Source organism: Xiphophorus couchianus, chromosome 2 (assembly GCF_001444195.1).
Source record: "Xiphophorus couchianus chromosome 2, X_couchianus-1.0, whole genome shotgun sequence".
Classification (NCBI taxonomy): Eukaryota; Metazoa; Chordata; class Actinopteri; order Cyprinodontiformes; family Poeciliidae; genus Xiphophorus; species Xiphophorus couchianus.
Window position 1 is genome coordinate 28,018,007 of NC_040229.1, and position 140,785 is coordinate 28,158,791.

The 140,785-nt window shown below is 40.1% G+C and overlaps 10 protein-coding genes across 19 annotated transcripts in view; 5 read left to right on the forward strand and 5 right to left on the reverse strand.

Moving 5' to 3' along the window:
* Positions 1 to 2,616: 2,616 nt before the first annotated feature.
* Positions 2,617 to 8,500, reverse strand: LOC114150789 (calcitonin gene-related peptide). Of its 4 annotated transcripts, none has more exons than XM_028027497.1 (4): positions 7,333 to 7,724; positions 5,682 to 5,816; positions 3,374 to 3,564; positions 2,617 to 3,275 (listed from the first exon to the last, which is right to left on the reverse strand). In XM_028027497.1, exons 1-3 carry the CDS (start codon positions 7,494 to 7,496, stop codon positions 3,402 to 3,404), a joined length of 462 nt encoding a protein of 153 aa, XP_027883298.1. In that variant the 5' UTR covers positions 7,497 to 7,724; the 3' UTR covers positions 2,617 to 3,275; positions 3,374 to 3,401. The 4 variants fall into 4 exon arrangements, with proteins under 4 accessions (XP_027883298.1, XP_027883306.1, XP_027883315.1 ...); XM_028027505.1 differs by having other exon boundaries at positions 3,374 to 3,561; positions 7,333 to 7,713; XM_028027514.1 differs by lacking the exons at positions 2,617 to 3,275; positions 3,374 to 3,564 and adding exons at positions 3,644 to 4,648; positions 8,325 to 8,500 and having other exon boundaries at positions 7,333 to 7,424.
* A 23,097-nt stretch (positions 8,501 to 31,597) lies between these two features.
* psma1 (proteasome 20S subunit alpha 1) lies at positions 31,598 to 36,792 on the forward strand. The gene is made up of 10 exons (XM_028027324.1): positions 31,598 to 31,721; positions 32,599 to 32,643; positions 32,717 to 32,818; positions 34,170 to 34,273; positions 34,949 to 35,037; positions 35,529 to 35,599; positions 35,686 to 35,815; positions 35,894 to 35,973; positions 36,355 to 36,459; positions 36,543 to 36,792. The coding sequence occupies exons 1-10, from the start codon at positions 31,719 to 31,721 to the stop codon at positions 36,603 to 36,605; spliced, it is 792 nt and encodes a 263-aa protein (XP_027883125.1). The 5' UTR covers positions 31,598 to 31,718; the 3' UTR covers positions 36,606 to 36,792.
* A 75-nt stretch (positions 36,793 to 36,867) lies between these two features.
* ric3b (RIC3 acetylcholine receptor chaperone b) lies at positions 36,868 to 43,281 on the reverse strand. Its single transcript, XM_028027296.1, has 6 exons — positions 42,532 to 43,281; positions 41,713 to 41,933; positions 41,536 to 41,614; positions 40,780 to 40,873; positions 40,561 to 40,691; positions 36,868 to 38,197 (listed from the first exon to the last, which is right to left on the reverse strand). The coding sequence occupies exons 1-6, from the start codon at positions 42,650 to 42,652 to the stop codon at positions 37,815 to 37,817; spliced, it is 1,029 nt and encodes a 342-aa protein (XP_027883097.1). The 5' UTR covers positions 42,653 to 43,281; the 3' UTR covers positions 36,868 to 37,814.
* Positions 43,282 to 44,109: 828 nt separating this feature from the next.
* On the reverse strand, positions 44,110 to 59,201 carry LOC114150816 (rhombotin-1-like). 2 transcript variants are annotated; one of them, XM_028027537.1, is made up of 5 exons: positions 58,702 to 59,201; positions 56,249 to 56,462; positions 47,174 to 47,299; positions 46,697 to 46,805; positions 44,110 to 44,686 (listed from the first exon to the last, which is right to left on the reverse strand). In XM_028027537.1, the coding sequence occupies exons 1-4, from the start codon at positions 58,721 to 58,723 to the stop codon at positions 46,700 to 46,702; spliced, it is 468 nt and encodes a 155-aa protein (XP_027883338.1). In that variant the 5' UTR covers positions 58,724 to 59,201; the 3' UTR covers positions 44,110 to 44,686; positions 46,697 to 46,699. The 2 variants fall into 2 exon arrangements, with proteins under 2 accessions (XP_027883338.1, XP_027883328.1); XM_028027527.1 differs by having other exon boundaries at positions 44,110 to 44,689; positions 58,702 to 59,197.
* Positions 59,202 to 67,534: 8,333 nt separating this feature from the next.
* rerglb (RERG/RAS-like b) lies at positions 67,535 to 82,329 on the reverse strand. 4 transcript variants are annotated; one of them, XM_028027420.1, is made up of 5 exons: positions 81,610 to 82,329; positions 76,037 to 76,093; positions 74,882 to 74,997; positions 73,580 to 73,731; positions 67,535 to 70,581 (listed from the first exon to the last, which is right to left on the reverse strand). In XM_028027420.1, exons 1-5 carry the CDS (start codon positions 81,659 to 81,661, stop codon positions 70,296 to 70,298), a joined length of 663 nt encoding a protein of 220 aa, XP_027883221.1. In that variant the 5' UTR covers positions 81,662 to 82,329; the 3' UTR covers positions 67,535 to 70,295. The 4 variants fall into 4 exon arrangements, with proteins under 4 accessions (XP_027883221.1, XP_027883230.1, XP_027883239.1 ...); XM_028027429.1 differs by having other exon boundaries at positions 73,580 to 73,728; positions 81,610 to 82,328; XM_028027438.1 differs by having other exon boundaries at positions 74,882 to 74,955; positions 81,610 to 82,327.
* Positions 82,330 to 99,516: 17,187 nt separating this feature from the next.
* LOC114150641 (transcription intermediary factor 1-alpha-like) lies at positions 99,517 to 106,439 on the reverse strand. Its single transcript, XM_028027218.1, has 8 exons — positions 106,055 to 106,439; positions 105,810 to 105,934; positions 103,660 to 103,825; positions 102,512 to 103,071; positions 101,121 to 101,229; positions 100,888 to 100,962; positions 100,232 to 100,384; positions 99,517 to 100,093 (listed from the first exon to the last, which is right to left on the reverse strand). The coding sequence occupies exons 1-8, from the start codon at positions 106,205 to 106,207 to the stop codon at positions 99,911 to 99,913; spliced, it is 1,524 nt and encodes a 507-aa protein (XP_027883019.1). The 5' UTR covers positions 106,208 to 106,439; the 3' UTR covers positions 99,517 to 99,910.
* A 2,395-nt stretch (positions 106,440 to 108,834) lies between these two features.
* Positions 108,835 to 111,704, forward strand: rpl27a (ribosomal protein L27a). Its single transcript, XM_028027548.1, has 5 exons — positions 108,835 to 108,957; positions 109,568 to 109,631; positions 109,722 to 109,797; positions 110,394 to 110,568; positions 111,529 to 111,704. The coding sequence occupies exons 1-5, from the start codon at positions 108,955 to 108,957 to the stop codon at positions 111,655 to 111,657; spliced, it is 447 nt and encodes a 148-aa protein (XP_027883349.1). The 5' UTR covers positions 108,835 to 108,954; the 3' UTR covers positions 111,658 to 111,704.
* A 756-nt stretch (positions 111,705 to 112,460) lies between these two features.
* akip1 (A kinase (PRKA) interacting protein 1) lies at positions 112,461 to 116,730 on the forward strand. 2 transcript variants are annotated; one of them, XM_028027473.1, is made up of 5 exons: positions 112,461 to 112,582; positions 114,701 to 114,861; positions 114,991 to 115,065; positions 116,049 to 116,156; positions 116,271 to 116,730. In XM_028027473.1, exons 2-5 carry the CDS (start codon positions 114,706 to 114,708, stop codon positions 116,430 to 116,432), a joined length of 501 nt encoding a protein of 166 aa, XP_027883274.1. In that variant the 5' UTR covers positions 112,461 to 112,582; positions 114,701 to 114,705; the 3' UTR covers positions 116,433 to 116,730. The 2 variants fall into 2 exon arrangements, with proteins under 2 accessions (XP_027883274.1, XP_027883282.1); XM_028027481.1 differs by lacking the exon at positions 112,461 to 112,582 and adding an exon at positions 112,589 to 112,735.
* A 5,170-nt stretch (positions 116,731 to 121,900) lies between these two features.
* On the forward strand, positions 121,901 to 135,377 carry znf143b (zinc finger protein 143b). 2 transcript variants are annotated; one of them, XM_028027154.1, is made up of 15 exons: positions 121,901 to 122,299; positions 125,587 to 125,715; positions 125,877 to 126,065; positions 126,217 to 126,297; positions 127,203 to 127,399; positions 127,552 to 127,620; positions 127,704 to 127,820; positions 127,993 to 128,068; positions 128,287 to 128,412; positions 131,039 to 131,218; positions 131,321 to 131,548; positions 131,659 to 131,792; positions 131,958 to 132,110; positions 132,499 to 132,627; positions 134,959 to 135,377. In XM_028027154.1, exons 1-15 carry the CDS (start codon positions 122,098 to 122,100, stop codon positions 135,040 to 135,042), a joined length of 2,094 nt encoding a protein of 697 aa, XP_027882955.1. In that variant the 5' UTR covers positions 121,901 to 122,097; the 3' UTR covers positions 135,043 to 135,377. The 2 variants fall into 2 exon arrangements, with proteins under 2 accessions (XP_027882955.1, XP_027882957.1); XM_028027156.1 differs by having other exon boundaries at positions 122,142 to 122,299; positions 125,603 to 125,715; positions 134,959 to 135,122.
* A 2,611-nt stretch (positions 135,378 to 137,988) lies between these two features.
* wee1 (WEE1 G2 checkpoint kinase) overlaps positions 137,989 to 140,785 on the forward strand; it is a 10,434-nt gene continuing 7,637 nt past the window's right edge. Inside the window, exons 1-4 of the mRNA XM_028027171.1 lie at positions 137,989 to 138,483; positions 138,996 to 139,207; positions 139,516 to 139,582; positions 140,757 to 140,785. The exon at positions 140,757 to 140,785 is cut by the window's right edge and continues 144 nt beyond it. Coding sequence (XP_027882972.1) covers positions 137,989 to 138,483; positions 138,996 to 139,207; positions 139,516 to 139,582; positions 140,757 to 140,785 — 803 coding nt within the window. The remainder of the gene's footprint in view (positions 138,484 to 138,995; positions 139,208 to 139,515; positions 139,583 to 140,756) is intronic.

A 140,785-nucleotide genomic window follows, 5' to 3' on the forward strand; every position in this document is an offset into this window, starting at 1 on the left:
AGCTGTCTGCCATTAGGACTGCTATTCTTGTTTACAAAGTGGGGTTGTTAGATTACGGCTGAGAGAGAATCCTAAATCCGAACCGACCCCAAGAATCAGCTCCCCCTCAACCTCCTGCTCTTCTCAATCATCCGGAATATGGAGATGAGATTTTATTTTTCCTCTTCTGTCATTTCAGAAAAATGTTCCATGTGGAAGTTCGCTGCTCTCTCTCCGGCAGACGGAGCAGCAGATAGTGTGACTGATCAGGGATTTTCTTTTAAAGTTCAATAGGGAATAGAAAACAATTCCCCTCGCTGCTTCAACAATAATGACATAAGTTCTCGTATTAGTCCTACAAATCCATCAGCTGGGAGTTATTTCATATTGTCAATTGGTCCTTTTATTGTCAATACTTGCTTCCTTTCTCCTTTATTGTACTTCACTTGAGCTTACGTACAGCGTTTAACAAAAAACTCCTTTGTTTTTTTGCCGCAGACGCTTGTGTGTTGGAGCATGAAGCAAGTAGTGACAAATATCCCCTATTTGCTCGGTTGCATTGCTTAGCATTCATCCATGCAGCCTGATAGGATCAACGGTATCCTGTTTGGCACGTTTTCCCCTCATTTGGAATGTACTCATTAGGCCTTCCATCTCTAAAGTTGCATTAATGCAAACGCAGCTTCAAAACGACCAGATCAACAGCAGCCACCCGAAAGACAACGCTTCAATCGACACAAAGGGCTTTGAGATCTTCGATCACAAAAACCTCGGTGAACTCTGTGGATTAGACGAATGTCGTAATGAAAGTTTCCAGCATGTGCAACTAACGAATGAGAAGTCAGATCGCTGGAGATCATGGAGTCCCACAAGGTACTGTACTAGGGCTTAAGTTGTTTATGTAAATCATTAGCAGGAGTAATTTATTATTGTTGTTTTTACTTATTTAGTTTGTTCATAATTGATTTTAAAAAATCTCTCATTTTGGAAAGCTAAATGAATTGCCAGTGATATCTTAAGACAACAGCGAACCTTTAGGACCCTACTGTACTCTGCAGGTTAGATATCACAGTTCTTGTCTAAAATCAAAATGAGTTGGAATTAAAATGTGATGTAGAAAGAAACTGCCAGGAGAAACTTGGACTAGACCATTAGGATGGGGTAAGTGAGAATGACAGTACAGAAACAGGTAGCTTTAGCACAGTGAGGTACATAGAAAGTGGTTTCTAACCTCTTCTGCCTTGAAGGGGCTGAATTAATCCGTCACATGGAACAAAATGTGTGTAAATTAGAAAAAGGTTACTGTAACAATAAACTGTAGCTTAAAGATTACAGTAACAGCCTGACTTTAGTGTTGCCATATTCAACTTTTCATAAAGATCATTTTGAAAAATGATGGTGAAACCCTCTTTATTTCAGTGCGTCGTTCCACAATGATACAATGTCGCCTACAGGCAAGAAACCCTTTCAAAGAGCTACTTTTATGATGCTTTTACATTTAAAATGGAATGTATTTGAATAAAGTAATTTAATATTTGATGCGTTTATGAAATACATGAGACTAAAATTGAAAAAAACAAAATAAAATACAATTTTCTTTTTCAGCCATGCACCAGCAGAGTGAAATATTCCCCATAGGCAGTGAAAACAGAAAACCTTCAGAAAAACAAACAGGAAATGTCTTTAAGTTTTAAGAACACTGCAGACATCCCGTACCGTGGAGGAAGAGACGCTGCAAACCTGCAGCTTTTTTTTGGTGACCTTGGGTTTGTTTATTCTTCTTTGCAGAAAAACATCTATACGGATAAATGTGCCATATTTCAGTTCCAAAACTAAGAGGTCTTTTTTTTTTCAGGATTTGGTCCATTTAATTTCGCTAATATGGAAAACGCCGCACAACAAATTATTCCAAATGACTTGGCAGGAACACAGAAATGTTCATCTGCACGACGGGGAATCTACTCGGTGTTGCGTGGAAAGTATTACCTGCTGCTGTGAGCCCTTTCAGGCCTTTCACCACGGTTGATGTTCTGAGTCAAGTTTGGCTATTTACAGAATTAACCGTAACTCTATCCCATTTTGAGATCATTTGTGAAAATGTGAAGACGTTACAGGAGGCAGCTGGAGGTGTTGGAGAACGGAAGGTTTTCTTCCTCCCTTGAAGCACATCAGCAGAGCCACACAGAAACTATTTGTGCGATTAATCAGATTGCCATCTGTTGGAGTGTTGCTGTAACAACAAGTGAAACCCTCCCAAAAGGTTTCCTTCATGTTACGTTTCCTGCAGAAAATTCAAATATTGTGGGGCTTTTTTTTCTTCTTTTTTTTTTAATGTTTTGCCTAAAATATTGCCGCATGCGTCAACCAGATGTGGTTGTTTTTTGGCTGCACTTTGTTCAGCAATTCCACGATTTTCTTGTCATGTATCCAGACTTATCCGGGTTATTCGGAGTGAGTCATTTCTGCTCCATATGGACTGTTTGTATTTGTAAATTTGACTCAAATGTTAAATAGTTTTCAAATTTATTCTGGGATCAGTGACGGCATCGTGAGTACAAATATAAGTGGCAGGTGATTTTTTTTCCCCTCTCTCTCTCTACATCTGTTTACGAAAAGAACAACACAATTACCTCAAACCAAAGTGTATCTAAAATACATTTTAATCTTGCTGAAATTTTTTGGTTTTTCACAATATTGTTTACAATATGAATCCATCACCATTCTCCTCCTCATCCTCACTCGGGTTCTTCTTTGCCGTCTCGAAACGAAGCCGTACAATCATGTTCATGTAAATTTTTCTACATCAAGGCACAAGACAAAGTTGTGTGGGGAGCGAAGTGGGGAGGATCTTTACCAGCGTAGAAGGGGGAATGTTTAGATGTGACTCTCAGCGGGGGGTCGGCTCTAACGAGGTGAAACGTGGGGCGAAAAAAAGAAAGTGATGACCACTGCTGTTTTCATTTTATTTTCCAATAATAAGTCATGTATAAAAAAGAGTAACCATCGGGATGTTTTTTTTTTTTTTTTACTTTAAGGAGTTCATTTGTTTATGTACATAAAGTAAAGTGCTTTTTTTCCCACATTTTTTTTTTCAGTTATTTGCCAAAAGCCAAAAAAAAGAGAGAAAAAGATTAATAACAGGATGGATAATGGGGACAAAACATCCTTTCTTTTCCAGTAAGAAGGTGAAAGAAAAGATAAAGGGCCAGTTTAGTATTCATCTGCGTAGTTTTGCCGTGTTGAATTTTGTTCACAGGTTGTTGTTTTTTTTCTTTTTTCTTTTCAGGTGTCCGCCTCTGAAAGACAGAAAACAAGAGAAACTGAGGTACATCCTGAGGCAATAACACAAACTTTTATCGATAAAAAAAAACAATTTGTATAAAACCGTATTTACCATTTCCCAGAAGACTGATGGAGAGCGCTCACATCTGGGTGCTTCTCCTTCGCCTGCCGAAGGCCTTGGCGCCAACGTTGGTGGGAACGAAGTTGCTGTTGCCAATTCCGCCCGACCGGCTGAGGAAGTCGGCCAGGCGGTGGGTCACGCACGTGGCCGTGTTGCAGGCGCGCTTCTGTGTCGTAACGCTGCTTCAGGACAGCAAAAGGAGATTAGCACGAGCTAACACCACAACACACCAGCAGTGCGACAAATTTGATAAAAGTGGGCAAATAAGGTAACAGCTTATGTATTTTCTTACCTGCTGACTTACTGAGGACTTCCCGGACAGATTTCAAGGCATCGTAAAAGTTCATTTACGCTCTAATTTGTTTAATTTTGGTGTTAAAGTGTATTTACGCTCTAATTTCGTTCTTGCGTGTTCATACGAACCAATTTTTGTGTCTTTAACGGACAAACAGGAGTTAAGGCTTCCTTGTAGAAAATTATGTTCATTGAATAACAGACATTGGTGTCTACATGAGTGGATTATTTTCTTACCTTTGGACGTACTGAAGCGTTTTATAGTATATTTACACACTAATTTGTTTCGTTTTGCTCGTATCCATGCCAACCAAATTTTGTTCTCGCGTGTTCATACAAACCCAATTTTGTTGTGTCTTTAAAAAACGAACAGGAGCTAAGGCTTCCTGGTAGAAAAATACGTTTATTGAACAACAAACATGGTGTCTTCATGAGTGGATTATTTATTAATGGTTACATTAAGTGATCTGTCTATCAGATGCCATCAAAAACACTACACAGAAATGGATATCTGACATTGTAAATTACAGCTGTGTAAATTGTGTCTGATTGTCTGAGAAAAAAGGAACAAATTATTCTCTGCCCAAAAAAACCCCAAAAAACCAAGCAGGGTAAAAAGGCGGGAAAGAGGTACATAAAAAAAGAGAAAAAAGTCAGGTTCTTCTCAAGCCGGTAGGAGTCAGCATGCACTTGCCAGGATGAAAAATACGGAGAGCAAACCGGGATAAAGAGATAGGAGAGAAGGAAGGATAAATAAAAGGAGAGAGAGGAGAAAGAAGGGTTCAGATGCTGTCAAACGTCTCGCCATAGCTTGCATAGCTGTCCCTCTCAGGAGCGCCGCGCTTCTTGCCGGGCGTTCCCGCTCCCACGTTCGTGCGGGGGAATGTCTGCAACTTGTGCAGCTCCTGAGACAGTTTGCCCAGCACGCAAGTGCTGAGGTTGGAACAGCGCTTGGTTAGGGGCCTGTCCATGCTGTTGGGGAGGGGACACACAGAAAAAGACATGCAGAGGAAAAAAAGGACTCATAGGTAAGGGAAAACATGCAAGAGAAATCATCATCGTTTGGTCTTTTCTCTAACCTCCGCTTACACGCCGCTCTGACCTCGCATGCATTTCTGTCTCATGCCGTCACAGATTAAACAAAAGTGGAATAGGAACGTCTCGAATCTCATACAGCATCATGCCACCAGCTTTTCTTTTGTGAAACATTCAAAGAACTCGTCATCCGTCCCATCATGCGCCAACCTCCAACCCCCTCTCCCACAAATCCTTCTGCTTTTACACCAACAAAAACAACCCATCCATTTCCCACAGTCATGCAGCTTCCCGTAACTATAACTGACATCATGCACACTTGTTTTTTTGGGGAGGGGGGTCTGATAAGTGAATATATGCTTTTCACATGCCCAGCAGGCAGTTTTTCACCCCTTCACACAGTCAAAACCAGGCTTGTTTCATGCAGGAAAAAGGGTCATGACAGAGAATACAGATTTCTTTTTTTTTACTTGTTTCTCCATTTTAGCATTTTGTTGTGGGGAAAAAACATGTGTTTTTTATTTTATTTTTTTTGGTTTAGTTTTTTTTCCCTATATAAGGACATACCTCTCTAGAGCTGACTGATGATGATGCATCAGCAGTGGTGTTAGAATGAAACCAGAGAGTGAAATGTGGGAACAATCTAAAAACAATCTGTCCGGTTGACATTTTCGCTAAAAGCAGCCGGGTTCAGGACCTGTCCACATTGTTGCCTGAACAAAATGTAGTCTAATAATTCTAGAGCATGTTCTAGAAAGTTCTAGAACAAATCTGTTCTTAAACCCACCACACTATTTGTACAACCCTCCAGAAAAAGACATGGTAATATACAAGTTAATAAAATTAACTTCATGATCAATTAATTGAGACGATTCTACATCATTCCATGAGAAATTGAGTCGTCTATGAGTTTGCTTCTGCTGTAAGGAAATATTAAAGCTTTATTTGAGGAAATAAGAATCGGATGTACCTGTTTCCCTCCGTCGCCTGCTGTTCCATCTCTTCTGCCGTCATCTGCACAAACTCCTTGACGATGGCGTTCAGTAACCTTCGCGCCTCGTAGTCCGTGAGCGTGACTCGTTCTGACATGGACTCTAAACCTGGTCTGTGATGGGACGGTTCAGGAGACAACAAGGGGACAAGAGGTCAGCGGGCCAGGAGTTCAGTTTGGTTCCTAACCCCCTTAAGAAGCTGCCGGACATTTGTCACACATTTCATGGGGCGTTTACGTAACTCAAAAGCTGGCTTTTGAACATTTCTGAAGAGGTCTAAGAGCTCACACGGCCCCACAACCTCCCTGAGATGCCAGGATGTGTGTGTGTGTGTGTTTTGGGTGGGATCTTGGGGTGCTGGTAAAGACGATGGATGGAAAGGCGAGGCGGAGACATCAGCACCTCGGAGAGTAATGACGTCTGGGTTTGAGGGCCAGCGGCCAACAGTAGGGAGGGGTTGGGGATCGGCTGGGGGGGCGAAACAATCTGCGGAAAGTGCCCCATATGAGAAAAGGGGGTTGTTTTCCAACAAGCTTTAGATTTATTACAAAATCAATAGCTTCATAGGAACGCTCGGGAGAGTGGCTGGAATGAAGCTCCGTATGGATATATAGGTCTCATTTATCTCCCTCAGGAGTGAATTACAACTTCCTCTTTTTGTGTCTTATTAATAGTATGCAAACTGCGGAATAGATGTGCAATAACGTGCAGCAAAATCCATGTGTTTCCGGTTTTCTTTCCTAACTTCATGACTTCTATATTCTAAACTGAGCATTAGATTTATCTTTTTTTTATTATTTGCATCATAATGTTTAGCTACAACTAAGACATCCCAGGTTGGGATTAAATCAAGCACATTCTATTCTATTGCATTTTATCGAGTCAAATGAATTAGTAAAACAACCTTTTAAATGTAAAAAATTTCAAATGTAAGAATGTATTCGTACACTGCAAAAACACAAAATCTTACCAAGTACTTTTTTGTTTACTTTCTAGTGGAAATATCTTGGAACACTGCAAATAAGAGAACTAACCTTTCAGCAAAAAAATAGGAGATTGTTTTAGGCTAACAATTCCTCAGTATTGATGAAAAGTACTAGTTCCACTGGCAAATTATTTTATTTATAACAAGACATTTAAAACAAATTCTGTCAATGTTACTTTTTAGAATCTATTTTAGTGAATTATTAACTTAAAACAAGCTCCTATATCTTGCTGAAAAATTACTTGTAATTTAGTTTGTCCTATTTCCAAGTGTACCAAGATATTTGCATTAGAGACTGGAAGATAAATAATTTATTAGATTTTGTGTCTTTGCCGTGTAGTTAAATTTACAGTATGCTATATATTTGATAGTAAAACATCACACTTGTACATGTACATTTACGTACTGTATATCAGCTTCTACTGCTTCCATTAATGTTACTGCAGATAATTCCTCAAAAAGAAAGACATAATGACTAGAAACACCTTTTACGACTACAGTTTGTTTGTTTTTTTTAAAGAAAAACTCCTGAAAACCAGGAAACCAATTGTTTGTCATATGAGCGTTGCTTTTAAATCCAAAAATCACTGCAAGTGCTTGACAGCCGCCTGAACGAAAAGTAAGCCGCAAGAACCGTGTCTCACCTGGCAGGGGCGGCTTGTGAGCAGTACATCTGGCAGATGACCAGGGCGTAGGCAACGAGGAAAGCGGAGATTTTCAACATAACCATGGTCCCCTGCAACAGGAAGGAAAACACCCCAACCCTCTCGTCAGCATCTTGCGCACTGATGTACCTACAAGGCAACATGTGTAACAAATGCACTTGCTGCTCGCCGAGCCCCTTCTTCCTCCTCTCTCCCCCCCACCCTTGAGTTCCTATCAACCTTGGCTTAGTTCTACCCACGTCTCCTCATCCTCACACACACGGCAGCCACCCCCCCGTTCTACTCTTGTTCACCGAAACGCACTGTTCCGAAATATCCAAGAGCGAGCACAGGACATGTAGTTCTCTCATGTCATACGCAGCGGGGACTGGAGTGCGACATGCCTGCAGGTAGCTGGGTGTGCATAAATGTGTGTGTATGTGTTTGTGTTTGAGAAGGAGGGGGCGGGCGGGTAGGCAAGGGTCCCAGACTCTGCAATATAGGTAGCAGTTGCTGGAAGAGGAGGGGTGAAAAGATAGGTGGTGTTGGGGGGGGGGGTTACTCCAAGCTTGCCAACTCCCTAAGGGACCAGTGCATTAGTGTAATGAGCTTCCAGCACTCTCTAACACACACGCGCGCACCCTTTTGTCTGCAACACACACACACACACTTTGAGCTGGCTGCTTCTGCCCGTTTTTCTCGTTCTTGTGAAGTGCACCGCCTCAGCAATTTCTTCTTTTTTTTTTTTGCTTTTTCTGGAGATTTCCTTGCCCATTGTTTCTATCTTTCCTCCCTCTTTTTCCGACTTGGCTGAGCCTTTGGTCCCCAATAGGAAAACAGGAGCTTCCCAACATGTTCTGCTTCTGGTAACCAGCCTCATTTCATTCACATCAACCCAGTCAAACAGCTGCCACCCGTCTAATCCCACAACCAAAGAGTCAAAATACAACCCCGACCCACTGATGTAGACAATAAAGGAAGTCAACACTCACCTTCAATGGTAATCACCCAGCAGTAAAAATAAATTTATATAAATATCTCTCTGAATCTCTGTTCAAAACAACAAGAAGTTGACTTTCTCTCAACTTGCAGGACAACTCTTGACTCTGTTGCATGAAGCGCCAACCACCAGCCTATATATCCCACCACTCGGATTTGTGCATCGACTGTGTAGGTGTTTAATTATTTGCCGGCAGCCAATCGCGTGGGCCGTGATGCTACGGCGAGCCAATGGGAAGCCTCCTCTAGACCCCCCGGTTCGGACTTGGCTCGCCGTTGAGAGATACGGCTTTTGTGCTGACGTCATTCCTCAGTCACTAAGTGCTCCATTCACAAAATTCACCAGTCATATGGACCATTTGCCATCCCTCGTTTGCATTGATGTCATTAATCAAATAAGAGGCAGAGCGAACTGGTGGACGTGCAGTAGCACCGCCGGCGATAAATAGTTGAAAAAAGTTTCCAAAAATGGTTCGTTTCATGCTGTATCTCAACCTATGAGATCAATAAAGGGCACCCCCACCCCTGTAAGTCACCGCTTCCCCCCCTGAATAAGCACTTGCAGGCGGGGCCATCTGCTGGGGATGGACGTATACTACACAGTGACGCACTTCTGGACTCCTGCACTTCATTCATAATGCTGCCAACTTCATTGTGCTTAATCACAACCCAGACTTCCTGCAGTGAGTTTGAGTAGTCAGCCAAGAACTTTAGAGTCTCTAGTATAAATAACTGATTACCTTCCGACAATCTTTGCTCTCTGTCTCTCTCTCAGCAAGTCTTACAAGTACTTTTTTATTAGTAAAGCCACAAGTAAAGTGTGGCAATCTCCTGTCCGGAGTAAAAACCTCGAACCACATTAAGGTAATAAAGCCTTACCACGGCCAGTGCAGTAATGACCGAAGCTGCTCAGGCCTCCTCCCACACAAGTGAGCAAACAACCAATCGATGACAGCCTGCGACAAGGGCCGTTTCTCAACGGCAATTACACAAGTGTTTGCCCTGCACAATTGTCTCAATGCCCTGCCTTTTCATTAGAGGGGCAGGGCGGCGTGTGCATGTGTGTGTTTCTTTCTAAACTGCCTCACATGAGCACGCGTGTATGGAAAATGTCTTTCTATGTGTACTTAATGCCGGACAAATTGGACAGGTGTGTGTGTGTGTGTGTGTGTGTAGGCCTATATGTCAGAGTAAACTAAAGGGGAGGGGTTGCCTCTCCATGTTTGCGTCACAGAGGAACCCCATTATACGGGATGAGCCTTTTAGTGCTATTGAGCCACATGGTTCAGCTTTGTCAGCTGCTAAATCACTGCTGAATAGGCAACTGCCGGGCCTCAAGCCACATCTTTTGGACTCTGGAACTTCCAGCAAGCACTTTCTCACAAATAAGAACAAAGACGTTTTCTTGGGCTTGTGCATTTGTTTAGGTTTCTGCAGTTAAAAGGGTTGTGCATTGTTTCGGTGAAGGGCTTTGGATCGTGGAACTCTTTCTTCATATTGTTAATGAAGGTAGCCACCACTTTGCTACAGGGTCTTGCAAATGCATTCTTCCCTCTTAAGAATTTGAACATTAAGTCATTAAGAGCACAAACGTTTGTTCACAGTTGCTGGGCTTCACGATAAACGGCGTGGACGCTCCCAACAATGAGCTGTGGATGGTTCCTGGAGTACACTGAGCCTCCTTGATGTTTGGGCGGATGCACCCAACTATTCAGCAAGGAGAAAATTGAAGAACTCCAAAACAATGCAGCATTAAAGTAAAAGAACTTCATCAAAGTCAGTTTGTTTTCCTTCCAGGTCTGTGCTGTGCTGCCCCTGTCAATTCTATCCAATGGGAGCAATGATTGTCATAGCTGTGTTTACAAGACATAACTTATTTGCAAAAAGTACTATGCCAAAGAAAACCGCACCAAATGAAATAATAGTCTACTTTCTAGAGACCAAACAAAGGACTTTCCAGGTGTGAACACACCCTTAAACAGGATGCTCAACAGATGTGTTTAGGATTAGCTCAATCTAAGCTAGTCCTAATGTTTTATTTTACAGTGTGATGTTTGTGTGCGTGAGTTCAAAGTATCATCAAAAGGTGAAAGAAAATCATCGTCCTTCCTCCTGAATAGCTACGTTTTCAATACAAATGTGCCCAAAACTTTTTCAGTTATTCCGCGAATCTCGAAAAAACAATTCCACATCTGTGGTGATTCCATGAAATCACAGCTGAATAAGTTTGTTTACCGCAATAAGTCATTCACAAAAACTGCCACGCAGCGATCCTCCAACTACTTCCTGCTGTCTTCGTCTTCGGGGTTTTCACTTGCGGAAATGTCCGGTTGTTGATCATCTGACTTGTGTGATGAGAAAAAAGGTTTTTCATTGCAGCTTTCCGAAATAAACCAACTTCGACACAACCAAACAAACCACCTCAGCGCCAAAACATTTAATAGAAATACTAAACGCAGCCATTGTAGTAAAGCATGCTTCTCCTAAATGTCTTATGAGAGTTTCCTGAAGTTCAAAATGCTCAATAACAAATAAGTGATACTCGCTCAGCTTCCAATTAGCTTAGCTAATTGGTCAAGCATTTACCGGCTAATTACAACAACCTCTCACTAAATGATGACGGTGATGACACTAATGGCATTCACTGTCCAACACCTCAGATATAGACACAGCTGAAACATCATAACGTTATTGTACAAAAACATTTCTGAAAGGTATTTAACGGCAAAAACCAAATCATTTCAGACAAACACTTGTTAGGCTCAGCTTGTCTAGGTGTTGCAACAACAGGGCAGTTATTCAACTTAATTTATTTAAGTATTAGTAGAAGATGGCAGAAGGTTACTTGGGTACAAAACATTAATGAGCTGTGACTGCTGTCCAGTGGGAATGTCAGGAGAGAGGGCGACCTTGTCGGGAACTGGAGAAAATTAATCACTTATGGCTATGTACTTTACAGTTTGTGGTCAAACAACACATTCCAACAGCATTACATATTCAACGTCTTCAGTTCTTCCGTCTTCTGTAGTCAACATCAGGAGGAATAGAAGTGTACAAAGAACATACAAAGAGAAAACAATCCATTTCACTGAATGTAAGTTTGTTTTGTAGGGAAAACAGCATTGCCTTTCCACATGCCTCTTCATAGCTTTTTCCTGACTGTATATTCTATGTCATAGGGGAACACTCACTATTTGTGCATCTTCGACAAACATTGTACACTCGCATCTGGACGAATGTGTCTTCAGTGCCTGCTTCCGTGTGTGTGTGTGTGTGTGTGCATGCTTGCGCTCCTTCTGTTCCTTTTTTTGGTTCATTGGCATCACACTTCACCCTTGGGAGATGCAATGAGCAAGCCACCCCGACTCCAGCAAAGTTTCACCTCGGTTCCTGAAAAACTTCCGAGCGCCGAGTCGATAGAGTAACCTTTAAAGCGGGGCCTCCCCCAGCTGAGATCAACACACCCAGCCTAGAGTAAGTCATTACTGTGGACACAACTTCCCCCGCAGTGTAATTGGGTGCAGACAAATGTGCGATATGTAACGTTCATGGCTCACCTATGTTGGGCCAATCAAGGATCTCATGTGGAAATGTAACAGTTCTGGAAGTCTAGCAGAAATGATAGCAACACCCAAGAGTGAAGCTGTTGATATAACAGGAGGGATGAAACGGAAACCTAATGGTTGAGCCCATTAAAGGGGCTATATGCTGTAAAAGTGAAAGTGTGTTTGTGCAAAGTACACATGGATAGATACAGTATTTACAGGGAAGTCAAACGTCACGAAAGGTTGGTAGGGTTGTATAATGGGTTTTTCATTATAGTTTTATATTGTTGTTACTCTAATTCAGTTTGTTTTTAGAGTGTGTTTACTAGTTTTTATTAGTTGCTATTAGCTAAATATTATTTAGTTTTACCTTAGTTTTTATTAACTATAGTCGTACTTTTAGTTTTTTCTTACTATGGTTAATTTTTAGGTGCAGAATTCAAAGAGGTTAAAGTATTGTATTGTGATTATGTATACATGGATGGGGTAATGAATAATCAATAAAATATAAATTTTTCCCCAAAAATGTTTTCAATTATTATTGAACAACCAGCTGACTGGTGTTTTCTCCCAACTTTGTCGCTATTTTATGGAGTAGCTTAAGTGACGTAATTTGCCGACAGCTGATGTAAACTGCTTGTGTGTGGGCGGGGGAAGTTTTATAAACGCACAATAGGTTAGGTTAAACTTTATTAATCCCATAGGGAAATTGAGGTTATCTGTATATCCTTCAATCTCCATAGCAACCATTCAGCTGTGCAACACCAAACAATTCCTGGGCTTTTTGTAAAGACAAAGGTGGAGCTTTGGGTTTTTTTCTTCTTCTGTACAATCAAAACCGCCACCTGCCTTCAGCATTATGTAGTTGTTTCATTCCATGAAGGGAACAGCTTTAGTCACTGAAAATCTAAGGCAGAAATGTGTTTTATCATAGATGAATGTGAGTATCTTTTACCTCTAATGAATGCATGAGGCATCACTGAAATTTATGCAAACTGTTCAGAGAGACACCAAATTGCTTTCAAGTTTTAGGAGCCGGTCGCCTTTGTGTGCAGATGGAGAATTAGATGGACATGCAAACGTTTTTGCACACATTTATCAAATGTGATTCTCCCTCTGTGTTTTTATAACCTCTTTAACGGGGCCAAGCACGCAGATTGGAAACTTCTGACCTGAATATGTTTGTTTGTAGTCATAGCAAAACAACATAAACCACATGTAAACATTATCTCATCATTTTTAATTGACCAGACAAATAATGAATGATGTCATGTTCTTGTAATGGAACATGAAGGCGAATAACAGCTAGTGTGCTACACTATTATTAGCTAACCGCAGTCAAATGTGTTTGTTTAAGGTATGGCTTTCAGCTGACAGGGACTGTTAGTACTCTTCCCGCCTACACGTAACCATTAGCTTGAAGTTAGCGTTGCATTGATTATCGGATCTAGTTGCCGTTTTGCTTTCAATAAACTTGCAAAGCGGGTGATTAAAGGGAGAGTAATGAGCACATCTGGGATACGCAGAAAGCACAGGGCAATTTATAATCTCAGGTTCAATACTCAAAGTAAAAAAAAAAAAACAGGTAATTTGACTCACCAGGGTTAGCTGGACCTGTAGGCTGAAGCTAATGGCTAACCCAACGGACCCAGTGGACCAAAAATGGTCTTTTTCCTTCGCCACTTCATGAACTCAGAACTGCTCTTACATTTGCCGTGACTTACACTGAGGCCGATGATGTACATGGGAAATAGAGGTAGAAGGAGGTGCACCACCATCAGTCTTCCTGTAGGGAACAAGAATGGAACATGTAAAGTGTTTCCTGTTCAGAGTAATTACCTAATAAAACTAAGGCATTGTACAAATATATACATGTATATATATATATTTAATTTTTTCACACATATGTCAGAGACTTACTTTGACTAGGAATGCTTTAAGTGATCTATGGCCTGCAGGTGAGGCCTCACCACTTGTCACTTCAATTTCCCATATAAGTAAGAGCCTAATGGAGACCTGACCACTGTTTATAAGGGCAATATTATGTATTTTCAAAGTACATAGTGCCATTTTATAACACAATTAAGTAACTGCCCCTTTAGTTGTTATAAAAATGTTATATGTAACAAATATGACTTAAAAGAAATTTGAAATTTAACACCTTGAATGTGGCCTTTGTCTGAAACTCCGCCTTCAGAAAGTTATCAGAACATGGCTCCTCTTTTAACCCTTTAACAACATTTTTATCAGCGTTGCTCTGAGAAGGCGCTTCTATAATGAGCTCAGCTGATGCTCAGTTCCACCAGGTGTTTGCTAATTGCTGCTGGCTAGTCTGAAGGAGCCGAGGAGGGGAGGGATGCTTTGTGAGGCAGAAGCTTGGAAACTGCAGCTCAGAGGAGGAGTTTCATCCTCAAAGGCGGAGCTACATCCAATTAGGCGTTTTGTACAGCTGAATGGTTGCCAGGGAGATTGAAGGATTTCTGAAATCAACCTATCAAATTTTATTTGTACAGCACATTTCTGCAGCAAGGCATTTCAAAGGGCTTTACATCATAACAAACACAAAAACACAAAGTCATGCAACATAGAATCAATAATCAAACCATGACATTAAGTCAAATGAGATTGTTAAATTTGTAATTGATTACATTTCAAATACAATTCTAAACAGGTGGGTTTTTAGTTGAGATTTAAAGGCACTCAGTGTTTCAGCTGTTTTACAGTTTTCTGGAGTTTGTTCCAGATTTGTGGTGCATAGATGCTGAAAGCTGCTTCTCCTCGTTTGGTTCTGGGGATGCAGAGCAGAACCGGAAGACCTGAGAGGTCTGGAAGGTTGATACAACAACAGCAGATCTTTAATGTATTGTGGTGCTAAGCCGTTCAGTGATTTGTAAACTAACAACAGTATTTTAAAGTCTATTCTTTGAGCTACAGGGAGCCAGTGGAGGGACTTTAAAACTGGTGTTATGTGCTCTATCTTCCTGGTTTTAGTGAGAATGCGAGCAGCATAAAATATGCATGAAAGAGTCAAATCAACACTCCAGGGACTTTTTTGCTGAGGGAATAACATTGTAACATGATGTAAAACCCAAAAAAGCAAATTTTACATAATACTGCCCCTTTAAGGACTATAGACAAGAAATTTATTGGTTTGGAAATGAATAACTATTAAGATCCACCAATAACAATTGTTATCAAAATTTGTAATTTAGATAAAACTTACCAAGTTGGTGCCCCACCTGATTCTCAAGAATTAATAGCCAAAAACTCTCACTCTATTTATTTTATGAATATCTGCCCAGTGTGGTATTACAGAACAACAGATAGACCAAATATGGAGAAGCAGCATTCAGCTTCTATGCACCTAAAATCTGGAGCAAACTTCTTGAAAACTGAAACACTGAGTTCCTTTAAATCAAGACTAAAACTCTTTGTTTTCTTTCTACAATGGTCCTAAGTTGCTGTCGTAACCAGTTGTGTTGGACTTGCAAAATTTATGTCATTCTCCAAGCCAACCAGTTCTGGAGGAGGCTGACCTAAAGAAACTCCGGTTGGGTCAAGCATTGTATTGGTTATGAAACACCCGGTGGCAGAGATTGCAGTTTCCATAAACTATAATCATTGTTTGGTGAGTGCGACACAATCACACTGCTAATGTTGATCAAAGAGACATTAAATACTGACATTGCACAGAAAATGCGGTGCACGCTGGGTTTTGTGTAAAGACCCTAAAATGGCTCCGATTAAGAGACACGCTTACGACGCAGAGTTTCAGCTCAAGGCGATCAGTCACACAGTAGAACACGGGAAAAGAGCAGCAGCGAGAGAATTTAACATGAACCAATCAATGGTTATAGCGGAAGTGGATATATATTGTGATTGCACTAACGTTTGATTTACCACAACAGCATCAGACTGTTTTTTACGTGTTTATTGAATCGAGGAAAAGTTCCCCTCCACTATATGTTATACCTTGCTGTTGTTAAAAGATAAACTGTGTCACAAAAATACCACGTCACCTCATGGAAAATAATAAAACAGCTGTTTATTCATTTTGGGAATGAATGGAGTTTTCAGAAAGCTGGTTTGTAATCTATTAATAAAGTTTGACTGACCTATCTGACTATTTTGTTGACATTCCCTTTATCGCAGTTTCATCTAATGGATGCATAATGTAACCCCAGCCTCTACTGTAGAGTCTATTCTATGCGCCTTGTAATGCGGTGCGCCTTATATATGAAAAAAGTTTTAAAATAGGCCATTCATTTTTTTTTTTTTCTCCGAAGAGTTTTTGCGACGCTAGTGGCTCGTATTTTTTCTACAGTAGGCAGACAGGAAGGAGGGTGAGGAGAGGGGGGAAGACATGCGGTAAAGGTCGTCGGGACCGGGAGTCGAACCCGCGACGTCCGCGTCGAGGACTAAGGCCTCCAAACGTGGGGCGTGCTAACCCACTGCGCCACCACAGCACGCCCCAAAATAGGCCATTCATTGAAGGTGCGCCTTATAGTGCGGAAAATACGGTAGGTCGTGTATCAGTTTTGAAAAATATCTATACCCTTGTCAAAAATCAATGGAAACATTTTTATTAGCAATACAGCAAACACGTCTCATGATCAGCTTGTTCTTGTTCCCGCTGGCATTTTGATGATTTAACTTTGTCGATGCTCTCCAAGTCTTTGAGGCTGAAAGGCCTTTCTTCCATTACCCTAATCCTCAGTTCTCGCCACAAATTCTCTGCCAGATTTTGGGTTTTGGCTGGACCACTCTAAAATTACAAATATTGCTTCAGGTCAGGAAAAAAAACCCCATTTAAGCCTAAAACTGCCAGGGATGTGAATAATTTTGGGCTTGTGTAGAGGGCATTGATTTTAGCAAAGTATCAGATTGAGACTTGGCATTGGCAAAAATCTAGTTTTAAACTGGCAGTATCATGTAAAATTGACTTTTTCAGGTTTATATCATGTTATAATGTTATTCCATCAATAAAACACACCTCGAGTGTTGCTTTGTTTCTTTCATGGATGTTTGAGAAATCCTTTAATCTCCATGACAACCATTCAGCTGTGCAAAACACCTGGGTGAACCTAGCCCCGCCTTCGAGGACGAAGCTCCTCCTCTGAAGAGACGGGTTGCAGTTTCCAAGCTTCCACCTCACATCTGCCGAGCTCATTATAGGAGCTACTGCTCAGAACAATGCTGGTAAAAACGTTGTTGAAGGGCTAATAGAGGAACCACAACATGAGTTTTTAAAGAGACAGATGCCGAATTTAAAGGCCTTAAATTTCAAAGCCAAATTTTGTTTAGGTCATATTTGATATAAAAGTGCTACATGCATATAGCGTTTTTATAACAACACAGTTACTTGATTGTGCTATTAAATAGCACCGTGTGGCTGGAAAATATATAATACTACCCCTTTAAATATCTTGTATAGGTATAACTTAGAATCCCTAATAAGGATATCCTACTTTCAGGTAAATTGCTGAAAAAAATGTCTTTGTCAATTTTCCTATAATGTTAGGAACACACTTAACGTAGAGAGCCAATGTTTGGCTCTGCTCTTGTTAAGGGGTTGCTTGAGCTATTTAGTTCTAGAATACCTTGTTGGGTCTACAAAGATGATTGTTTTGTATCCAATATGTTCTATGATTTTTAGCATGGGTATGATTTGTTTTAAACTGAAGTGGTCAATCCCCTTCCACATAACCTTGCATGATCTTGCTCGACTTCTTTGCACAATTTATGAATAAGCAATCGAAATAAATTTTACTTTCTTTTTTTTTTTTTACTTCTTTCTTATTGTAAAGCTATTCCAAAAACATTGAAAACAATCTTTTTTTGCAGCTTGTTTTTGAATTTACCTGCAGTTGTTGGATAGATTTGCCATAAAGTCTGCAGTCTGGTATTACAATATTAGTGAAAAACACAAACGAAAGATTCCATGTATCAATATGTAAAGCCAGCCATTGTTTTCATGCTTTTCCAATGCTCAAGAACCCCAACAGTAAGACGGAGAGTGGTGAAAGGGTCACTGTAGATTAATACTATCTATATGGCATTGTTCACCGTTGGGCTCTTCCCATTCAGTTAAGGCCAGGCCCATCCAGATAAATTCCTTCCTGCGGAGGAAAGGAAGACGAAACAGCACTTAAGTCATTATCCAACTGCAGCCTCCTGTAATGGTTCTCAATCTCCAAATCTAATCAGTGGCTTGCCACCACAAACGGGGGTGGGAGGGCTCGCCACCTGATTAAATGCAAGTTCAAGTGGTGGAACCAGTGCCACTTTGTGTTTTTTTTTTGTTTTGTTTTTTTCTTTTTACTCAGGGGAGAACAGGGTGAGTGTTTAAACACCTGGAGCGGCGTGTTCATCCAAATTAGCCAGAGCAGGTTAAAGTGGGAGATATTTAAGCAGGTGCTGACAGTCTTGGTCATGTTCTGTTTGTTAAGGTGGGAGTGGAAGTAGCTGAGGGGAAGTCATGCGAACGTCCAGGGACAGGTCATCCACTTCGGAAGCGTGCAAAACGTCGAGGGTGTGAGGGCTGGGGGTGGGGACGGAGCGCGCTTCCAGGCTGCTCATCAGCAGACTTTAGGTGGATTATGTTAAACCGTTGAATCTTCACAACATCAATCAGCGGCCTTCAGTGTGGGAGGAATGCTGGCCCCCGTGGCCGTGATGGAGTCTTTATGTGAACCCTTGCTTGTATTTACTCCACATTTATTCAGGACAAACGGAGCAAATGAGAAAAACAGGTCTTTTAGCAATCGATAGTTAGACACTTAAAAATGTTGTGGACTTCTAAAGAAACACCACGGAGAGTTCGTGCTTACAAAAAGTGCCTGTCGTGGCACTTTGTATTCATTATGCAATAATGAATGAAGTGGCCTGACTAGCAGAAATACGGCAGAATTGGATTTAAGCTGTGCAGAGTGCTTGCCAAAGGGACAATAGAAAACACAATCTTGGCAATCATTTAATGCATTATTTCCTTTCTAATAAAAGACTGGAGTTGGACCCACAAACAGCCCAGTACTGAATACTTTTTAGGTTTTGAGAAAACTGAAGACAAAGCACAGCACAACCTGTTGACAGCAGTGCTGTTCTTTTTTACCTATTAGGCAATTACCAATAGAAATGAAAATTGTATCCATTCTTTCCCCTTACCTTGGGTTGCCAAACTCTCTGCTCTGGGATTAGGAACCCAACACAGATCTTCCAAGAGTGGGGAGTTGTAAAATTACTGCAGCCAGGAGAAGACATCTTGGACTAGATACCGGGTCACAAGATTGTTGGAAGGACGGAGAGTACAACTGAGGTAGATGATGCAATCCAAAACACACGAGCAGCAGCAGCGTATCTGGTTCTTTAAATTTGTTAATGTTAAATCTTTAAGTCCTTCAATACTCTGAGTGCTGATTGTTTTAGTATATCTCATTTAACATCAGGGATGGAGTCAAGACCGTTTCTTCCGAGACCAAGACTGGACCAGACATTCCTAGACCAAGACTGGACCAGACATTCCTAGACCAAGACCAAAGCTGAGGCCGAATGATTAGAACTTCGGTAAATATTTCAGGATATTGCTTTCTATATGCCATGAGAATTGCAAAAATAGATGGAAAAATATTTAATTACTCAATCAAAACTACTTCTTGGTATTAATCTAATAATTTTCATAATAAACTAGTACAGAGCAACCAGAACAAGAACCAATCGTCTCAGAGACAGTTTCTACCCGATAGCAATGACAAAACTAAATGCAATCAAAAACAACCATTAATCATCATAAATGATGTATGTGAGAATGTGGCTGTTCTTATTATTATTTTTTTTTTTTTGCCAGTTGTTTGTTGATTCTTGCGTTGTGTGTGAATTGTGAGACAGTTATTTTTTGGGCATGTGCACCGACTGATGGCACCCTTTGAATTTCGTTGTCCTTGTGACAATGACAATAAAGATTTATCTTATCTTACTTAGGTTATTAAATGCAGCAATACATTGATAAACATCCTCTAAACTGAATTAATCAGCTTATGTTGCACAGTAGTTGCATGATACTTTTTTTTTTTAAAACAGTGAGATTAGGATAATAAAGATTTGTCATATTTAACAAAAATTATCTGAATAAAAGCCATTCATCAGCGTCAGATGTAGAAAAGCTTACTTATCTTATTAAGGTAATTTTTAGGGATCTTAACTAGTAATGCTTTTCTGTTTTGTTCATGATGTGTTTTTAAGATAACTTTTACTCTCCAACCTCCATACTGGCTTGTGGAAGTTATTTAACATTTCCATTAAGAATCTAGGATTTTATTAATGTGACTTATGTGGAAAAATATTTATTTCTATGTGTTTTGGACTTTCATCCACACAAAAACTCTGTTTTATGTCACAAAAAAATGATTAATTATGAAAACTCCGACCAAAGTGTAGATCTGAGAAAACTTTGTAGTCGTGTTTACGTGTAGACATGGAAGAAGTGAGATTTAGGGTCCCGCGCAGTACACTCTGTGACAAATAATGTCACACACTTGCCCCAGTCAACGTCGTCTTGTGTTTTAATAACTTCATATTCTAGTACGCTGTTAACCTATACATTTGTCCACACCAATGAACCTCTTGGCGCCATATTTAATTCCTAACAGGAAGTCGTGGTTGTTTTGAAGGACTCTGATAGGTTTTAGCTTTGTGCTACACTGCCCCCTATGGGTTTAGCATTTTTAAAACAACGCTCAGTGGCATTTTTGTGCAGCTTCACGTGTATCAAAACATTTCTGATTTCGTGTGTACGATATTTTCTTTTTAAATGTGACAGACATTCATGCTTATAAAGCTGAGTGCACAAGGCTGTAGTTAGATATATATCTTAAATATATATTTTTACAATTTATATTTCAGAACAGTAACAAACTGAAAATTGTGGTTTAAGCAACTGACCATATCAGGACTGCCCTTTTAATTGCATTTCTTAATAATGGCACCTTTATTATTGCATGACTGCTGTCATGCAGCCTATGCAGAGTGACTCAGGCCGGCAGCACCGTCAGAAGCTGGGCAGAGGCGAGCAGCTCTTCCAAAAGTATCTTAAGGAAACTTGGCACTCTTCTTTGGAGTCATTTCAGATTCAATCACACTTGATCAACTTGGACCGGATCCGGTGGTATTTATAGAAAGTTAAACGTTATGCGGTTATACAGCCTGGCCCAGACCCAAGAGCTCGCTATTTATTTCTGCCTCTGCAGCAAAGCAGGGAGTTGAAAATTCTTGGCTAAGCTACAGTTTAAAAAAAAAACTGTCTTAAGTAACAGTTGACATTTTCACATTTTTATTTACTTCCATAGTCCGTTACTAGGGAATAATCCGGTGTAAATAATTGACTGATTAAGTTGTGTAAAACGTCAGCAGGCAGAGCCAGGAAAATTCCACAAAGTCTGTCTCCAGATTTATTTTTCTCCTGTGACATTCAAGGCAGTTAGCAGACAATAGACTATTAAACTCCTGACCCATTAACCTTTATTTTCCTATGTTTCAGCTCCCTCGCTAGCAGTCTGAAAGTTAATGAGTCAGCTAACATGACAATAAAATTAGCAAGGTGTTTTAAGCTGTTGCGTTTCTGATGCCTAGAAACAGGCCAACTTTCCAAATCAGCAGAAAGCATTTAAAAGCACCCTTCCCTCCTAAAAGCCATTATCGCAACATGATAGATCTCGAAGCGCAAGAGGCCATTAAGGCAGTTTAATGAATAGACTAGCCAGAGCAGCCAGGTGTCTCCAGAAAAGCACTTGATCACACGCCTACAAAGTTTCAGCTCTTTGCTTCACCGGCTGGCGCGTTTCTGAATGAAAGCTCAGTGGAAATCCGCAGCGGGGAGCTGAAAATGGCCTTCATGCGTTTTGTGCAGAAAGCCATCCCACAAGACATAACCATGTCTATCGGTTATTTGAACTGATTTCTCAAAATGCAAAAGCAAAAGGCATAAATATCAGCCTGGGGTAACCTTTAGCTTATGACAGAGTCCTTGGCTGTGTGCTGGACTTCCTCCTTCCTGCTAATATTGACTCGTTCTAATTTGCTCTCATGCTCGCTCAACTGGAACCAATGGTAGGTGGGTTGCATCATGTCAGAATAAAATGCAAGGCTTCTTCAAGCCTGCATGTTTTGCATTTGGAAAATTTGTCGCTGTCAAAGTGTTATGCCACACGAACGTTTCTCTTTGTTACAACTAGAAATAGTTGTAACAAAATCCAGATTTGATGCTACAGACGACGCAAACCAGCACATGCAATGCCTGACATAGAAGATAATTACGGTTTTTAAAACTGTTTAACAAATAAAACCTAATCAACCAAAATTCAGAATCATATCCTCAACTCCAGCATATCTCTGGCTGACTTCTAACTGCGTACAAACAGAGAGGTAAAAGGGAGTTGCGAAAGCAAATGAGGTGTGTGGTACTCGATTACATTTTTCTGAGTAACTTTTTTGAGAACTTGTAACTGTTTTGAAATATATATATATATATATTAGGAGTATTTTTACTGTACTTTTTACTTTTACTTGAGTAATTTTATTATGAAGTATTCCTAATGTTTTAACCAAAAAATTCACCAGACACAGACACACATCTGCAGTATTTGATAAAGTTTCATAAATTTTATGTTGATAAAACCTGATTTGGATTTTTAAAAAAAAGTCTTTTGCCTGATTTATATATTTTTTTGTTAATTATTTGAATCATTGTTATTTTTGTCCTTAAAACACCAAAATTTGAGCATGACTTCATATTTTGGTTCGCCTGATTATGCAGTTCTTAAATATTAAATTCTTGATAATTTGATCAGTGACTCAGTGCTTGAGTCGACTTTTTACCAAAACCTTTTTTACTCTTGCCGTCCAAGTAATTTTTTGGACGGCTGCTTTTTACTTTTACTTGAGTAAAAATGATGTTGAAGTAGTCCTACTCTGCCCCCTTGTGGTGGGGGGGCGTTGGTCACCTGGGTGAGTGCTGGTGCAGCCGAGCTGACGTAGCCAGGCTCTGTGGTTGCTTTGGGTTTCTTGGCCTTGCACTGGGATTGGGTTGGCTTGTTTGCTTGGTGGGGGATGCTGTGGACAGGTGTCTTTTCTTTTTTTTTTTTAGAACTCATTTTATAGGCAACGAGTTCAAACTGGTGGCTTCACTAGAGGTAGTCAGCGGAGGACAGAAAGGTTTCTTATAGACGGACTAATAGATCTGAGAGAGTCAGAATTCTTGGTGGTTGCTAGGTGATCAAATGTGTATTTCATCAAATAAAAGTATTTTTAAATTGTACAATATGATTTTCTGGATTATTGTTCAGATTCTGGTCCTAATGGTTGAAGAGAATCAAGTTTGAAAATGACAGACCTCTCCGTTTTTGTTAGTTGGAAAAACTTGAAAAATGTATGAAAAACTTGTTTTCTGCCTGTACAAATGTGTTTCTCCTTTTTTACCAGTTATGTTTTGCTCAAAGAAATGGCGCTCTTCACCAGTTAGTGCAGCATCAGTTCTTAGCCTCTAGAAGCAGTGAGTCGCTGAGGTCTAAAGTTGACATAAACGTCTACATTTATCAGGAAAGATGAAAAATTATGACTCATAAAGAGGATAAGCTACCAGTTTCTCCCAACTTTTTGTTCCCCCCTACTGCTGCTGCCATCAAAACATCAGTCATCATGAATAGAATAAAAAAAGTTTAAGTTTGGGATAACAGCTGACGGAAGACATTGTTCTCATCTCACACTGCAAGCGGAACATACTATAACTATAACAATAACAAGAATAGTAAGGCAGTAAATATCAGTATGTTTCACCGTAACATTTTTCTACATCATTGTTTAAAAAGGTCGTTTCCGACCCAGCTCCCTTTTATAAAAATCACAATCACCGTTTCTGATGGCAGTGTTTCACCCTGGAGTTTATAAGTTACTCCATAGTGGCTTTCTTCCATGAGCTTCTCGCATCAGACGATGACTAACGTCAGAGGCCGCGTTCACTCACCGCTGTGACATTCCGATAGCCAGTTGTTGTCTTGAGTTACGAGAGCCTTTAAATGTCAAATGGGAAACGTCTGGGTCATCCTTTCAGTGCAGGGGTCAAATCAGTAAGTGCAGGTAGTCAAGCAGTCTCCGAGTCGCTGAAAAACACTCATCGCACGATTTGTCTTCAGCTTTGTCTATTTCTCGTAGAGCTCCGGGCTTTTTATTATTTATGCCACTGTCAAGCATACAGGTGGAAACGTATTTTAAGGCTGTGTCTTCGGTCTTCACCGAAATCATAGGGCCAAGGCAAGAAAGGAAAGACCCCAGAACAACAACTGCAAAGTCCTAGCAAGTATCTAGACTTTTAAAAAATCTGCAGCGAGAAAAACACCAAGCTCACTTCAGCAAGAAGAAGTTTGGGAACATTGTCATTCATACGTGGCTGTGGGGTCCGAAGTCAAGGATATTTTCCAGGCTTAATATTCCAGGGCGTTTCAAACCCAACAACTCTCTCAGACAGAAACTGGTTCCTCCCAAAGACAAAACACCAGGGGTAAAACGCTGAGACAGATTCGTGGCAGTGATGGTTGTTCAGACCTCGTCAATGCAGAAACAAAAGCAACATAAGGTCAAACATAGAAGAACAAACTCATTAGTTCAAGAACAAGTGTAGAGTATGAGGGACAGCTGTTTGAAGATGTCGATGGTGACAATTAGAACAAGGTAGGACGTTGGTTTGAGGAGTGAAGGAAGCCATCTTTGTTAAACATAAAAAACCAATACTGAACATAGGAGGTATCCTCAGATTTGATCTTTCTAACAACTACTCTGCAGGCCTGACTGATTTCCCCGGGTGATTTTATACTTACATGTACACCTTAGGACACGTGGCCAAAACAACTCATATGGGATTGTTAGGGAGACGCTTGGATCGTCAAGCAACAACACAAACATTGAGCTGAATGGAAGGTAGGACCAGGTGCTTTAACTGTCCCGTTAGTGTTGGTTTACAAATGACTGAGCTGTCTAACGTCCATTAAAGACATGCTGTTGTTCAGACCTCTCAGGTGTTCTGGTTCTGGTCTGCTCTGCATCAACCAGAATCAGAACCAAACATGGAAAAGCAGCATTCGATTCTAATCTGCAACAAACGTCCAGAAAACTTCAAAAACGACAAAAACACTGAGTTCCTTTAAATAAAATGCAAATTTTAAAACACCAAATAATTTGTAAAAAAAAAAAAAAAAGCAACCTATTTTTATATTAACTGAGTTCACATGCAGTATTTAATATGTTTTCTTTGTCACTGTTTTATTTACTTTCCTTTAGAATAGCCCAAAATGGAAACCTCTCGATCTCCGCATATGAAATGCAGATTTGAAAGAAGTTTTCAAACTTCTGTTCCGTGAGCTGCGTTCAGAGGTAATCAGAACATTAAAATGATGGATGCTGGTTCTCTGGCACTGGCGTGGCCGCACTTCCTGGCAGTAAAACAATAAAAGTGATAGATTGAAAAATCCTAATGACATAATGACTGAAATCAGCTTCTCCCAGAAAACGCTTTTCCTCACAAAGCATGGGGTGTACTTTTCCAGGGAAACTTTAATGGCACTTTAACTGGTATGTATTTCTGTAAAATCACAGGTTTTAAAACAAGTCTGGTTCGGTTTGGCCACAGAGATGGTCTTTTCCTACACTTAATAACCTCTGGGTAATTTTTCCAACCCAGATTTTGGTTAAATATCAACCAGTGGATGGGCATTTTAGATATCTTCTAATGTCTGTCTAATGTTAAGGCTAGCTGTAGCTAGAGGCTACCTCAGCAAGTAGTGGGGTATCCACCTAAGGTTATTTTAGGACAAATTAACCTACCCGGGTTTTCAATTGTTGGAGAAAGCCGATATACTTCAGCTTGAAGTATTTCTTACATAAATACAGAAGAAAACATGGAAACAGGCTCTGGTCACCTAGCTCCTTTGCTGTTTAGGTTGTTTCAAACCTAAACTTGTCAGAAAAAAAAAACGTTTCTTTATATTTCTGAACTTTTTACACCAACCATGTGTCAAGCTTATTGGCTTGACGCAAATTTTCTGTGTTTAATGCTTGGTCTACTGTCAGGAAATCTGGTTTTAGGACTCCAATTGATAATTTGATTTTATTAGAGGCCACAATCTGTCACGTTGCACAAGAATCAAAGAGTCTAAAGGGTGATTGAAACCGCAACAACAACATATGTACAAAATGTTTTGTTTAAAGTACAAAATAAAGGAAAAAAGGGATGAAATGATAATATATATCAAGTTTTTGAGACCACTGAGTCTGCAGCTGCCTGTTCAGTTTTAACTAATTAGTTATTTATGTTCTTCCTGTTAGCGACTTAGCCAGTGTATGGCATCAAACATCTGGTCTGAGCAAAAAAACATATAAACATTTAAATCTGGATAAAAAGGTTCCTGCTCAGTATGAAACACTACTAATTTAATTTGACTATACTGTCTGTGTTGTCAAAGTGTGAACATTGTAGATAGCTAGGACTAGCTTGCGCTGGCTAACTAGCAAATTGAAGGCTAAAGTTATCTCAAGTTATCTAATTCAATCTCTTGGGTAAACTAATGTCATTAACACAATGACATAAAGAAATGACATAAACAGAACAAATTTACCATTCTTCCTTACGTCATTCGGTGAAACAAGGTTATCAACAGGTTGTTGAATCCAGTGGCGGGCCGTGAATTTCACACCTAGGCCTTCAGTAGAGCTCCGTCTGAATCAATCCAACCCTCAATAACTATTTTATGGCTATAAAACTTCTACAGCTGCGACACACATAAAAAAAGCATAAAAAATAACCTGATAAAATTGCAATATTATTTAGGAATATAGCAACATTTTACTCACCAAAAATCCTGATTATTTGTACACAAAATCCATCCTCCTTTCTTTCCTCAAGAAGATTTCAATTACTCTGTTGTGCAGATTATCCGTGTGTTTCAGTTCCATGAAGAAGTCCTTTTCTATCGCCATCGAAGCTAATGCTGAAAGTCGAGCCTGAACTATCGTATTTCTGGCATAAGTTTTAGTTAGTAGACTGAAAGTGGCGGACAAATTATTTTCCCGGTTGTGACAGGCTTGCTAGCTTCGGTTGTTAAACTTTGCTTAACAATGTCCAGCTTTTCTTGAAAAGTCCGTCTTGAAAATGGCTTTGACAGTAAATCTCCAACCAAATCCATTTCTTCTCCTCCTTCACCCATTGTGGGTTGACAAACCAGCTATTAAATCAACACAACAATATCTTGGCTTGTGCAGCTCGCTACAGATGCAGTTTGCTAGCTCTGGCTAGTACACTCTTTGACTAGCCAATCAGAGCGTGTGAATACGCTGACGTTACACCTGCTAGAGGGCCGCGGTGTCGCCAACTCAAAATCTGATTGGTTGAAGCAACAGTTTGATTGACATTTATTTTATGCTACAGGGCCCGCAGAACTGATTGTGAAGGCCTCCAGGCAGATTTCTTTGACCCTGGCAACAATTAGTGGCTGAAATGTGATTGGCTAAATGCTTAAATATGAAAATACACGCCTGGAAGCAGCGCAACCAGGGGGCTAGCAATGAAAGGAAGCGGACAGACCATTTCTAGTTATTTAATACGTATTCATGGACAAAATATAATTAATATCAGTCTGTGATTCAGATATTTTTAGGCCAGCAGAGAAGGCCTTGCAGGCCCTGACGGCCCACCACTGGTTGAAGAATTCAAAATGGCAGCCTGTGAAAAACGTTGAGCCTTGTCCTCCGGTATTCTCTAACTTAAGAACTACTAGACTTCTCTCCCACCAGCTTTAAAACTGCATTTATGTTAACTACCCAGCCCAGCAGTCCTTTCTGTGGAGGTGCAAAGACAGAACAACAGTCTTGCTGATATTATTAAGAGCAGAATGTGCTTTTTTAATACCTAAAAGCATCATCAGCGATTTACCATCTCAGTGCTGCACAAGCGCAAAAACAGGAAGCTGACAGCAGGGAACCGAGTCTCCCCGCTAACCTTTCTGCTCGCACCTACAAGCCCAGGCTCTTAGCCGCAGGAAATGTTGGAGACAATGACAACATCCAGTATGAGGAGCTATAAACATAGTGGTACGGCATAAGATCGAGAACTGGTGAGCCTTGACCTTCTTTTCTAAGGTCGGCTCTCAGCTTAATGCGAACCTGGCACTTTTCCCACCCATTAACCCCGGTCGTTTCCAGGGATCAAACCTGGACCTGTTTTAAGAAACAAGAAAGCGAGGTGTAAGTTTCCAAACTAATTTTGTTCTGTAAATTAATGACTCCAGTCCAGCTTAAAGAGATAGTTCCAAATATTTAAAGTAAAACTGTTAAAATGTCAAAAATTTTGTACTTGTTGCAGTGTGAAAAGCAATACGAAGGTGTTCACTTTAGCTAAGAAATTATTTCATGTTCTCTTTATTTAACTTCTATACCAGACAGTTATTCTGCCAGAAAACACTTTGCAGGATCTGTTCTCAGTACTTGTTTCACCCAGGAGAGTCATCGATGGCGCACCACCTCCAAGCTTAATTTCCTGTAGATAACTGGCTAATGCAACCATGGCAATGATTTAACGATACGGACTGAGAAAATTGTCTTCATTTAGACTACTTCAAAGTAATTTTGCTTTTTACGCCGCTTTACTTTTACGTCAAAAAGCTTTTCTAAGTGGAAACGCTCTGTTCTTAGTATTGGTGTCTTGCAGGAAAATCACAGGTGAGGCACACAAACCTACCTCAATTTCCCAGGTAAATAATTATAAACTGTTGTGTAAATGATTGCCCAACTCAAGCGTGACGATGATTTGTTTTAGAAAATAGAGATGTTTTAAGATGATCGGGGTTTACACTAGCGAAGACGCCAAGACAGCTATCTAGTGCAAGTAAGATATTCGCTGGTTATAATCGCTCAACAGAACCTCATTCCAAAGATTCGGAATATCTTCAAAACAACAAAAGAAGATAGGAAAAAAAAAACAAAACAAGTTGAAGCAATTACATCCAAAACTGGTATGGAAACGAATATTTCGCCGTCACTAAACAAACTTAAAAACAATGCTTGTTGGGGTGGAAGCAAACACACTGCATTCAGCGGTTAAAGGCATTTTCCTTCAAGGCATCATCTCCAGGTCTGCTGTGTGTGTCTTGGACCCGTCGCACAGTGACTCAGGCTGCTCTCCATTTGAAAAATTAAACAGCAGAGAGGGAGGTGGGTGGAGGTGGGTGGAGGTGGTGGCGGTGGAAGAGGCTGGAGTTGGCGGCGGCTAGGGAGTTGGCAGAGTTAAATGAGGGCCTCGGGATGAAGAGGGAAGAAAAAAAAAATTATAAAATAAAATAAAACATGCTGAGCTCAGCACAGCCTTTACAATCTCAATCACAGAGGAGGGAGCCGGAGAGCTGATGTAATGGCTGAAGTCGTGCCGCCACCGCCTTGGCAGAGGGTGGGGAGCTCGTCAGCACGGCCGCACTAATTCACCCCGCCACACACACCACCAATCATAAGATCGACCCCCCATGCCGGATCAAGGGTACATCATGCCATCAGCGGGGTGGGGGGGGGAAGGGCGGGGTGAGTTATGGTCAAGTGTAAGAGCAGGCGCTCATAAGGTCCAGGATGGGAGATTTAGTGACACAATGAGAGAAAATTACCCCTCCTCCTGATCCCCCCCATGCAGCCCTCTCTTTTTGCACATTAGAAAATGTATTGAGATCCTAAAGAATACGTACTTGTTACACCTTCCTTGATGACTGAACACACTCCTCTCTCTTACGATCAGTCTTGGGGGCAATCAAGTAAAAATATAGTTATGGATTTCCGGGAAAAGAAAGGCGGCCGGTGTCGAGAAATTTTCTGGAGGTCAGCAGGTGGTGGTTGAAGAGAAATATTTTTGTTTTTTACAACCATGCCATGAAGCCACGCCAAGCCTCTGGTCACTTTTATGCAACGTTTGTGCAAAACTGTTCCACGAAATGGAAATTTATTCTCAAACGATACTTTAAAGCGGACATTTCATGCTTTTAAATACTTCTTTTTCATATTTAAATCATCCATTTAAAGTAGGACCTCAATGTTCTGGTCTGAATTCCTGGTTATTGCAGCTCCACAGTCCGCTCGTTTACCTGTTCTGAGGGGTTTTACAGCAACTCGTTTTGCAAAGGGTTTTTTTTTTAATTGTGATTGAGATATGACACGACACGCCCCCCTCCTTTACACCTTATTCGGCCATTTTTGTAGTTTTATAGCAGCGATACGATTATATACTGCAGATGTCAACAACGGAAGACTTGTCCATCGTATCTTGCATGTTGGACCCAGAGTCTGACTCCGAGCAGGAGAATGAAGACTACGAACATGCCGAACCAGGCGTTCAAATGAGTGTATTGCCATGGTGTACTTACCGTATTTACACCCTTTTTATCCCTACCAACTACCTACAGTATGGAGCGTAGTTTAACTACAGTGTCCATGCATGTCGGATACCTTTTCAAATAGTAATTAGCATTACACAATATGAAAGAAGTAAACAAAGGCTCAACATAATTGAGGAGGCAGCTGACGGGAGCGTCGAGAACGTCACTGAAAGCATTTTAAATTTAAAGGCTCAAAAAGTGGATTTTGCATATGTCCCTTTTGAAGTGCACAAGTAAAAAAAAAACTGACAGAAATTTTCTTTGTCAGAACAAATCAGAATATCCTTTGAAATTACACCTGAACGTAAAAATGTTTAGGTTTAAGGCATCCGAAATGTCATAAGTAATTATAAGACATTCACGGTTGTTGTCTACAGGTCCGCTGGGTTTTCTTCGCTGACGTTTCTTCAGGGAAAGCAGTTAGTGGGTGTGTCCAAACTAAATTGTTCTCCAAGCTAAATCTGGACACACAATAATAACTTATGTTCCGCCACATCGAATCAAAACTGGGGAGAGCGTGCAGTGATTTCTTCTAAGTCGCTACTGCCACCTAGTGTCCGAATGCTGCCATTGCGTGTCCAGGATGAAAACGGATGTAAGACGTCAACAGTTAAGCAAACTTACGTTAGTTCGGGCCATGTTTACTACATGAAAGGTATGGAGGCACAATTCAACTTCACGTTTTTATTTTGTACATTAGTAAAACTGTAGTCGAATTCAAGGAAATTTCACAGAAATGGTTAATTTTTTAAAAAGTCCATTGTGACATAAAAATACATATTTTAGAAATAATTACTGTGGCAGCAGATAGCAAATGTGAATGTCAATGGACATTTTTCTTTCTTTTTTTATTTTTTTTTAAATTTTTTTTTTTAACATATTTTAGATTTTATTTACCTTGTGAGATAATCCAACAAAAAGTAGTGAATCATTTTGAAAAGGAGTAGGAAGCTACAAGATTTAAAAATAAATCTTTTTAATAACTATGAATCTAAAAATAATCATGGGCATTTCTTTTCAGAAGACGTAAGTCCGCTGAGATATGTCGCCACTGCTTCTGCTTGACTAATAGAGACTGTTTTTCGCAAAAAGTCAGGATCAGTCGGATTTGATGAATTGGGATCTTGAAAAGAAATGTTTGTGTCTTGCCACATATTCGTAAATGGTTTGATAATAATAATAATAATAATAATAATAATAATAATAATAATAATAATAATAATAAAAAATAATTAAAAATTTCCAATAAAATTAATTGTACTCGGGGCGGGAGACCGATGACTGATTTGAAATCGGCACTCTTCTGCTCTCCCCTGTCATCACATCCAGGAAGAACAATCGAGTATCACAGCGACACAGCCTGCGCAGGCACTTGGACATTATCAGAGCAGAGATGGTAGGTTTGAACGAAGCTGAATGCCGCTTTATCACTTTAGTAATATGCGATATGTACATTAACAATAAAATGTCTAGTTAGTTATTGTTATGTCGCTATTTTTGATCAGGGGTTCATTTAGTCACGCTATGCTAAGCGTTAGCCTGCTAAGTTGTGTCTGCACTGTGAGTAAGCAAAACAGCTTCAGTAGCTGTTAGCATTACAAGCTGTCTCAGAGGGAACACGAAGCAACTTTTCTTTAAAGTCCACTGTGGGGTACTGGAGAACACGTCTCCTTAAACTACATGATAAAACCCGAGAAGCTTATTTGTGTCATTTTTAAACCGTCGGCAGCGGGGTACAGCCGAGGTGCTAGCTGAAGTTAGCCGCACCAGATTGAGTTAGCATAAATGCCCTGAGCGGAGGGAGAACCGTGGCTTTACTTTCGCTTTGTCTCAGGTCACTTTCTTTTTTATTAAAATAACATGATATATTTGTGTTGCATTCTTATATGTAAAGAAATTCGCTTGGAGAAATCTTTAGATACATTTAATGTGTATATTTTAATCCAATGTGTATATATTAGGCTACAACCGCAGTGTAGACTAATAAACGGTTCAAGCTAGCATAGGCTACTGAGTTGTCATCGTTTAACGGGTTTATCAATTATTTAGCGGCTATACGGTCATTTAAAACCCCTGACTAAAGCTGCCCAGGCTACAGACGGGCACAGTACGTTTTACCTAGAAGGTTTTTTTTTAAACACACATATTTTCATAAAGAACTTCGTGTTTATGGAAGACAATTACGTGCGTCTGGTTCTGTTGTGTTTGTCCAGCTATCAAATTGTATAATTTGCTCTGCATGCCTTTTGACGTCTTGCTTGTTTTCTTTCTAGTTCCGCAACCAGTACGACAACGATGTAACAGTATGGAGCCCTCAGGTGAGTTTCCCCCCCGCAGGCTCCAGTTGCACCGAGTTCAAGGCCGTTTTCTGAGGCGCTTCTGTGTCCGCAGGGTCGCATCCATCAGATCGAATATGCCATGGAAGCGGTGAAGCAAGGCTCAGCAACTGTGGGACTGAAATCCAAAACACACGCTGTCCTCGTTGCACTGAAGGTATGACATACAGCCCTCTGGGATGGGAAGGGAAATGTGATTGTTAGGACTTTAAAGATTTTAACAACAGAGTAGGTGGTTCTGGTTGGATGTTTACAGATTGACAATAATTGTTCTTAGTACTGATGAAGTTTCTGAAAGGTGCGGGGGGGGGGGGGGGGGAGGAAACCCCCAACAACAACAGATTTTTCAGTATTTGACCTGCTAACGACAGATCAGAGCTAATTACAACCTCTGGTTCATTTACCAAGGTGTTTACAATCAATACTGTTTTCAATTCAAATTCGAAAGTACTTTACTGTTCCCAAAGGGAATTTAAATGTTGCTGCAACTCATATTAATTCAGGATTCTCCAAAGAGTTACTGTCGCTGGTGATGGCTGCGGGCAGGAAGGGTCTCCTGTAGCAGTCTGTGTTTCAGCGTGTGTGTGAAGAAATGTTTTTGTAACCTCTGCTTCATAATAAATAGGCCTGTCACGATAAGCAATTTTGCTGGACAATGAATAGTCCCAGAAACTATAACTATAATTTCAAGTATTGTCATTTTGAAATGATTTTGAGCTAATATAATAATAATAATAATAATAATAATGTCATATTAATGGAAGTACATGCCCCCTAAGATGAAAAAACGTTAATCTCCAAAGAACGTTTAACACTACAGCTGGAAAACATTTCAAATAAACGAAACAACAAAAAATTGAAACGAATTATGAAGTCTCTGTAACAGAAATTGAGTTTGAAAAAATATGAACTATTCAGCTTTGACAGGGAAAACAGGCAAAAGGGGCCAGTTTTGTAAAGGGAAAAAAGAAAAGCAAACAAACTACTTTGCACTAGGTGTCAAATGTTTACAGCAGATTTGCAGCATGAATTGATTTACTGCTTATCGTGTCTGGCTTAATAATATTATATAAAAGATGAGCTTAATGTCCTGAGAGTGAAGCCAGGATCATTGCTGTTTTCCTGAAAGTTTTCTCAGTTTGCTAAATTTGCCTGTATAATAAACTTTGGGAACACCACAGATATTTTCATATTAAACATAACCACACAACTCTGTGTATGAAATGAACTCCTACGTGACTGATACCCATGAAATTTGACTTAGTTTTGTGTGAAATAAAATTTTATCTACCAAACTTCCTGATGCCTTTTCAGAGAGAACAATGTGCTTGTGTCAGATTACTGACAGAGCTCATTAATTTTAATCATTCCTTTTGTTATCTGTGATCTTAGCATCTCATTTCGTTTTGGGAAAACAACACCTTCCAAGCAAGATGTTTGTGTAAAATGTAAAAAAACACTTGGATTTGGTATGGTCACATAATGTTTTTTGTTTTAATTCTGAACAGAGAGCCCAGTCTGAACTGGCGGCCCACCAGAAGAAGATCCTGCATGTCGACAGCCACATTGGCATCTCCATCGCCGGACTGACTGCTGACGCCAGGCTGCTCTGGTAGGACATGAGGGACGTCCATCACCTGGATCTAGCTGGACGTTGGACATTTCGGAGACGTCAATAAAACGCTTGACATATTTTCTTTCTCTCAATATTATGGCATTTAGCAAATAAAAAAAATTCTGGTGATTCTGACTGAGCTAAAGCAAGAGAAGTTTGGTCTGATTGAGCTACAGATTATCCAGCCACTCAGCTCCTTCAGACTAGCCAGCAGCAATTAGCAAACATCTGGTGGAACTGAGCTTGTTCTAGGAGCTACTTCTCAATGAAACACTGGTAAAAAAAAAAAAAAAAACAACTTTCTTAAAGGCTTACTAGAGGAATGATGTTGAGATGACTTCCTGGAGGCGGAGTTTCAGAAAGAGCAGGAGTTTCTTAAAAGAAACAGGCCCAATTACAAAATCAAATTTCTTCTGTCATATTTCATGTGTATATATATATATATATATATATATATATATATAACATTTTAATAACAACTGAAGCTAACACTGTGCTGTAAAATGCCACTATGCGCTTGGAATATCTGGACTACTTCCCCTTTAAACAGATGGATTTTCTCTCACCTCCATCTGACAGACATCAAACAGGGAACATGTCTCTTAACCAGATTAAGCCTGCTTGTATGTTTTGACTAATCAGACCTTTAACCTTTAACCTTCTCTCTTGCAGTAACTTTATGCGCCAGGAGTGTTTGGACTCGAGATTCGTCTTTGACCGACCCCTTCCAATTTCTCGTCTCGTTTCACTCATCGGCAGCAGTATCCTTTCTATTGTCAAAGTTCTCATTTGAAAAATAGTTTGAACTTTAGCATCAGTATTGGGACTAAAAAAAAATCCATACTAAACCACTGAAAGTGATGTGGATCCCAATATATTAATAGCACACAAGCTTCTATCCATTGGATTGAGGAAAATAGACGTGTTTCTACTGGACTAAACATGATCATTTTAAGTTTATGCAGTTATTAATTACTGCATAAACAAAACGGACAAAAACAAATATTGGTATTGGCCCAAATTGGAGAGCAGACTTTATAAAGATCTGTGATCTGTCAAAAAGCTTCCTCTTGACACTAATGTTTGCTGCCCTTAATCTGCTTTTCTATCACAAAGCAAGTTACATCACAGAAAAAATGCCGACTCATTTCCAGGAAAAGCAATGAATAAGGGAAACAAGCAAATTCAACGCTTAGCTAAATGTTTGTTTAGCCTTAGAGTGAAAAAATAAGATCCTTAACTGAAACCATAGAAACCCAGATTCCCACACAGCGCTATGGGAGGAGGCCCTATGGAGTCGGGCTCCTCATCGCAGGCTATGATGTAAGTTTCTGCCGTTTGGATTTACGGAGTTCCAGCGTTAACTTGAAGCACGATAAGTGGAGTGATGAGATCTTTCTCTCTGCCAGGACATGGGGCCTCACATCTTCCAGACCTGCCCATCGGCAAACTACTTTGACTGCAAAGCCATGTCGATCGGAGCGCGCTCCCAGTCTGCACGCACCTACCTGGAGAGGTGCATGGACAAGTTCCAGGACTGTAAGAGTCTGATTTGATCAAAAACTCATTTAGAAGCGTTTTGTGACATCATTCAGCGGTGACCCTTGTTGTTGGCAGGTGCTCTGAATGAACTGGTCCAACATGGCCTCCATGCCCTCAGAGAAACGCTCCCCACCGAGCAGGACCTCACCACCAAGGTACCAGGTTCCCTCTCAGCCTGCTCTGGCCAAACGTTTTACAAAATCGTCAATTGTAAAATATACATTAAAAAAAACAAAAGAAAACAACTCACAAAAAGAGATTTTTTTCCCCCTGCATAAACAATAAACTAAGAAATATAAAATATTTGAACTAAACAAAGAAAATCGTTTTTTTTGTGGGAAAGGAAGGTATAAATCATTGTAGATTTAAAGCTTCATAAGGGTTTCGCATGTTTTCCTTACTGGAATAAAGGCAACCACTTTGATTTATTTTGGGCCGCAGTTTGGACACCCCTGCCTTTCAGTGCCCACCATTGTTTAAAATCAGCAGGGAGGTTTTCTGTTTGGGGCGGTTTATGACGAATGAATGTGTTGCAGAACGTCTCCATCGGCATCGTGGGTAAGGACACGGAGTTCACCATTTACGACGACGACGACGTGGCGTCTTTCCTGGAGGGGCTGGAGGAGAGGCCGCAGAGAAAGGCACAGCGCTTTGGCTCGCATCACGCTGCTTTTCGTCTGAAAGGATATCCGTGAACTAAAACACAATCTGTATTTCCGTCCAGGTCGCTCAGCCTGCAGAGGGGCTGGCTTCTGGAGAAGCACCCGATGAGCCGATGGAGCACTGAGGGAGCAGAGCCTCCGTAAAACCCCCAGACCAACCGGATGATGCGGATCTGTAGAGGAGAAGGCTGTCGTGATGTGCCACTCACAAAACTGTTCATTCAAATTAGTCTTTGCCTACATCAACCCATGTAACGTTTTTTATTGTATGGGTAAAATCTACCATTATAGTAATAAACATCTTTTTTTTGAGTTGTGCTTTTGGTCTTTTTTTTTTTTTTTTACTGATTTGAGTCCAAAACGTTTGATCAGACGTTTAAACGAACGTGAAATAAGAGGAAGCAAAAGCGTTTATTGTCTTTCAGAATATCTTAGTATTTTCTGTCTGAACTTGTGTGCTTTTCTGACAACAGCTTTCTAAAACATCGTCATACGTTTTCAGGAAAAACCTTTTTCAGTTTGCATGCTAAAATGTAAAAACGTGGAAAACACAAGGAAGTCTGGAAATGTTCTAAAAAGGGTAACGGCAATCCTTAAACCTGTCGTCTTTCTGACGTGGGAAACGCAGGAGCAGATCAAAGCCAGAACCACATTAAAAAAATTTTATACAATAAGTTTCTTGCATGATTACATATCTGCACAGTTCATTTGCAGTTTTTAGTTTGATTCTCATTGGCCTGGCTCCATAATATATAAATATTTTATAACTTTTTATTTTAAAAAAAAACTTGAGCTTTTAACAGCTTTAGATTGTGATAAAGTAATAAATTAGAGCTTATTGTTGACATAACTTTCCAATTCTAAACATTTGCCTTCATATGTGAACAACTCCTGCCCAGATGAACTTGCTCTGTGTGATACCAAGTTCTTTGACACAGCAGCATGTTATTGCCTACGCTTCTGTCCGGCCCGGCATCTATGATCATTCCACTCTAAACAGAACATTTCAAATAAATCATTAAAAGCCCAAATTTAATACACCAGTGATGATTGGCTGACAGTTTTTGTCAGAAATAATAAATCCCATAAACAGGTTCCTGGGTTAAAGTCAGTGTTGCAGTATGAACTCGGCTTATTAAACGGTTCATTTAAATGCTACTTTACGATACCAAACCTTCAGGTAGAGCCGTTCCTGACGCTCAGGTTCTGCTCTCTTCCAGGTCAAGGAAAGATTACCATGGCTGGTGTTGTCATGCTAACACCAGCTGCCATGCTACGGCCAACCTGCCGAGAGCTCCTAAAGCCCGAGCTAACGTTGCTAAGCCTCATGGGAGTCAGGGTGCAGCTTTCTTGGCCTTCCTTCTCTTGTTCCTCCGTCTCACTGAGCCGCCGGATGTTTCCGTCGCCGCAGGTCGGCTGAGCTCGTGGACTTTCTCCTGCTCCAACACGGACGTCACCTTCAGGGTGAGCTCCAGCTCCTTGAGGACCCCGGCCAGGTCAAGCTGAGCACCTTCCATGTTGTGCTGATGCTCCTTCTCCTCCTCTTTTGCTCTTTCTTCAGTGTCTTCAGACTCTTGACCTTTAAATCCCCCCAGAAGGTTTTCCTCCTGGTTGTCCGAAGCCTCTTCTGTTCTGTCTGCATCAGGTTCTCCTTCTGGGCTGTGCTGACAGCAGCACTGGGTACCGTCCCAACACGGGCGAGGTTCCTCTGGATAGTCTGGGAAATGTTGCAACAAATTTAGTCACAAACTTTTTTATATTCCACTAATGCCAAAAAAAAAAAAAAAATTTGCAATTACTGTTTCCAATTAAAGTCACGCGTGAATATGTTTGTTCCCGCGATAAGTCATCCTCCTACCACTTCCTTCTTTGTCGTTTCCGCCTGTAGTAACATGCAATTATTGATTTTCCATTACAAATGGCTAATGTTGAAAAAAGGTTTTGCAGTGACGGTGTTTCCATTTAATAAACACAATTAAAATCACACGTGAATAAGTTTGTTCACACAATCAGTGGCATCATCTGGTTGTGGATCATGTGACTTGAGTGATGCAAAAAAAAGTGTTTCCATTAAAGTTTGGTGAAATACACAAATTTTGATAGAGCCAAAAAGCCAACTCCTAGCACAAAAACCTTTTATCGGAGAACATTCTTTTTTTTTTTACTTGGCGTTTCCATTAAGCAAATTTATTTTCATAATTCCAATTTGCGCAATTATGTGGTCAATGGAGACCTAACTACTGTTTCCATCGCAGTTTTGCTGTCGTGTTCTGTGTTTTCTCTGTGTTAATTTCAAATTTTCAGTGTCTCTGTGTCTCCGTGTTGTCCTGTTCTCCCCTCAATTACTCCCAGGTGTTTCTTGTTCCCTGATTACCCCCAGGGTATTTAGTGTCACCTGTGTCTCTGCGTCTCTGTCGGGTCCTTGTCTTGCAGTCGTCTAATGTGCGTTCTGTCCTCGGTGTTATCCAGTCGTTTTAACGGTTGCTACCGGCGTCGAGCCCTGGCTTCCGCTCGGCCCTGCTGCCCGTTGCTGGACTGTGTTTTTCTTTATTAAAATCACTTATTCATCTTACCTGGGTCTACAGCGTCTGCCTCACCGCCTCTCACCACAAATTCATGACATTTGCGAATTTTCAAATTTCGACACAACCAAGAAACTAACTCATGTTAGCAAACCTAAACCTTTCTTTTATTATCAAAAAACATGACCTTTTTTTCATCTGGAATGTTGCAGCAAATTCATTTTCGCAATTCCGGTTTGCGCAATAAAATGGTCAATGGAAACGGGAAATGTAGCTGGTGTTTCTATTGCAGTTTTGCTAAATACACTAATTTTGATACAGATGAAAAATGATCTCATACTAGAGCAAAAACTTTTTAGCAAAAAAATTTGTTTTTCTCAAAATTGCTGTGTTTCTATTGAGCGAATTTATTGTTGCGACTACAGCTATGGGCTCTTTGCACCTCAGCTTCTGCGTTCGAGGAAAAGCGGCTCAATCGTTTCCGATCTATTGAAAAAGGCTCTTTACACTCGGTGTTTGCAGGGCTTGTCCAAGGTAACAATTAATGATGTACATCAATCCGAAGCTCTGACAATAAGCTGGAGAAAGGTTTTAAGATGTTCGCCTCATTATACATTCACAGATACGAAGGTGAGTTTTACTTTCTTTAAACTTTGTGGCTAACATTAGCTTTAGCTTATGCTAGTTGGCAATATTCTCTGACATTTTTCTTGTAAAAATGTGCTATTTAAGTATCTAAACATTTTTCATAATTCATTAACGGACAATGTTTTTACCTTATGTTCAAGTATATTACGTGGTTTATTGTCGTTAGTGTCAGAGACCAAGTAACGGGGATTTTACGGTTCAGGCTTTTTGCTTCTGAAGCACAACGGGCCCATAGCTTAGCATTAGCTCTGGTGTCGGAGTTCTAGTTCAGCTGACGGTTCAGGTTCAAAGTTGTTGCTTTTAGAAAAATATGGCCGTGTTCCTTAAGGTTTCCGTGTTACTTCGCTTTATTAGTTTTGCATGCTTCTTGTGAAGCAGGACGGTGTTTACAGCAGTTTGTACAGGCGGATCAGTTGCTCGGCTGTCTGGCTCTGGTCTGCTCTCTCGTTCCCATAAACTCGATCATTCAGGCTGAATACAGAAGTGATTCCATGGAAATAACACAGAAAGCTCCTTTACCTTCTTCTTTAGGCTGAAGAAGTTGATCCGGAGTGACGTGACGGTTGTAAACTTTGCTGTGCGGCTTTAGCTTTAACTGGTAGTGACGAATATTTACAAGCCATTGTCTTCTTAATTCAGGATCGTTTGGAAATCCATGAAAACTTAAAAGCCCATTATATTAGGAAGGCAGCAATGTGCATAGTATTGTTTTATTTGCGTCTGAAATAAGACTTTGTCTTTTCTAGCTGTCATGGTAACTCAAAGCGAAAAAAGAGAGCCGCATTTGCGCATGCAGTTGTGACGTCAGCGCGGCAGGTGCAAAGAGCCCATTGTGGTCAATAGAAACACAGTTATTGAGTCTTCTGAGCTAACTTGTTTGGAATATGATGAGTTTGCAACATTCCCTCACCGTCCCAGCCTTCCTGGACCTTCTTCTCCGGCAGGATCCCGTCCACCAGCTGGCCCTCCTGCATCACTCTGGTTATCTCCGACAGCTGCTGCAGCAGACTCTCCTCCTGGTCGGCGGTGACCCCCGTCACCCTGCAGATGCAGTTGCAGTTTCTAGTCTGTTTTTCCAGAGTAATGCAACCTCAACTCAAAAAAGTAATTATTTTAGCAGAAGAGTCACCTGTCAGGACTGTGGTGGGCGCTGGAGACGATGTTCTCCATCACCAGCTCCGTCTCCCTGAGCTTCTCCTGCAGCTGGGCCAGCTCGAAGTCAGCTGGGGGACCGAAGAGACGAGACATTCAGACGGTGTGGAACCAATCGTACAGTCAGCCACTGCCAGTTCAGGAATACTGAGTTCTCCTGTGCTCCTTCCGTAAGTTTTAGGGATGAAAGTATCAGCTAGATTCTGCATGGCTACCTGGCTTTTTCCAGCGTTTTACAGTCAAAATAACAACCAAAAAAAAGATTATTTACACAATAAAAACATTTGAGACATTGTTCCCAATATTCACAGGACTGAAATTCCTTTAGGTTTAACATGTGGAGAAATTACAACAAACCCAGGAGCTTCATCTGAGATTCAGAATGCTAAATGTTTAAGTTCAGAAATAGATCGAACAAAGGTGGTTTCCTCGGAGAGGTTGCTAGGATTAAGACCCGTCTTTCTGAAACAAACATGGCAACCCAGCTTAGGTTTGAATAAATAAACTAGATCTCTGAATGACAGAAGGGACGAAAGTATAGATGTTGGCAAAAAATAAATAAAAAAAAGTACAATTATGTTAAACAATATTTTAGGCAAGCAAGTTAGTTTTTGTATTATTATTTATAAAAGTAATGAAAGGGTAAATCATCCAAGGAAGTGAATACTTTTCACAGGCAAACGGTATCCAGATATTACAAAATCAACAGGTTTATTAATGAGATGAAACTCACTGATCTTCCTCTTCATGTTCTCAGATCGATGTGGAAGACACCTTCTACCTGATGGCTTGTTGTTCCCTTTAGATGTGATCTAAAAGTACAACATTCCCAATGATTCCCACATCCTGTTGTTCTGGTTAGTAGAGCTCCTTCCTCAGTGTCACATGATTTTATTTATTGTTGTTTTACCTTAAATAAAATGTAGAGGATGTAGAGTAAGATCCCAAAGCCGTACACGGGGATAATCTGTCCCGCCAGGTTGGATTTGCCTCCGGTCCCGGTCCCGGCTCCTTTAGCCCTGGACATGGAATCAGAGTTATGGGTTCTGGAGAACCCGGATCCCGCTGCCCTCTGGCCACGGCCCTCTGGAGCCATCTGCCGGTGCATCATGGGAGGAAAACGGCCTGAGCCTGCAGGGAAGGGGCCAGGTTGGTAAGATGGGTGTCCAACCCAAACAGAACCAATGAAATATAAACCCAAGTGACCAAATACTAGAACTATTCTCTACTTTTCAGCAGGCTTTCAAATGATTTGGAAATCTGTTTTTATTATTTTATTTTATTTTTTTTCAGTTCATCTTTTTTTATGTTTTTACTTTAGTGGCCTTTATTTCACGGTGAGTCAACAGAGAAGAGGGTTGTGAGAAATGGGGAAGACAGACAACGGGACTCGAACCTGTGACGGCCGCGTGGAGGACTGAGGCCTCCAAATATGGGTCGCGCGCTCAGCCTCCTATCCGTTTATAATGTTAACTTTTCTTTACGCTTCCGAAAAAACTAAGTACATTCAATTTCTGACTTGGGTGTTTTGGCGCCGCCCGTAGGGAGGAAAATGCGATTACAAGACGAAGAATGATACAATTGTCTTGGAAATATTTCATGCCTCATAACAGAATAAACACACCATCTTTATTGTGGTGTGATAGAATTATGAACCCGCCCGAAACCAGGATACCACCAAATCAAATACAGGGACGGTTTTACGGTTAGAAAATAAATGGCGACGCACCTTCTGGCCGCTCGGCAGCATCCTTCCTCCCCCTGGACAGCAGCATCTTGGGAAGCAGCAGCGCCACGCACAGCACGAGGCACGTGGCGAGGGTCACCTTTTGAAACGTTGACATTGACATACCGACAGGTAGGCGGCCGCCTTCCGGCAGCAACGCCGCGTTAAACAAACAGGTTGGAGTCACAAAAATAGAGAAGACATGATGGAGCGGCGGGGCTTCCTCTTTGACCGCAGGAGCGGAAGTGAGAATGAACGGCAATTACAATGATTTACCGCAAGGGGTCGCCAAGGGACCGTATTTTAAATATCAACTGACAGAGAACGTGAAGAGTAAAGTATTATTAAAATGGAAAATAATTGAGCTGACAAATATTACATGGGCTACAAATGTGGCTCCTAAACTACACAGCAGCGTCTTTCTTGTGGCTACAGAGAAAAATTACTGGGCTGTTTACATTTTCACATACATAGCTAAAGGTATGAAATTCAAATTCTAAGATACATAAAATGTCCAGGTGCCCCAAGTATCTTTTACAAGCACCATAGTTACAATGAAGAAAGTGTCATATTTCACCAAATGTTTGACCTAAACTCAAACTGTAATTTTTCATAACAAGTGTGGCTATTTTTTTCTCCACCACTAGAACACCCACAATAAAAACATTTTGGTTATAAAAGCAAGTCACGTAGAGGACCAGGGCAGACTGGAACAGACAGATTTAGTTTCAGGTACCAACTACATTTCATTGGAGTTGGAGCTGCACAACAGCCACATCATCTGCCTCGACTGCCAAGAACAATCACCAAGGAGAAAGAAGGATGTCGGGTAACACCTGAACCAGCCAGTAGTCATTTTACAGGTGGTGAACATGGTCAGAAAAAAATGCAATAATAAACACCAACCAGAAATATAAACAGAACGGTTTAACCCAGGTGGCACTGAACACTCAGACAACTTCACGTGAACATTGCCGTGGCGTTCAAACGTTAGCTGAACGTCCAGCCAATGTCCGCTGAACACTGGCTGGACGTTTGTTGAGGACGCTCATTGTTCCCGTCATCGTTTGTTTCAGCCTCCATAATCGCTCAAAACACGAGGCTAACTCCCTGCTTTAGTTTATCTGATGAAAATGCTTCAGGATTTGTTCAAACACTGATCTTTTTATTTCACACAGCAAACTACTAAAAAAAAAAAAAAAAATCTCCCACTCGAGCCTCCTTCTGCCAGATCTTATGACACCAGGTGACCGAGATGTTTACTTTGCAGAAACAGCAGGGGCGATTTTAATGGGTCTTTTAAATCCTGTGTTTTAGATTCAGTATTTAGTGTCCTTCTGTTTGTGTTCTTTTTACTATTATTTCAATGTTAAAAAGCAAGTCCATCCCCATCCATTAAATCTGGGTATGTAATAAATGAAGAGCGCTATCTAGTGTAGATTCAGATTTTATATTTCTATTTGACCTTTTCTGTTGGATTTTATTCTTGCAGAACAAGCAATCCGTTCTTTGACCTAAAGTGACCCTGTGATGTCACATGTAGTAATGTTGGTACATAACATAAATAAACGGTAGACAAACTGTGATTTAATTAAAGTTTAATAAATCAAGAAAAAAAAAAAGGCAGCAAGGGAAACAGTTTGAATATAATTAAACTGGGCTGGAAATCTAAGTTTTATGTATTTATTTATTTTACTGTTATTATTATTTAGTTTTCCTCCAAAGATGAAAGCCAGGAGAATCCGGCAGTCCTAGAGCTCCTGATTCTTTTCATTGGTCTGTTGTATGAATTTTTGTTGTTGTTGTTTTTTTTATTAAACAAACTCCTCAAATTATTGTCAGAGTCCGCAGCGCTCCAGTTCGCAGTCCATAAAAAGCATTGTGGGAAACGTCCTCCTCACAGTTCCTCCAGTTTCACTTCCTGGCTGACCTCGAGCTCATCTGATCGGAACGGTCAGTTTTTTTTTTTTAGGGAAACTAACCACGCAGCTCTGCAACAAAGAGTTCAAACATCGGCCGCGGCGAACGTGTCCAATTGGAGATTTTCTTCTTCTTCTTTTTTTTTTTTACATTCTTCAGTTTGAAGCGAGAAGCTGATGAGCAGTGTGCTGCTGTGAGTTTCATGGTCCAGCTGGCTCACAGTGGTCCCTCTCCAGATCTGCTGCAGGAGAAGAAAATATAAAAGATCCTCGGGTCACTTTGCACCAGCGAAAAAGAAGAAGAAGAAGGGGAAAAAAACACTTCACAAGTGTTTTTCTGCCGTAATATAGTCCCTAGACCCCTTATTTAAGAAACATTTCCCAAAACAATAACTATCCAGCAGATTCTAAGTTTTTTTTTTTTTAGCGTCATCCAACTTTTCTTCCACTAATATAAAACTTTATAGATTTGGAGCTCATTTCAAGATTTGAAGACATTGGAAGGAACTGCAGCACGTCTCCACACTTACACAGAGCGCCTTGCAAAACTAATAATCCTCCAGAGACCTTTTCACTTTTAGAGCCACAAATTTCAGTGCGTTTTGTTGGTATTTTATATGACAGGCCACCACAAACGAGTACAGAATTGTATAGTGGCAGAAGAGTGGTACACTGTTTTCGAAAGATTTTACAAATAGAAATCTGAAAAGTGTGACGGGTCTTTGTATTTAGGCGCCTCTTGACTCTGATACGCCTAAAAAGAAATCCAAGTAAGTGGTAAACGGAGTCAGTTGGTGAGTTAGAAACAGGAACAGAGCAGAAAAACTAGTAAAACCTAGCAAGGCATGACGGTTTATCTAAACTCAATGGTGGGCACACTTTTTCAAATGCGTTAATAATAGAATACATTTTTTTCTTTTAGCACTTTATAGCTTTTTTGTTAACTTTGAAAATGTTTAGTGCACTTAGCTTCCGCTAAATAATATGTTCCTAATTTACTAGGCTGCTTTGCAAACGTTCAGTTGAATAAAGTTTGACGTCTGCGTTAAAGTTTTGGTCACCAACGTGTTAAGAATTCACCTAGTTAGATGTTCATGGTCTAATTTTTCATTCAGCACTTTAGCGTTTTGGCTATCTATGAAAAATGCTTAGCTCACTTAGTTTCACACATAAATGATCAATTTAGCTGTTTTGCAAAACTTTCAGGTGAATAAAGGTTGACGTCTGCGTTAAAGTTTTGGTGATCGACTTAAGAATTCCTCAAGTAGATAAATGTTTATTTTCACATTCAAATTTTTCGTTTAGCGCTTTAGTGTTTTTGCTAATTTTGAAAAACATTTAGCGCACTTCGTTCCCGCAAATAAACTTTTCCAGGTAAATTATAAACCTCTAATTTACTTGGCTGTTTTGCAAATCTTTCAGGTGAATAAAGTTTGACGTCTGTGTTAAGAGTTTTGGTTGTCGGCGTAAGAAGCGGAAGGAGACTGTTCAAGCATCGGTTCTGTGATGCTGAGCAGCACATTATGTTTATCCTGTTGGTAGAAGGCATTGCTGACAACAACGCCTCCTCAGCGAAACATTGAGAGAGCACAGAAGAAGACGGACGGCGCTAAATGGAGGAAAATCCTGAAGAATAACCTGTTCGAGGCAGCATTAGATCTCAGGTTGTGGCAAAGTTTTCCCTTCCAAACAGAAAGCCAGGCACACAACAAGAGGGTTTAAATCACAATATTCTTATGTTTTTGAGTAATCCTGTCAAAGCCCATGTCTAAGTTATACTGAGAATCTGTGGCAACACTTAAAATTTACTGTATACAGATGCTCTACATGTAGTGTGAGCTGCAGCTGTTTTTCAAAAGGGAAGAGGCGAAACCTCCAGTTTCCAGATGTGCAAAGCTGGCAGAGACAAAACCACAAAAAGATTTGCAGCTGTAATTGCCACCGAAAGGTAATCTGAAATATCACACATGTATTTCTTTCTTTTTTAGTTCGTCAAAAGCGCGCCACCCCTTTCCTTTCAATTCACAAACCCTCTAAAGTCAAACTTCTCCAACTGGGATGGTTTTGTTTTTCTCCTCCTCTGAGGAGTTTCAGTCTCTGGTGTGAAGTATCGAATCTACATATGGTCTTATTTGGGACGCGTTGGGGGGGGGGTAAAAAACGCTGTCACGATATCTCACGGATGGTTTGGTCCAAACTGTCAGCGCAGCTGTGTTGGGACTGCAGCTTCATTGTTATCAGAATATTACCTCTCATTGTGGCTGTGTGTCGGAGCCTCCATTAAGATGGCCTCCTTCGTAGTCCAGCTGGCACAGGATCATGTTGTTCTTGAGGAAGAACTTGTCTCCCACGCAGAATCTGCAGAGAGAAACGATCAAAATACGAACCGGCTCCTGCTCCTCGCCGGACCTCAAACGAATCGCGAGGTTTTCCCACGAGAGCATTTTATTTTTGTTTTTTTTACCCAGGCATAATTTCATACCGCACACATCTACCGCTATTATAATCAGAAAATTAATCTTGCATAGCTACGGCCCTGATTAACTATTCAAGTGTCAAAGTCTTTAACCCTTTGAGCTTGTTTTTTTTTCTTCCTTTCTTTCTTTCTCTGCTGTGGATTTAATCAACTTGTGATTACGCCTGCACTAATAGTGTGCTCACCAGTGCACCTTCCAGATAAGTCAACTGAATTTGATCTCCCTGGCTAATTGCTCCCCTAATCTTACCTCTGGCGGCAGAGCTGACAGGCAAAGCAGTCTAAATGGTAGACGTTGTCTCTGGCTCTCATCACCATCTCAAAGGCAGGGATCAGCTTACTGCAGGCTGCACAGTTCCCCGTCACCCCGAAGAGCCTGCAGAGAGAGAGGAGGGCGACACGCGGGCCTTTAATCTGGGCGCGCAACATGGATGCATTTCACCAAAGAGCTGCGGTGAAGGGGGAAACACAATACAAGATGGCCTGCAGAGGAATTTCTACCGTCTTGTACTTTTTGGGTTTTCCCCTCCGATCCTTTTGAAACATTACAACGAACGACTTTATGCCTATTGTGTTGTGATTTTTACGTGACAGGACAGCAGAAAGTAAGTGGTGGGTAGCTGGGCAGAAAAGGAAAAAAAGAAACAAACAAAACGTATCGCCCGTATCATTTATCGCGATACATTTCTTAATATCATAAGCATTTTGATTCATCGTTTAACAATACATTCTGATTGATGATGCTTAAAAGCCCCCAAAATGTCTGAATTGTCGGATTTGCTGCTTTTGCTAACGCCTCCACTGTCTGTTCAATGAAATCAATAAATATCAATAAATGTGAAAATATGATTAAATGCATTTATGCTGTGAAGATCAGCAATACAGATCTAATTTTTTTATGTGACCGGCGTCCTGAGGAAACATGTTACAAAAGCAAATGTTTTTCACGAGCAGTATTTGTTTTTGTGCGTCTATAGTTGCTGTTCCCCTTCAAAAGAAGTAATAAACAGTTATCATCACTTTTATCGTTATCATGATACTACCACAAACGATCGTGATAAAACTTTAAGTCCATATCGCCCACCCATACTTCCATGTATGTGCTATTTAATTCCAGTATCGCGAAAGATGTTCAGTTAGATGTTTGTTAGAGTCACGAATGCCAAATCTATACTCGTTCTTTGGCTGATATTGAAACGATTTCCAATATTAGCATCGAATTAGAACAATCCTGTTGTGAACTTTCCAAGATGTCTCCTTCCACATAAACTGACAAGTCAGGTTAGGAGAGCGTTGCTCAGAGAAGCAGCCAAGAGGCTCGTGGTAACTCTAGAGGAGTAGCATAGCTCCATAAAAGGCCAATATGTCTAAAAAATGTATCACGATATAAAGGCTTCATATCAATCAATATTGATAATTATTGATATCTAAAATACTGTCAAACTGGTGATGTAACCTTTCCTGTTTTATCGAGTTCTCACTCCACATTGTTATTTTTTTAAATTTCTAAGTAATTTTGATTCAAAACATGAAACTGCTGCTATGAGTGAGTTGCTAGGCAACCAAAGAGTTAGTGAGTCAGTTGATTTCACCAACCTATAGCTTAGCTAACTGTGAGAGGTTGAGCGGCGAAAGCATTTCCTCTGCCTACGTCCCCCAGAATGCTGAATCAGAGTTCAGTAAAATTATTGCATTTTTGTATTATCTGCTGATATTGATCATGTGTCTATTGTGATATACAATATTATTTCATTATCCAGCCTTACTTTACAGCTCACTCTATCAAAATAAAAACAATTTTGCAGGCTAGCAAAGATGGGCTGCAAGCTAGCAAACACATAGAAGTTTTTTTTTGGACAAACATGGTGATCGTGACCATTTTTAAAGAAACAGTACCTCTTTAAACCGCTTTAAAATTTACTGCCTATAAGATGCTCGTCGACAGTGCCGGGCTGGGCAGAGAGCTTTCTTGAGTTAATACTTTTTCAAAAAATTTACAATTTTTGGGCTCAGAGTGATGTTATGAAATAAAAAAAATCTCAAATGAAAGACAACCTGGTCCTAAAACACCAAGCTGGTGAAGAAGCTAGTAGTGTCTTTGGAGTATTTGTAGTTTTTCCCTAAACTAAAGACATACTGGGACCTAATAAAAGAAAACAGGCTTCAGTTTGGAAGGACATTTCTAAGAATATAATCTTAGTAGACATGAGATGTTTGGGGTTTTTTTTGTATTTATTGTTGACACTCAAATACTGATGTTAAAACTGGTGTTTGTGGTAGAAGCACGACAAATTACAAAACCCTTAAAGGGGCGTAAATACTTTTTCAGTCAACTACGGAGAAAGTAAGGCTGTTAAAAACCTGCTTGTGCGTCTCAGTGAGCAGCACAGATGCTGCTAATCCACCATCTCCAGATAACCAAATTTACTGCTTTCTTTCTAGGGGTGATCTGCATTTCTCACAGATTACTCACCAGAGTCATCTGCACACGCAGCCAAGTGTGAGGAAGGGACTCAAGTCAACATCCAAATTGTAATTATGGGAACATGATGGGATGAGCTTCTCATAAAAAGAAACTGCACTCTACGTCGTTAAAAAAAAACAACAACAACCCCCCCCCCCCCCCCGCTGCAAACCATTAAATCCACTCATCCTCCAAGTTGTCCCATTGCAGGTCGCAGTAAAAGAAAAACGGAACGGCCCCCCCCCCCCCGACTCCCCATCTCGGAAGTGGAAAGTGGTCAATGTTTGCACATGTTGAAAACTGATGGACTGTTTCAGAAGTGGAGTCCTGCGCTGCCACTGCCGTCACTTACATGGTAACAGTGACTTCAGTGAGTCAGGGGTTCAGCAGCTCATCGTCCGCCGCTCAGACCACTGCCGCTTCGAGCAGCTTGTCACGTTTGAACACAAAACTATAATGTCTTCTGTTTGGTATTGTATGTGATAGATTGTATGTGCCAAGTCACTAAAAAGTGACTAAAAGTGACTCGGCGCTTTCTAGAACCACGTTTCGGTGTGTGCTTGTACCAGGTTTACAAGTCTAGACGCTGAGATTTTCCCCCACTGTTCTTTACGAAACGGATCAATCTCAGTCAGGCTGAGTGAAGAGTCTCCACTCTTAGCAATTTCCAAGTCTTGTCACAGATACTTAATTAAATAAAGGTCTAGACTTTGACTGGGCCAGTCAAAAACATGAGTTTTGGGTTTTTAAAAAAATCTAATTTAATGTCAGAGCTTTTATACCCTGAGGGTAAAAGTCGTTAAGTCGAAAGCGCTTGGGGCCACAAAAATTGAACTTTTTTTTAATAAAGCATTTCTAAGACAAACCTTTGGTGCCTTTATTTTATTTAAATGTTACTAAAACTAAGAAAAATAGTCAGATTTTTGTACAAAACAGACCCACAAAACCGACGTTTCTCCATTGTTTGGGTTGTTTTCTTATTTGAGAAGTAAGATTTGCTTTTGAGAAAAAGTAGGTCACTGTTTATGGTTCTAGTTACTCCAAAACTAAGATGAATACTAAAAACTTTGTTGATAAATGGGAATCCATATACTGTCAACAAGTTTCATAACGTAACTTTGATATACATTTTCCCACAACCCGACCCCTGACCTTTCTGCTATGTTTGTCCTTTGGTGTTCATTCTAACCGGTGAGTTAGCCTGTCACAATAACAAATTGTGTCTGCAATTATTGCGATAAACGATAATATTGTTGTTTTGAGACTAGCGGTGGACGATATTGAATTTTATCGTGATGTTTTATAGTACTAGTATAATAACGATATTGTTACTTTTGTTTTAGGCAGCTGACTGTGAAAAGCATTTCAATTTCAAACAGTCTTAGGAGAGGAAGATTTATATCACTAACCAGCACACAGAAACTATTTAATCATATTTTCAGTTTTACTGATATGTATTGATGCTCTTGGGGAACAAACAACACAGAAATGAGCCATTTTAATATTTTCAATAATACTATCACTTTTGTTTCTTATTTAACATCAGTAACTGGAGTTGATTGAGGCAACGATGAATCCAAGTTCTCATCACAATAAGACATTTTTCACAACAGTTGATAAATGACACGATAAATATTTCATCTTTAATCAAGTCGGACGATTGGTTGCTCTGGATTTTACTCGGCGGTGCCAGAATAAGGTCGGGCTGAAAAACAAAGGCGTGCTCCACTTTCCAGATGTCCATGTAGGGTTAGGGTTCCACTTCCCCTTCACAATCATGTCCTACATAATGCTGGTCTGTCTCATAAAATCCCAGTAAACTGCATCAAGGTTTGCGGTCGCAACGTGACCAAAGTTCAAGGGGTGCAAATACTTTAGCAAGGCACCGTACTTCCAGCCTCTTATTCCTCTGCAGAATGTTCCTCGCTTTGCTCGGGACGGTTTTACTTATGTCCGATTTTAGTCAGAAACAGCTGGCCAGGAATCTTGTGGTTGGGGGCTTTTTATTTTTCTTTCTTTCTTTCCATCGGGGTATACAGTGTGATTAAAGGCCTAACAAAGCAGCCAGCAAGGCTGGATTAAAATGAGCATGCTCCCATATTTTAACAACGTTGCTGCTCTCCTGCCAACGTTTCGCGAAGACAAGCTCAAGGATTCTTTTCTGCTCTCATCAACGCTCTGCTTCCTCTGATATGTGGCTGTATGATATTGAGAGTGATTTTTTTTTTTTTCTTCACGGCTTCACTTTGTCAGCTCTTTTTCTAAAAAAAAAAAAACCCCTGAAATGTTACCAATTTTAACATGGAAGACTGCGGGATCCGAACATTTTCCTTTAAAGCAACAAGTGAACTACCTGGGAACTAACTCTGTGGGGCTTTAAAGCGCTCTGGCTCTGGCCAGCTGCAGATGGCTTCACCTCTCACTCACCTCCGACAGAACGAACAAACGGCTCCCTTGGAGCCTGACACGCAGGAAGGCAAGTGGCCACGACTGATTTCCATATTCCATTAGAGGCCACGTTAAAAAAAAAAAATTTAAAAAGGGGGGGGGAGGTCAAAGAGAAAGCATTTGGAAGAAAAACAAAACGACATCCGTGGTAGAAGAGGGAAAGAGGGGGGAAAGAAAGGAGAATTTGTATCCCACAGCCTGAGACAACAACTGAAAAACGTGATCAAATGAGTGACTAATGCGGGAACAAAAGCAAGCCCTAATTACCAGAATGTTCTGATCTAACGAGTGTGAGTCCTTCACAGGCACCTGGTGGAGTTTTTTTTTCTCCCCTCCCCCCTTCTCCTTAACGAGGCTACGAAGCTCAATGCTAATTCTCCACTAATGGTCCAATTAAAAGAAATCACATGGTTTTAATCCAGCTCTTCAAAGGCTTTTGGTCTGCACCCTTGCAATGATGAGGGAAACAGGAGGCAATCTAGCCAATTTAACTGTCAAAAGGGGTTTTGGTCTCCTAAGTGCAGCGCGGCTAATGAGCGACTTAGCTCCAACGAAATCCAGCTGGATTGTACATGAGACTAACACATGGGTTCGGCATCGGGGGCTGAGAAATCAGGAGTTCTAGCTGCTGACCTGACTCCACACGTTGCTAATTTGGTGGAGAAATTGTTTTTGGGGTGTGACCTTCGGACCAGCCAGTTTTATAAAATCAAGTTGATTCAAATCCTACATTTGGCACCGTTGTGTTCAGTCAAGTCAAGTTCATTTGCACAGCACATTTCAGCAACAAGGCAGTTCAGAGTTCCTTACACCTCAGAAACATAATATAATAAGCAATTAGGAAATAGCAATACGCATTACATTTTGAAAATGGAAAGAGAATGACATGAGTTCAAACTAGGGGTGTCCCGATACAACTTTTTCACTTCCGATACGATACCGATATCACATCTTTCAGGGCTGGGAGATACCAATATTGACCCAATGCGATATCAGAACAAATAACATTAATTCTTTAATCCTGTAGATGTTCTTCAGGTGATAGAAGGCTGACTTTGTAACTGTCTTTATGTGTTTGTGAAGGTCCAGGTTACTGCACTCAGGTTTTGAGTCTGATCACTCGTCTCTAGCATGAAAACCACATTAGCTTGGGATGATTTATTCCAACCAGGTTGGAATGATTTTACAACACTTCAATAATTTTGAAAAAACAAGAAGCGAGTGGATACGTTTGAATCTACTGAGGTTTTTGGGTTTTTTTCATAATGACCGTTTTCAATCGAGTTGATTTTATAAAGCTTATATGAATACGCAATATTGCTGACTTAGCTTGAACAGCCAGAGGCATTTTAGAGAGGGGCTCGTTTTGACAAAGCTCCTTGGAGACAGAGACCAGTGACACGTGTGTTTAAGCAAGTTTCAATTTATAGCAAATTAGAGCCTGGGTGGTTCCCAGCCATCCAATTTTTATTCTTTTGGTTTTTTGGTTGTCATGCAGGCCTTGACATCAGGTTGACTTAAACAAATCACTTGTTGTTTGGAATTTGCTTTATTTTTTTGAAACTGGATTCGAAGAAATTTCCCAACTTGATTATTTCTCAGTCCAATCAGTCTTGTCAAGTAAATCTTTTTTTTTTTATAGCAACACAGAAACTATCATCTGCAAGCAATCATCATCACCAGTCAGAAGTTAATGGGACTTTGCCTTTTCAAGTTAAACACATTCTACAACCATCAGCACCACTTATTAAAGGATTTAGAGGGATTTAGGCTGTGTGTATATTTGAGTACAAGACCTTGCATGGATTAGAGAAAATCTAGAGTAAATTCAGGCCTGTGCAACAAATTCTTGTTTTCCTTTTAATCAACTTGTGTATGGAAAAAGGTTCAATCAGCTTTTTAACATGAATGTATTTTGGCAGGTAGGCAGCTATTCATTTTCTTGACAAACATAAAACCAAAGAAGTCCAAACCAAACAATATTTAGCTTAGCTCACCTCAGAGAGAGTAGGCTAAGCTAATTATCTCTCGGGTGTTAGCTTGGTTTAGCATAGAGATAGGTAGATGGGACACTGCTAGCTTGCCAGCAAAAACAAAACCTCTGGGGGCAACCGGGGAATGTCTGCAATTACCATAACCGTAAGCTAAAATTTTCCCTGAAAACCTACAAAGAATTGAGTTATTATTGTTTCTTCTGTCTTTATCCCATGCTATGCTAGAAATGCCACCTTTCAGAAATGAATACATAGCAGCTAACAAGCTGCTATGTACTCATATATTTTTACCAAGACAGCTAAAAAGTATTTTATTTGTTCATTCCTCCTTTGTCTGAAAGAAAAACGTAACAACAATTATTTAGTTTTCGTTAGAAAGTTAATCATGTTGTACTTTGCAAAAACAACAAATATATGATATATGAAGATTGTTAGCTAAGCATAGAGAGTTAACTGACTAAAACTTCCAAATCTGCATTGCCTAAGTGTGAACCTACTTTTACCTAACAAAGCACATACATTTCCTGAAAATGCACAAAGAATTGCTTTTTTGTGGTCTTAATGCTTTTGCCACATGCTTCTCTAACAAGCTTCCATCTTCATCGGGAAACTTTCATTGGAGACAATCAACGTTACCCACCATTTTTGTAATGGCGGTATAAAAAGAGAAAGGAGAAAAGACGTCAACATGTTGGTGTCTAAATGTGGTTGAAATGTGTTTGAGGTTGACCAAATTCTCTAACCAAGACTTTCAATGTCTTGGTTTCGCCTAAATTTGGACACGCCCTATGGGCTAAAAATGTTCAACATGTGTTTCGTGCTAAATAGAGACAAGGACTGGCCAACATTAAGCAGCAAAACAAAGACATCCACAGGCATTACAGGCCTCCTGTCTCTCGTTGCTTATTCCTTTGGAAAGAAAGCTCATGGTTTCCCCTCACATCTTACAGAGGAAGCCAAAACACCTGTATTTCAACATTATTTTTCCTTCCATTCTCTGCAGAACAAATCAAACAGAGGAAAGGTTTCATAATTCATTTTAAGAAAATAAGGGTAAGTCTATAGAAAGTTCCAACCCCACTGTTCTGGCTTCACTCTGCATTTCCCGACAATGACTCAAAACATACTAAAAGGTCAGCAGCTTGTCTCCTTTGTTCCTGCATTCATTCTTCCAAGTCCGTGAGCTTGCTGCTGACTGTTGCATTTGGTGTCAGTTCTCCCAAATCCTTGAACCCTCTACCTAGTTTATGTGTCGAAGAATGTAAAATTGTTGCAGTCTGATTTGCGTCTAAGCCAAACAACACTATAGCAAACAATCAAATGCGGGCGACACAACAATCAAGCCCATCTATTGTCTATTCCGGCTTATCGTAGCTCTAACTGGGCGAAAGGCAGGGTCACATAGAGACACACAGCATAAACAACTAAGCACACACACTCACACCTCAGGACATTTTGAAGAGACCAATTAACCTGACCATCCAGCAGGAGTACCTGGAGAGAACACATGCATGCGCAGGAAGAACACATCTAGAACTGAAAAGTCGGTTTGTGAACTAGGGTGCATTCACATCAGCCCTGTTTAGTCTGCTTTAATCAAACTCTTGTTTGTTTGCCTAGGAAGTCCGGTTCGTTTGGGGAGGAGTGAACGTGCAATCGAACTTTGATGGGGACCAAAAATGCGAACTCTGGTCCGCCTACAACGGACCAGAGTTGTAGGCGGTCCGTTGTTGAACCAGGTTGTGGTTCGGTTGAAGTGAGCTCTGGTGATTTGAAGCTCTGGTGAGGTTCAAATTAACTTGTGAACACCAAGCAGACCAGAGACGGCTCCAAAAGCAGGAGGCGGACTATGGCACAGGGCATTCTGGGTAAATAGAACCTAAACAAATGCGCATGTTTTGCGCCACCAGGGCAAATGGCTTGTAGTTCTTTGACAAAGATAATAGAGAAATTGTACAACCGCTAAAATCTGATGCCATTCAACTTTCGTTTACATTTTGTGAAGAAGAAAGTTGCACTCAGTGTCTTCTTCAGAGGTTTTTATGTCCCTTCCTTCAGTTCTTGGAGCAGCTCCATCACAGGCGAAAAGGGGAAACAGCTTTTTCAAAGGGTTTGGTTCATTTGAAAGCAACTTAAGCAAAAAGTGAATGGTATAGTCCACAAGCGTCAAACTCCAGTCCTCCAGGGCCGCTGTCCTGTAGTTCTTAGATGTGCCACAGGTACAAAACACTGGAATGAAATGACTTAATGACCTCCTCCTTGTGTAGATCAGTTCTCTAGAGCCTTAATGACCTAATTATTCTATTCAGGTGATGCAGCAGAGGCTCATCTAAAGGTTGCAGGACACCAGGCCTTGAGGACTGGAGTTTGACACCCCTGATATAGTCATTTATTCTGTCTTCACACATGGAAGCCATACCTCAGGTAGTCTCTGCGGCAGAGGATAAGATTTGCCCGGGTGTACAGGGTGGAGCCGATCCGTCCCAGGCGGCAGTCGCAGCAGGCACACTTCAGACAGTCTTCATGCCAGAACCTGTCTAACGCCTGGAGCATGAAGCGGTCCCGGATCTTCCCATTGCAGCCGGCACAGCCTCTTGGCTTCTCTCTGGACTGGAGGGGAACGACAGACACGCCTGAAATGAAACAGAACGAATGACCAAATAGAAACCTGAGAACTGATATTTTTTCCAATTTTTCTAACCGTAGGGTATAGAGCATCAGTAAACTTAATTCCAGTACTTCCTAGTTCCCAGCATCACATGAAACGTGGCAAATCAACTGATTGAGTTATTTGTAAAATTTCTTCAAAAGAAGGATTTACAGCAAAGCAAAAAGAGATAACAAAGACTGAGTTCAACTGAATTAAGAAGTTTACATGTGTGCAACTTTATGTCAGTTTAAATCCTGCTGTTCTTCCAAGGCCTTAGTGGTTTGTTAGGCAACACTGACCAGACAGTATCATAAAGACCAAAGAACACAGCAAACAGGTCAGAGGTCAAGTTCTGCAGAAGTTTCAAATTGCTTTGCTTTAAGCTTGATCTGTCAAGCTTTAAGCTTCTCAAGGAGCTCTGTTCAATGTGTGATCGCACCTTCAAAACTACCAAGCTTTGACCTAAACCGACAAGTGGGATAATTAGCACATTAGCTGGAGAGATCCACAGGTTAAGTGGAAGAATCTGTTGATTGGACAATCAGTGAGGTGCTCCTCAAACCCAGGTAGGTATGTCTGCAGGCGAGGTAGAAGTATCTAAATATCCAAAGGAAGAACTATACCTGATTGGACGAGCAAAGTCAGGCACAACACGATTGGACAGGCATCATGGGGGTATCCCAATGTCAAAGACTGATTGGATGAACGTTGCTTAGGCGTTCCATCAGGAACAGGAAGTGATTGGGTAAAATTCATGTCTGTCATCTGACTTTTTCTTTTCTTTGGTTTTAAAGGTACGGTATTATGTCAAATGTTAAAAACGCCTGGGTGGACCTAGTGCTGCCTTTGAGGACGAAGCTCCTCCTGAGAGCCGTAGTTTCCCAGCCTCTAAGCTTCTGTCTCACAGAGCCGCCCTCCCCTCACTGCTCTCCCACTCGGCTCCTTCAGACTAGCCAGCAGCAATTAGCAAACACCTGGTGGACCTGCTGACCTCATTATATTCATTATAGAGGAGCCGTGTTGTGATGACTTCCTGAAGGTGGAGCTTCAGAAAGAGCAGGAGTTCTTAAAGAGACAGAGGCCCAATTTCAAGGTGTTGAATTATAAAGTCAAATTTCTTTTAATTTGATATAAATAGTACTTTCATAACAGCCGAAGGTAACATAGTTACTTGACTGTGCTATAAAATGGCTCAGTCAAGTGACTGAAAAACACATAATACTGCTCCTGTAAATATCACTAACTGACTTCTCTGGTATCATCTATTTATTTACTTTAGCAAGATTGCTGATTTAATCACTAACGGTAGCAATTTTTCAAAGTTATTTATAAGTAGGGAGGGTTAAACGTTGATGAGTTCCTCCGTGCAACTTAGCAGTGAGGGTACAGAAAAACAGCTCAAGTAGAGCCAGCCAATCAGTGTTTGAGCTGAAGGAACTCCTACGCTTTCGAGACTCCCGCCTCATGTCTGCAGGCAGTATGAAAGAGCTGCAAGAAACACTCGAGTCCCACAGCAAACATGGTGGTGGCAGCGTCATGATGAGGGGAGGCTTCTGTGCTGCAGGACGCCAAGGAGAAAAACTGACAGAGACTGCGGAAGACTTGAGATCTTTCTTTCACCATCTGCAGGACAACAACCCTCAACATGCAGCCGCAATGGAGCGGGTTAGGTCAAAGCATATTCATCTGTTAAAGGCCTAGTCAAAGTACAGATCTAAATCTAATTAGGAATCTTTAGCAAGATTCGAAAAGCGATGTTCACAGACGCTGTCCGTCCAATTTCACTGAGCTTTTGCAAAGAGGAACGGGTGAACATGTCAGTCTGACAACAGCAAGGACGATTTTCCACTTCCTATTGGACTCCAGTGTTTTTTTGTTTCTTTGTTTTTTTTTTTTTGTTACATAAAATGCTAAGTTATTTCAGGCACATCCGTTTATTCTGAGTCAGTATTTCATTTTTTCCATTTCATTCATATATTTATAATTTTATTTGACATGCAAGAAAATTCAACTGCATACCAGATCACAGGATAATGCAGTACCGCATATTCTAGTAAAAAAAAAAAAAAAAAAATTTTAAAGGAAAGCTGATGACAACCAGTGACATAAGTCAGGAATATACAGCTTCATGTTTATGGGAAAAGATCTGAGCAGATAAAGTGCATTTCAAGCCTCCACTCCACACCTCACTTCAAAAGGAACAAATATCCCGTTATACTTACTCTCCTCCTTGTCTAGCACCATCCTTCAGGGGAGGAAAAAGCGGCTACAGTTCAACAAGAACAGAACTACCCGCACGTCTTCTTCTTCTTCCTCTTCTATCTGCTAAATAACAGCGCTGATCAACACGGACAGCCTCGGAGCGGAGCGTAAATGACTGCGATCCGTCTGGAGTCGCTCAAACTTCGGATCCGCTCCTCATTGTCCCCGGAGAACGGCGAGGAGAAGGGAAAAAAATCTGTCTTCTTAATGAAAAATAATACTAATAATAATAATAATAATAATAATAATAATAATAATAAAAACTGAGTCCGTGGATGGATGACAGATAACGTTTCTCGAGTGTCGCCTCTTCGGCGAGGGGGAGATGTCCTTTAAACGTAGAGTGTGTGAGCGCTGTCCTGGCTGATGTCAGTGCTTAAGTATGTCTGTATCTGCACGGACTGCGGCCGTTCCCTTCAGTGCAGTGAGCCGCTCTGCACACACTCTGCACGGCTCCCTGCCTCCCCTTCTCTCTCTCTCTCTCTCTCTCTCTGCTTCTCCCACGGCAAAAAATTCAAAAAGAAACTTCCACAGTCAAATGTTGTTGTTTTTGTTGTTGTTGTTGTTTTTTTTTAGTCCTTGCGTGCTAATTCTATAAAGTCATTATGCTTCAGATCTGATAGGAACCGCCCCTCCCTCTTGGAATCAATTATTCAATAGACAGTCACACACACACACACACACACACACACACACACACACACACCGGGACAGCCCGGGCCTGAGGTGTTTTAGAATGAGCTTATTCAACTCCAAGGACACCAATTATCTCCGGTGCGCCCTGTAGTCAAAGCCGGAGCTTCTCAGCTCGACAGATGCACAGCCGGCTGACGCGCGCGAGCTCGTGCGCATGCGTGCCAATTCCTGCGCATGTTGTTTTTATTTTTTGCTTGTTTACTGTTTTTCCTGTTTCTTTTTTTGTTGTTGTTGTTGTCAGAACTAGTAGTAATAGATTCATTGTGAGTAAATGCCGTGCTGAGGTAAAAACAATTGACGCCATTATTATTATTTTTATTTTACGTTTCTTTTAACCCAGTCGTCGAGTGGACCCTTGTGAGCTTTTTACCTCGCACGCGGTTCCAGAAGGGGCTGAGTGGACCGCCCACCTTCAGATGGCCTACTGACCCTGAAAGCGCTTTACAAGCTCTTTTCTCGGGTGTTCAGGAAATGACGGGACACCCACTTCCGCCCCGTCGTCCGACTCTCCCCGAGCTCAGCGGGTATGTGAGGGAGTCAAAGTTAAAATACTGAGTGAGTACAAGGTCCACTGGTGGAGTATCGCCGGTTGGACTTGCTTTCTTCAGTGGAACCCACGACAAAAATCGTCCTTGTATTATTTAAAAATAATGATTGCAAACTGATGTAGGAACCAGCAGTGAGCCAGGCAGGACTGGTTAGCAGGCTAGCAACTTAGCATAATGAAAATAATAAGCTACACTTACAAGTTCTGTACTTTTTAACACAGTAATAATAACATGTTGACTAACGGAGGTTGTATAATGCCGTATGTGTGAATTTTCTTTTAATATCTATTCATTATCCTCATTAATAATGAATTCATTAACGGCTTATCCATCCAGTGTTGCGTCACAACTAATGGAAATTTAGGGAGCCAAATTAAGCTAACAGTCATGTTTGTCTTGTTTTTTTAATAGGAAGCAGGAGTTCGTTTAGATAAGAGTCAAAGATGTTAATAAGTTTGTTTTTTTCCCCCCGGCTACCACTAACTATGTTTTATATGCAAAGTGACCATATTGTTGGTGAAAAAGCTCCAGTTGTACTCAAAATTTATACTTCTTATAAATCTTTGAACCTCAAGCTTGAACATGCAACTTGTAATTAAGTGTAAATAGGAATGTTTTTTGTGTTTGTTTTAAAAAAAAAAAAAAATCAAATTTCTGTTGTGCTGATGTTTTAAAATGTCAAACAAGATGGTGGTAGTTGGAAAGCTGCTTGAATGACTTGTAACATTAAGTAAAGCTGGGACATAATCACTATTTCAGCCTATTATTATCCATGCTGTAAATATGTTACCAAAGACTTACCAGTTTCTGCCATTATTTATAAAAGAATAAAAGGTAAAATGTTGTGTGGCAGAAAAATGCTTGCTACTTCCATAAGGTTTAAGCAGAAGGGCTATACCCCCTGTCATATCCCCTTCTGTGGCCTCCCTGTCCCGTAAGTCTCCAGTTTGTTTCAGTGGGAAGCCAGAAACACTGGGAATCGCTCTTTAAAAAGACAGAGTCGTATTAATGTCAGTGAAAACACATGAAATAGCGATGATTGATCGTGGGAGGTCTGGCAGCGGTTTTCATGGCCGGACCTCCCACCGTCAGGCTCGTCGTCCTGGAAGTATTTAGATAAAAATACATAACTACCGCAGCTGAAGCGCTGTTATTGCCTCGGAACTCAAATCCCAGACCTGCTTAAGACATTTTATTGCCGATTTATTAATAGAAAACACTGCAGGGAGTCGGGCATTAGCGCTTAGTACATATTGAACACCGCAGACGTTATTGTTCCTCCCTACAGATAGATTACTGGAACATTACTGGGATTTTTTTTTTAACCACAATCCATAAACAACACTGTAGCCTGCTTCCCTAATAGATCACCCGACCCTAAATCCTCCTCATTAGGCGCTGTGGGATAAACAACTGTTCTAACATGGCCCCTGGATCAGGTCACACTAATTAACCAGCACCATCGACCGACTATTCCTCATTATCCGCCCTCTCGTCTGATCGCATATAGGCCGTCAAGACGGCTAACGATCAACGCGCTAATTAATCAGCTGACGAGGTGCAAGTGGAGCTCTAAGGTTCCCTCTTCATTTGCGAGACACATGGGAGCTAATTAGTTCAATTATTAATGAATCTAATTAAATATTTTCTGTAGGTAACCACGGTTGCGGTCTTGTCGTCCATCGTTGTGCGTTAGGCCTCTTTTGTCCCCCCGTTTTTGGCATACAGTCACTCCATTGCAAAGGCTGGCTTAGACTAAACATTACAGACTATTCATGGGATCCCATTAGTCTAATTGCACTAAAAAGCAGTCTGTGGATGACAGTAAAGGTGAGCTGTGGTTAGAGCTTTAATTAGCAGTCTGTGTGGCCATCTGCCGCAGCGTACCGTCATGTCTTCTGTGTGAAAAGGGCAGAGACAAATTTAGGCATGTTCTATTAAAAAAAAAAAAAAGGGCCCGTTTTGTCTCATACAATGCCACGAGAGGCCTCGGCGCTCATTGGAGCACATTTTTAATGAGCGACGGGCTGAAACTTAAAGGAGAAAATACAAGAAATCCTCCCAAGATGTTCCATGCTAAATCTCTCTGGACATATCTGAATGCACAGGTTAGGAAAAAGTTCCAAATGTGTCCAGATGGTAGTTGGTTTTCACAATTCTTTACAAGTAGAAATCTAAAAAGTGGTGTGAAATCTGGTGCAAACAACTGAACTCAGTAGTTAATCGTCTTCACCTAAACTCCAGCTGTTCAGTGAAGGCCTCACGGGTCTGTTAGAGAGCTTTTGTGAATGAACAGAATCGTAGGAGGAGCTATGTTGTTGTAGTCTGGTGGACTCGGTTCCATTGCTTCCACACTGCAAAGTGTCAAATGAGCAAAACCCCTTGAGGAACTTGTTCCCCTCATTGCCTATGTTGTTTCCGGCCACTGAAGGAAACAACAGGAAAACCTCTGAAGAAGACACTGAGCGCAACTTCTTCCTTCATAAAATGTAAACAAAATTGGAGTGGCATCAGATTGTAGATTGAATGCGCAATCAAACCCTGATGCGGAACAAAAAGCTAACGCTGGTCCACCTAAAAACCTATGTTGTCGGTTTGGTTGAAGTAAACCCTGGCCCGGTTCGAATGCATATGTGGATGCAAGTGGACCGGAGACCTCGCCAAATGCTGGAAGTGGACTATAGAGCAGGGCATTCTGGGTAAATGCAACCAGACCATGAAGAATTCAGAGAGCATTTGGAAAATATTAGATTGTTCTTCAAGGAGGCAGTGGGATGATTTTTAAGTCTTGGGGCTTAACCTTTCAAAATTTGAGTAAGAACATCTCAGCTAGTTTTAAAGCTTCATATATACATTCTGCAATAAATCACCATTCACTCATGTAATATGGTACAATGTACATAAATAGAAAACCTCAACCCATAGCTTTCTGATTTCCACAAGAGAAAATGTTTTCTTCTGCCCTTCTAACAGTTGATCTAAAGGGTAAGTGTTTCACCACACTTTTATAGTACAGTGTACAGTGGTGAGTATCCCCGCCTGTCACGCGGGAGACCGGGGTTCGATTCCCCGACGGGGAGTGAAGTTTACCTGATTAAATAAAGGAATATATAAAATTTCCATCTTTTTCTTCTTGAAACAAAATGAGCAAATCAGTCTGTGTTCTTACCAATGCTTATTAATGCAGCTAAATCAGCAACCAGAACTGATGAGGAGAGAATGAACGCGGATCCTTTTCCACGGAGGTTCGCTTCTCCGGAAGCCAACCAATCATCAGTCGCTCGGTCAGTCTGAGCTGCTGAGATTTAGATTGGAGTGGGGATGTGCTCACCAGCTGCGTGATGAAGAGAGACTGATCGATGGGCTTTCTGATTGGCTCTGGGGGTTGTCTCAGCAGCATCCTGTCCCCTCGGTTCTGACGGCCGTCCTCGAGCGAGCCGAAAGCAATTGTCCCTCCACGCGGGGGCCAAATAAGACCACTGACCTGAAGCTGAGGGGCCACGCCCCGGAGCGTCCGTCTCCGTGCGCCTGGATTCCTCGCTTTTCTTCGTAAGGGAAAGACGACGGAGACAGATGGAGAAATTGAATCGATTTGGATTTTTCTCCACGTTTGCTGTGCGCATTATTTGAAAAATAATGCTAGGCTAAAAATGCTAGAGAAAAACTGAGTCCTCCTCAAGTACGTACAGACGTCCGAGAGTGACGCACGCCCGAGTACATTGGAGGCAACATGAAAGTTGCCTCCAACGTTTTTCAGACAAAAGCTGAAAGCGTCTAAAAATGATAGATTTTTAACTAGTTAAGTCAAATAAGAGCTTACGTTTGTCTGCTCATCTTTCCAGTCAAACCTGTTGAGGATCAATGCTGGAGGGTGTGGTTAATGTAAAGTAATGTAAATAAAAAGCTTTTGTTAACACCAGAACCAGGTGGCTGCTTAGATGATGGACTGAACAAGCTGTGTCTCCATTCACATAAAATTGCATGATTTAAGATTTAGGAAAACAAAATTGAAAATATATTGAAAGGTTTTCAATTTAAGGTTTTGCCGCCAGGATGAGATTGTTTTTTTAACGCCGTATCGAAATTGTTGTATTTCCCAAAACTGCAATCGAAATACTTCTTTCGAATCACACGAGTCACATGATCAACAAACGGATGTTACTGCTGATGGAAACAACGAAGACCACGACAGGAAGTGGTAAGAGGATGATGGGGTTTTTTTTTTTTTTAAATGACTCATCGCATGAACAAACGTAGGCTATAATCTGCAGTACTAAGTGACCCAAGTCCGATTTTTTTTCGTGTAAAATCGGATGTATCCCAAATATATGCGCCTTGTATGTGAAGAAGAAGTAAAAGTGCTCAAAAGTGTTTGTGGAAGTAAACATGGACGCTAACGGTGGAGCATAGCTTACGATTTGGAAGTTGTTGTCCGAATGGAAGCAGCACATTAACAACTTAATCCTCATTATCGTCCGCCATGGTTGTTGTTTTTCTTCCCCCTTGTGTGTAGCAGGGCACAAAATCGTGACCACGCATCCAAGTAGTCTGGGTCACATACGAAAAAATCTGACCTGTGTTATTCAGAAAAGATCAGATACAGGTCACATTAAGGCAAGAAAACAAAAACAAATGTTATTTGGGTCACTTCAGGCTGCAGTGTGAATGCAGAATTATTCACGTGTGTTTTTAATTGCATTTCCTGTTCAATAGAAACACAGCAATGGCAAAATTGTGTTTAGTTTAGTTTTTTTTTTTTACTTTAGCAGAATAACTACAAAGTTTTGCACACATTTGTAATGAAAACGCAGTCGGTGCTGCGTGGGACGTTCAAAGCTATACATTTTATTTTGTAATCTAATTCTGCTTTAAATTTCTCCACAACTTTCTCTCTGACCTGTCTGCTTTGTTCCTCAAGATGCCATTTGTTCTCTAATGTTGCCCAACAAAATCCAACAAAACCTGTGAAGCTTTCACAAAACAGCTGGATTTATGATAGATAATTGCACACAGGTGGTCTCTGTTTGGTCATTTGATAACTTCTAAAGGAAACTGACAGCGCCGTGTATGTTTTCTAAGTGTAAGGCGGGTTTAACTACAAATGCATGCAGCACTTTTAATTTGAAACAAAAAAACTTATATTTTATATAGCCTCTCTGTAGTAGAATGCAGCCATGATTGGTGTAGTTATACTTCATCTGCTGTGACTCGTGCTTGAGAAAGGCTCTCTTAAATTACTCTATTACACGGCCTATCAAGTACCAAGAGCGAGGAATCATTAACGCCCCCTCCCAAAAAAAAAAAAAAAAAAAATCACAACGTGTTTTGATATCTGTGCCGCCATCTAGTGGAAAACCTTCAACTAATTTGTTTGTGGAAATTGCTTCATACTTTTTCCACCTTCGGTCGGGCTATTTTTAGCAAAAACACACAACAACAAAAAAGCCTCCTCTGGTGGTGGTCTAATTAAAGTTAAGCTCAAAGCATGGGCGCAGCCTGCTGAGGTACTAAAATAGCCGTCATGTTATGAAATGCTTAGCTTTAATTTCCTCTGGAACAAGCAGTGTTTTTAAAGTATTTACAGAGGGAACATTGGTCTCCAGATCGCTCTATATAAGAACACGTTTGTAATTGTGTGCAGAGTCTGAGGGGTGACTTCACTCGAAGTGGAAAAACACTCGAGTTCATGTCCTTAACTGGAACGTGGCTTTCTTCGTTCGTTTCATAACCTTTTCTTTACTAATTGCATAAAATGTCCAACATATACATGTACAGACCAAAAGTTTGGACACACCTTTTAATTCAATGAGTTTCCTTTATTTTCGTGACTATTGACATTGTAGATTCACACTGAAGGCATCAAAACTATGAATAACATGTGGAAATATGCACTAAACAAAAAAGTGTAAAACAACTGAAAATAGCCCTTATATTCTAGTTTCTTCAAAGTAGCAACCTTTTGCTGTGATTACTGCTTTGCACACACTCTGCATTTTCTTGATGAGCTTCAAGAGGTCGTCACCTGAAATGGTTTTCACTTCATAGGTCAACCTTCCCTGTCAGGTTAATAAGTGGGATTTCTTGCTTATAAATAAAAGTCATGAAAATAAAGAAAACCCATTGAATTAGAAAGGTGTGTCCAAACTTTTGGTCTGTACTGTATATGTACACAAAACACACACTATAAATTTAAAAAAAAAACAAAACTGCGTTATCACTAGAATGTTATATGATCACACATTACAGCATGGAAATGGAACAAAATTACCTCCACACAATAAATCCTATAAAAATAACTAAATTGTCAGACGTGGAAAATTTAGAAGAAAAATGCTGGAGGATTAAAGTGAGAAAGGAAGTGGTTTTAAATTGTTGTTCAGAGTTTCTTTGTTGGCTGGATTCAAATAACGACTTCTGTGCGAACTGTGAAAACTCCCGTCTGCGCCATAGCACCACGGCTCAATTATGAAGTTATACATCTCATATATGCAAGAGATACAATTTCTGACACACATACATGTGTTCGCGTCTAACGCTGCCGGGATGTTTAATGACTTGCTGCGTGAACAAACTTACTTGCGTGATTTCAATGTCATTTTTTATTTAATGGAAAAACCGCAACTGCGATCTTTTTTTCTTTTAACAACAAACGGAGGAAGATTTGCGCACATTTGTAATGGAAATGCAGCTAACGGGGAAATAACCGGTTAAAACCAGTAATGCCGATAGAAAGCCTCTTCTGTCAGTCTGCACTGTAGCAGCTATGATGTACATTACCATGAAGGTGTGGTGTAGTGTGAAACTGTTAAGAGTTTGGCGACTTGATAAAGGGCTTTACAACTTTTACAACTTTTTTGTATGTGGTTTCGGTAACTGGTTGGGCCACCACCGCGTCCCAGAGACGGCTTATGACTGTAGACAGAAAAAAAGAGGAGTAAATTTATCTCAGATTTTTTTTATTTATTTAGAAAAGCAAGGACATTTCTGACTTTTCCAAACTCATAAGTTTTTTGGCGGAAATTTACTCCTTTTTTTTCCTTCTCAATGGCCCCAACACGCCGTCGGCCATTGCATCTGCCGCGCTCTTCCTGAAAGCTAAGACCGCGGGAGGGTTGCCAAATTCATAAATGTACATTTAGAAAAAATCTAAACGTGGCTATCCAGACATTAAACTTAATAGCAAAAGCTATAATTTCAACACACTTTCATCGTAAGAAGTAAACATACTCAGACAAATGAAAGCTAGCAAATGAGCTGCTTAGCATTTTCCTTTATTTTGTGGGTCAGAAGCTAATATGTTTGGAAATCAGGGATTAGAATTAGAAATAAATTTTTTGTTCCACAATGGAGAAACTCCGGTATCGATATCAAACAGAGCTGTATGGTAGTGATTTGTTTGGTGAATAATAAACACAAAATGTCACCTAAAGTACCTAATACCAACTGTAAAGCCTGGTGGTGGAGGGTTGATGATTTCTGTTGGCCACTCTTATGGTTAACGGTTGTTGAGAAAAAAATTTTATTTTGAGAAAATATATTTCTACATGAATCTTGAGTCCAATTTTATTCAGTAAAAGATTGCATTTGGCACTGCTGCATCGAGGAATGAAACACTAAATGACATAACATAAAACATATTTTACCCAACTGTAGTCAACACTACAGCTTTCCAGGAGTAGCATTACAACGAAAGTTTGTTTACATGACCCTTTACATGATGTCCATCATATATATTTTTCAGTAAAATACATCAAAACCAGCTGTTATTCCCCGTCACTCCCTCCCATAGCGACACTTGGCTAACAGTTCACAGCGCTGCTAAAGTTTCTAAATGACAAGGTGTTCTCTACTAGTATCTCAAAAGTTTAATCCAGACAGGAAATACATACAATCTCACACTGACACTCCGGTCTTTAAATTTTGTTCAGGTTTCTGAATATTCATTTAAGAAAAATTACAAAAGAAGTAAGGTTAGTACAGGGAAACCATGCAGGAAATGCCCTGATATACCAGAAGAAGAGTTATAATACAGGACAGCCGCCAGCAGTGCACAATGGCTACAAACTTAGAGGTTGTTTTTTTTTTACATTTGGCAAGCTGCAGCGTTAGCTGGCTGTCGTCTCCGTCCTGTCTGGAGCAAAAACATAATTTAAGAGTTGGCCAGACTTGGACATTTTTCTATTGTTGGCTTTTCAACCACTTATCATTTATCATAGGTGTTGTCGTGTTGTAAAACTGCCTCAAGCTACAACAAGAACTGTGTTCTGAGTGAAAGAAAAAAGCAAATTGAAGCATTTCAATTTGAGAAAGGAAACGTTTGAGTTATTGCCTCTTTTTGTGCAACCATCTGCTCTATAGATCCTTCAGGTCCTAATCAATAAACCTCTGATTGTTTGATGAACGCCCTTTGCACGTGCATGTTTTATGTGTGCAGGTGTTTGTTTCTTCTCTGTATGTATCAGTTTGATTTTTGGAAAAAGCAGTTAAGACAGGCACAATAGTTGGATTTATAACAAGAAAACTTGGGCAGAAAAAGTGCTTATTGCAGGATTGTTTTCTAAACTAGATTTGTAAATATTTTTTAACTTAAAGCAACTTGTTAGGGGGCTTACATAAGTTTGCAGAATCTATAGAGCAGATCTATAGAGTTTTGTCACTAGATGTCTATACACACTAATTGCTACTCACAGTCAGTCGTGGGCACACTTCTGCTAATCTGCTAGCATGCTGATAGCAGAGATAATTGTTTTATTAGGGCTTTAGCATTTTTGTTAACTTTGAAAATGTTTAGCGTCGTTAGCTTGGCTAAATACATTTTTTCACATAAACTCTGAAGCACTTATTTACTTTGCTGTTTGGTAAACTTTCAGTTGAATAAAGTTTGACGCCTCCGTTGAAGTTGAGAATTCTTCAGGAATTCTTCAAATGATCAAATCTTATATTATTTGTTGTGACGCGTGCTTCGTCATTGACACATACTAACATGTTTGAATTTTGCATTTTATATTAGCTTCTGATAAATACCATGTTGGTATAGAACTAGCAGATCTAACTTTTATGATTAGCGCTTTGTGGTTAGCACAGGATTTTAGTTAGCGGTGCTAACTGCTTGCAGTCAGCCATTCATGTTTCTTATTATAAAGTGCCTTTGAACAAGCAGCTGTGTTTGTGATCGTCCAACAGAAAAAATTAAGAAATGAGAAGCGAGAAACAGTATGCAGGATAATTCACATTTGTTCACAAAAACAAAATGATAGTGTGTTTCGGACTCATCCTCATTTACAATAATACCCCTTAATAAAGTCCATCCAATCAACCGCCATCAGGAGTAACCTAAGTGGTACACAGAGCTCCCCTCTTTGTAATTTCATCTTTTCCCAGGTTCAGTTATTCTGTAACTCTGGAGGGATTGTACGCTCTGTAAATGTGGGCTGTAAAACAAAAGGACCAAGGAGAAAGAAAATGTTCAAAAGCGCTCCGGTCAGATGAGACCAAAGTTCAACTTTTTGGCTTCAATGTGTGTCTGAGAACTAACACATTGTGTGACACTAGTGACCATAAAATGGAATTCACTTAATGGAAACATGGCAGTTTCGAAAAAAAACCTCGAAAAACCTTAATAAAACGTTTTTGTTCTAGTATGAGGCGAGGTTTTTTCGGCTGTATCAAAATGTGATCAACAACCAGATTTTACCACTGGCGGGAAAAAAACAACAGGAAGTGGTAGCCGGATGATGGCGAGGCATGTGTTTTAATTGACTTATCGCGTGAACATAATTATTCACATGTGATTTTAAATACGTTTTTTTTATTTAACGGAAATACCACAATTGCAAGATTGTTTTTTCAACATTAGCAAAAGAAAAATAAAATAGAAATGTTGACATTTGTAATTTGTAATTATGACATTGCTGCTGTTTTGCTTTATATCACAGCATATTCAGGTGCTCCTGTGGCCTAGTCATTGTCTACAGCTAAATCCAATTGAAAATCTCTGACTAAACCTAAGTTTGGCCAAAGAGGAGGTTTCATTTGCAAAAAATATTCATAAACCAAGCTTCATTTTACAGTTTCACACCACTTTATGTGTCTAATACACAAAATCCCAAGAAAGTAGATTAAAGTCGTGGCCGTAACGTGAGAAGTGGAGATGTTCAAGAGTACGTTTCAACGGTACTGAACGAACACGAAGCTCTGCTGCTTGCCTCGACTATGGTTTTGTTGGAAAAGGAGAAGAAGAAAAAAAAAGAAGCAACCTCCCAGTTCACCCAGCTTGACTTTGTTGTCATCTCATACTCCAACTGGGACCGTCACACTGATTTCCTCCTCTTGCCAAACACGTTGTTGATGAGCTTGGCCATGGACTTGGAGCCGCTGTAGCGCCGGCGGTCGGCTCGGTACTTCAGGTGCTCCATCACCTGCCGGATGAGCCGGGTGAAGAGGCCGGCGATGTCCTGGTAGCTCTCAGCCGCCGACACCTCCTGGAAGTGGCAGCGGGTTTCCTGCGCCAGGCTGCGGCCTTCGTCCTCTCGCACCTGCCGGACGTGGCACAGGTCCTGCTTGTTACCCACCAGGCACACGGGAACGTCCGAGTCCCTGAAACGGGAACGAGTGTTAACTTGGACGGACACCATCATCACATATCCTACGTCCGGACACATTTCTGAACCCAAACCGTGTCCCTTCTGCGTTTGAGGCGGCTGTTCTGGCTTGGTTTTGATCTTAATAACCGATTGTAATATTGTATTGTAATAATAACAATATCGATCCCGTTAATGAAAAAAAGGCTCATTTTTATTTTGTTATTCATTGCAGATCCAAAACTTTAAAACAGATTTTTCCCATTTGCTGTATCAAAAGAAAGGCATCTAGTTTTTCTTTTTTTTTTTTTTTTCCCCGCTTGATTGAACGAATTTACTGTTGTTATTAAAACAGCATTTGGGTCACTGTCTATCAACACTTGCTAATATTTAGCCAAGTTTCATCAGTTAAGTCAATGCTGATTTTGGCACAGCACAGTCGGCTTTTCAGTAAAATTCTCTGGACAGACATGGTTCTAATTATTATAAAGGTTTGTTTATAAAAAAGATAAATACATTGTGCTGTATTTAACATTTTCAACTGTTATAAAATGAGTACCTTAATTTACCGTCTAATTCTAAGCTTTGATCTCTTATTTCACTTTACATTTAGAATTCCTAACTACACTTTCTGAACCATTTGAAAGATGTTGCCGTTTATGTTTTACATGTTTGACCAAGATAGTTAACCTATTGTTTCTGTCAGTTTCTTTATTATTTATTTTACATTGGCTAGGAAATGTGATGCAGGACGGTTCAGTGTTAGGAACTGGAAACCGACGGCACGGTGAAGACAGCAGTTAGAGTCCTGCTTTATGGACGCTAAAATTTGATGGAAATTTCTAAAAGTTTCTCCATTTTTAGAAATTGAGAAATATTGCAGTCAAAACCAAACAGAAGAATCAGTGCAATTCAAGTCACTTGGACTGACTGAACCAATTAAAGTTGTTTTTACATGTTTGACCAAGCTTGTGAAGCTATTGGATAATTTAAGTGTGCAATACTGACGCATTTATCAAATAAATTTGTAATTTAGTAAATTTTTGTCAGTGTTAAAAAAAAGAGAAGAAGAACCCTTTTAAGTCAACTCGGCACCGTTTTTCTGTATTGTATCGGTATCGATACTAAACCTCAGATATCGGTATCGGAAGTGAAAAAGTGGATCTGTGCCTCCCTGGTCCTAACATACAAATGCAACATTCACATCCTCTTCTTATCTTCGCCATGAGTTAATGATCTCCTCTTTCCTTTCCGTTGGTGAGATGAATTTTCCTGAGCCGGGTTGCCAGCCTGATGTGGCTCGGCTTGTTTTTCTTGCCCCTCCTCTTGAACCGTTTATCAGGACCCACTCGGCTCAGTCGGGACATTCCACAAACTCAAACCTGCACAAAGATTCCTGTTCATCTCCAAAGAGCCGAGTGGCGCTCTCGTTTTCGTTCCGTCTGCCCGCCGTATTTTTTTCTTTTTGGTGGATGTCTGGGTGCGGTAGATGTAAATAATTCCAACCATTTCACTGCTTCCCTTGTTTAAATATTCTCTCTTAAACCGACAGTCTAGTTATGAGAAGAAATGCCTTTTGTTGGAGGTGGCCGGTGAACGACTTCCTTCGTCAGAGCGGATGTTACGCTACTCATTAAGATTTACGTTGTGTGCGAATCATATGGTGCTATGGAATCAAAAACAACAAAAAAATAACATTTCTTCTTAGGAATCTTCGCTTTTTAGTTGTTTTTTAAAATAAAAAGGTCTTTGCGCGTTCAGTTTTATCATTTGGTGAAAATACAGCTATGAATATCGCAAATGTTATCTTTATGCTTTTCGAGACGAGGACAGGTTTGGAATTTCTCAAAATAATAACAACAAACACCTCAACTGACCGCCATCACATGTTGGGCTCACAACATGGCAAAGGAGTAACGTCAACAGGCCTCAGTTAGCAAGTTAAATGTCAAACTTTATGACAGAACAAGGAGATAAAGAATAAAAAACAACCATGTCATGATTTTAGGAGGGATACACAATATACTGCCACCATCATCAGTATCGCCCCCATAAATAAAACTGGGCTGATGTGAACAGATACTTATACTTAATTTTATCTTGTTTTATCTGTTTCTGGTTGGGTTTATTTTTTTTCCCCCAAAGGTGTCGAAACGGTACTGAAATATATGTATTAACTAAAAATATCGGTTATCGGCCATAATAGCAATGAATAAGGAGTATTCAAAAAGTACAAAAAAAATTAGGACAGTCGGAATGTGGAAAATATTAAAACCCAATATTGATATCAGCCCAAACGTTTGTACTGGTGCATCCCTAGTTTCTAGGAATTGACATTAAAAATGACTTTTCTCCCTGAACAACTTTGGGAAAGTGATTTCTGCAATCAGTTATAGCAACTGTCCAGCATGGAGGGTTGCTTTTAGAAATATTATAGTCAAGCCAAACAGAAGCATTGATCCAACTAATGTTTCTTAGTGTTTCTGTTCTTATAATTTAGCTTTTGTCACTGGTTTCAGTGTCGTTTTTGTAGTCCATTGCACATTTTGTTAATTAAGAACATTTTTATATTTTCTTTGTCAAAAAGCAGTCTGTCATCTTTTTTTTTTACTTTTGAAAAACATGGATATTTTTGAGTTTGAGTTTTTTTCTAAAGATTTTCAAATATAGAGGGTTGTTTTAGCAGATTTTTGGCTTTTCAAACTCAGAAATTTCCCCTTTTTTGTGGGGCGGAGGAATCTTTGAGGTTTTCACCTCTTTTTTTCCACCTTATCTGCAGTGGCTTCAACACGCCGCTGCAGTTACTTTCTGCGCTCTCAAATTCACAACAGAACTTCCATGAATGTTCACTGTAGGACATATTTCTACCTGTGAAACAATTAGAGGCTAACAGGAAAAGCCTCATTGCTAAACACAACCTCTGTCAGAGCTCCTTACAGCTACGTGACGTCGGCGTGTTGCTGTTTCTGATCTACTGTTCTCTGTGGCCGTGTTGAGTTGGTTTTGCCTCTGACCCTTTGCAGCTGTCGGTGCGCGCCTCCCGGATCTGCTGCAGGATGCTTTTGGCGTTGATGAAGGAAGAGCGGTCACTGATGTTGTACACCACCACGAAACCGTCTGCCCAGTCCACTGGCTCCTCCAGGATGCACCGGGCCTCGGAGCTCTGCTGACAGGAGAACATGTGCTTTTATTGTAAAATCACTACAAAAGTACACAAAAAAAAAAGAAAAAGCAGCTTTAATTAAATTTTCTATTCTAAAAATATTAGCTACCTAAGTTTCTATGAGTATCTTATGCCATTTTCATGTCTGAAAGCTACGTATAACACCGTGTAGAAGTATTCATACACCCCATTGTTTTCACGTATTACAACCACACAGTGGCTGTATAAAGTATTCAATCCCTTTGGATGTTTTACCCTTTAATTACCCTTCAACTCCGAGAATAGACTTTAAAATACTTCTGTTAGTTTCTATTTGCTAAATGCCACAATAATGAGAGAATATGTCAGAGATTTATATTTGATTGTCAAACTCAGACGTTTACAGACAGATTGATTACTGTCTCTTCAAACAATGAGGTGAAGCCCAGATGATGACGTGGTGAGGAACAGGTGCACTTCATGAAATAGATGACATGATGAGAAAAACAACATTATGTGAAAATATTGAAACAACGTCCAAATCAAGGTTTATTTATTAATAGATATTAATGTGTTGTTTTTTTTTTAATTAGAAGTTTACATACATTTCCTCTGTATTTCTTAGCATTGCCTTTGGACAGTATGAGTTTTATGAAGTGCACCAGTTCCTCACCACGTCATCATCTGGGCGTTCCCCCATTGTTTAAAGAGACATTAATCAATCTGTACGTAAGCTTCCGATTTTTAACATATTCATAAATAAGTCTGACATATTCTTTCTCTGGTTACTCTGACATTCAGCAAATAGAAATACTGTATTTTTGGTCAATATAACTGACCTAAAACAATAAAACTTTGGTCTGATTTTACTTCGGAGGCTGAGAAAGAAAAAAATGTGTGTGTCTTCGTATTCGGTGTACGTTAACGTCTGATTTCACCTGCACATGCCACACTTTTCAGATTTATAGAATGATTTGAAGTTTTGTAGTTGGAATGTGGAAAAAAAATACATTTTTTTAATCTGTTCCAGGTATTACTACGTCCATCCTGAAACAAAACTTGTCTAGAAGCTGACTTTTGCCTATCCAAAGTAATGAACGTTGAAAATAAGAGAATTCCAAACAGGAAAGTTCAACCTGGGCTCCGTATCGTAGCTTTGAGATGTGAGCCGTACCTGAGAGCAGGGGTCAAACACTTCGAGGTTCAGCTGCCTGCCGTCGATCGACAGCCTCTTATGGTACAAAGAGTCTGTAAACGAGACACAAGAGAGAGAAAAAAAAGGGACAAAACCTACAGGCATAAATATCATTGCAGCTTTTTTCTGTTTGATTTGTGCATTTTGTGTTTATGAGTGACGTACATTTTGAATTTGTCCTTTACAAATTAACTACAGTCTTGTAGTCTTGCATGGATTTTAAATAGACGCACTGATCCGATATTAATATCGGTCTTGATATTGGAAAAAAAATACTAGATCGGATATCAGTAACAGTATTCCTGATCCATAAGGGCAGATCTATTTAGTCTAATTCTATGCTTTGTACTCTGAGCATCATGCTTTATTATTTATTTGACAATGTATTTAGATTTCCTAATTGCACTTTCTGAACCATTTGAAAGAAGTTTTACACGTTTGACCAAGGTAGTCAACCTTTTGTTTTTGGCAGTTTCTTTGTGTTTATTTCACGTTGGCTGTTATGCTTCTAATTGCACTCACTAAACAAATTAAAGTTGTTTTTACATGTTTGACCAAGATACTGGTGTATTTCAGTGTTGCTGTACTGGCACACAGTCATCAGATACATTTGTAATTCAGTACATTTTTCCACGTTGCCAATTTCTACCCTCACTTTGTAGCCTGTCACTATTGCTTTTGGGTACTTTGTAATAGAGAAGTCAAATAAATATCTACAAATGCACAAATGTTTTGTACAAGTCCAATTAATTGCATATTATTTGGAGGTTTATGATGGGCAAGTGAAAAACTCAAATAATGACCTTTCCCATTAATCATGATTATGGTAATCATGGTAAAGCTGACTTCTGGACAAATTAAAGATTATGAACTGATCACACCAAATTAATTCTGAGTAGTTTCTGTTTGGTTGGTAATTTTTTAAAAGTCATAAAAATCCATCAGAAAAAAAAACCTTAGGTCATCAGGTTTCAGGTTGGATAAGAAACATTTTTCAGTGAAAGGAAACGACCAAAAACGATAAAGAGGTGAAACGACCGTCACCGATCTGTCTCTGATAGCAGCGCTAGGTATTTATGGTCTGCTACTAAAGCTTTTAAAAGCAAAGGGCTTTCTGAATCTGGAAACACTTACTTGCATTCGAGGCGTATTCACCAATAAAGCGTCTGGTCAAGAATCGCACAAGGACAGCTGGAGGAAACAGAAGAAGAAGAAGAAGAAGCAATATGAAGCACGGGATCATCAAGGTCTCATGTCTCACAGGTGAAGGGAATGAGGTGTGGAAAAAAAAAAACTTCATTTATCTGTGCAGGCCCAACACAGAGCCAACAGTTTCTGGGACTGGAACGGTGAAAACCTTTAGATCCACATCAAACAGGCCACGCCGCTTTGCTGGAAAAGTTTTGTGTGCATGTTTGGCACACCGAGCGGGTCCATTCACGCCCACATGGAACCGACTGACCGGGGCCAGTTCTGGTCCCACAGACAACAGGTTTCAATTGTTGGGCCGGGGTCCCAGAACAGAACATTAATGACGGTAGGACTCAACACACACACGATGTCATTTCAATTCGGAAAAGAACCCGAAGGCTTACATCTCATTGTGCTTTAGCGCGTCGGAAGTTCTTGTCGCTGCCACAGCCGAGAGGCCGAAGCAGCCGAGAACAAAACCGAGCACAGAGCGCAGCAAGCAGAGCAGAAATGGTAACGAACGGACCCAAGCATGCAGGAACAGAGGGCAGAGGGTCAGACCCTCCACAGTCACAGCTCCGATGTAGGCCGTTCAGTTACTGTTATGTCCTCTGATCTCTAGGACTGCATTAAAGCTTCAGTAATATTTGAGCTTCAGCATGAAAGAAAAAAAAAGGAAGGGAAAAAAAGAAAGAAAAAAATATATATATATATAATTTTTTTTTTAGATTACATCTCCGTCCAGTTGATGGCGGTAATATGCAAAGTATGTAAACTGCCATAAAACGCAATAGAAGAAGAAGAGCTTCAGCATGTTCAGTGCTTAGATGGGGAGTTCGGTTGGGGTTCTCTGCCATTTTCCTTTGACTGATTTCTTGCAAACTGTTTAATCGTTGTTAACACGTCGTGACCGACTCTTGCACTGGGTTTATGCCTGTGCGGCAGTGAAGGAGACCTGCTGCTGCTGCTGCTGCTGCTGCTGTGCAGAGCTACTCAGGTCTGTTAGATTCATGGCAGCAAACCAGCAAAACACTAAGAACTTTCCACTGTTTTTCCCCAAACTAACCGACTGAGTTGAGTAAAGCTGTTGAATGCAGGTAATTTTAGCTAAATGATGACTAGCTAATACCAATAAAGCACCTTAAGCTTGTTAACAAGTAGCCTGTAGGCTACTGATGTTGTTTATGTTCAAACGTGTGTAGTTACATTGAGTAACTTTTTTTGGGGGAAAAAAAACCTACTTATATGAGTAGTTTTACTGCACTGTATCTTTTTCTTTTACTTGAGTAATATTATTATTATTGCTGTGTATTCATTTTGCCCCCCCAAAATAAGCTGATGCCCCCCATGTTAAACTCGTCTGGAGCCGGGCCTGGGGAGGGATAAAGATGTTGGAGAGACGAAGAAAAGCTTTTCAAAGTGGTTGAAAGACAGCAGGTAAGTAATGTCAGTGTATCAACTAGAGAGTTGTAAATATTCAGGTTAGCTTAAGCTAGGCTACAATGACAGGTGGTTGTTTTTGTCTCCGCCCCATATTGAACCCCATATTGGACGCGATTTATTCCGTATTGCTATAATGTTTGATAGACACACCTATAACATACATCTCAACAATGAGTGTAATAATAATGACCAATGAAGTATTAAGGTCAAATAAACTGTCGTTGCGGGACCTAAATAAGAGCCCCGCTCCTCCCTCAAACCCCACGAACTGACGCTGTTCTCACGGTTGCCTAGAGACGGTTGCTACGCAGCCGCGGTGAGCTGCTATGAACCCACGTCTTTTTAAAATATCCACCCGATAAAACACCATCCTTAGAAGCAAAACCTCTGGCAAAAATACAGACGGTAGTGGGAAGACAGGCTAAACAATCACAGTGATGTTTTAAAGGGGCATTAAAATAAATGTGTCAGCGATATTCAGTGGGTTTGATATCAGACATAATGGATCAGGAGAGGAACCTCAGGCCCGTCAGAACCTAAAGAACCAGACATCAGTCTCTTCATCCCTCAGTCATTTCCTGAGACTGAAAAATAATATAGATGGCAATTTAAAGAACAAATCATACAAATAGATTAAGAAATAAATTAATACATATTGTGAAGAGAACATTAAAAACGTTTGTTAGGATTGTGTAGGAAAACGCCCATGACATGTTCGCATACACCTCAGGAAGTATGTAGTTGTGCCCCTGGCGTGACTCCTCCAAGTAGTGAGAGGGAACACCATGTTGAGCCCAAATCCACTACCTGGGGCCTTCAAAGAGAAAACAGCAGAAGCTGAAGGAGATGTACATTATCTACAGAGGGGAGACATTAAAAAACAAACTGTTGGCTAGCTAGACAAGCTCAAGGCCACAAGATACTAACAGAAGTCTTCAAAAAAATCGAAAAGCAAGATTTTGTGCCACTGATATGGTTGTTCGCAGTGCGCGTGATCTCTGGTAAGCTTCATAGTGTCGAACTGGCGCAGCAATTGGGTAAAATTTAAAACTTCAATACAATCCACATCTACAGCAAGCAATCGTTTCTCAATAGCCAAAGAGTCCAGACCCTCTGGACGAAGCCAAGCGTAGAACAAGGAGATGGTTTTTACCGCGCTAGTAAATATGATGTTTACAATATTTCTCACATAAAATGAAAAGAAAAAAAACCTAACCCTATCAACATTTGTATTGACAAAACTGAATGATTAACTGCTGACTGTGATAAAACCTTTAAATCAGGCACTAAGTCTGTATTCACTCAATTCACAACCCGAAGAACTGACATCAAAATATAGCAACAACTGAGTTGGACATAAATTAGCCTAACTTTTATTTTGAAATGTGTGCCTTACTAATTTATTTGAATTTAAGCAATATGTCAAAATGTGTACGATGTCAGCTCTTTTTCAAGTACCAGTGAGGAAAACCAAGAAATGTGACAAAGAAATGATTTTAAATTCCTTGGCTTAGGGGCGTGCCATGGTGGCGTAGTGGTTAGTGCGACCCATATTTGGAGGCCTTCAGTCCTCAACGCGGCCGTCGCGGGTTCGACTCCCGGACCCACGACATTTGCCGCATGTCTTCCCCCCTCTCCTTCCCTGTTTCCTGTCAGTCTACTATCATATAAGGGACACTAGAGCCCACAAAAGACCCCTTGGAGGGGTAAAAAAAATTAAAAAATTCCTTGGCTTTTAAATGTCTCGTTTCTCTTTCTTCTCAATAGCTCTCCTTTTGTTTCACATCTGGCCCTTCAATCAGCTGACCAGTTTATGACGGTTGTGTCAAAAACAAGGCCGAAGCTCAAAGGAGATTGAGCCTCTTCATTCTTGGAGATTATGGGAAAAGTTGCCATTAAACATTAGTGTGTCTTTTCTTTTAAAAACCTACTTATTTGGTTCTTTATCTTCACAGTGTAAGCTGCTTTATTTCTGTTTCTGTTTTTACTTTAGTCATTGTAACATGATTTAATTCTGCTTGTTCCTTTCTCTATTTCATTCCTATCTAAATCTCGGTTTGATCCGTTTTAGTTGCGTACCGCATTTGGTTAAATAAATGTGTTTTTTCTAACTAAAAATTGCTTCAGAAATGGTGGCATTTTAACTCTCAGTGGCAAACAAACAAAAAAAAACTGATACTCCACTGTTAGCATAGCTCTTCTCGGCATTTACCTATTTTTTTCCTACCAAAACAAAATCACACCGACAAATATTTGAATGGAAAACAAGACCCTGTTTGTCTTCTGTTTCAGTAATATATCGTATATTCTATTAAAAAGTTTGGTTTTCATACTGGGAGAAAGAGCAGCAACCGTGGCTAGCTAGTAGTTTGCTCGTGCTAGCTATAGCTGTTTGGGTAAAGGTCAGTCAACACTCCACAGTCTGAAATCATTTCAGGTTTTTGTCACTTCCAGTTGTCCAATACAGAAATGAGACGTATCCAATTTCTTCTCTGTTCTCACAGTTGGACAAATATTGGTGTCATCGAGCTCCAAACCCCCTAGTGGCCAGTTTGGCCATTACTCATCAGCTCACTCAGCTCTGCGTTCCACATTACAAACTAATGTTGTAGTTTGTGATGAAGGTCGAAGTGAGTGGTAGGGTTAAGTGTTATCGAGCAGAAAAGTAAAGAATCTCAGAACTGGAATAAGCCTGCTGGGAGCGGCGGGGGCTTGAGAGCGGTGCCAGCTGCTTGATGCTTTTCTTCCACTTCTCTCTGATTAAAATTGGAACGATTTCATTGTGCAAAAAAAAAACAAAAAAAAAAAAACATATTTTGGTCTCCAGTGCATGTGAAGTTTGAACTCTGGCAAATCGAAACCTTCCACATGGACCTGAGTCAAAATGGGATTCATGCTAGTCGATGAATCTATACGAACTCGGCAAAAATTCCTCTATTTTACTTTTTTTATTTATTTTTTATAATTACGCCAGTGAAAATGAAGACCTCCAGGTGTGCCAAGAATCCAGAAAAACAAAGTGCTACTGTTTTGTTAGCTGGGCAAAAAATCCTAATTATTACTAGACTATTATTACTATTATTATTAATAAGGAGGTGAAGAAGAGCATAAAGAATATACTTTCCTTGAAAATAGTAATTAACGCTGCGTTACAAGAGAAATTTCAATGACGTAATCAAATTCCAAATACAAAATGTTCCTAGTACCTTCATTCTTATTATTTTTAATTTTTTTAAATTTATTTTCTTTGCTATTACATTACAAACACCCTCGAAAGTTTTAAATGAGAAAACGTAAAACGCATCGCAGAGTTAATCAAGGCGTCCTAAGCAAAATAAACAAACAAGATTAATGCAAAAAAAATATATAAAATATATTCATCTTATCAGGTCTGAACAGTTGATTTAAGAAGAAAACGCAATACTGTCAGCTCTAAGTGGAAAAAAATAAAGAAATTATACAAAAATAAAAAGATGTAGTTTCTTATAAAACTAAATGGCTAAAAAGATACAAAAAAATACATTTTTTCTGAATAAATGTCATGTTTGGATTTAATTTGATGAGTAGAGCAGATTTGTTTCGCTTCAAGATCAAAATGACAGATTTCAGCTTCTTGGGAAGAACAGGGAGCGAGGGCGTCAAGTACGACGAGTCATTAGTGATTAATTAATTGATCAGTAATTAGCTGAAATTTCCAGCAGCATCTCTCAGACAAACACAGCAGATGTTTTCCTGAAGACAGAATGGATGTCTAGTGTACATTCTGTTGCTGCTCATATGTTTTTTTTCCCTGCATTTTGAAAATATTACATTTATAAGTAAAGCAGAAAAAAAAATAATCTAGTTAACAAAGAAGATCTATTTTATTCTTTCCATCTCAGGAATAAGTAGAAGAATCTGGTTTATTACACAGAAGTCACAAAAGTCACAATTGGTTCTAAAATGATCCAATTACATCGATACATTTTTCACTGATTTCTAGGATGCCTCTGCCTTAAAAGAAAACAAAAGAGAGAAGAAAACCAAGTAAATATTTATTTTTCCCCGTTACCCGAGTTGGTTTTGTGGCCCACCTGACTTGCCGGCCCCCTGGCTTCCCAGCAGGGCCAGCTTGACGTCGTTCATGGTCGTCGTGGCGTCGGGTCCTCGGCTGGTTGTCCGTTTGCAGCTCCGCGTTGCGTCTGGGATTCAGGTCCGCGTCCGTGCATTATATACTCCTGACAGTCCAGACAGGATGGTGAAGGTGCAGCACTGTGCCCCCACCAACTCCACCTCCTCTCTTCAAAGAGTTGTTTCACTTTTTAAAGCCAGAGGGAGAGAAGAGAGACGGCGAAGCAATCCCCCTCCCTCCTTTTGTTTCCAGGAGCTCTACAGTACATTTCTCTCTCTCTCTCCCGTGTCTGTTTTCTCCCTTTCTGTTATCCTACAGCTCTCTCCCTCCCCTCGCTGCCCCTCACTCTGTTTTCATTTCCGTCTTCCTTTTCCCCCCCTTGCTTTATTTCTTATATGTCTCTTCTGTCTCTGCCCCCTCCCACACAGGGGTCACTCAAAGGCCAAGAATGACTAAACCTATTTTGCTGATCCTGCCCTTAACAGTGTAACTGTAGACTCACTGCCATCTGTGAGCCTTTCTGTTATTCTTCATACACCAACAATAACGAAGCTCGTTTCCTCCTGGCAGATTCTGAGCCGATTGTTGTACGATTGAATTGTTCCACGTCGGCGATTAAAATAAATGTATTTGTTTTAATAAGCGAGGTCTTCGTGAGAGAACAACTTCTTTGGTAACACTTTATTTGACGGGTTGTGAATAAGACTGTCATGACACGGTCATAAACATGACATAACACCTGTCATGAACATGAGTAAGTCTTCATGAATATTTATGACTGTTGTCATAAAGTGTCATTCGGTAAATCATGACTCTTTTAATACAAAGTTGACATTATTCAAAATATCTTGTTGTCATTTTTCATTATTTACCCAAATTTTTGTTTTGGGTTAAATAAAAAATAAAACAAACTCTTTTTGAATTCGAGCCTGTGCCTGGCTCTCTTTCGACTGCACGGACCATCACAAGCACGAAAAAGTTCAAGAGGAAAACTTTTAAGATGTATAGTAAATATCGAAGCTTTCTGTTTCTAAATAACATTTAGTTAAATAAAAGCTTCTTGCCCGCTTGGATTTTTGATATTTCTGCATAAGACTCTTTATGTGTCAGATGTTCCTTATTCTCGAAAAAGCGTGAATTTTTGTATTAGCCTTTTCACATTACAACCACAACCTTCAGCGTATTTTATTAAGATTTTTATGTTTTAGATCGATACAAAGTAGTGCGAAATTTTGTCGGATCAAAATGACACAAGGGTTTTTATATTTTTAGGATATTAATAACCTAAGAGTGACGTATGCTTTTATATTTAGGCTTCAGGAGTTACTTCCTCATAGAACCATATTTCACTGCAGGTCCAGCTGCATGTCTTTACCAGCTTTGCCCATTAAGGATTGTGTTTTTTGGCAGGTGCTTTGTAAAATAGCTAAAGTTCAATCAGAAATTATCCTCTTTTTTAATAGAAAACATCTGTGAGCAGACATTTTCTAATCTTTGATCGTCTTTTATTTTTAGCTTTGGCTGTGCGCTGCATCCAGAAAGTAGTCACAGCGCTTAACTTTTTCCACACTTCATATTACGGCTTTATTCCAAGTTATACTAAATGAAGCTCTATCTTAAAAATTTGACACACAGATACCGTGCTATGACAATGTGGACAAAAGTGCACATTTGTTAAAAATAGACAAATTGACCTGAACTACCGCTGCTTCTAATTCACAGTTGCGGACTCAGCAGTCCGAAGTGTCGCGTATGTTTCGTTTACATCGGACCTTGGAGGGTTTGACGTCGCACCCCAAAAATAACAACGTTCCCATCAAGATTATTTTATGCACATTTTGAAGTGTTGCGATAGAAAAGGTTGATGGAAATGGTCAAGTTAGAAAAAAGTCCTTACGAATTTCGCAAAGGAAAGTTTTTGCGTTGGCTTGAGAAGGTTTTTCAATTTTCTGAAAAAGAGTTGATTGCGCAAAAGAGACATGTTCGCCAAATAAGTTCTGATGTAGCAAACTCTCCCATCCACTGGTGGGTTTGTACCTTAGATTAGTTTCAAACCAGTAGACGGAAACATGCCTAATTTGCATTTCCTTTTGTGCGGACATTTTATAAATTCGCACCACAATTGGACGGAAACATGGCAATTGTTGAAAAAGTGCAAGAGTTCAGGCAAATGTTGCTGTGGGTGATATAATACATGAAATTCATGGTCACTCTTTCCTAAACTGGCGCATTGTAATGAATAGTAAAGCAATAAGGTTAGGGTTTTGAGTCCAAAACACAGTGAGGGTCAGCCAGAAAGACCCATCCGTCACACTCTTGGCATCAAATGGAACCAGTTAAGACAAGCAATCCATCTCTTTCAACAAGCAATGGCGTAATTAGTGTAAAGAATGTTTGCTTTGCTGGCCAGCAGAGCCAAACGTTGAGTGAGTGATAAGTTCTAAAACATTTCTGTCTCTCCTGGCCTTCTTCTGAATTTGTTCCGCTGATTTTTGGGCCCATCTTCAAAATGTCTGTATTTGGTCTCTATTTGTGTTTTCAGCATTTCCCAACAATAGTAACACAACAGCCCTGCTTTCAGCCTCCGCTCTTGGTGGACTGTACGGTCTTTTACTCATCTACTTAGAAATTCAGTCAGTTTTGACGTAAAGGTTTCTTCCCAATTCTGTTCCTGCGAAGAACACGGCCCCGTGCTGGTTGTTTTGGTCTCCAGGATCAGGAATTTGAACTTTTGAAAGTGTTAACACGTGAGCCACAACAGAGAAATGAAAGCAACCTGACCACATTGTGCGAGTCCAAGTCCATGTGTTTGACACGGCATGCAGATCGGAGCCGCTTTTGAAATGTTTACCAAGCCGTCCTCTTTCCATTCTGTGATGTTTACATATCATATGCCCTGAAAATCCTTTCTGTTTGAGACAAAAAAATAATTGGTTCCAGAGAACCTTTGGTTCTGTGTACTCAGATGTGGACAGAACTCACAAACACACCACTTCAGGTTCTGTGAGCCGCTCCATCAGAACAAAGGCGCACCAGAGAGATTAATATTTTAAATAGGAAAAACATGTTCGAGTCAATTGAGCTTCATTGTCGTCGTGACAACAACAACAAACATGAATTCCCAAGTATCAAGAAAGATAACCGGGGCAAATACAAGAATCCCATTTACGAAGCGAAACCCCAGTGATGAGCACACTTCCGTTAAGGCGCTAATAGTGGAGCTGATTAACAATTTAGCTAACCTTTGAAACATTTAATGCGCTAAGCTTCCTCTGAAATAATTTAAAGTGGTCATTCTCGTAACTGTATTTATAAGCTTTCAGTTGAATCAAGTTTGACGTTTGTGCTGAAGTTTTGGTTACTGACTTCAAGTAGCCAGATGTTTATAGTCATGCTATAATTTTACAGTGGGTGAAGAGTTTGTACCCAGAATGCATCGCTGTAGAACAGTTTAAAATCTACCGAAGGCCTGCAGTGGTCAGTTAGCCTAAGTTAGCAACAGAATTAGCGATATTCTTAATTATAAAACTGAAGCCATTAGAGAAAGCTCTATTTAAATTAAGCTTCTTCGAGAAACTTCCTGAAGAGCAACTACACAGTCAATAAATCTGATTTTGTTGAGGGCAAAATACTATATTGTAATACATGTTGTGTCGTTGACACATGGTGGATGGAAACATGGTTGGCTTTAGCACTTTAGCATTAGTGTTTGCTAACTAACATGTTGGTACAGTATTTCACAGTCAGCATAACTAACTTTTCTAGTTCCACTAGCTACTATCCAAACTCACCTGGCCATTATTGAAAAAAAGTCCCTATATTTCGGAAAACTATGAATGAATTTCACTGACCAGAAACCAAGGCCTGTTTACCAGACTTCTAGAAACAGTTAAATAGAACGTGTCTGACAACAGGAAGTAGGCTTCTAGGTCTAAGAAAGCAACATAATTCCCCAATCTATCAGAAATGAAGTCATTGATATCTTATCAGTGTGGAAAAGATTACAAGGCCTTCTAAGGCTTTGGAGTTCAGTGAACCACAGTGGAAGCCATTGTTCAAAAATTGAGAAAACATGAAGTGGTATTTATTCGTCCAGGGAGAGGATGGCCAACCAAAATTACTCCAAGAGCCAAACAATTATTTATTCTTCTGGATAAGTCTTTGACATCTGATCGGGAACACATGGGCCCATCTCACTTCTGGCAAAAAGCATCTTGATGATGCCCAGGACTTTTGGAAAAATATTTAGTGCATTGATGAGACAAACGGTTGATACATTTAAGCTCAATCACACTTGGGTTGAGGACAGTGATCACAACGTCAAAATAATTGGTAACTGGCTTTAAAAAATACCCCCAAGAGTCTTAAATTAAATACACTTGAGGAGTTTAATTTGTTTAAAACAAACTATGGTTAGTTTCACTGCTTGTTGCGGTTTGCTTATGTCGATGTGAACACAGCAGTCGTACTACAGTCCGGACCAAAACAACCTTCTCCCAGTGGTCTCGGTAAGCTAACTCTAGAGCGTTTCGGTTACAGTGTGAATTCGATCCGACTTCAATCCAGCACTGCTAGTGTGCTAACCTGAGCCCTCTCCACAGCCAGGCATGCAATGCTTTGTGGGATGCAGTAGAGTAAACGTACGAAGAAAGAAAGACTTCTTTTTCGTAAAATCTTTGTCACATGCAACTTTCAAGACACCCTCTTCAAATAATTCAGTATACTTCTCAGATAAACTTTGAAGGTGAAGGTGGGTTGTCAATCACGCTCATGTATGCACCACTCACCTCTCCTCCTCGCTCTGAGAGCCAGGAATGCTAAAGGTAGCTAGTTAAACAGCCGGTTAAACAGTTTTTCTGTAGCATTAAGTTGTTTCTTCGCCATCAGCACTTAAAGCAGCATGTAGACAAGCATGACTGACAGCGTTAATGCCCGCCTCCTGTCTCTGATTGGCTGTTTTTGACTAGAGCTCTGCATTTCGTCAAACAGCAGAGAGGAGACAGAGGAGCTCCATCTTTTCACAGATTATCCGTTTCAAGTTACGCCGTCACGACATGGTGACACTTTTAACAAATATGTTAAAAAAACAAACATATTTTTTAAACAAAACATACTGCAGCTTTAATGATCAAGGGGGGAGAAAAATGAACAAAAAGCTGAAGGAATCCTTGAGGGGCCTCATTCTTTTTCACAGCAGTGAAAGTCTGATAAATCAGCTGCGTGTACATTTGGTCAGTGAGAGACTGAATATACTGAGCAAAAAAAGGCGAAAACATTTCCTCCCATGACTGCTCCACGTTGTCGGAGGGCATTCCTGCTGGGATTGCGCTAGAATCTTATTTCCTTCCCTTACTTGGAAGCCGGCGGGTCGTGCCATCCGCCGTGCGGTTGGATCAGTCGGCGAAGTAGAAGCCAATCTGTCCTGAGCTGATCAACACGAGGCCGCAGAGCCGCAATCACATGGGACACCATCATGTGCTCACACAGGAACACACTGGGCAACTGACACACACACACACACACACAATTTCATCACATCCACATCAGAAAGCTGCCACGGACCGGCAGCGTTGTCAGTACAAAATGTGGCACGTGTGCCAAGAAGTTTTTTTGGGTTTTTTTTTCTGGAAGGTTTCTGTTTATTCTGTGAAGTCAGACTATGTCCGACGTATGGAAAGCTGTATTGGATTTAAATTGTGGTTTTTTTTAGTCTAATAACATTTAAAAGCTAAACATTCGCCGCATGTCGCTGCTGTCAGACAGGCTGATCAAGGAAATTCATCACCTGTAATATTTAGAGTAAATCTGACAGTTTTGTTTAGTTCTGGTTTACAAAAAAAAAGATTATCATATAATCATAGTTTATCCTCACATATAAGCTGTTAAACAAAAAGCTTATATAAATATAAATACATACTGTATATGGGAGAAAGAGAAAATGGAGGCCACTGCATTCTTCTCTGCTACCCAGTAGAAATAACTTCTGTTTTTATTTCACACAGGATTTAGTCCCTCAGGAGACATTTTACCAGATCTCGTCCTTATTCTTTATCTTCATCATCATCATCATTCATAATTTGCAGACTCTTCTACTACCCAAAAGGAAAGCGACGTGGAACTCCACGAAAAGGAAAACTAACTGCGAAAACGTTTTATTGCTGAAAATGTTTTCTGATTTTATTTTTCACTCTGAGGACTTCAATCATGAGTATTTGCTTTAAAGACTTTACGTGCTGTTGGTTTGTTACGACAGTTTAATAGCACGTTTATGACTAAAATGGCATTTACAGTGATCTTCTATTTACAACATGATACAACTGTTACCAACATTATGTGTTTAGTTTTAAGAGGGACTGCGAGCCTAGGCTGAACATAATGTCAGGCGGTATAAACCGCAAATCTCACTGGTTTATTTGTCGGTGGTGGTTTGGTTTGTTCCTTCGCAGTAATGCGAATAAAGCAAAGCAAAGGAGATTGTTTCCCTGTGGGGCCTAAAAATACATAGAGATAAACGAGTAAAACACTTGACATGCGAAGACTGATAAACATCACACAGACATGCAATGAAATTACACAGCAGGGTTTTGATTGTGGAAGGTATTTCTATTTTTAATGAGCAGGCTTTAAAGTCTCTGGATTTCCAGCTACCACAGCTGAAGGGAGGAGTGGAAATAAACATAATGAGAGCCAATTCGTCCGTTTCTCTAAAGATAAACATTGAGAAAGAAAGAAGAAGAAAAAAAACCCGTTCATTTTGACTCGACTTTGATGGAAAATGCGGTCTTCGTTTTGCTAAAGAGAGACGACAACGGCGGCTTCAGGTGGCAGCTATCGATCATCCTGATATCAGCGTCACACAGAGGGACTGTGGAGTTTCACGTGGTTGTCCTCGTGAAGCCCCTTCAAGACTGGCCCTCAACTTCTTTTACTAGGTTAGTAAGAAAAAAAAAAAAAAAGAGAAATCCTTTATGTTCACATAAAGATCTTGAAAGAGGAGTGCAGACCCGGTGGTTATCCAACCAGAGTTCTATGACTCCTTTGTCTGCTTCTTCGTGAAACAACATCTTCTTCCTCCAGCTTTTCCTCTAAATTCAAGCAGTACAAAAGAAGCAAAAAAGAGGAAAGAAACACTGAGAGTGATGTTCGTTTGAAGTACCAGTGAGACTTTTTATGTGGGAGGCAAGCTAATACCTAATCTGAGCAAAGATGAGCTAACAGCTATCTGGGCTGATCAAAAACAAGCCAGACTCGACCTTCTTTCTACTAACTTCAGCCAGAAATACATCGAGTACCCGACAGGCTTTCACATTTACATTCAAAAGTAGATAATCTACTCAATCCCTCCAGTACTTGTTTTTTTTTTTTTTTTTTTTGTGGGGTGATTTTTTCCCCATCTAAATCACATGTTTTGTAGTACTACTTCAGAAATATTTTTAAGAAATTTTGCAAAAAAATAATGTTTTCCTCATGAAACCCGGTCCAAAGTCTACATGTAGAAGAAAGATGGTGAGAAAGAAGTAGGTCGCCATATCGACCACGGACTAGAACTTCACATCAAGCGAGGCCGAGGCAGCAGAGTAATAAAAGCAGGAAATACTGCCACCTGCAGGTTGGAGTTAGCAGTCTCTCAATCCCAATGTTTTTGACCAGTTTTGCTGAAAGTTAGCAATAGACTCGCTATGGACCTTACCAAGCTCCGCCCACAATCGACCCACGTGACCGCAAGTCTCACAAACAAAGCTCCCGGCGCGTTGTTTCTATGTAAACATGACTGGATTAGTGCATCATTTCTACAGGATTTTCACAATATATCAGCTACTAAATGGACAGAGGAACTAACAAGTTCATGTCATCATCTGGGAGGAGGTTACTGGTTTCTCAGTCACAAACTGGTTGCTGTTACTCTTTTCTTATCTGTTACTCTTTTATTTTTCATAATATTTAAGTCCGGAATTATAAATGCTATTCCTATTTTATCATTTGACATTTTAGAAGCATCTGTATATACTTGTATATACTCTGCATATTCTTTCTTTATTTACCTTTCCACCTCTTTCTTTTCTATTTGCCTGCCTTTTTCCAATAAACTTAAATCAACTTCAGCTTTTCCACTTAAGCACGCAGCATCGTTTATGAGAAAATCTGAGGCTCTGCAACAAATAACTTATAAAAGGAGTTGTTGGATCCTACGAAACTCTCGATGCACCCTATGTATGTTGCATAAAATTAATCCTCCATTTGTTTAAACTATCCCGAAATCTACAATAAAGAGCCAAGATGTTGTCAATGGAGTTTGGCTCAGGTGAGGAAGGAGTCTGTGCCATTATTATATGTTTATTTTTAAGAAACGTGGAGTTCTTCAATGCATCTGTTGGAGCGCTGCCCTGCATAAAAACAGTGGGCTAGTCAAACCTGGATGAGCCTCAGCTAGTCTGAGTGGGTTTCCGGGTAAATCAGAAGCAGATACATAGATGTCTGAACATTTGAGGTAACCGTGTCTTCTGTCATAAATGACTCTCTCAGTAAAACAAGGAGAAATGGTGAATACTCCCTCAGTCAGACAGCAGAGCCCTCACTACATCAGGGTTCAGCAGCACATCCTTCTATCTTCACCACCTCACGCAGGCAACTCTGCGTGTCAGACAACACTGAGGGAGCTCTTCATGTAAAGTCCATGTTTTCATTTATTGTCTGGTCATAAACTCTCTTTCCCTTCAATCTGCAGTGCTTGAAGAGGTAATATTCTGCTATAAAAGAATAGGTCTGTTGTCACATTGTCCTGCTTTTTTTTTGTTGTTGTTTGTTTCCCTCCGGTCTTGTGAACAGAAGTGCTGGAAGAAATCCAATGGAGGAAACGGTTGTCCTCCTCCCTCCTGCTGTTTATGATCAGCTCTTCTCTTGTTTCATCTAAGTCACAAACAGATGCAACCGGTCAACTATTTGCTGCAGCAAAGGTACAGCCACTTTGTCACCTGGGGCTGCAGATTGCAGAGACTGAAGTGAAAGTTCAGGGGACTGAGGGACAATTTGTTGACTTTTTTTTCCCACGGTAAAGGCTAGACTTTGATAAAATTCTCTAGTCTCTACGCTGTTGTCTTTTCTTTTTCTCCTTCAGTCAGATCCTTCCATTCCCAGCCTCACGCCCCTTCATTTCATTGGATCTTATCTAAATGGTGTTTTGGTGTTCTTGAGAGAAGCAAACAAACACCTCTTTAATGCGTTCGTGTAAATGAACGGAGAAAAGAACAAAACAAAACTCAGTTGAACTTCCAGAACCATATTGTTCAAAATAATCTAATTTATTACAACAACAAAGTATATATCTGCCCCCTAGTGGCTTTTTAAAAAAAAAAAAAACTTATTATATAGGGAATGTATTACAGAGAATACATAAAGAAGAATAACAGAACTGGCAGAGTTAAGGTTGAAGACATTATAGCAGTTTTCTCAGCTCGACTTGTTTTCATTTTCTAGGTTAGAGCTTTGCCATCAGGTTTTCTGTTTCAGCTGCATAATCACCTCCTTTCTCTATCCTCTATTCTTCAGTGAAACAACATGAATATGAAACCAGTGAAATTCAGTTCAGGTTTTCTGAAAAGCAAACTGGCTGAATGACTTTCACCCTAAATCTTCCTCGAAAGCATTTAGTGTTCGATAAACGTGACAAGGTTTAAAAGTGATCTCTTCTGAGTAGCTGAAGATTTACTGTGGAACTGAACCACTAAACAACGCGCGTTCAGCCAAAGTTCCCACTCAGGTGAGGGCTTGATGCGACCTTTCTGCAGAAATGAAACCTGATATCTGAAGATAAATGCACAACAGCAGCAGGCCATGAAAACGAACCGGGATCAAAAGATTACAACAGAAATGACATGAACTGAAAATCACAGTTACAACATCCAGTCAGTCTGAAGCCACGACCAACATCTCTGCTGCACGGTCCCTCAGAGTCAGTGTTGAGAAAAATACTTTATTTAATAATTGATTATTAATTGATGTAAACAGGCTTCAAAAAGACCATCTGCTGAAAAAAAAAAAAACGTTCTCAGAGCACCATTAAGCCAAACCTGCACAAAAAATCTATAGATTTTGCAATTAAAATAAAAAAACTTTGTGTGCAAATATAATTGAACCCCAATATTTATGTCCACTAAATAAAAAGACACAAACACATTTTTTTCTCCGTGTCTGTAGTTAAAGCTGATCAGACGTTTCTTGTTTTAGCTTAGATAGAATCAACAAAACTATTTCTATTTGGCAGAAAACTTGTTGAGTTGGTCAGTGACTATGCTAGGGCCAAAAAAAGACAAAATTAAAAATTATAATTTAAAAAATTCAATTGTAAGAATAAAGTCATTATATTACAAGACGGCTTCAGCCTCAGGCCGTCTAGTGTTTTGTCTCTTTTCGTTCTTTGGATGCCAACAAAAACAAATGTGCTTCTGTTTGATGTCAATAAAGGCTGATTCTTTCTCTAAAGTCATAATTTTATGACTTTCTCATACATCATTTCTCGTAATACTACAATTTTCTTTTATTCTCAGTTTCTTAGCTTGGCCCTAATTCCATTTTAGGTAAAAACAAAAAAACATTTACTTTCTTATTTAAAGAAATAATTGAAATATTTGTTTATTTGCACCTTTTAATATACAGTATTTCTACTATATATTTATATATATTCCTTTATTTAACCAGGTAAACCCCCTTGAGATCTAGATCTAATTTTCAAGAGGGACCTGGGCAAGAAAAGTTGCAATACATAGCAACCTGGTTACAAGATAAAAACAATTAATACATATTGACAAGTATAAAACAATAAAAACAATTTAAAAACAATGACACAACAGAGGAGATTGTTTTAAGTTAATAATTCCTTAGCATTGATTTTAAAAAGTATTAGTTTGACTGGCAGATTATTTCACTTATGGGAAAAATATCTTGTTAAAAGGATGACCTGTCAGTGGAGCTAGTACTTTTTAAAATTAATATTAAGGAATTATTTACTTTAAAAAGCTCATATCTTGCTGAAAAGTTACTTGTAAGTTAGTTTTGTCTTACTTCATGTCCTAAAAAAACTAGAACAAATCTACTTGGTCAGAGTTTCTGTTTTTGCGGTGCATTTATTACGTGTTAACAGATCAAGAAATTTAAAAAAAAGCAATTGGCTGAGTTTTATTTTGGAATATCAGAATGCCACACGTTTCAAATAGATATAATGAAAGATTGTTTAAAAAAAAAAACTTTCTGCTTAAACTTTACAATTATGTTCATTAAGATTCAAACAAAATACGCCGACGTTTGTGTTTATATGTGCAGCCGGGGCATCTTGTCCCGGAAGTATGGTGCTGCTCATTCTTCCTCTTGCCCATATTTGGAAGAGCGCCGCTGGTTCGTTAGCCAGACAGGTAATCAGCAGATCCATTTAAAAGCAGGTAGATCGCTGAGGAGATCAGATCCCAGGCTGACTATTTGTACAGACGGAAGATACTAGAGAGACGTACAGAGCGCCGCTGACTGGTTTCACTTTAGAGAAGGTGTTTTCATATATTTATATATATTCCTTTATTTAACCAGGTAAACCCCGTTGAGATCTAGATCTCATTTTCAAGAGGGACCTGAAACAAACTTCACTCCCCGTCGGGGAATCGAACCCCGGTCTCCCGCGTGACAGGCGTGACTGCTGCAGACAGGCGGGGATACTCACCACTATACTAACGAGGAGATGCTTCTCCAGTTTCATTATCTGGCTACTTAAGTTTGGGATTAATAAGATAAATGGACTATCTTTGAACTTGTGAATTCAATAAACTGTATTTGATTTGCAACAGTACCTCTGATCATTTTTACAAACTTATCTGTGTGATCTGGTAAAAAGAGGATTTAAGGTTCTCCACATATAACAGAAACTGTACCCAAGGTCGCATAAGGCAACAAAAAGAAAAGCGTTTAAAATCAGAGTAAAAGCTGTGGTGAGTCTCTCAGCTGCTCCTCTGTGAGGGCAGACAGTAAATGCAGGAACCGCTTCAGTGTCGCCAAGCAAGTCAAGTCGTCCAGCAGCTTTGCAGAAGAATCCTCGGATATTTTGAGAGGGGGAAAAAAAGACAGAAGCTCAACAAGAATTGATCATGGATCAAACCGTATGCAGGTGAAAGGATCTAACATGAGCCGTTGTTCTGACCACCTGTGCTGCCTCGTCGTTTCGTAGCTCAGATAAATAGCTGAGTCGGTGTAAGTCGGTAGCTGCATGTCGGCGCTACGTGTCTAAAACTTTTACCGGGATGTTTACAAACCGATAACTATAGCTGTTGATGTTAAATATGATTTCTTATCACTCATTTCTTTATGTGACGAGACTGAAGTGGAAGCTTAGAGGTTGTGCTTAGCATAGCACTGGAACAATTTACACCACAAACACTAAAATATCACTTCATCAGAATATCCGACCCGTTTAAAATGAAAAGCTATCGTAGATGTTTGCACTAATCCTTTTATGAGAACTCTATATTCAAGAAAGAACTTGATGCAACTTGTACGTGTTGTGATTCTTATCCTTAAACTGCTGTCCACTTGTTTTGTCCCTTTGGTGCTTTTTGGCAGAATCGGTGTGACTTTATCCACAACAACATAAAAGCTCAATTTATGCTGTTATAGGAAGATGTCTTACTTGGCCTCACTAAAAGCTCAACAGTTCAGAGTTTCTCATAAATCCTTTATTGTCACTATTTAAATATCATATTCATTGTTCCAGGTAGGGGAAGCCATGCTTTGCTGCATTTTACAATGAACTTAAGTTTTATATCCAGACTATCAAAGACAGAAAATAGCTATTAAAACAATTGAACTCTGTACTGCTTTGAATGAACAGTTGGGAACCGAAGCCCCGTAGCTTTTTCTTCATCTTGAATATATTTATCTGTATTTGTTTTTCTCTGGAGGCAGAACAAATGTTTCACTCTGTCGTTGTGCAGTGTGTCTGTGAATAAAGTTTTTAAAAAAAAAACACCCCCCCCCCTCCCCCACACCCAACAGACTTCTTGTGGCTTTGATGTCACAGTGATGTCACTCATCCTGTCTATGACATCACTGGCGGCTGCCTTTGTATTCCCAGATTCCACAGAGAAATTCATTTGCAGTTTGAACCAGAGAGCAAAGATGGAAGAAGAACATTTTTTGTTGGCAAAAATTAACAATTTGCAGAAGAACCGCAGCAAGCTGGCGGAGGAGAACGAAGAGCTTCAGAAAACCGTGGAAAGTCTGAAGATTAAACTGGAGCAACTCAACAGAACGGACAAGACACACAACTGGCAAAAGGAAAATAACATACTTGTAAATACGAATAAATATTACAAGAAACAAATCAGAAAAATTCATCTGGACCTGGCGGAAGTAAATGCAAGTATACGCCAAGTAAGTTGTGATTATGAAGACCAGTTAAGAATAAAATATACACTGGAAGACGAACAGAAAAAACTGAGATACACTTTAGAGGACGATTTAAGAGAAAAAACAGAAAAACTTGAGTGGCTAGAGACAGAAAATAGAGAGTTAAATAAAGAGATTGTAGCTCTGAAGATTAAAAATGATAGCATCAAATCTAGGGTGGCAGAAAAAAGCAAAGATGTCCAGCAAAGGGAAGAACCAGTCAGGGTAAATATCCAGGAAGAGGAACTTTCAGTATGTCAGAAAGTAGCGAGAATTTTTATGCATATGTACGGTTCAAGTACGTTGGCGTATTGGGTGCCACCCTGGGCTTTTTTTTAACAGTAAAGGATATTTTGGGTTGCTGGAAACAGGATGTTTGTGGGATAGTGATGCGTTTAAATTAATTACAAATATAAATACTCTTGTTTGCTTTTGGAATTTGTGCCTAGTGAGAGATGCTTGCAGGAAGACATCTAAACGGGTCAAACTGGAAGCTGACACCAGATGGTCTGCAGCAAGAGTGATGACTGACGGATGATTAAGGGTCGAAGTTTATGAACCAGAAACAGAGGAACTGTACATGAGACAGGGATGCACAAGACACCTCCTTGTTCTGTGGGTTCATCAGGTCCTGCACCGTTTCTACAGAAGGAAATAAACAAGAACTCTGAATTTTGCATTCTACATTACGGCAGCTTGCAGGTGCAACACACCTGTGACTCAAGAGAACAGAAGAAGCAGCTGCTATGTGATTAACTCAAGATAACCAAATCCAGGGGTCTCAAACTCCAGGCCTCGAGGGCCGCAGTCCTGCAGTTTTTAGATGTGCCACAGGTACAAAACACTGGATTGAAATGACTTGATGGCCTCCTCCTTGTGTAGATCAGTTTTCCAGAGCCTTAATGACCTAATTATTCTGTTCAGGTGTGGTGCAGCAGAGGCACATCTAAAAGTTGCAGGACAGCGGCCCTCGAGGACTGGAGTTTGAGACCCCTGAATAGGCTCTGTAACTAGGACCGCCCTAAGGAAATAAAAAGAAAGTCTCTGGGAGGAGCTGTTTTAGAGCGGGTAGATTGTAACTAAAGCACGCTGCTGTCCGTTCTCCTTGCAAGTAAATCTAAAACTCACTTGTCTCTCTCTTCTTTTTCAGTTTGAGAATGCTTAGGTAGATGAACCTGACATTAATTTGGTCCTTCGAAGCCGGATCCCAAGATACTGAAGGAATCCAGAAAGACCGTGCGCACGGCTAAACTCTTCAGAATGAGTTTAGAGATCCTTTTCCGGGACTGGTATTTGGTTTACCAGCTGGAATCTGACGCTTGGCGGGACTCCGTGGAAGGGGAGAGACAACTGAGAGTAAATTCTCTTTTAACCAAGGTGGAGTATCAGGGATACTCACCACAGGACTAATTAAATAATTATGTATTCCTACCTCGTTTATTTCATTATTAATAATCCATCCAAAACTATTTATCTTCTCTTTTTTTGTATTTTTTATTTTTTCACTAGATCTGAACTTTGGTTTGATGACGTCAATATGAGAAGCTACAGACTGATGGGAGGAACCAAAGAGCTCTGTAAAGGTAAAGGCAAGTCTTCTGAAGTTGGGATATAATTAATTTAATTTCACATCATTACCACGCTAGAAGCCATTTGTTTGTTAAAATTTTATGAAATATATTTGTTCTATTTGATGTTTGTTGTGAATGACGTAAACTCACAACGTTTAGAAACTACAGCGGCTGTAATGCGCCACAGCAAAGGTAAACAAAGGTAAAATAACCCGAACAGGTGATCAACTCAAAACCACTCCTACCTTTTTACTTTCTCTTTGTAGTTTAAGCACACCTGTTACCGTGGCAACCGCCTGTGCCCCGCAAGACGAGCAAAGATTAGTTAAAAACATAACATTCAGTCCTTTACGGTATCAAGTTTCCAGGCTTGATATTTATTTCTCGATTATTAATCAGCCCTAGCTAACGGGAAGCGTGTGTTTGTGAGACGGTCACTCACGTGACCACGTAGAATGGGCATCAGCCAATGAAAAGCGGCCCCTGTGGTAAGGTCCGTTATGCATTCGCGCGAGAAATTGCAGGGATCTGTTGATTTTAAGTAAAAGTCCGTAATGGCGAAATCGCAAAAAAAACAAACAAAAAAAAAAAAAAACGGTTGACCTATCCAACAAAATATCTTCTAACTTCTATTAGCAATGTGAGGAGTCCTTGGTAATATTCGCCCACTGCAACTGGGATAATGGCTTAAAGGTTCATAACAAATCATTCACATGAACAGCAGCGAAGTTCTTGAGATTTTAGTTCTTTTAAGTCTGATTCTGTTTCAGATTAGCCATTAGCTTCAGCCTCTAGGAATTAGCTACCAGGTTTGAAGAGCTTATTACCTTTAAAGAACTTTAAAGCGTTCTGAACTACCCCTTTAACTACCCCACACACACACACACACACACACACGGTCTCTTACAGCTTAAAACATCTAAAACTGAGGAAAAAAAGTTGAAACATCTTGTTTAAAAAAAATGCCGCATCTGTTTAACTGGCTGGATTTGTCTTGTTTTGACAAAGAGGATGTAATAAACTATCAGCTTGGCTTTCCAGTGTCCAAGGGAGACGCGGTCCATATACTTGGCAGGCCCAAGATTGAGTGAGTCAAGCGTTTTTAATGCAATATCTTACCGAGAGTGGAAGTGAGGAAATGAGTCTAAATGTCCACAAATCACAGAGAACGGCAACAAATCATAGCCAGCGGCTCTTAAAAGAGCGACGGATCTTGCAGTGTTTCTAAAATGATGCTTCTGTGATATGAATCGGGAATACTGCCGGCTTAATCATAGCTAATGGACGCTGGGGATCTTTTTTTCTTCTTTTAAACAAATAAAGAACTAGAGACGGTCTTATCAGAGGAGCCATTCCTCTCTGCAGCTGGAGGTATGTCTGATTTTCTTCCTCTTGTTTTTGTGCATTAGTGATTCAAACTGACAGAACAAAGGCGGCGCGCTTTGATGTCCTTAAATGAAACATCTACACAAAGGTGGTGGTGGTGGTTGGAGGGGGGACATGCAGCCGAAGAGGAACAAGGAAGGCCGACATGTGACTAAGGTTTAATGGACTGAATAAAGTGGGTTAAAGCATTAAAACGTCTCCGTAATAACATCTCATGGTCAGTTTCCGCCACTTCATCTGAACATTAACCACAGGAGTGCTGGCCAGACTTTCACTTCATTCAAACACACAATGTTTACAAGGACGGGGTGGGGGGAGCAGAGTGGGTTTCATTAGTGCTTCCAATGGATTTTTTTTTCTTCCCCTATTTAAAAGTCTTTTTATGATGCTCATAGAGTCCAAGTGCTGCAGCTCTAAACACAATGCAGTATAGGCAGGAAGGGGTGGGAGAGTCTTTTGAAAGCACAGAGTGAAAATAACTCTGTGCACATGATGTGGCACAAATTAGCTGAAGGTGCGTCTTTTGGTTCTTTGTGTGTGGTGATTTACGCTGAGCAGCATCTGAGCTAAATGTCCTGAAGTAAAAAAAAAAACACTTGCGGATATGATTTGGATTCATAAATCTGAACGCTGCAGTCGGGGCGCTAATGGAAGCGCGACGCACAGAGCAGAACAAGAATCGCAGGAGAAACGGACCGGCTCTCGCATAAGGAGGATGACTATGCAGCGCCAATGTAGCATGGAGAGCAGCTTGCTTCCTGCTCATTGTGTTACATTTCCATCCTACACGTTTTGGAGGATTTTGTGGGATAAATCACAAAGTAGATAAAAATCAGTTTCTTGCATTTGTGTTTAGCCTCCATTACTCTGACGACACTTTTTCAGGCTGAGGACAACTTAACCCAGTTCACAGTCATGGACGACCTGACCTGAAATTGCCCCCACAATAACCCAACATTTTAATATTTACAGCCTGAAATGGAAATATTAGTCTCTTAACTCACTTATTGTTGTCTTCTTTGTTCATTCTAATGGGAAGGGTGGTGTTTCTTGGTAAATGTGACTGGCCATGACAAAACCACGAACAAGTTTACTTTGGGACGTTTTGAGTTCTTTGCGGATTCTGAGCTTTGTTTCTTTTAAATAATTTTTTGTTATTTTAGGTGTTAACAGATGCAGTTAGTCTCCACAGGGCGCACTGCTGCTCTCCGCCTCGTCACCGTCAACTCACAAAGAGAAACAAAAAAATCTTCCTACAAACATGAATGGCTCTGATCATTTAAGTAATCCTGAAGTTGCTTTCTTTTTTACCGGTATCTTCATCTTTTCTTTTGAGTCTTTTCTTTTCTTAAGCTACTTAACCATTATCACTTTTAAATACAATCCTAACTGTGAGCTAACTGTACACGTCACACTTTGAGCTCACATAAAGGGCAAATAAACAGCTGTTTATATGCAGTATTTTGTGAACAACTAGGGGGCGCCACTTGAGGTATTTTCACAATTGGCAGAATTTATTTTCAATGACAGGGATCTGTATTCACCAAGAACAAGTGTGAACAATAACAGAGAAGCATGGCGTTGTTCAAGACAGGACTAACAGCTGACTGAACCAATCTTGTTGGAAAGTCTAAAGGACGGATTTTTCCCCCAAAGTAGAAAAATATAGTTCATTTGTAACATAAACTGACCTTCCTGTTAAGCAGAGAAGACAGTCTACTACATTTTCTTGTAAAACTATAAATAACAGCTGACAAATGAGTGATTCCAGTCCAAACATAAGAAGTCTCTGTGAATATTTTTTTCCATCTTTAGCTATGTTGTTATTCAAGCTTGCTGACATATGTTAGAAAACTAAATGAAAACAGAAGACATGTATGTATTCTATAGGTAGAATTTCCTTCCACTGAAGGCATGTCTCCTCTTCCTGCTGAGCCACCGGTTGCGAGCTTTGTTCATCCTGTCCTGGCTGGCCGACGGGAACGTCCGCTCTGGGAAAACCTCCTTCAGGCTGCTGAGGAAAAACACCTCCAGGGTCCGGCCGGCCTGGGCCACCTCCGAGTCTGGCTGCCCGGGACGAAACGGAGGAACGGTTAAAACCTGGAGACCCGCTTTCAGAATCTGGGTTGTGTGAGCAGACTTTAACTCGAAGGAAAAATATAGTTTCCCAGTTAGGAAACTATATTTTCCTAACAGTAAACCTACGTAATTGAAAGTAGCGCAGTTCTTGAACATCAGCAAGATGTCGTCGACAAACTGCTCTGCTGTGAAGTAATGCAGGGTGTTGCATTTGTCCAGTTTCCTTCGGATCACTGACAGATCAATGGGCCTCTTGATGATCTGATAGTAGTTTCGGGCCTAGGGAACATTGTCAAGAATTAGAGCAGGAGACAAGTGTGCCTGCTTGGTTGTAAATTGGGGGTTAAAGGTTTTTCAAATAAGTTGAACAAAAATAAAGCACACTCTACATAAAACCAATAATACAGTAGCTTGTATAGACACCTTTAGCAACAACGGTGTTTCGTGAATGAATGTTTCCTTGGTGAATCCAAGCCTTCTCGGCCCCCAAAAACCACCGCAATCACACTTTTAAAACACGTTTCCCAAATCACAACCTGGGTTTTAAAGGATCTGTAGCCAAAATCATGTTTTCATTCCAGAATGACCAAAAAACACCTTTTTGGTAACCCTGAACCAGAAGCACAGATTTCAGATTCTTTATTTTGCGTAGATATCACACGCACCACCGCGTCCAATCACACTTGTGACAGTTCGTCTTAGCGGGGTACGTTTTTTCCCGAGGTGGTTTCTAAAAGACTTCAGAGTTGTGGAGGAATTTCAGGTGATTGTGTTGAACTGACCAGAGGACTGACGGGATCGTGGAAGGGAACGCTGAGGGGGTGACAGTACAGCATGAGAGACAGCTTCTCACACCTCTGCAAGACAAAAAAAAAAAAAGCACAGGAAGAGAGAGGAACACTGTTAACGAGGATTTGAAGAAGTAGTTGAAGCAAATTTGAGAATTCGTAATTCTCCTTTAATTTCAGCACTCTCCTAATCTAAATCAGACAGCTGATTGTGTATTAAAACTTACTCTCTGGTCCTGGTCGGAGAGTGTGTAAGGCACTCTGACCGCCTCACAGGGGTGTGTGTTCTCCACAGGGTCCTTGTCAGTTCTACACAGCGTACACACCCAGTCTCCTCTGTCGATTTAAGATCAGGATATAGGAATGAAAACGCTGGAGAAAACCCCCCCAATTAAAATCTAATGTTTTTTCAAGTTACTACAAACTATCTCTTCCAAAAAGTTTGTCACTTTTTTAAGTATTAGTAAAATACCTAAGATCTCTTGAGGAAATCTTAAAAACTTCACCTCATTCTGAAGACAACAACAGTATTGGTACACAGCAAATACTGAATATTTTTCGTAGTTGCTTTTTTTTTCGGTCATGTAATCACATCACGATCAATGTGGATTTCTCATCTGCTTTGGGATATTGTAGCGATTAGCTGAAATACCTTAAAGCAACGGCACATTTCTGCATCTGCACCGTCCGTTTCAGTCCCAGTGCGCTGGTGGAGTCGGCACCAGTTCTGTCATTAGCTTAGCAGAGCATGTAGGTAGTAGTTTGGGTGGGTATGGGTAAGGAAGAGAATGGATGAATGCCTTGTGACAGAGTGTATGACTAGTATGCTAGTTTATCACAAGTGTTAGTTTTGAACATGGCTATCTATATTATCTATCTAATCTTTATTTTAGCTAACTTTTTAGCTAGCTAGCTAGCTAGCCAAAAAACCGATAGCTAGCCCCCTGGTTCCACCTAACTTTAACTGGATAGCTAGCTAGCCAGATAACTGTTAGTCACATGACACGCGCTTAAACCCATATGTCATGTGACTCAAGACCTGGGGACCAAATCCTGCGCAACATTATTTTTTTTTCTGTGGCCCTCCAGATTCTAGGGACACAAAAGTAGAGCTTTCAAGAAAACAGTTGTGCACTTGTAATTTTTATTTCATCAATCAAATCAAAATAGTTTTGTCTGTATACAGCCAAATTACATAAATGTGAAAAGATGTTCAATGTTATTTCATTTTAAATAGATGAAATAACATTTAATTGAAACTTATTGAAAAGAGTCAGCTGTTTTTTTTAATGTGTTTTATCAGTGTAGTTTGTTAAACTCAGCCCTTTGAGGACATGAGCGATCTTGATATGGCCCAAAATGAATTTGACAGCCCTGGCCTATATCCTACTTTATTGTTGCAGCTTCTTGAAGAAGTCCTTTTAGTTGGACTTTAGTTGGAGAAGTTGTGTGACCTCATGTGCTGTATAGCCATTATAAAATAAATTAGGCTAGCATGGTGTGAAGGACACCTAAATGAAACGCCAATCTCACCTACTGAAAGATCTAGACATGTTGTGGTTATGTCCTGAGGTTCGAATCCGAAGTGTGAACTTTGACATGTTCCCACGGTACTTACACAGGGAAGCTCATGAGAGAAGGTACGTGACAATCCAGGTGGTAGACTTTCGGGCAGCGGTCACAGCACAGCAGCTCTCCGCCGTTCAGACAAACGGCACAAAAATCTTCACTCTCCTCCGTCTGTTCAGTCCCCGCTCCGGATTCCAACTCCGGTTTGGTCAGGCAACACAGGTCGGTGCCTCCGTCTTCACTGAGCTCCGTTTCCAATACGTCGGCTTCGCATTTAACATCAGGGTCGTCCTCCAGTTGCACGCACAGGTCCCGGTTCGCCTCCGGGTCCAGTTCCATCATCACAGCCTGCTTCGCGTCTGGGTCCAAGTAGAAGGTTTCTGTTTCGCTTCTCCCATCATCCGATCCGGAATCCAGAAGGATGTAAGGCTGATCAGGGTTGGATTCACAGTCAAAGCCCGAGTCTTGCTCTGGTTCTCCGTACGGTGAACCTGCAGGGCAGTACGGTTCAGTCCAGCATGCGGACACGGTTTCTACCTGACACTCATCAGACTGCGGTGGGCCTTCGCTGACTTCCAAAATGTCTTCCTGAGTTGGACTGAACACATTCTGTCAACAGATAGCATAGAAAACAGAATTAAGGAACCAAAATGCGAACTTATCTACGACGGCATATTAGGGCAACTGTAGATATAAACAAAAAGGAGGACATTTCCACAGAAAAACAAAAAAATCTTCTAGAAAAAAGAAAACAAGAAAGTTTCTGAGCTCCAAAAGTCAAAAATATGCACACAAAAAAAAACGACAACAACTTGACAGATTAATCTTAAAATGCCAGAGTCAAGCAAATTTCCGACTTTTCAAGCCTCAGAAATGTTCTTGATTTTTCTCAAAAACATTTCTGAGAGGAATCTAAACATTTCTGAGTTTTTTTTCTAACATATTTGACTTTTCATATTCCAATTTCTTTTAGAAATTTTCTGAGATAAATCTAAAAACAATTTAGTCTTTTTCTGGTAAATTTTCAACTTCTCAAGCTCAGAAATGCCCGTTTTTTCTAGCAAATGTCTTGGATTAATCTCAAAACGTCAAGGCTCTTTGATGGAGATTTACTCCCTTTTTTTGATCTCCGATGGCCCTGATACACCATCATACTTATCTTTGTCTCAGACAAATAAAATATGCAAACTTGCGGACCTGTTGAGGACGGTTTAGAGAAACTACATCTGCTTGAAGAGGCAGTCGGACCAGAGACACCACTGGCTGCAGAGATGATGACGATACACGCTGGAAGTTCAGGCGCTCCAGACTTACAACAGCAATTGCGGAATTACCCAGAATCCTCTGGGCTTCTGGATGAATCCTGCGAAAATAACCCGAGGAAACGTGAGTCGATCAACTCAGCAAAGTCATCGAGTCATTTTCAGAAAGTTACAGGGTGACTTAATGCCTTTGCTGATCAGTAAACAAAAAGGCTTTAGGCTGACTAAAGTTAGCTACATAGAAAGAAAGAAATATATGAAAAATATGCACACAAAAAATGAGCTAAGTGACTTATTCTGGCTAAAAGTAAAACATGCGCTTACCAAAGTTCTTCAATGTGTAAACTTATCTGCTAGGTTTTCTACACATGCAGTTGGATGGTTTGGAAACTATCTTAAAGGAAGAGGCCAGGCTGTCCACTGTGATGGTCTTTCCTCTGAAGACCAGTTTATTCACAAGGGGATACCACAAAGTTCTCTACTAGGCCCCTGGTTATCTTGCATATTTGTTTTATTCGAGTATTTGCCTATGTTTTATTGTATGTCTAAGTTTGCTGATGTTTTTCTCTCTGTATGCTGCCAGTCTCGGCCAGGTCTCTCTTGTAAAAGTGATCTTTTGTTCTCAAACGTGGTCTAATAAAAGGTTGCAGTTATTGTTATTTGTATTACTGTTTTATTACACTAAATGTTTCCACGAGTGAAGATACTGTATATCCACATGCTACTGCTACAGTCAGAAAGTAAGTGTTGAACTTAGAAGCTCTCTGGGTCCACCTGCTGTCTATCTTTATGTACTGCGGCTTGTGACGCCTCTCAAATTATTATTGATTTTATATGACAAACCAGTGACAATGATGCCTGCAGCACAATGTCATCAGAAACTGGTAAGTATTAATGCACAACTGATGTGCTTTTCATTTGTTGCTTGTGAACAGGCTGAGTTTAGTTTTGCGAAGATTTACAAATTTGCACCGTTTGAGTGTTTTGAGCGTCATTGTCTTAGAGAGCAGATGTTACGAATAAATCTGACATTAAACATAATTCAAGATTAAAGTGCTGCATCATTTTCAGCCTCCTTTTTAGCATTTGGATTTGGCAGCAGGCTAAATTGACAAAGATAATGCAGTATTTTAATTCCTCAGTAGAGTAAGCCATATAGTTTGTAGTAAGCAGGTGTAGGAAAAAAGATATCGGTATTGATATCGGTTATCAGGCAAATCAGTTTTAGTATATCAGCATATCGGATATCGACCATCCCTAATTTATAATGTTTGTTGAAATATATGAAGGTACACTTAAATGTCAATGTAAGACATAAGAAACCAATACTCACAGTAAGTAATTCATATATACATTAGAACAAGGTATAATACTTCCAGTGACAATATATTATGTGTCTTCACTTGACCTCCAAGTAGCTCAACAATAGAAAATAAAAAGCTATAATAATAATAATAATTTAATAAGTTTTACTTTATTCATCCCAGCAGGGAAATTATTTCGCAGTTACAGCACACGACAGGAGCTATGTCTGCAGGCAGCCAGCTGAGCCGGCGCCATTTTTTGACTGGCAATAGCATAACTATAGCAAAGCTTGGGTACACGCCAGATGTCTCACTTTAACATAAACTGTAGGAGAGTGTCTGTGTCTCTTTCTTTATTGGTTAGCATGAAGATTAATCTCAAATTTTTATTTTATTTATTTATTTTGCTGAAATTTACTCTATTTACAATGGCACAGTACCTCCTTCTGTTTGCTGATTGGCCTGGATGAAATTCTACCGGAGGAATCTACTTCAATGGGAGAAATCCCAGACGGAGCAGATAACAGAGATTAGAATCGAGCAGAATTGCATAGAAAGGTAACAGCCAGACGAGGGTTGAATGCAAATTTCTCTTGCAAGACATTTTGATAACATCATCCTTTTTTTGTTTGTTTGTTTGTGGTTCCATCTGACAATTTTGCACTAATTGTGTTAGTCCGTATTTTAAAATTCCACTCGACGTGAGCGCAGCAATTATCTAAAATCTCAAACTATTCCTTTAAACATTACAGATTATAATCATAGCAACAAGGCTGCTTACCTCATCGTCTTCAGTAAATCTATGACACTTTTGTAAGCCTGAGTTTCCAGGTCCCTAGAAGAAGATGCTCGATTTCTTTCTGTCCTGGACCAGTTTTCCAACTGGCCCAATCCAGAAACGGTGAACTACATAAAAAATATATATATATAAATACTTAGTGTCAAAATAATATTCATATGACTAACTCGTCTCACATGTATTGGCTTGGTCAGTCTTGAATAAAAACAAGAGTATGTGTGCGTTACATTTTCCATCGCTGGGACCGGTTCCTCCGCCGCTGTCGCCAGACGCGGACCCGTCTCTGGTGTCGGCGGCCCTCTGCACCCGACTCCCCGTGGCAACGGGGCGGCTCTCCTCTGGGGAAAGTTGCCATGGCCTCTCTTTGTCAAGGCCGCCATCGCCCGGAGATCAGGGCCTCTCGGGGGCGAACAAGCAGGAGAGGAAACGCACAGAAGCCGCTGCCGGTTTGAAATCCTCTGCGAGCTCCGTGTTCGACAGGGCAAAAGATAAACGGAAAACTGCAGAAAACACGGCGGGAAACAAAATCAGTCAAACTAACATTTCAGGTGATTTTTCTCTAAAATCTTCCACCCAAAAGAAAAGAGAAAAAAAATTTAGAAACCCTACAACAAAAGGCACCGGGTATGAAGGAGATACTGAAAACAAACGTATCTAGTAAAAAGAAAGAAAAACAAACTAGATCAAAACATTATTAAACTTCACCTGAGTGTGAAATAAATCAATGTAAAACCAAGATGTCAGCTTCAGATATCCAGGAGAAGATGAGTGAGTCTACAGCCACAGAGGAGAGCGACGGACCCGTTCCATGTGTCCAGTATCAGGGGAGAGGAGACGTGTGATCTGACTGGTGGAGAGCCGACGGAGAATCAGCCCCCTGATAATTCAGCTCTGTTCGCCAGAAGTCACAACAGGCGAGGTGTTTGTGTCAAACACGTTCCAGGCGCCCTGATTCGTTGTTTTTCTTTTTCTGGTGTTTGTTATTTTAAAAAAAAAACAACAACTTGGTTATGATTTGTTAAAAGAAAAGAAGAAGACCTTCACAAAAAAAGTCTTACTCTTTCATGACAGTGTTTATAGTTGGATTTTTAAACTTCTTAATGTTCCAGTGGGCTGTAATTCTGAAGGGGAAAAGAAGCAAACGTCCCTATAGACTAGCTTCAGCTGGGTAGGATTTCTGTCAGAGGAAGAGTCGTCGAAGAGCGAGGGCTTCACAAAGATCTGGAAACAGTAAGGAGGTTTTTTTTCCCACAAGAGAAAAAAGGAAAGGTGCTAAACTGCCTCTATGCACGCTCACTGCGCAACACTCCACTGATGAAGAAAGAGAGCTCTGAAGCCTGCTTACAGTTTTCTGCTGAAGACTTGAACATGCCCGTCACAAACTGGGAGACCTGTACTCTCTGGATGTCTTTACACACAACATGTATGGAGGAGGAACGGGGCCGGACTTACATGGATGTGGGCCCCTAGGCTGGAGCCAGTTTTGGGCAGGAGCCCAGAAAAATCCTTCTGCTAATACAAATTACAATCCATTAACAGGAAGCCAAATCCATGAGATGGTATGAACTGATCCATGATAGGCTTAATACATTAGCTCCATTATTCATTAGCTGTTCCCCCACAAGATTGTGCCATAACGTTCAAATATTTGAGAATTGTTTACATTCATCAAAATCCTAAAATATTTTTTAAAATGTAGCTTTACATCATGTTTTAATGTTATTCCCTCGTCAAAAATATATCTGGGAGTGTTGCTTTGACTCCTTCATGCATGTTTAAGAAATCCTTTAATTTCCCATGGCAACCACTCAACTGAGCAAAACGCACCATTCAGCTCCTTCAGACTAGCCAGCAGCAATTGGCAAACATCTGGTGGAACTGAGTATCTGTGCATCCGTTCATTCTAGGAAACACTTCTCAGCGAAAGGCTGGTAAAAACGTGGTTAAAGTGTTAATAGAGGAGCCATGTTGTGATGACTTCCTGAAGGTGGAGTTTCAGAAAGAGTGGGAGTTTCTTAAAGAGACAAAGACCAAATTTCAAGATGTTATTTACAAAGTAAAAAAAATTTTAAGTCATATTTGATATGTACAGCATTATTGAAACAACAAAGTAGCAAAGTTACTTGATAAAATGGCACCATGTGGCTGGGAAACTCATAATACTGAGTTTAAATCTAAAACCAAGTTCAATAAATTTCTGTTAGCATGTTCAACGGTTGTTCACCATGTCATTACAGTTTTTTAAACATAACTTTCTTTGTAATTTCTTTTCCGTGACATCATATGTTGAGTACGCATTTTAACTACTGTATGTAAAATTAGCACAAGTCAAAATAACAGCCTTTCCACTTTGCTTTGTTTTGTAAAATACTCCTCAAGAAGCCTTCAGCCACACCTGTGAAATTTAAATTAGGCATTACTCCCATATAATTAGAAGGAAATATTTTTTATAGATCAAAATATTATATCTATAATATTAATAGATGTGTTGCCCAGGAATCTGTTTTACACAGACACAGCATCATGTTTGGCAATCCAGTTTTGTTTTTTGTTTTTTTGACAAAGCATCTCAGTAATGCACTGACATTATTTGGTTCTGTTTGAGACGCCTCACATTTTGTACTTTTTTCTTTTTTTTTAACGGTTTTATATGATAATATTTTGGTTTATTTATGCTAAAAAGCGTTATATTTTCTGCTCATTGAATATTTCCTTCTTCCGTTTTGTTTTTACAACTAACTTTCGTAAAATGTCTTTCCCAGAGAATGCAATAAAAATAAAAGATCATATTTGATGTGACTTTGTGTAAAATGGTTGATCTTACCACTCTGATGATGCTGGCGAGCAGCTGCAGCTGATGTGGCTGAAAAACCATTTGAGGGTGAGAATATCCTCTCCCTGGGTGTTATTTTAACCAATGAGAAGTTACACTCTGTAAAGGTGTAACGCAAACTTTGAATAACGGACCTTTTTTTTTTATGTAAATCAGCTCTAACGCTGAGCGTGTGTTCCGCTATGTAACGGTAGGCGTCGCTGTGGCTGTTAAGCCCGAGTTTGTCAGGAAAGCAAGTCTCGCACAAAACCGCGTTGTTTCCAAATCCCGTTCCTCTTTCAGCTAACCTCCAAGATGGTAGGTGCTACCGTGTAGTCCTTGTGTACTACAATGCAGCGAAATCTGTTCCCATCCTCATTTGTACTTCCAAAATATAGAAAACTTACATTCTCGTTATATACATTCATCTATCAGTGACCGTCCTTGTGTGTTTTTTGTACACTTTATTAAGATTATCTGACTTTCTGAGCGTTTTACACTGTGCTAACCGGGTTTTCTAGGGCCGCGGCTCTTGTTTAGCTACTTTTTCGGCATTAACATTATATCAATAACGACTACACGAACATTTGTTCTTCAAATCATAATATGACTGCCGTATAAAATTTCTTTTTTCGCTGTTGGGTGTCGCAGTAGCACAACTATCCACCGGCTAGTGGTTTTAGCTGTTAGCTTTCAAGCTCATAGACGGCATGCAGTGTATCGGTACACTGCAGCGAGTTTAGTGGTTGAAACATGAATTTCTGGCTCTAAATTAGTTAAATAAATGCATTAGAACTGTTAAAGTCGACTTTCATCAGAAGAAAATGTGTCCAGTTATCCTCATCGACTTCGAAAATGACAATTGCTAAGCTAAATCAGTTCATAGTTTCAACCATAAGCAACCCTTTTTTAATTTTTTTTCTTACAGCCTACCAAGAAGTCCAAAACCAGGAAACTCCGAGGACATGTGAGCCACGGACATGGTCGCGTTGGTGAGCATATTCTGCGGTTTTGATGCAGAATGATCAGAGTTAGCAGGTCATGTAGAGTTATCCCTAAGAGCAGCTGGTTTCTGTCCGCAGGGAAGCACAGGAAGCATCCTGGAGGTCGTGGTAATGCTGGTGGTATGCATCACCACAGAATCAACTTTGACAAATAGTGAGTATTAAAACATCAAAAACGCCTTTCTTGTTTGGCTTGTTGGTGGGGTCGGGTATGTTGGACGTCTTGTTTTTACCAGACTTGAAACAACCCCCTTGAATATTGATGCGTGACCGTGACGTTAACTTGCTAGTCCCTAATATGTCTCGTATCCCAACGTTTTGTGTTTACGGTCTAACAGCCGTGTTTTTATCAAGGGTTTTTATGTAATGCATATTTTAAAGTTTAATGCAAGTGGCAAAAATCAAAATAACTTCCTTAAGATCGCATAAAATAAGTTTCTCACGCTCGCTTGACGTGGTTTTTGTCTTTTCTGAAAAAGGGGTAATGCGCTAAAGGTTTGAAACACAGTAGCAGAATAAGTTCTGACGTAGTAAACCTGTCCGTCCATTGTTAGGCGTGTGCCTTGCCAGAGCAAAGAAACTCTGACAAGTCCAAGCCTTCAGCTTGGAGGGACAGGAACTCTCATGTGGGATAAAAGAAAAGAAAAGTAGTAACCAGTTACCGTCTCCTCTGCTGTATGAAAACGCTCCGTCTGGCTCCTCACGTCTTCATAGATTTGTTCTGAACCAGTGCCGGTTTGTCTTCCTCAGCCACCCGGGCTACTTTGGGAAGGTGGGCATGAGACATTACCACTTGAAGAGGAACACGTCCTACTGCCCCACCATCAACCTGGACAAGCTGTGGACGCTGGTGAGCGAGCAGACGCGGGTCAACTACGGCAAGAAGCCCGAGGGCCCCGCGCCCGTCATCGACGCCGTGCGCGCTGTAAGCTCCCCGTCGATCCATTCACCTAAATCTGCACTTTGTGGGATCCACAGGCAGAACTTTGGTCTGTGAGCGCAAAACCAGAAGTTTGTTTGTGGTAGTAGTGGTTTGGTACGTGGTTTGTTTTGATCTGTGGATTTGGTGGAAATGTAGCTTCAAGCAGGATTTCTGTTTCAAATTTATTGGAAAGGGATTAAAGGCTTGAAATCAAAGATCACGTTTTAAGATTGAATAGAATTTTGAGGCACATTGAAATGAGTTTTTTTTTTGTTTTTTTTTTTCTTAGACTTGAAAGAGAAATATTCCATTCTGTCCTAAATTTGGAAGTTGTGCCACAGTAGCTAATGCAGAAAGGCGTTAAATTAGAAAAATCATAGATTTAACTTTTGGTTTTACTGTTTAAACCAAATTCACCTGAAATAGGTAAACACATTCAGCGAGAATATGTTTACATATTAACATTTGCGATTAAAAAACTTAAATTTGAAACTGTTGTAGTGGGAGGAGAAAATGAGTTGGATTGGCTCCGTACATAAAATAAACTGAAAAGCCGTTGCCATAGCAATGCTAATTTGTGCCCCAGATGTTTATCAGGTTAGATGGATATTTTCTAAATCTTAAAAAATCAAACTTTGTAAGCTTCTAGATAACCTTCCTTCTGTTTTCATTTCCTCTACTCTCCATCTTTAATTTTTCTTGTTTGTTTACTTATAAAGATTAACTTAGAGGTTGAAAATGGTTACAAGTGGTTTCTGTTTATAATGATTGTTAAATTGATATTTGTATGGTATTGTATGTCTTTCCTCAGCCATCACCACTTAAGTGTTGGTTCAGTTTCATGCGTTTTGTTTTTGCTTCCAGCCATTTGTAATTGATCCTGCGATACGGCCAGCTACGTAATATTTGGTGCTTTTGCTGTGTTCATAAATAATTGGGTCTCTTTGTTGTTTTCCTGTGCAGGGTTACTACAAAGTTCTGGGCAAAGGCAAGCTGCCCAAGCAGCCCGTGATCGTCAAAGCCAAGTTCTTCAGCCGCAAGGCCGAGGAGAAGATCAAGGAAGTGGGAGGAGCCTGTGTGCTGATGGCATAATGTTTCTTTCTACTTGTTTTTGGCAGGAATAAATTGTGTAAAAGGAACTTGTCTCATTTCTGCTGGCAGTAAAAAGGTCAAGAATGAGCTCAAATGTGGCCTACAAGTTTTAACTGTCAAAGCCTCTAAAATTAAAACAACTGACTATTTTTCTGTGAAATGTTCCTTCATACGTACGACAGGGGAAATCCATTCACTTTTAAGTTCTATTTCAATCAAATAAAAAGGTGGAACGAATCAGCTAATTGGTTTTCCAGAATAAATTGGAGAAATGTCGGATCTAGAAATTTAGAAAGTCATTAATAACTTGAATATTGACAATTTCTTTTGTAAATTTGTATAGATCACAGGCAGGATAGGAACAGCAAAAACCCATGTTTACACATTCCTGCTTGATGGCTGGATATGAATACAGTTTCTGCTCATTAGCTTCTAAATTGGAAGATAGAAATAGGTTCAGTCTGAATATTTGTGTTCTAATAAATGAAAACTGGTTTTCCCTGTTTCTAAACTTTAAATCCTTGAACAAGAATGCACAAAATGGATGCAAAAATAAATCTAGGAAAGAAAAAATATAAAAATCTAGGAAAGAAAAAATTAAATTAAAAGAGACGGTTTCAGAAAAATATTTGTAATTAGAAAAATGTTGCTCTTTATTACTCAATTTTAGGGATTCAATCAGATTTAGGTTTGCAAACTTAATGAAAAAATTTTGCAGAAATAATAAACTTGTGTTAAAAATACAAAGTTCAGAGTTATTACAATAGGAGATAATACCACAACGTCTTTTAAACATTTAATTTATTATTCCACGCAAAAGAAGCGCGGTGACGTTTCATCTGTGCCTCCTGAAAGGGGCGGGGCTTAACGAGCAGGATTTCCTGTCGTGTCATTTGAAAAGAAAGTGACAGTTGTCAAGGAAAATGTGAGTATTTACCATAAGCCTCGGCTCTCCGAAGTTCTGACTCTGTTAAAATAAACCAGGTTCCGGGTCCGGTCGTACCGGCAAGGCGTCGGGGATGTAAACGAGCTGCTGCGGATTAGTCGCGTGGTGACGGAGAGTTGTTGTGACGACACGGTAGGAAACCGCGGCGCGTGCAGGCGAACATATTTAAAAATGTTTTTATTCGGAGTTTCTGAACCTACATGCCGTAAAGCTACTGCTTAAAACCTTAGTTTAATCCATGGAGAGAGTTAGCTTGTCACCTGCGCACCTAAATAATGATTTAATGTGAATTAAATCGTCGTTTTTGACCCTCATCCCCCAAAATGCAAAAAAACAAAACCAGCTGATAAAAGCTTACCCAAAATGAATCCGAAGATGCTCTTGAGCCACTTAGAGTACATGCAAATGTTTGAGGTCTTTGTAAAGGGAACAATTTAATCTTTTTGGCTGAGCAAGTCCAATTTATTGAGCCTAAGGCCATGAGCTGGTCTCACCAGTGTTTCCTGTAAAGCTTTCTGTGTGAGATGACCGACTGCAGTCAACTTGCATTCACCACAGCAATGTCCACTAAGTCAGTGTTTCCCAACCCTGGTCCTCCAGGCACACTGTCCTACATGTTTTAGAGGTTTCCCTGCTTTAATGTGCCTGATTCAACTGATTGCAGTTTAACAAATGCCTGTTAATCAGTCATCAGTTGAAATCAGCTGGACTGAAGCAAGGAAATACCTAAAACATGCAGGGCAGTGTGGCTTGAGGACCAGGGTTGGGAAACACTGATCTAAGTGATGAAATAATGTTTTGTACCACTTTCATGTTTTGTGGAGCACTTGGTAGTACCCACTCCTCCCATGCATCTGAAAAATGAAAATAGTAAAGGAAGAAAAAAAAAAAACCCTAAGGAACGAATCAAATTACAGCCAAACATTTTTACATGATGCATACTGCAGTCCTTTAGAGCTGGGAGAACCGGGACTTCTTTCCTTGTCCATCTTCCATCTCTGTCTTTGACATTCCTGCCAGCTGTGTCCCCTCATGTGCTGTGTGCAAAGTAGAGCACAGACGGACATCCCTGGTGCGTCTCCACTGGACAAACAGGACAGAGTCCTTCTGGATCCAGCGGACGCTGAAAACGTTAGACGTCAGACAAGGCAAACGGTTTCAGGAGTGTCATTGTCTTTCCTTGTTATATGCATGTTTTAGTCCAATTTCTTATTGAGATGTGTTTAATTATATTTAGTAAAATATAAGTAAACACTTATATTTTAGTGTCCTCCAAAACTATTTGAGATCACTGCTCAAATAGTTGCTTTTTAGGAATAAAATCCAATGTCCATGGAAGCTGGTCTTTGCGTTACAGACCAATTTCAATAAATTAGAATATTATTGAAAACGTTAGTTTATTTCAGTAACCTTACCACCAAGCAAAACACATTATATAGATTAATCTGAGAAATGAACACATTTATTTCTTTTTTTTTAATCATGAGGATTTTCTGGTAGGAGCTAATAAAAATATGCAATTAAAATTACAATGTTGCTTCAGTCCAGTAAAAAACGTTTTACAAACAGGAACGTAGGCTTAGTGAAAAGGATGTTTGAACGGTTTTTATTTTTTAGTCTCACAAATGGGACTCGTCAGTATCCCTGTCACAATAACAAGGTTTGCTGGACGATATAAATGGTTCCTTTAGTTACCGTAATAAACGATAATGTCGGGGGGGCTTTCCAAGTAATGTATGTAATATAAAAATGCAAGTCTTCACTCTGAAAGACATAAATAAAACTTTCATTTTGTAAAGGACACACCACACTGGAACTGGAAGACATTTGAAATATCCAATATAAAACTCAAAAACCAAAAGTGATAAAACGGAAATAAAAAAAACCCAAACTATAAATAAAACGTATTATGAAGTCTCCATAAACATCCATGCATGATGAATTGATTAATTGCCCATTGTGACTGGTTTACTCATCGGGACGTGTATTCTAATTTAACGAACGACAGACTGGAACGGGCCAGACTTCGTTACGAAAGGCCCTCAGCGTTAATTTCCAGCCAATTTGTCGTACAACGTGTGACCTATGACCTTTCAGGTAACATGTTGATGGCGAGCCAGGCGTGGCTGGAGTCTTCCCTGCGTCGCTCTGGCAGGCTTGGCTTGGAAGTGCTGGAGCGAGCGTCCAGGCGCGGCGTAGACTGGACCGGCATCAGAGCGTCCCAGACCTCTGCGACGTCCGACCGAGACGCTACTGAGGTGGGAACGCGTTCTTATCGGGTTCCCGCTTCCACACCTTGCTGTCGGTTTGTGTTCTGTCCGTCCGCTGTGCGCCTCAAACACATCGTATTAAGCAAACACGCTTTCGCTTCATTCTCCACCTTTCAGAGTACCCAGTCGGAGCTTCGTGATGCCTTCGCAAATATCGTCGTGTTCATGGCACAGACGAGCCGCCGCTGCAAGGTCAGGGAGGATCTCGTGACTTTTTCTTGTGCATACACTGCATTGTGCTTAATGCAAGTGTTCCTCATAATGTCATGCTACAACCACACTTTATTGGGATCGTATGGATGTACAGCACCAGTTGTTTTAGTAATCGATTAATCGATTATTCTTAGGCCTGTCGCAATAAGTCAGTAAATTGCACGATTTATTTTCAAAGGACAGTTTTGTTTAGAGAGATTTCATAATGCATTTTATTTGTTGTTTTGGTTTTATTTTGGATTTTTAAAATGCCTTCTGTTCGACTGTTAAATGTTCAGAGTGGATTTAAAGTTTATTAATCTTTGATAATGTGTTCTTCAATTATTATGCCATTAACATTATGTTACTTGAAAATGATCTCAACTCAACAATGTTATCGTTTTTTTCTCCAATAACTTCTGGGACAATTTGTTACTGTGACAGGTCCAATTATTCTGACGATTAATCGATTATTCGGATAAGGAAAATTGTCCCATTCTGCAGGATTTTGATTAAACTACTTAAGCCTTTTCTCTACAATAAGAGAAACGCACTAAAAGATCGAAATTAACATCGGTTCCTTTTTTTAAAAAAATAAATCTATTGCTTAAAATGACATGACATTCCTTTAGTGAATTTGAGCCGGGTGAATATAAAAACAAAATGCCAGTTGAGGAGTTTTGGGTAAAACATATTGAGTTTTTAATTTTATATTGGAAACATAAATATTCAAAAAACATTTTTGAGTCTCTAAGCTAGCTGACGATTATTTCAACAATGGATTCATCACGATTATTCGGATTAGTCGCTTTAGCTGTGTACGTGTTTTCAGCTAACAAACAAACTGAATTTTCTGGTCCTAACATCAAAAGATGTGGAAAAAGTTCAAGCGCTATGAATTCTTTTTGAAAGATAATGTTGAGACTAAAGAACAAAAAAAAAAAAAGACAGTGATTTATTTATTTATTTTTTTTTTAATGCAGAAGTATTATGAGTCTGGCAGCTCCGGGGAGCACAGCGCCGCTGAGAGGAAGCACATGTCCAGGTTTCACATGCAGCAGACGACATCTACACGGCCCAGGAGAAAACCTGTGAGACCCAGAGACGATCGGAACGCGTCTGTTTTAATGCAACCAAGAGCTTTAGCTTCAAGCTAAAGCATTAGCTACACTGGCTAATGCTAAAGTGTTTCATGTATTCCGTAGCGTTTCCCGCAGAGCCCCGTCGTGGCTAGGGATGAAGACTTTTACATCGAGGTGTCACCTGGAACGTACTCCGTCTCTGCCAGTTTCCCAGATTCACAGCCACAGACTCACCTGGTCAGCATTCAACCTGGAGAGAGCGCCGTCCTCACCTTTAACCTCTGACGTCTTGGCTAAGCTGACCTGGCCGCCCTGAGCTTCAATAACAGAACTGACCAATGCTAAGGCTACGTGTGTGTGTGTGTGTGCGTGTCCTTCTTGTCTTTTTTAAAGTCTAATGCTTTGCTTTCAAAGTGGATTGCTTTTTTTTAAATCATGGAGAAAAGCCATATTATTGGACATTTTATACATGGTTAGCAGAATTTTACCCAGCATTATGTAAACATTTGTGGATTTTATAACCTGCGATGCTACCGCGCTTTATTTTTATTTTTTTACAATAAAATATTTTTTTTTTCACAATTTTCTGTGTTTTACCAAGATAACAATCATCCAGCTCATTCTACATTCAGTGTAGTCAGTTCTTGTAAAGCCTTAAAATGTGGGTCTTTTTTGGCCATAGAAAAACATTTTGCCCCTGATGAAGTATTTCAATTTCACCTGATGTTTTTGATTATCATCCTCATTTTTCCAATCGAGAGCCCCGTTTATACAATTAAAATGGCCTGGAAAGTTTCAATAACGTAGGAACAGATCGTGCATCATGCTAAACGGTAGCGATGCACTGATCCAATATTAATATATGTATCCATCCCAATATTGTAAAAAAAAAATACATTCTAGCTCAGGTCTTGGTGACGATGTGCTCAATCAATAAGGGCAGATCTATTCAGTCTAATTCTATGCTTGGGGTTCTGAGCGACATCATGCTTATTTATATTATATTTAGAATTCCTAATGTCACTTTCTGAACCATTTGAAAGGTTTGTCAGTTTATATTTTACATGTTTGACCAAACTTGTGAAGCTATTGGTGTATTTAAGTGTGCTGTACTGACACAGAGTTATCAGATGCATTTGTAATCCAGTAGATTTTTGTCCGTGTTTTTTAAAAAAAAAGAGAGAGAAATGTTTAAGTCAGTTCAGCGCCTTTTCTGTATCGGATTGGTATCAGCCAATACTAACCCTCAGATATCGGTAACGGAAGTGGAAAAAAGTGGATCGGTGCATCCCTACTAAACGGAGATGATCACATACTTCTCCACATATCAAAAATTGTTTTCCACCTCACAGACGTTTACTACAGAAAAGCTCGGTTTTTGTTTCATTTGACTAAAATACAAAGTCTCTGTAGATTACGTTTGTGATGGTACAAAAAACCCGTTTTTGCTAGCATGACTCCCATACAACCAATTGGTAAGATGGTATCGTGTAAGTTAATGAGCAGCTGTTTTTTTTTTTAATCCCTGAATTATAATCAATAAAAATGAAGCCAAATCTCTAATCTTTACTATTTTGAACAACAGCTAATAGAAATGGGCCTCTGGGTCACATATTTATGTTCATAAGGAAACAGTATTTTTTTAACTAATAAAGTTAAGCTAATCAATTTTAAAGAGTAAATATCATTTTTAAATTACTTCACTTGCTTTTATAGGAATTGGTAGGGATGCAATGAACTGGTGAAACAAATTTTATTATGAACCAATTAACGTCCCTTTTGCCTCCAACTGAATCCGTTTATCAGTGGGAGATCATGCCGCTGCAATAAAAGAGTAAACTTACCATCTTTTCACACATTTACACCATTATTACGTAGGGATCAGAGTGGCTTTGCCAGCAGAGAAGGACCTGGCGCTGTGCAGGCGGTCGAGGCTTGAAGCTGGCCGTTCCGAAAACATCTCTGATGTTCATGTGTTTTGCGTTGGCACCAGGAAGAGGCTGAAACAGGGAGCGGTGGTTTGGTGAGCTGCTGATCTGTGGGACAGGGAGGCTGGAGCGTTGTAACGTCGTCCTGTTCACTTCACTTCCTGGGAATACAGATGCATGTAACATTTAATATGTGGCTTTCCACAACTCTTCGTTTTATTTTGTGTAAATAAAATGAGGAGTGCAACATGCAGTTGAAAGTTTACAAAAGACGCCCTTCTTTCACTACTTGAAGTTATAACAGATCACATTAGGATTACCAACATTCTTTCTATTTGATAAATCCCACAATAACGAGAGAAATAATGTCAGAGGTTGTTTTTTTTTATTAATGTATTCAAAATATGAAATTGACATACAGAATAATTACTATCTCTTAAGAACCAGGAGGGGAAGCCCAGATAATAATGGAAACTTCTGATAGGTTCTGATAGGTGGAGGAACGCCTGGAACTCGCTGCTTTCTGGTTTGACATGAAACGAAATCAGCCAAGATGTCAGGAGGAGAATTGTGGCGCTCCAGCAGTCTGGCTCATCCTTGGGATCGATTTCCAGATGGTTGAAGGCGAGACTGATGATAGACTGCTTCACGGGGAAAAGAACGTCGACAGACATCATCCGTCGGGAAGCAAAAGCTTGGGCGCAGGTTGGTCTTCCAAACGGACAATGACCTGAAACCTAAAGCAAAAGTGGCTTAAGGACCTCAATGTTAGTGTTTTGGTGTGGTCATCACAAAGTCCTGATTTCAATTCAGTGGGCAGGTCGGCTGAGTCTCTGTGCAGGAACTGGATGGCTTGTTTCAGCCTCCTCTGCTGCCTCAGCGCCGCAGCATCCAGGACTTCCGAGCGGCTCCGGTTCTCCGCCCGCGTCCCGGTGCACATGCCCCGAGGCACTACGTCATCACGTCCAGGAGGAGGAGGGAGGGGAAGCCCTCCATCGAGGCGGTGAAGTCAGACTGTGTGAGGTTTGATTTCTGCTCTGAAACTTTTTAAATAAAACGTACAACACCGAATATTTTCACTTAGTAATTCACGCTGCGTCAAAATAAATAAATAAAACTGATTATGTGAACTTTACTTTTTTTGAGCTTTACATCGTCTAATGTTATAATGTCATTTCCTCCTCAAAACATCCTTGAAGTGTTGCTTTGGTTCCTTTTAGCATGATTGAGAAATCCTTTAATCTCCCATGACAACCATTCAGCTGGGCAAAACGCCTTGGTGGACTTTCCAGGATGAAGCCCGTCCTCAGAGCTGCAGTTTCAGGCTTCACATAGCAACCCTCTCCTTCTAGTCCCCCACTCAGCTCCTTCAGACTAGCCAGCAGTAATTAGCAAACCTCTGGTGCTAATGACCCTTTTTGCCCTTGTTGATTAAGCCACTACAGTTGTGGCATCTGCTGAGCTCATTATAGGAGCTACAGTACTTCTCAGTGTAAAATTGTTGCTAAAGGTTAACAGAGGAGAAATATTTCCTACGTTAAGAAGTATCACAACTCTTCCTGAAGTAACATTTTCAGGTATTCTTCTCAGTGTAAGTAACTTTGCCAAATTAAGAACAAATATGTTTTAACCACAATTCTGGAACAAACATCCAGAAATCTGCAAAATAGCTGAAACACTGAGTACCTTTAAATATAGACTAAAACCCCACCGGTTTCAGAGTTGCTTTTGAAAAAATTAACAACGACACTTGACAAAATATTTCAGTGGTTGACTGTGTGTTCTGTGACTTTGTATTTTGGTGTTTTTTTTATGAGGCTAAACACTTTGAAATGCCTTGTTGCTAAAATGTGCTAATCAAATCAAATTTGATCTGATTTAACAAAAAATGCACCAGAGAAACACACACCTACACTTTCTGTTGAAGTGAGACTTCCTGTTTGTCCGCAAGCTTTGTTGTTCTCCTTTTGTTGGTCAAGAAGATGCAAAGAAAAATCTAAAGTAAACACTGTAAATTCAGTCCCTACACAGAAACTTGGCCTTGGCCAAATTTTAACACCAAATTTCAGGCCTGTCTTGAAGATGCCTTTTATTTCTAAAATGCAAAAAAAGTTGTACTTTCTCAGGTCAAACCCTTTTTAGGGTTTATGGCAGGGGTGTCCAAACTTTTTGCAAAGAGGGCCAGATTTGATCAAGTGAAGATGCCCGGGGGCCAATAGTTTGTTCGGACATTTTTTAACTACAAAAGTTTCATGCAAATACACACTGTTATAAAACAATTTTCATTGTCACAATTATCTTTATTTTTCAAATGACAAAAAAACAACAAATATAAGCCACTCAGGCAAATGAGAACAACTCTAAAAACCCAAATTCTGCCTTTCTTTCATATCTGGAGAGTCAGATAACATTGAACAAACTGTATGAAATACCTTAAATTTACATGAGTTTAAAAATATCTTTGCCTCAAGAACATTTTAAACAGGAGTTATAAGTAATGCAAAGTTGTCTGTTATTATTAAATCTTAAAACAAGTGAATTTTGCTCGTCATTTACAATATCTACAGGTTCATAACCAAATCTTACTCAAGAGTTTAATAAAATTAAGTGCCATAAATGTTCTTTTGGCTCTTCACTGCTGATAGTGACAGACGTTACCGTTCAAAACACTCAGTTTCATGTCCTCAACTCTCAGTGCCACACTGTTACTGCCAGGCAAACATTTTTCTCAAATTCTTGCTTCTTCTCAGGGCAAAATGTTCTCCACCATTTTCATAACACAGTTTTTGATAAATGTACCTTCAGTAGAAGGTTTGCCATGTTTAGCTATTAACATTAACATCGTAGCTTGCTTTGGTGGTATTTTCTTTTGACTCACAGGCCCAAAGAAATCGCTGTTGTGATGCCAGTGCAGCTTGGAGCTGCTTCACTTTTTCAGCACGGTCACTTCCTGTTAGCTTGTTGTATGTGTTAGCATGTTTGTGTCTCTTTACGTTGAAATCCTTAAACAAGGCAACCGTCTCACAAATTAGACAAGCACAATTGCCTTGATTTTCAGTGAAGAAGTATTATAATTCCCATCTCTCTTGAAAGCGGCGGCCTTCACTGTAAACTTGTTTTCTTTGCAGTGGCCATGGCAGAAATGAGTGGAGAGCGGTTCGCTGCACGGAGGCAGACTGATAGTATTAAAGTGGTGCTGCCACCATTTGGTGAAAGGAGGAATTACAGTTTCAAGTTTTATGATTTATTTATTCTGTTTGACAGTGCAGGCGGGCCATAAATAATACATTATAAAACCGAAGCTGCGGGCCGTATGAAATCTGACCGCGGGCCGTGATTGGCCCCCGGGCCGGACTTTGGACATGCCTGGTTTATGGTATTTCTTTGAATTTCGTTTTTTTTTTTTTTACTTTAGTCTTAATATTATCAGACTTTTAAAAAAATAATTTATTATTTCCTTTATTTAACAAGGTCTCCATTGAGATCTAGATCTCATTTTCAAGAGGGACCTGGGCAGAAATCTGCATCTTGGTCTTTCTGATGATACTGTTTCTAAATATTAAAGCAAATGTTCTGCAAAAAATACTTTGACTTGAGAAAAATGAAGTTGTTGAAGTAGTTCTACTCTTACTTGAGTACAGTTTATGGGTACGTTCGTGTTTGCACATGTAAAATGTATCGTTTCTCTATGTTGCCGTGTTTCAAATCCACGGACACGTTATTCCACCGAGTCTCTTTTCACTGCATTGCCCACATTCCCCCTTTTTTTCCCACACGACCTTGTTTTCAACATGGACGCCGATAAACCTGCGCACGCGTCCATGTTTGTGCGACAAAAGCAGCATTTTAACTGCAGTTTGCGGCGCACCGCAGCTAGGGATCCGCAGAGTCGGCTTTCCGTGACCTCGTTTGAAAGCTTAAATATTTATTTTCCGCGACGACAGGGCGCAGTGAAACTGGAAAGCTTCAGACAATACGAAAACCGGCGCGGAATGGCGCCTGCTAGGGGCCCGGGAGGCTGAATGTCGACTCCCGAGGCCGAGCGACGCCTCGTCAGACCAATAGGAATGTACCTCACAAACAACTACCCAATCATATCCCGTGGTAGAAGAATAGGCGGGACAACAACAGGCCACACATGTTTCTGGTTTGTGAGCGTCGCTGCTCGTTTCCTGCACTGTTGCATGGTGGTCGAACAGGAGGAATTGTTGGAAATTTTCAGAGGTTAGTATATAAATTGGTTTTTACCCAGTGTGCATTATTCCCACAGCCATCGCTGTTGCTAGTGGGAGTGACAGGCTGTGGGAAGGGAGTCGGCAGGAATCGGGAGAAATACTTTGAAATGGAAAAAACCGAATAGAAATATAGCGACCAAAAATGCTTATATCATTAATTAGCTCATGGATTCCTGGGTCTTGTTTCCGTCTCTGTGGCTAGTTGGTTAAACTGGGCTGGGAGCTTGTTAGGGAGAGCTAGCTTGGCTCCGTCTTCCACACATTGTCTGTTCAGGCATCACGAAATGGCTCAGAATAACAAAAACGATCGCGTCGACCACAGCTTTACAGGAAACATTTGCTCTCCGCCGCTAGAAAAAAGTCGTGTCAGCAGCGCTTGGCGTACTTAGCTGCGTCGTTAGCTCGACAGTTAGCTAGTTAGCTTACCCCGTCTGACATGTCGGTGCTGCGGGTGGAGCAGCCAAGTGTTTGAAGGTTTAGCAAAGTTCACCACTTTAGTGTTCGACCAACATGTCCCGCAGTAGACTCGTTTTAACATTTTTGCTTTGTATGACGTGTCATTAAAAGGGGAAAATATTGCAAGTCATAGCTGTAGCTAACCAGCTGAAAGGGCTATAAACAAACAAGCGCCAAAAACTCATCAGTGGGCGACTGGCTGTTTATGTGGCCCCGTTACGTTTCCCCCGCTGGTCCAAGGTTCTGGTACTGTTAGCAGCTACGTTTCCCTCCGTTAGTTTCTCAAGAACCATTCCCTCCCTGCACCAAGGTGTCACTTTCCCCGGAATAAAACACTGTTGGCTAAAACCATGGCTATTTACGTTCTTGTTGTGTGATGCAAAGCGTTGTTAAATGTCCTGAGTGTTGGTAAAAGTCACATTAAATGCTAAACACTGTTGAGTAACGTTTGCTGTCAGGACATGTTTAATTAAATGAAAAAAATAGGAATAACATATTTCCTGAAATAGAAGTTCAGTCATTTGATTTGTGGATAACAAGTAAATATCGTTAAACTTAACATTTTGACACATAACCTCAATGTGGGTTATGAAATAGTCCAGCATAAATGACCCATATTAGATGGAAAATATACTTGAGTTTTATTTTTTTTAAAGTTCCTAAAAAGTGATGTATATTGGTTTTCAATATCCCCAGGAATCTAATCCATACAGGTTTAATTTAAACACTAATATATTTAAACAAATACAGTTGTTTTGTGAAGGTCTTAGAGGTTTTGTTAGAATTACGGCCATGAAAAGCAATGCACTAACCAGACGGGTAAAGGATAGAGGTGTTGTTTTTTTTTTAGACGTTTATAACAGAAATAGGTAATTAAAAAAGATTCCTTTTAATTGTTGTTGCCCAGGTGTACAGCAAAATGTTCATTGCACTAGCTTAAAAGAAGAAAAACAAACTGCTCTCATAAGGTCTAAAAAAAAAATTCAATCTGAAGTCAGAAATATTACATGCAGTTCCATCTCACACAGCCTATATTTTAATATGCCAACATATTTAGTGAACAGCAAGATAGCTGTAAACATAAAATGAATGCCACATACAGACTGGATGAGAAAAATACTTTGGAATAAGTGTTTTTAATTGTATAAAAAGTAGTGGAGCAGCGATGGAAGGTCACCAGCAGATGTTGTGGCAGGTTGATCTTCCTGGAAGCTCTCATGTTGTTGTGGTTTCCTGATGATTGTTTATAGAAATGACATCATTTGATGGGTTTATTCCCAGGGACACAAATTGTGACAAATTCTCCATTTATTTTCAGTAACTTGTGATCCACCAGTGATGACTTCCTTTGTTTTCTTAGTGCTAAAAGGGGCAGTATTATGTTCAATTGACTTTTGAGCATTACATCATGTTATAGCATTATTCCCTCATCAAAAACATACCTCGAGTGCTGCCCCGATTCTTGCATGCATGTTTGATAAATCCTTTAATCTCCAGGGCAACCATTCAGCTGTACAAAACGTCTGGGTGGACCTAGCTCCGCCTTTGAGGACGTAGCTCCTTAGAGCTGAAGTTTCTGACTCAGCTCCTTCAGACTAACCAGCAGCAATTAGCAAACACCTGGTGAAACTGCGCATCTGCGTACAATCAGAAGTAGCTCATTATTCTCAGTGCAACGCTGGTAAAAATCTTGTTAAAGGGTTAATCAAGGATGACTTCCTGAAGGCGGCGTTTCAGAAAGAGCAGGAGCTTCTTAAAGAGACAGAGACCCAATTCCAAGGTGTTAAATTACAAAGTCAGATTTCTTTTAAGTCATATTTGGTAAATGCAACATTTTTATGATGACTGATTGTAACGTGAAGTGAAACTATGTGCCTTGAAAAAGAAGAAAGAGTCCATATTGGAAGAAGTTGCTCTAAAATCAATCTTTTTGACCTTAAAAAAAGTTACTGCAGGATATATAAGACCCATCAAAAAGCAGCTGTCTCAGGTCAACTACGTATATGGTGGAACATTAGCGCTAGGCTATGAGATTAAATTAATAATATTACCAGAATAAAGTTGTAACGTTAGGGAAATGACATAATAATTTTATGAGAACTCCATCACAAAAAAATAAAATGAGGAATGTAGAGGCTCTTGTGAAGTTATATTTTGGTATCAGTTTCACAGATAAGTTAATACTTCAAATAACATGTCAGCATCAAATAATTACCAGCAGCAGGACTTTGAAACGACTGAGCAAATGACTAAATCTATTTCAAAGAAAGATCTTGATAACTCTCGAAGCTTTTTTTTAATTAAAACAATATTTTTTTTTTCAGAATTCTAAGACGTTTTTAAGGTAAAATTGCGTCCTCGTTTTGCTAATATTCTGACTATGTTCTCGTGATTAAACAAAACCCCTCACAGCCTGGCCCTGATACTCAACTCATAGAAGGAATGATGGAAGCAAAAGCCACTTTTTGAAAATATTTTCAAAAATATTTCAAAAATTATGTCTAATTTTAGAGACCCAGGAAAGTGTGGGGGGGGGAAGAGGTAAAAAACAATTCAGCAGATCTTATTATTAAGTGGTGTTTCCCAACCCTACTGTGTCTTTAAACTCCGCAGATGAATATGTCTGAATTGGTTCTGACACATACAGTACGTCAAACTACATAAACCAGGCCAGAGGTTTTGGTTTTATATTTCACGATCCAAATATTGCTGATATATGGTAAACTGACGTTTTAACGACGGCTCATTTGCTCAGATTTCTGGTGGAGTTTCAGTGCTCGTGTTTGCTGACTTGTGAGCACCGGGGTTAACTCGTCTCAGTTTGTCGCCCCACCAGCTGCAGCATGCTCTTGGCCCAGATCAACCGGGACTCCCAGGGAATGTCCGAGTTTCATGATGCAGACGGGCAGCCGGTCACGCTCTGTCTGACGGAGGCTGTGACGGTGGCAGGTGAGTTCCCACACTGGTACCATAAACTGCTATAATAACAGTAAAAAAACATTGAAAACATTTCCAGAAGCTATAAGAACAGAAGATTGTCCATTTACATCTTAGAAGACAGAGACAACTCTTAACTTTCAAACTCTTAACTTTCAAACTTTACTTCCCAGATGGTGATCAGATGGAGAACATGGACACAGTGAGCCTGCAGGCTGTCACTCTTGCAGATGGTTCCACTGCGTATATTCAGCATGAGTCCAAAGCGTCCTTCTCTGATGGACAGATCATGGACGGTCAGGTGATCCAGCTGGAGGACGGCTCAGCTGCCTACGTCCACCATGTGTCCATGCCTAAAGCAGGTACAGTATAAACCCTGACTTATGATTAGATAGTTCACCACTGTGCTTTATTATATGATGTTGTTGTTTTGGTGTGTAGTAGTGTGTCTGCTGTGCAACAATGGAATCTCTAAAATGGTGGTAGTGACGGTTGTCTAAATGTGTGCTGCAGGAGGAGACAGTTTACAGCTCGAAGACGGCCAGGCTGTCCAGTTAGAAGATGGAACAACTGCCTACATTCACACTCCCAAAGGTAAACGCTGCTCTTTGTGTGGACTTCAGTAGAAAGCTTGAAAAACAGCAGTTTTCTTCCTGGGATGAGTCGTAGCAAGAGTGTTCAGTCATCTGGTATCTTAGAACCAGGGTTTCTACTCTGACGGGGAGAGCGTTGGTCTCATCTTTTTCAAAAGTCCCTAAACAACCTTAACTGCTTCCGAGAAATGTTGTTGTTGTACAGTGGCTGGCACACCTCTGCTAACGTGCTAATAGTGGAGCTAATTTGTTATGTAGCACCTGACCCCTTTTGCTAACTTTGAAAAAGTTTAGCACAGTTAGCTTACCCTAAATTAATTTTTGGGAAATATTTCTCAGGCATCCAAATACTGTGTTGGTATAGCACTTTAGCATCAGCTTCTGATAAATACCGTGTTGGTATAGCGTTTTAGCGTTAGCTTCCTCTAAATACTGTGTTGGTATAATGTTTTAGCATTAGCTTCCTCTAAATACTGTGTTGGTATAATGTTTTAGCATTAGCTTCCTCTAAATACTGTGTTGGTATAATGTTTTAGCATTAGCTTCCTCTAAATACTGTGTTGGTATAATGTTTTAGCATTAGCTTCCTCTAAATACTGTGTTGGTATAATGTTTTAGCGTTAGCTTCCTCTAAATACTGTGTTAGTATAGCGATTTAGCAAATACTTCTGCTAAATACCGTTTTGGTGAAGGGCTTCATCGTTAACTTGATTAAATACTATGTTGGTGTTGCTCTTCAACATTATCATTTCCATGTTTGTCTTTTGCTTTAGCATTCAGCTAACGTCAATAATTAATGCTTAAGGGTTAGCACAGCTAACTTTTTAGTTAGTGGTGCCCAGTACTGCAAAACTGGTTCCTGATTGAGCTAGTGTTTATCCTACCCTGCCTCCTGTCTCTGTGTAGAAACATACGACCAGAGCGGCTTGCAGGAGGTCCAGCTAGAGGATGGAAGCACCGCCTACATCCAGCACACGGTGCACATGCCTCAGCCCAACACCATCCTGGCCATCCAGGCTGACGGCACCATCGCAGACCTGCAGGCCGAGGCTGCGGCCATCGACCCAGAAACCATCAGTGTGCTCGAACACTACGGCACCAAGGTGATAGACCGTTTCGTGCTACTGCTGTGGCAGCAGTTTACCCAACTTGGCATTCTTTCTCTGCATTGTTTCCTTCCGTTAAATTTCTATGTGTTCATGTGTTTAAAGAAAAAGCACAAAATATATTTTAATGTCCTGTTTTCCTCCTTTAGGTGGAGAACGTGGAAAACCCCTTAGGGTCGTTTGGCAGAGTGGAAGCAGACAGCGGTATCCACATGAGGGTAGAGTCACTTTGTGTTTTTCTTTCTGTTCACCCCTGGGTTGAAATCCGATTTCCATTCTGATTTGCGCGTCACGTCTTCAGATTGTGCTGCAGGGTCAAGACAACAGGCAACCAAGAGTGACAAACGTTGGAGAAAAATCTTTCCGCTGCGAATACGAAGGCTGTGGAAAGCTCTACACCACTGCCCACCATCTCAAGGTTCGCTTCGCTCCTCCGTTTCAATGGATACAAATGAATTTTAGCACAAAAAAATGTTCTCGCTTCTAGATGTTCTAACTTTAAAAGGCTGTATTCTTGCAGTATGTTGCGGAAAAGTGCATTTGTCTGTCAGCCATTTTGTTTGAAAGGGTTTTGTGTCGACATCCTGCAGGTACACGAGCGCTCGCACACTGGTGATAAACCTTACGTCTGCGAATATCGGGGCTGTGGAAAGAAGTTTGCAACAGGTGGCTAATTGAATTTTATTACTTTTTAAAAATGTTTTTTGTTTATTTTGTATTTATGCTTTAATTTATCAATGCCTGTTTTAGTTTTATGTCTTGGAAGATGCTATTGCAACATGAACTAAACAATTGCAATGGAGCGTTTTTCAGCTGTTGCAAACAGATGAAGAGTTCACCAGGGAAAAAAATCCTCCCTAACTGTCTGTCTGTGGAAATTGAAGGTTACGGACTGAAGAGTCACTCGCGGACGCATACAGGGGAAAAGCCATACAGATGTCAGGAGATGAACTGCTGCAAGTCCTTTAAAACCTCCGGAGACCTTCAGAAACACACAAGGACTCACACAGGTACAGAATCAGAATCTCATAGAACAATAATAATAATAATAATAATAATTCTTATTTTAATAGAATTTATATCATTTTCTGATCTCTGGTTATTGAAATGTTTGACCTGCCAACACAAAATTTTGTTCCAGCTGAAATATTTGTTTCTAGCCCTCCTGCATGACCTGTCAGTAATTATTTATCTTCAAAGTGACAGCTTTGATATGGAGTTTTACTATTTTAAAATAATGTAAAAGTAGAGAAAATGTAGCTCATATTTAAAGTTTTAGCATATGATCAGTTAGGTCTACTAACATGGAGTACGAGTTATCTTACTGAAAATGGGTTAAACGCGCCAGATGCGCGTCAGTGCAAGCTCAGCGTCTTTCTGTTGCTGCAGTAAAATCGCTTCAGACAGATCCAGTAGAATATAATAAACTGAGCCTGATAAATTTTGTTCAAACCACTGAAGGAAACGCCAGGGAAACCTCTGAAGAAGACACTGAGATCAGCTTCCTTCTTCATAAACTAAAATACAGTGGCGTCAGATTTGAGCGGTTGTAGGATTTCTGTTTTGGCTTTGGTAAAACGCCGCAAGCCATTTTTCCTCCCCCTAGTGCTAGACACCAGGGTTTGTTCAGGTTGTATTTACCCAGAATGCCCTGCGCTGGGCAGTCCACTTCCTGTTTTTGGAGCAGTCTTTGGCATTCACATAGGCTTCGAACCGGGCCAGAGTTTACTTCAACCGAGCCGAGACCGAGGTTTGTAGGTGGACCAGATTTCACACCGCCCCAGACAAACGCCCCAGAGTTCGACTGAAGCGGACTAAACGGGGCTGGTGTGAATTCACCCACAGTTGCACAGTAAACATTTAACCATCAGCTCCAACATGGCAGGTCACTTTGTCCTTACGCATCACACAAGATCATGTTAGCATTCAGATAACGTCGCTGGGGTTGCTGAATCAAAGGGACTTGTAGCTTTTCTTCCCTGTGAGGGATTTCCCTCAAGGATAATCTGTTTATGCATGCTCCTTTAAATACCAGGACAGTCATTGTTCCCAGTCCTCAGCAAGTTATCTGTGTCAGATTCGGCTGATCAACACTGATACTGAAGGGTGATGCGATCCCTCCGCCATCGCCGTGCTGCGGCCGCCATCTTTGCTTGGTAACACCTCACCAGACGAAGAGTGGAGGGTTGAGACTGCAAGTGGATCAATCAGAGTCAGAATCTTTCAGGTGTGAAAAGGACATGTACGTCATGGGACGAAACGGTAATCTGGAAGGAACGTTTGAGTTTTCTTCGGTCTGTAACTGTATCTGCCACCAAGAGTGTTGTTAACGGTGGGTTCACTGATCAGAAACATAAAAATCGGGTCCTTTTTTATTAGCTTCTAGCTGGCTGAACAGCGCTCAAGAACATTTGGACGAGGTCAAAATCATCTACTTCAGATTTGCTTAGTTTCTTTTGGAGGGAATTAAATTAGCTTCTGATAACTGATGCTTCTGCCCTCCAGACTTCACAACAAAGAATCCTTTCAGAGGCGTGTGTGTGATACGAACAATCACATTTTATCCCAAACTGACAGCTTCTGGCCATATACAACGGCTTTTTTGAAAAAATAACAAGACCAGAAAAGACTGGATGGAACAGCATGAGGGGTTGTTAATGTTCCACAGCATGCTGGAGGGAAGAACACATGGCTTCTGTGATGAACCTGATGCCTCTATGCTACAGGGTTCCCTTCACAAAGCTATAATTTACAAAATAAACTGCAGCGACTTGGCCTAATAAGAGAGAAAAAAGGTGGGAGTTAATTTTCAAAGTCATATTTTCACCATGCTACTCGTTATTTTATAAATGCCACCTTCAAACTGAATATTTAATTACAAAGCTCAATATTTAACTTAGTTTGAAGTTTCTTCAACCACATGTTTAGTTAGAAAGTCTAATATTTTGCTTCATACTAAATATTTAGCTAGGTTAGTGAGGTAAATCTTGAGTTTGAAGCTAAATATTTACCTTGAAGCTAGCATAAACTAAATATTTATTTAACAAGCCAAGTAGTTAGCTTTAAACAAAGTGTTTTGTTGAGTTAGTGAAGTAAATACTTAGTTTCAAACAACATATTTACATCAAAGCTAGTTTATAAACTAAATATTTACGGTAGTTAGCAAGCTAAACATTTTCCTTCCTAACAAAATATTTAGCTTGGTAGCTAAATATTTATTTATAAAATACTTATATACTTTGAAATTAAATATTTGGCTCACAAACTAAATATTTAGCTTACTGGCTAAACATTTCATTTGAAACTGTGACATTTATAAATGAATGAACACTGTGGCGAAAATGTATTTTGACAACTGAACCCTGAACTGACAGTTATTTAGTCTGTCTTCTTTTACAACAGATTAAATAACTGTTACTTTTGTACCAATGGCACCTCATAATCCGTGGCCATTTTGAAATAGTAAAAGCTTTCAGCAGTCAGAAATGTTTGTAATAATAACGACTTTTCAAATTTTTTTTATAAGTTTCTACTTACTTCAAGGCTTCATTCTTCCAGGTTTAGAAGCCTTTCGTACAGAACGGAGATGTAACTCGTCACGTAACGGTTATCTCTTTCTTCTTCTGTGGTTTTCAGGGGAGAAGCCCTTCAAGTGCCCAGTGGAAGGCTGCGGCCGCTCCTTCACCACGTCCAACATCCGCAAAGTTCACATCCGGACGCACACGGGGGAGCGGCCGTACTACTGCTCCGAGCCCAGCTGCGGCCGCTCCTTCGCCAGCGCCACCAATTACAAGAACCACATGAGGATCCATACAGGTGTGTGTCCACATACGCACGCACGCACACACAGGTGGACCTGCATGTTCCAATCCACGCTCTGAAACATTCCCGCTGTGACTGTCTTGCTTTGTTCTCCAGGAGAGAAGCCGTACGTTTGCACAGTGCCCGGGTGTGAAAAGCGTTTCACCGAATACTCCAGCCTGTACAAACACCATGTGGTTCACACGCCCTGCAAGCCCTACAACTGCAACCACTGCGGCAAGACCTACAAGCAGATCTCCACGCTCGCCATGCACAAACGCACCACGCACAACGACTCCGAGCCCATCGAGGAGGAGCAGGAGGCCTACTTCGAGCCACCAGCAGGTCCGCGTCGCCGTGTCGACGGCTGCACCTTTCCTTTTATTTTATTTATTTATTTACATTTTTTTTAGTCATCGGCGGTAGAAGGTAATCTGCCAACTGACTTGTTTCAGACGCCATCGACGACCCAAACGTGAGCTACACACCGGCCGTGGTGGACACGGACGACTCGGAACCAGTGGACTCCTCGGACATGTCCGTTCAGCCGCAGGTCGCCTTGGTAACGCAGGAAGATGGAACGCAACAGGTACACTGTTGGATTTGGATTGAATTATTTGCCAAAGTACTAAAGGAGTAAAAAATCCGTGGGGAAGTGAATACTTTTCACAGTACCAGTAAAAGGTTTAAGCAACTCATCATCTGTTCTGAAACTGTTGAAATCAGTAGATTTCTGTCTTTTGCTTCATGTCAGGTCAGCATCTCTGAAGCAGATCTGCAAGCTATGGGTGGCACAATCACCATGGTAACCCAAGAAGGCACCACCATAACCATCCCAGCGCACGAACTGGCGACGCAAGGCGCACACTCGGTTACCATGGTGGCAACCGACGGCTCGGACGAACAGGTAAACGAAGATGAAGGCTCCAGCGTTATGACGTCTGTTTGTTTTTCTGGTTTTCTTCTTTGTAAGTCACCTGAAAATGATTCACAGAGACTGTCATTTTTCAGTGGCTGAACTCTTTACTTTTAAACACCTCTTCAATAAATAACAGGAGAAGTTAGTGTCAGGTCAGTTTTCAAACTTTAATTTCTTTAAAAAAAAATGTTTGAACGATTCAGATTCACAACTGTGACTATAATGTGGACGAAATGTGGGATACAAACAAACAAACAAACAAACAAAAAAGGAGTTCCAGGTGCTGCTGTGTGTAACATCTATGCTAGCACTGTTGACTGTATAGAAATAAAACACTAGCTGCTGCATCGGTAAAGTGCGTTTTTGTCGCCCTCAGGTGGCCATCATGACACCCGACATGGCGTCGTTCCAAACCGTGGAGGAAGCAAATTACGGCCAAGACCAAGAGGATCTCCATCCGGTCACGTTACTGGCCACGCCCAATGGCACTCACATCGCCGTTCAGGTTGGTAAACCAGTACTAGTCCAGACAACTAACCGGGTAATAACCTAGACAAATATGCACTTCTGAACACTGAACAACTAGAAGATATTTTAACTCTCCAAAATAACACTAAACATCCAAAAACAATAAATAAAAACCATTTACAACCAAACGCATTAATAAAATGGATTATGATGTGCCTGTGAACAACATTTTTCTTAAAAAATATTAATCATCAGAATGGAAATCATCATTATTTGCCAGATATAAACTAGATGTGTCCATGTTTGTCCTGTTAGAAATGCCAGATTGTGTTAGTATCAACAGCAGCCTACAAAAAGTTTGTTTATATAAATATATATATATATATGTGCAACATAGCACATATATATATATTTGGTGTGGTTGAGTGCCTTTAGTTAATTTAGTTGTATATATTGTTATTATTATTATTGTGTGTTTGCTTATTTATACTGTATATATTTGACCTTTTGCATGGGAGCTGCAATGGAAATTTCGTTGAATTCTGTTCAATGACAATAAATGCTATCTATCTATCTAGCAAAGAAAGTCAATCTGGAAACTGAAATCTTTCCAACAATTTTAAATATAAAAAAAAAAAAGAGGTGCTATAATAACTCAACTGTTTTTGGTTCGTCCTGATATAAAGTAATGAGACACAGACGGATTTCTAGAAACAAAACATCACACTGTTTCTTTTTCTTTTTTTTTTTTTATCTTTCTACACACATAAAGTTTAAAATATTTTTGCAACAACTACTGCATGACATGATCAACTTCAACTTCAGGTCTTCACCCCTAGTGATCAAGGAAGAAACGAAATGTCATATTTTGTTTGTGGGATAGTTTCTGAAAACGAGGAGCGTTTGTTTCCTCACAGCGAGGCTGCAGAAACATCCCGGATATTTAGGGACGTCCTGGAGATTGTGACAAAGTCGAGGAAACATTCCAGCACTTCAGTGATAATTGTGACAACAGCATGGCGGTTTGACTGCAGTGGCCATTGCTGAGTTTGTCCGAATTTGCCACTTTCTGGTCACATTCAAACCGGTCGCAGAGGCTGGAGAGACTCTCGGTTCCCAGTCTCAAAAAAACAAAACAAAACAAAAAAAGACAGTCAGATTCAACCCAACACAGAGCTCAAACGAGGTCAAAGTTCACATTTCTTTATGGATTTTGTGACTAGAACTTCTGTTAGTCTTGCAATGTAATCCTTCTTTTCAGATTTCACCTCATTAAATATTTGCTACAAGTTTCCTGCAGGAGGCGTAACCTCACCGCTGCCCCCTGTGGGTGGACTCTGTTTCTTATTATAGAGAATTAAAAAAAATATATGAACAGTAAGAAGTAGACATCCAGGAAATGACTCAAGTTAGAGTAAAACAGGTTTTGGTAACAAGGCGACTTACGTATAAAGTACCTGATCAAAACGTCAATCATTTAATATTTAAAAATTACATCATCAGACGGACCAAAATCTAAAGTTATGTGGACATTTTCTGGTATTTTAAGAACCAAATTGAAAATAATTTGTATGAATAGCATCATTACTAAAACAACAAAACAAAATCAGGCAAAAGATAAATGTTTCAAAATCAGTTTCTTTGGGCGTGCCGTGGTGGCGTAGTGGTTAGCATGACCCATGTTTGGAGGCCTTGAGTCCTCGACGCGGGTTCGATTCCAGGACCCGACGATAATTGCCGCATGTCTTCCCCCCTCTCCTTCCCCCTTTCCTGTCAGCCTACTTTCATATAAGGGACACTAGAGCCCACAAAAAAAAAAACCCTGGAGGGGAAGAAAAAAAAAATCAATTTCATTAAATATAAACCTTTAACACAATCAGCAGGTGTGTCTCTGCCTGGTGAACGTTTGGCCAAAGCTGCCATGTTCTTGTTTCTGTGAATTTGTTCACAGTGTCCAGTATATTCAGGAATTTTACTCAAATGAGAGTAGCAATACTTCATTATACAATTACTCAAGTAAAAAGCAGTAAGACTACTCCTAAAAGTCCTTTTACCCCCCTAAAAAGTTACTCAAGTAAATGTAACTTGTTACTAGTTAAAGGTCACAGGGTGGCAGCTTGATTAGATCAAAGCAGGCTGGTCTGATCCCCTGTTTTCTTTTGAAAACTTTTGTCTTTAATTAACACCTCGTTCCCTTTGGGGTATTCTAATTAGAACCAGCTTCCTTTTGTCTGCTTGTTTCGTCATGTGACCGCACTTTACAGCAGAGTAAAAGATGCATCTCTAAGAGCGATTAGTTAAACGGTTTTTAATTAAAGTGAGTGATTTATTCCTGTTTTTTGTTTTTTTCTTTTTGTTCCTCTCGTAGCTGAGCGATCAGCCTTCTCTGGAAGAAGCCATTAGAATAGCCTCCAGGATACAGCAAGGAGAAACCCCCGGCCTGGACGACTGATTGGCTGACGACTCTGCAGGGACAATGAATGAAGATCAAGACCATTTCAAATGGACTATATATAGATATATATATCTCTATATAGATGTATATCTATATAGAGATATATATATTTGGGAGAAATCATGTCTTCCCTATTTTTTTTTTCACAACTGAACTCGGCTTTTACTTGTAAATAGGATTTTGATAACTGAAGCTGCGTCGTGCTATTTTGTCTCTCTTACGGAAAAATTAAAGGGGGAAATTAATGCTTTCTAATGTTGCTGAATGCACAGTGCAGTGTACAGAAAATGCTATTTCTAAAATAAATAAATAAAAATTAAAGATTGCGTGGATATGATTGGCTTATACTTCTGCCTTAGAAGTTATGCAACAAACTGCGAAAGGGTGTCTGACCAAATGGAGATTTAAAAAGCTGACTGTGGATACAGACGAAGGATAAAAGGACAAACTTGCTTCACAGCATCTTAGAAGAGTGTGTGTGTGTGTGTGTGTGTGTGGTGATTCAGGTGATTCACTTTGTACATTTTTCGTAGCAATTCTCTCCATGTTGACAGACTCCATCTTAAAGTTGTCTACCATACAAGGCAATGACTCATGTTAAGTTGAAAATATTGCTTTTCCATGGTGAAAAGCAATATTCACCACAGTGGTGATTCTATTTGCACAAACGTTTGAAACAAAACTGTGTTCTATTTAAGTTTATAACAGAAAAATTACACTTTCTACAGCTAAAACCAATGTATTGTATTAGGTTACTATAACACTTGCTAATCAATAAGACTCCCCTTATCGATGGCTAATAGTTTATAGTTACCAATTTGTCTATAAATACTTTATAAATCATTAATAACTGTTTATTATTCATTAATTGATGCTAAGGAGACCATATGCTAAAGAAAATTACATCTACAAATGCTTATTGTGCTTATAAGGTAGTCTAAAAGATTTAACAAAACAGATAAAATATAAAAGTTTACAAATTTGAATCACTGTTTGCATAATTTTTTTTCTCTTTCTCACCCTTAATTGATGCATAATAAACAATTTATAGTGTTTAGAGATGAATTAATAACATGTCTATGAACTATTTATTAGCCATTTTTAAGGGGAGATTTACTGCAAAGTGGTAACGCTAAATTTAGTAGTAGTTTAAGAGTGCAGAGTTAAAATATTACACAATTTTGCTGTTTTGCTAGTATAACAGGCTGACACTACTGCTGGAGTACCAGACACGTCACCCTTAGCTTGTTTTGAAAGCAGCTTCGCCTTACCGGGCTTAAGAGGTGCTACCTCTGGCTTCCAATTTGACCCCCTGAAAATGTTCACAACTGCAAATATATCTAAAGTGCTGCAGTGTTGCAGCATCGGGTGTGGGAGGGGCAGCAAGCACTTAATCCAAGATCCAAACATTCAGAAATTGCATTTGCACTCTTTCTGGCATCTTGTTAAACACACTAGCAATCATATGAATAATATAATTGTTAGACAAAAAAAAAAAAAAAAAAAAAAACAACTCTTGGCCCCGCTCTCAAATGGTGCCAGAATCACATGTTTTAAGGGGTCTAAAAATGCAATAAACATAAAGTTAAGTGAAGAAATTTAATTTGCATGGCATAATTTTATTCTGACTTAACTTTCAAATCTGTCCATGCTAATGCAGCCTTAAAAAAAAAAAAAAAATCTAAAATGCTGGTTTAAGTTTTGAGTTTGGTATAAACCAAGGTTTCAATCAATCAATCAATCAATCAATCAATCAATCAGCTTTATTGTCAATTCCTCTTACATGTCCAGACATACAAGGGAATCGAAATGACGTTTCTCACTATCCCACAGTGATACAAGACAGGGCGTTACTAACATTGAGTAACAATAAAAGACAGAGTCTAACTAAAATTATCCTAAACAATTAATAAATAGATGTACAATAACTAGACATATAGCGTAAAAAGTTTTACAACTGAGAATGTATATGTTTATATATATGTATATGGAGATATACAGATAAAAAAAGTGGCAGAAGTGCAGAGTTTAAATGCATGAGCCATGCATTAATGTAGCATGTTGATCTTGTCAAAGCGTGCATAGAATGTTTAAAGACAAGTAATGTTTAATTGTAGTTAAATTTTGTTGTACATAAAAACAATGTCCTGTACAAAATAAGTGACTCTTTTTTTTTTTAGGTGATAGAACACTTTATTTTCGCCCTCACATTATCATATACATACATAAATCTTTTATTTATTTTTTTTCCTCATCCGTCTGTTGTTTGTTTTGGGTAGTAATAATGGACGCATTGTCACCGTGACTCATGACTTCTGTCTGCTGAAGGCACACAAGCCTTCGCGCCACATTCTTCCACCGCAGGGGACTACCAGAGGGACGACGCAACCTGTCCAAAAGCTACACTGGAACGCCCATCTTTCAAAATTCAACGTCGAGCGGTGATTGGCTATTCGGCGACACGTGATCAACGGTCGCGGGAAGTTCTTTGCCACGCGCTTCATGGGAAGAGCTCGGTCTTCGGCTCCCTCAAACTTATGTAAACATTGCTAAGGTTTCTACTCCGGAAAGACGCGTTTCTGTGTCGGCCAGTCATCCAGGAGAGCGTGACGGATTAGAAGAAGGAGGATTGTTTCTATTTTTCTTTTTCTTTATATTTTTTTTTTTTACCATTCATTTCTACGGAGGACGTTGCTGCTTGCGTTCGGCTCAAGCAAGTACGAGGCCATTTTCCCCGTTTTTACTGGGGGGTCGGACTTTAAAAGTACAGTCGTTTTTGTGAAGCTGAACTGCTAAAAGTAGTTTTCATGAGCTTAACACCATTTTAAAGGTAAATTAAAGCTAACTCGTTTTTGAGGAAGCTACCACTTCGGTGGGAGCACCAACCGCGTGTTTTTCTCTCCCTCCCTCTTCTTCCACGAAGCCGGGGTTTAAATCCTCGAAATGTCCAACTACAGTCGCCATCGGCTCGGAACGCCTTCCCCCAAATCCCGACCGATTCGCCAGAAGCTGCAGTTCACGTCCAGCGACGGAGAAGACGATTCTATCGAGGACGTCAACAACAGCACCGGGGGAGAGTCCGGCTTCACGGAGATGGACTCCCCGACGCCGGTGCGACGAGGAGCCGCGGACAAGCTCCAAGTGGGCGGCAGCAGCCCGCTGAACCAGTCCGGCGGAGACGACGACGACGACGTGGAGCTGTGGGACGAGGAGGGCTTTGATTCCCCGTCCCTGCTGCAGTCCCCCGGCAGCGTTATTTTCGCCAACTGTTCGCCGTCGCCGAAGAAAGTGTCGCGGATGTACGGAGGGTCGCCGGAGCGGAGCTACATCCAGGACGACGGGGAGGGCTCCAGCTCCCCGGTACCGGACTGCCCCGACACACCTCCGCATAAAACCTTCAGAAAACTTCGGCTCTTCGACACACCACATACACCAAAGGTTAGAATTAGCCGACTTTTTTTTTCTTTTAGTTTTAGTTTTAAAAAAAATACGTTCTATATATATATACATATATATATATATATAGTTGTTCCTTTGGTAACAACTTTACTGTTACCAAAGCTTTGAGTCGTTATATATATATGTATATATGTATATATATATATATATGTATATATATATATTGCATGAACAACATCTCATTTCTGCTCTTTAAGAAAAAAATATATAAACACATTAATTATTTTATGTTATTATTTGCACATCAGGAGATGCACATTATTTTTTAAACATCTGGTTTTATCTGCAGGATCCGTTACTGACCCACTGACCCACTTTACATCTCTACCTGTTGCATAATTTATTGGCCTCAGCGATTGGATGTCTTTTATGCCCAGACTCGTGTTGGCGTTGAAGAGAACGTTTATTTGACTTTTTATTCGTTATTTTTTCCCCCCCACGAATCTGGATGTCATTCATTCATGTATTTATTTTTAAAAACTTTTTTGCAGAGTTTGCTGTCCAGAGCCAGGAGCTCTGCCCCGGGATCCTCCAGCAGGAGAGTTGCTCTCTTCAAGAATGTCGAGTCTCCGCGAAAGTCCTTCACAGACGGCAGGAAACAGCAGATCCCCATGGTCAACTTTAACCCCTTCACTCCCGACTCCCTGCTAATCCAGTCCGCCACACAGCACAGAAACAACAGAAAGCGAGCGCATTGGAATGAGTAAGTTAAGCTTTTGGAGTTTGTTACATGGAAAAAGTAAAAAGAAAAAGAAAAAAAGTTGATTTCCTTTGCAGCCCTACTCCTGTTTAACATAAACACAAAGGCTTATTATTGCACAGTGGAAAGCCAGTTCAGTCACCTTTTTTGTTTTTCTTTAACATAGTTATGTTGAAGTTGTTGATTAGGTCGAGGGGGAGTTACCCGATAACAACGACCTTGTGGGTTAAGGTTGATCTCCATGTGCTTGTGTAGCTCTCAGTGCTGCCCCCTGCTGGACAGGACGCTAACAAACAACTTTATTATTGCAGTTCTTGTGGAGAAGACATGGAGGCCAGTGACGTCGAAGGGGAAGATGAAATTCTGCCGCCATCAAAGGTGGAATTTTTATCTTTAAATTTCGTCATAATTTTTTTTTTTTTTTTTCCCTAGGATGTGTTAATAATAATTTATTTGAACCAGGGAATAAGTTCAAATTTAACCTGACATTCAAAGGTGTTTTCTTAATGCAGTAGAAAATGCTTTTAAATATATTTTAGTGACTTGAATTGCAAATATGCAACTATGCCGTTTCTGTGCAATCTGTAGATGTGTGGAATTTGATCAGAGTGCTTTCCAAGCCTGAATAATAACAAATGAATTTTAGCCCTTATAAAAGCGATGGTGTCCGTGCATCTTTAAAAGGTTGCACTGACTTTTTAAATAAGGCCTTGTTATTTAAAATCAAGGCATTAAAAAGTCTTAATTCCACTGAAGGAAAAAGGTTGGCCTCAAACACGTTCACCACAGGTCTTTAAAGCATGATCATTTAATCTCATGTTTTATGTAGTTTCCTTTCTCTCCCAGGACTTTACTGTTACCAAAGCTTTGAGTCGTTTGAAGACACCGTTATTGCGTTCTGTGACTTGAGGCGGTTGCGGCTACCGGTGGCTAGCTGCCAATATACCCATCAAGGGTAAAGCTAGCTAGCTTATTTGTGTCAATTGTGAGTGAGTGCAAAGTTATCTGCAGTTGGCCTGACGATGTTTGTGTTAGCCATTGGCAAACTTCTGTTGCTAACCTACATCACTTGTGATTGTTCTTTTGTACATTTCTGTCACAATACAAGTTTAAAATTCACTTCATATTGGTCTTAAAATGTCTTAAATCTGAGTTGATAAAGCTTGCAGAAACCCAGGTTTTCCTAATCATGTTACTACTTCCTTCAGTTTTTCTGGTCGTTCCTCCTTCTCGTCCTTGAATCTGACCACCTTTCAATCTCATTAATTTAATTTGTTCTCATTTGTTTTAACTTTGGGAAATATGGAATTTTAAACATGCTGATCATGCAGGAGCCCAGCGGGTAGAACGATGTAACAAGCTGTACTGTACATGGTGTTTGTATTGCTCAATAAGCATTTATCTGAAGCACAAACGGCTGCAGGCAAATGTGCCAGTTCATATGCAAATGCCCTGGAACTGTGTTTGCTTTTTTTGTGTGAATGCTAAGTAGATCTGTGTGTGTGTGTTTGATGTGTTCCCCCCCTGCTTAAACATGCCGTTCTCTCTGCAGAGGATCACCATGATGGAGAGCAACATGAT

Coding starts and splice junctions, on each gene's coding strand:
- LOC114150789 (XM_028027493.1), bottom strand. CDS start 7,496: ATGTTGCCTTGTAGGTACATCAGTGCGCAAGATGCTGACGAGAGGGTT. Junction 5,817..7,332: donor TCACAAGCCGCCCCTGCCAG/GTGAGACACGGT, acceptor GTCCCATCACAG/ACCAGGTTTAGAGTCCATGT. Junction 4,649..5,681: donor CAGGCGACGGAGGGAAACAG/GTACATCCGATT, acceptor CCTCCCCAACAG/CATGGACAGGCCCCTAACCA.
- psma1 (XM_028027324.1), top strand. Junction 35,600..35,685: donor TCCTCATCGCAGGCTATGAT/GTAAGTTTCTGC, acceptor TCTCTCTGCCAG/GACATGGGGCCTCACATCTT. Junction 35,974..36,354: donor AGCAGGACCTCACCACCAAG/GTACCAGGTTCC, acceptor AATGTGTTGCAG/AACGTCTCCATCGGCATCGT.
- ric3b (XM_028027296.1), bottom strand. CDS start 42,652: ATGTCAATGTCAACGTTTCAAAAGGTGACCCTCGCCACGTGCCTCGTG. Junction 41,615..41,712: donor TCCTCTACATTTTATTTAAG/GTAAAACAACAA, acceptor TTGTACTTTTAG/ATCACATCTAAAGGGAACAA. Junction 40,874..41,535: donor GAACATGAAGAGGAAGATCA/GTGAGTTTCATC, acceptor TCGGTCCCCCAG/CTGACTTCGAGCTGGCCCAG.
- LOC114150816 (XM_028027537.1), bottom strand. CDS start 58,723: ATGGTGCTAGACAAGGAGGAGA. Junction 56,463..58,701: donor GGTGCTAGACAAGGAGGAGA/GTAAGTATAACG, acceptor GTTTCATTTCAG/GCGTGTCTGTCGTTCCCCTC. Junction 47,300..56,248: donor TGCCGCAGAGACTACCTGAG/GTATGGCTTCCA, acceptor CTCTCTCTGCAG/GCTCTTCGGGGTGACGGGGA.
- rerglb (XM_028027420.1), bottom strand. CDS start 81,661: ATGAACGACGTCAAGCTGGCCCTGCTGGGAAGCCAGGGGGCCGGCAAG. Junction 76,094..81,609: donor CCAGGGGGCCGGCAAGTCAG/GTGGGCCACAAA, acceptor TGTTTCCTCCAG/CTGTCCTTGTGCGATTCTTG. Junction 70,582..73,579: donor CGCACCGACAGCTGCAAAGG/GTCAGAGGCAAA, acceptor TTCCCGTTTCAG/GGACTCGGACGTTCCCGTGT.
- LOC114150641 (XM_028027218.1), bottom strand. CDS start 106,207: ATGGCGGCCTTGACAAAGAGAGGCCATGGCAACTTTCCCCAGAGGAGA. Junction 103,826..105,809: donor GATTTACTGAAGACGATGAG/GTAAGCAGCCTT, acceptor TTATTTTCGCAG/GATTCATCCAGAAGCCCAGA. Junction 100,963..101,120: donor TCTCCGACCAGGACCAGAGA/GTAAGTTTTAAT, acceptor TTTGTCTTGCAG/AGGTGTGAGAAGCTGTCTCT.
- rpl27a (XM_028027548.1), top strand. Junction 109,632..109,721: donor CCACGGACATGGTCGCGTTG/GTGAGCATATTC, acceptor TTCTGTCCGCAG/GGAAGCACAGGAAGCATCCT. Junction 109,798..110,393: donor AGAATCAACTTTGACAAATA/GTGAGTATTAAA, acceptor TGTCTTCCTCAG/CCACCCGGGCTACTTTGGGA.
- akip1 (XM_028027473.1), top strand. CDS start 114,706: ATGTTGATGGCGAGCCAGGCGTGGCTGGAGTCTTCCCTGCGTCGCTCT. Junction 114,862..114,990: donor CCGACCGAGACGCTACTGAG/GTGGGAACGCGT, acceptor TCCACCTTTCAG/AGTACCCAGTCGGAGCTTCG. Junction 116,157..116,270: donor CACGGCCCAGGAGAAAACCT/GTGAGACCCAGA, acceptor TGTATTCCGTAG/CGTTTCCCGCAGAGCCCCGT.
- znf143b (XM_028027154.1), top strand. CDS start 122,098: ATGTCGACTCCCGAGGCCGAGCGACGCCTCGTCAGACCAATAGGAATG. Junction 132,111..132,498: donor CCGACGGCTCGGACGAACAG/GTAAACGAAGAT, acceptor TGTCGCCCTCAG/GTGGCCATCATGACACCCGA. Junction 132,628..134,958: donor GCACTCACATCGCCGTTCAG/GTTGGTAAACCA, acceptor TTCCTCTCGTAG/CTGAGCGATCAGCCTTCTCT.